Raw genomic sequence first — 144,179 nt, forward strand, 5'->3', positions numbered from 1 at the left:
GAAATTGACTTTCACCAAGGCTGACAATGAAGAAAGAATTTGCCTAGTCCAAAGGAACAGATTTGTCTGATAGCAAAATGAATATAGCTTGTGACACTTTTCTGTTTGTTTACGCTGTAATTCTGTTTGACTGAAGCTTTAAAAACCTGCCCTTAATAATGTACTTTACTTATTTTTGGTGCCGTCAATCGTTTTAAAAAAACTAACTTCCATTGCTTGTTGCAATTGCAATTTATTTATATAGACTAATGCAGTCTGACTAGTGCTATAACACAAGCTTGCATGTATTATAATAATTGTTCTTAATCCCCAAAAGTAAAACAAATAGAATTTATCTTAAAACACAAAAGTTCATATTTCTTTTTTAAACCACTCTGCCATTATTTCTATGGTAAAACGTTAGTTTAGGGAACATATGCTCACCATTAACACATAACTAATATGTGTCAGTATAAGAGCCCAATAAGGTCTGCATTAAGCATCATTGATTATTTATCAGGCAGTATTCGCCTCTTTCTTATTCTCACTGAATATAAAATGTAAACTAGTTGGTCTCAATCTAAGCTTACTGGTATAAAATGCAAATAAAAATAGAAAGTTTGTAGCCTCCTTATACACTGTCTGAATAATTGTAGAGTAGGTATTCCTACGGACAAACAATGTTACATTTCTCAATGCAATGGCACAGCAGGTCCAGGTAATGGTAATTGTACTCACCAAGGCTGCTAGTGGTGACTGGGAGGCAGGGCCCCTGTTCTAAAGGTTTAATGGCTAACATTTGTTCCTTAAAGTAAAGTGTTACCATCTTTTAATGTACACTTATTCCTTATCTAGTGGAAAGTTATCCTGTGTTTAGATGTGATCTACAAATAAACACACACTATAAATAGAACATGTATGAAGCTCACCTGTCTGCAATGGCCCAGGGGTTGAAGCTGCCCACAGTCTCATGGGAGACCAGCCGCAGGTATGCATCATGATTCTCTCTGTAGCTCAGGATGCTGTTGAGAGCGCTGGTGGGCAGAGACAGCTGGATTCCTCCCTCTCGCTCCACTCTGCCACCGCTGCTCTGCGACTGGGGCTCACGTGCAGGACTGCCATTCTCCGTGCCGGGTCTCTCTAACGGCTCACTAGACGGAAAGAAAACGAGAAAGAGAGGCAAGAAATTCATTAGGATTTTTACCACGCTGGTTTAATGGCTTATAACATTTGCCAAGCTCTTTCAGCAAAGACAATATATCTTCATAAAAGAGTTCAGGGTTTGGCTACACCACATAGCACTAAGACGCACTGCCACTGAGCCCCATGGCCTCTACATGACCTGATGTGCTTCAGGCTCTTCCGCCCCTATGGCGAGGCAGAGCTGGTCTTGAAGCCCCACGCAGGGAGGCAGGGAGGCAGGGAGGGGACCAGTGGTGCCCTGGGTGTGCTGGGCCTCAGCTGGCTGTTGACATGTCCGGGGCACTAATCCCTTCTGCAAGCAAATCAGCGGCGAGGCAGCAACAGCACTCTCACCAGCTAAATTTAGAGAGGAGTGAGGAGACAGCAGCACCAGCGGCAACACGAGCGTCACCACAGCAGCAGCAGCAGCAGCCAGTCACTCGCGGTCAGAGCCCCCCAATTTCACACTCTCGCCCCAGCCCTCCAGCCCTCCAGCCCTCCAGCCCTCCAGCCCTCCAGCCCTCCAGCCCTCCAGCCCTCCAGCCCTCCAGCCCTCCAGCCCTCCAGCCTCGGCTCCAGCTGTGAGGAACAGGCCGCAGCCAGGGGCTGGCGAGGGAAGGGGAGCCACGGCCAAGCTAACTCATCAGACCAGCAGAGACAGACAGTTTTAATGGCCACAGAACCCCACAGCCTCACGTTTGCAATGCTGCCATCACTGCCCCTGTCCATACCACCTCCGCAAGGTGCTCCCTTTGTCCTTCCAAAACGAGTGATGTGCCCACACGCTGCCGCCAACCACAGCCAACCCAGTGCTTGATGGCGCTTTAAGAGCAGAGCAATAGCTCTCTCAGCCAAAGCAGCGCCTTTTTGAATATTAACACGGCTGTAAAGTTCTTACAAATAGAGCAGTAATCCCACTTAGTGGCTCTCTGAGGGATTCTCCCCGCGCCAGACGGAGAACAAGGACAGGTGCTCTCCAGGCGGCGCTGATACATGCTGACTCAGAGCCCCAGGCAGGGCTGATACATGAATAACAGGGTGCTGGAGGCAGCCTGGCATAGCTTTTGAGTGCTGGGCGACTAGCCTCAGTCTGTGAGCCGGTTTAAAGCCAACCACCAATAACACTTGCACAGAACATGCCAAATTCAAACATCAGTAAAATAATTAATAAAAAGAAATTGCAAAATATTCCTACAAGGTGAGCTATATTACAATATAAATCCCTGAAATCAAATTCAGAGCTGAGCTTGCATGATAAAGACCATTTTGAAAACGGTCTATTGATGAAGGAAACAGGGGGCCCAGGTCCAGTACAGTCCAACAGAGCTCAGAGAGACTCAAATCTGCTCCAAAGATAGCAGGGGCTGATTCAGGAACAGAGGGGGATGCTAAGAAACCAGACTCAGGACAACAAAATAAGCAGGATGTAAAAATCCTCGGAAACGGGGGGGGGGGGGGGGGGGGGGGGGGGACGGACACAGGGTGTGCACCTCCACTCATTGCAGAACAGTGCTAATGTGTGAAAGGAGCGTGTCATTTCATGGAGTTTACCATTAGCATTACATCAGCTTCACTAGGCAAGAGGGTCATGCTCTTCTTTATTACAGAGCAGGTGTGTGTGTGTGGAGGAGCAGACCTGTGGCCAGAGCAGGTGTGTGTGGAGGAGCAGACCTGTGGCCAGAGCAGGTGTGTGTGGAGGAGCAGACCTGTGGCCAGAGCAGGTGTGTGTGGAGGAGCATACCTGTGGCCAGAGCAGGTGTGTGTGGAGGAGCATACCTGTGGCCAGAGCAGGTGTGTGTGTGTGTGGAGGAGCAGACCTGTGGCCAGAGCAGGTGTGTGTGGAGGAGCATACCTGTGGCCAGAGCAGGTGTGTGTGGAGGAGGAGACCTGTGGCCAGAGCAGGTGTGTGTGGAGGAGGAGACCTGTGGCCAGAGCAGGTGTGTGTGGAGGAGCAGACCTGTGGCCAGAGCAGGTGTGTGTGGGGGAGCATACCTGTGGCCAGAGCAGGTGTGTGTGGAGGAGGAGCATACCTGTGGCCAGAGCAGGTGTGTGTGTGTGGAGGAGCAGACCTGTGGCCAGAGCAGGTGTGTGTGGAGGAGCAGACCTGTGGCCAGAGCAGGTGTGTGTGGGGGAGCAGACCTGTGGCCAGAGCAGGTGTGTGTGGACTGAGAGAAGGCAAGGGGTCAAACAGGAGAGTTACAGTTAACGAGGGGGAAAGAAAGCAAAAAATTACCTAAAATGATATAAAACAAACATAACCCGCACAGTGCCCACACAGCCCATCTCTGATGTCTCCCATTGATGTGCTCAGGGCTTTGGGGCGAGCAGGTGGTCAGTGGTGAGATCAGTCGCTTTCGTCTGATGTGCTCCCCTGCTCCCTTTCCATGGAGATAGAACCGCACCCACCTCCACCTCCCCACCTCCTCCTCCCCCTCCACCTCCACCTCCCCTCCTCCTCCCTCCTTCCTCCCCACCTCCTCACCCTCCCTGCACCCCAGGGAGGTGGTCACAGTCACAGCGCCACGTTTCTGTACTGCTCCCGGTCTCAATCCCCCATGGCACCATGGTTGCAGCTAGAGCTAGGTGATGTAACCTACTGCAAAGACTTTAGATATAATAAAGTATCTCTTGATAAAACTGCAGTACTGGCTCACTGGGTGCACCCTGACTGAATGTGGGCTCTCCTCCCCTCGCCCACTCAGTAGGCTACAGCTACTGACATCACATTACATGCCAGTTAAGAAGAGCAAGGATTCAATTTAAAAAATGTATAATAATTATAACAAAAGATTAGCTATTGAGGAGACTCTGAGATAGTGGACCCGCTTTTGTCACAGACTAATAATGCTGGTCCATTACTGTGGAGGACGGAGTTGGGGACAAATCAAGTCAGTCATTGAGCAAATGGCAAATCAGACTGAGTGATGATGTGGAGGAGTTCAATATTACAGATCAAATAGGGACCGCGTGGCCTCTAATGGTGGGGTTTGTGTATGAGGATCTAATCTAGACCACTTGAGAAATCGCTCATTGCTATTCTAGTGCTCTAAATGGCTTTTGCATCAAATAGTGTGTGTATGACACACACACACACACACACACACACACACACACACACACACACACACACACACTCTCTTGACTCCCCAATCACATCACCAAAAAAGAAGTTGGAAAAACAGATTAGGCAAGTAAACAGCTCCACTGAGCTACATTAAAAATCAGATGACCATCTTGTTTTGAATTATTGCGTTCTAACAGAAAGACATTTCTCTCCCTTCCTCTGCCAATTCCACTCTTGGAGGACTTTAAATCAGTAAACAGAGCATGCTAGCACCAGATAAACACCTGCAATGCCTCCTCATCAATCAGGGCAAAGAACAGAATTAGGAGTCGACAAACAAAGAGTATTCATCTGTACTTGCACAGTGGCAGGGTCTATGATGCCCTCAGAGCAGATGTGTCTGTTTATGCTGTGTGTGTGTGTGTGTGTGTGTGTGTGTGTGTGTGTGTGTGATTGTGTGTGTGTGTATGTGAGACAGAATGTGATTGTGTGTCTGTGTCTGTGTGTGTGTGTGTGCGCGTGTGTGTGGTTATAGCCAGCGGAGGTGCTCTTACGCTGAACAGTGTGTGTTATAAACACAGGTAATCAGAAATTAGGCGCCACATAATGAGCAGGGAACAGTAATCAGCAGCTGTGGCCCAATATCTGCTGCGCCAGATCTCCAGCACTGACTCACTCATACAGCTCGCTGCGGGCCTCAGCTCCTCACAGGGCCAGAGCCCACACCCAGAGCCCACGCCGCTCAGGGCTTTAACACTTCCCTGCTCGCCGTCAGAATGCAGATCAGAAGCACTCAAGAAATCCTCTCAAGCTCTCCAATCCCTTTCATGATTACAACCTAAATAGTACTATTCATCTCTCTAAACTGTCTGTTGTCTATGGAACTAACAGGAGAGTCACATTCATAGTGTCTGTTGAAATGATTGCTGCTAGCTCTGACGCTTACCAAGAACATCCTGGACAGTCAAGTTCATCTCAGTTCAAGCGTCTCAGCCCGGTCAGTCAGAAACCAAATCATCCGTCATGTCCAGCTGACACTTCCTCTGAGCGATCACGTCTCGCGCCACATCAACTATAAGGCGAAGAGAGGGATAGAGGGAAAAGAAGAAGAAAAAATCTGACAGCTGACATTAGAATAAGAAGCACCCGGAAAGCAGCATGACCGCCGATTTCTTTGATGCCACACTTGGGACTTCAAACCAAATGAATCAGCTGGCGCCTGCCCATCTTTGGGGTCACAGGGGAATAGTAGACGTGTCACTCTGGGCTCGCTGACAAAAAGCCGTGTTTGTTAAAGGCTGGGTGTTTCCAGTCGGTCCTGCTTCAGGAGAGCTGATGGGCTTTCTCTGCTCCCCCAGGGAGCGACGATAAAAGCACAGTTTTACAGGTGAGTCTCAAGAGAAACCACCATGTCTCTCCATCTCCAGGAAAGCAAAAAAAGAGAGAGAGAACAGAAAAAGAGAGAGAGTGAGGAAAAAACCAGCACTAGGTGCCTGAAGCACTTGAGAGCACAGCAGACCCTCCAGTGCTCCATGGCTGACAGAATGGCGGCCAGCACTTATAACAAATATAATTGGGTGAAAAAACCTCTCCATCAGAGACTCTGCTTATGAAAATCAATATTTGCCACACAGTAAGTGACTGGTTGACTTATTTTCCTCTATGAGGGAGCAAAAACACATTATGGAGACAATCCCAGTGTCATAAGGCCATCAGAGGTGTTTAGGAATAAGCAATTGCTCCTCAATCAGATTGTTTTTCAGAGCGTTGACCTTTTCTGCAATGAGATTTTTCATCTTCGCCAGCTTGCATGTTTGCCAGAAAATGTTGCTATGCTTGAACGGTTCCAAAGAAATTATGAGGTTGAATCGCAGAAAATGAGATGGTTATGACCTACCGCTTCGTTGATCTTCATTCTCTCAAGACAAGGAAAGATTCCCAAACCAGTATGAGAAGACATGGAGCCATACTTGGGCTGTGCTCTTGGTTCAGCTCAGATATATAGATGGACCTGCCACTCAGGGGAGCCCTGAACCACTGGAGCATGCTGTTCACTCAGCTGTGGTTGGCAAAAAGACACACACACACACACACACACACACACACCCAGCTGAGCTGTGGGAGAGGTGAGGAGAGTGTCAACAGCACCTGAAGCTGAGAATTATTTAACAGCAAGTCATCAGGGTCATCTGCAGGGTCTTCACTCTGTGCCCTGTCTGCCCAGTGAAGCGTCACTAAAGCCGATAGCCCTAGCGTAGGATGTGAAGACCAGGTAAGGCAATGGCACTCGCCTCTCCTGCTGTTCTATACCAGAATGGACAGGGTGCCTCACTTTGGCTCTCCCGAAAAAAGAAGGAGGCTTTCCAATGGCTTTCATTTGCTAATGGTCTCCCGTCCAGAAGATAAAACCATTCAATCTTAACAACACACTCTTATTATTTTGGACAGCATTCTTTCTTCACCTCCTCTTTCTCTGTCACACATTCTCCCTTTCTCCATCCCTCCATCCCCACTCCATTTGTCAACTTCCCTGATTCATTTTGTGTGGAAAAACTATGATAATAATAATAATAACAAAAACTTCAGCGGCTTTGGCCAAATCCCACTCCCTTGGCAGGCCCAGGAGGTTGCCATGGGCGTTCGGTAGGCAGAGACAGAGATGCTGTCAGTAAAAACTCCCAAGCAGCACTTTCACAAACTGTTCACTCTATCTCTGCCAGTCCATCAGGGCTCATTAATCTACTCTGGACTCCTAAGCTTGTTTATTGAGCCAGTCACGGATAAGAAGTTCATAATGGCTCTCAGACACCCTCATTTACACCACCTATGTGCCTCCTTCATACCACTTTCCCCCGCCCTGCATGTTTCCAACCTCCATTCTGCTGAATCACTGAACAGAAATGTGCCCATTTAATGATTCCTACACCATTCCCCTCAGTAATGCATTCAGCCTGGGAAGACAACTGGGCATTCAACACAAACTAGAATACGCTTTAATGCCTCACAAGGCTTTCAACACAACTTGAATTATCTTTAATGCCTCACAAGGCTTTCAACACTGCAATTTCAAATCATAACTATGTAAAGGTTGGAAGCAGTGCACAGTTTCCAGTCAGGACTAGCGGGTTGGATTAGGGAGAACTGATAAAAAATGTAATTGAATTTTGGAAGAGAGACAGATATGATGAAGCACAAAAGCTTCCCGTGAAGCGACTGAAAGAGAGTGGGGAACAGAACATCCTTTTCTGTCCGTAAAGAAGCACGAGGGCATTGTGCGTTTTGGAGGCTCACCAAGGTTCAACGGGGCTTTGCAGGACTATCTCTGGGTTACTGGTGTGCTTCAGTGCTGGCCGGGTCAGCCGAATGGGCTGAGGAGAAGATGGCCTGGATCCTATCCCTCTCCTCTGGTCTCCTGAGAGAGAGGGATAGAGAGTGGGAGAGAGAGAGAGAAAGGAAATGTAGAAGAGACACTCAGAATGAGAGAGAAAGCAAAGTCATTACTATCCATCCTGGAGCGTTTCTGCCCCCTGCAGGCCAGTGCAGCCTGGACACTTGGTGCCATCTGAGACATGCCATGGGAGACAGACTTCCAGCTTCAAGGCTATCTGCCAGGGCTGGTTCATCACATACATCATCCTTTGTGTGACTGACTGGCCATGGCATATGGACAGTATAGGGGTGAGGTGGTATGGTGGTGAATAGGGGCAGAAGACTGGGAAGGATCCTGGCAAGGATGGACATTTCACACATCATCATCATCACCACCACCACCATAACCTCTGCCCTACATGGCTATTTTTGGCAAGAAGATACCAACTTTTACAGAATCTTAAAGCAACCTTTCAGTGGATAATCAACACCAAAATGCTACACGGTGTTGTGAGTACTGTTCTTAGTCAAAGGTTGATAATTCTAGTCACTGCCAGCTGAGGCTGATCTGTTTGTTTTTCTGTTCTGGCTTTACACAGCACATCTACATACACACACCTATGGGCAGAGTGGCCTTCCTTCCTTCCCAGAGCTTTTATAGCCAAATGAACAACTACTGATGCACAAGAGGCTATTTAGAATGCTGCTCTACACACAGGGATCCATTCTATTTTCTGACCAAAGACTCAATTGTGAGCGAGTCCCCTCTGGGCCTTGGCATAATATCAAACCCAAATTAAACATCAAATAACATGCATGAATAAAAATGAATAATAATAAATCAAAAAGTAACACAGCGTAACAATCTTGAGCCCTGCCACCACTCATCATCTGCTCTATAACTGATGATTTCAAACAAACTCAAATCAAGGCCAATTCATCAACTCTGCTTGCATTTATTCCTCTTGAATTGACCTTGAACATTCCCATAACAAGAACAAGCAAAATGATAATGCCCATCCTGAATAAGTAATGATTTAAGTTAAAGAATTTTAGGTTTATGTTCAATGATGATTTCATTTAGACAGCTGCAGCTGCTGGACTCACCTGATGCTGCCTCTGGCCTATCCCAGTAGAGTGGGTCTGAGTAGGTAATACAAGCAAAGCGTCTCCGCACAGCATCCTGGTCTTTCTGCTCCAAAGAGAACCGGCAAGAAGGAACCCATTTAGCACACAGTGCTTGCAACTCAAGAGCAAAACCCCATTTCAAAACCCCAAAGGTCTAATCTAGTGAAGGCTATCAGTCAGTTGGAGGACAACTTCACCAGCTAACAAGAGGTAGTTGACTGGAACAGATCTGCTACACAACCCAAGTCAGTTGCTGCCTGGCCGACACCCTAGTCATTCCCCAGCGTTGTCTGTAAGAGTCAGGGGACCAAACTAGCAACAAGTAATAGGACCTGCTCAAATCTTTATATATTCATATCGTATAGTATAGTATAGTTGTTGACTCTGGAAGTGGCACAGTTCCAGAGTCAGTTGCTATGGGGACGACAGCCTCAACTCATCCAGATGTGGTGCTCACCTCCATCTCCTCCATGCGCTGCAGCATGGTCTCCAGCGTGGGCGCATGCAGGAGGGCCTGGGCCTGATCCTCCGCCTGCCTGTCGCTTCTGACCGCCTGCAGGGCCTCACTCAGGAGATCAGCACTGGCCGCCGTCTGCAGGAGGAACAGGAGGGTGGACGCCTCTATTGACATTACTCTATTACTCTACTGCTATAGTTAGAGTTCAACTCTATTGACATTACTCTATTACTATACTGCTATAGTTAGAGTTCAACTCTATTGACATTACTCTATTGACATTACTCTATTACTATACTGCTATAGTTAGAGTTCAACTCTATTGACATTACTCTATTGACATTACTCTATTACTCTCCTGCTATAGTTAGAGTTCAACTCTATTGACATTACTCTATTACTATACTGCTATAGTTAGAGTTCAACTCTATTGACATTACTCTATTGACATTACTCTATTACTCTACTGCTATAGTTAGAGTTCAACTCTATTGACATTACTCTATTACTATACTGCTATAATTAGAGTTCAGTGACAACTGAATGTAGCTGCTCTAAATGGTCAAGAGAATCACAAGCCTGACAAATCGGCTAAATAGATAAATAAATAAAACAACGTAAATGTTACATTACAGTAACAAAAATATTTTACTATTTGATATAAATCATACATATACATATACAGCCTGCCCCATCAACTGAGCTACAAGGATATTAACATATTTCAATTCACTCAGTTGACCTCTCTGCAACCTCAATATGTCCATAATTCTCTGTTGTGAAATGGTTGGCAGTAAATAACAATCCTTTTTCAGATGAACTATATGGAGAGTCATGCCTTAAGCAAAGTCAGTGTTTTCAGCAGCCAGTGTCAGACTAGACCACAATATCCAGTGCTTTCTCCAAGCATGACCCTGTACCGACCCGCAGACGTTTCTGCCTTTCGTGCCTCAGTATTGTTGTGGTGTCTGTGAGCTTCTGAAGGAGAGATCACTCACCCTGTCTGCTCCCTGCTCAGACAGACAATGGCGGAGTGAGGTGCCCTTCTTGTCCCACGAATCACGTAGCCTCTGGGAGAAACAACACAACACCCACCTCAGTGCCCCACTCATTCACACAGTACAAGCTATAGCAGGTTTATTCAATGTGCCCCCCCTGAAGATCTACCACCCAGCAGGTTTATTCAATGTGCCCCCCCTGAAGATCTACCACCCAGCAGGTTTATTCAATGTGTCTCCCCTGAAGATCTACCACCCAGCAGGTTTATTCAATGTGCCCCCCCTGAAGATCTACCACCCAGCAGGTTTATTCAATGTGTCTCCCCTGAAGATCTACCACCCAGCAGGTTTATTCAATGTGTCTCCCCTGAAGATCTACCACCCAGCAGGTTTATTCAATGTGCCCCCCCTGAAGATCTACCACCCAGCAGGTTTATTCAATGTGCCCCCCCTGAAGATCTACCACCCAGCAGGTTTATTCAATGTGCCCCCCCTGAAGATCTACCACCCAGCAGGTTTATTCAATGTGCCCCCCCTGAAGATCTACCACCCAGCAGGTTTATTCAATGTGTCTCCCCTGAAGATCTACCACCCAGCAGGTTTATTCAATGTGCCCCCCCTGAAGATCTACCACCCAGCAGGTTTATTCAATGTGCCCCCCCTGAAGATCTACCACCCAGCAGGTTTATTCAATGTGCCCCCCCTGAAGATCTACCACCCAGCAGGTTTATTCAATGTGCCCCCCCTGAAGATCTACCACCTAGCAGGTTTCCATTTCCACCCGAATCTACCAAATCAGGAGGCAGTATTACATCTCTCCTGATGGGCTCAATTCACTGACTTTCACCCAATCAGGTGGGACGTAATAGGGTTGCAACTTAAATGAGAGACGATGGATTTCCTAGAGGGGAACTGGAAACAGCTGCCGATATACAGGTTATGAAGTGAGCAGATTGAGCCTATTCCATGTTTCCTAAAGGGCTGTTCCATACCTGAGCTCAAGGGGTGTGTGTGTGTGTGTGTGTGTGTGACCTCCTCCCGGGTGTGTCTGTGTGTATGTCTGTGTGTGTGTGCGTAAGTATATGGCTTTGGGTCTGACAAAGCATTTGTGCTCAAGGAGGTGTGTGTGTGCCTGTGTGTTTAACCCATTCCATGTTTCCTAAAGGGCTGTTCCATACCTGAGCTCATGGGGGGTGTGTGTGCCTGTGTGTTTAACCCATTCCATGTTTCCTAAAGGGCTGTTCCATACCTGAGCTCATGGGGGGTGTGTGTGCCTGTGTGTTTAACCCATTCCATGTTTCCTAAAGGGCTGTTCCATACCTGAGCTCATGGGGGGTGTGTGTGCCTGTGTGTTTAACCCATTCCATGTTTCCTAAAGGGCTGTTTCATACCTGAGCTCATGGGGTGTGTGTGTGTCTGTGTGTTAAACCCATTCCATGTTTCCTAAAGGGCTGTTTCATACCTGAGCTCATGGGGTGTGTGTGTGTCTGTGTGTTTAACCCATTCCATGTTTCCTAAAGGGCTGTTCCATACCTGAGCTCGTGGGGGGTGTGTGTGTCTGTGTGTTTAACCCATTCCATGTTTCCTAAAGGACTGTTCCATACCTGAGCTCATGGGGGGTGTGTGTGCCTGTGTGTTTAACCCATTCCATGTTTCCTAAAGGGCTGTTTCATACCTGAGCTCATGGGGTGTGTGTGTGTCTGTGTGTTAAACCCATTCCATGTTTCCTAAAGGGCTGTTTCATACCTGAGCTCATGGGGTGTGTGTGTGTCTGTGTGTTTAACCCATTCCATGTTTCCTAAAGGGCTGTTCCATACCTGAGCTCGTGGGGGGTGTGTGTGTCTGTGTGTTTAACCCATTCCATGTTTCCTAAAGGACTGTTCCATACCTGAGCTCGTTCCAGCAAGGGCTGGATCCTCTCTCTAGCTGCCTGTTCAGCTCGCTCCGCCCAGCGAGTAGGAGAGCCCACCTCAGCCCTGCAACACACATAGATGTACACACACACAGACGTACACACAGACACACAGACACACACACACACAGGCACACACACACCTCCTTGAGTGCCAATGCTTAGTCAGACCCAAAGCCATATACTTATGCAAGCTATACATCAATCCTGCTCTGGCAAACCATGATAGGATGGGGTGCGACCACAGCGTTCCCAGAGGCCAGTGAGAGGTATGGTTCAGAGCCTGAAGTGGTGCACTTAAAAAGGCCTCTTTTGGGTTCTCGTGGGAATCTGGGAAGGCCCTGTTCATGTTCTCAAGGTTTGAAAGCTGGTGTGTGAGCCACTGGCCCCGCAACAGTCTCCAGGTGTGATGGCAAACAGGGGGCAAAGTGACCTTGAGCGCTGGATGTAGCCAGGGTATCACTACCATTACCACAGAAAGACTTTTATTCTTTTTCTTTATTTAGTTTAATTAAGAGCACATGCTTAAGCCTGCCAATGCAACAAAACACATAGGAGCTGAGTGGAGTCACTGTGGGTGGCTCACCTAAGTCTCTGGACACGTTCATCTTCTTCACAGCGGAGACGGTCCAGCTCTTTCAGCTGCTCCGAGGAGATCCTGTCGAGCCAAGCTTGCCTGTGTCAAAAGAACATCACAGCTGAGACAGAACCCAATGAAAAACTGCACAGCGGTGGAGGGAGGGCGTTAAGTGGCTTAACTGAGGTTGAAACACAATCAAGCAGGAGGGGGAGGGATAATATAGAAAGGAACTCGCTACCTGCTGCTCCCCATGTGATCATAATTAACTTTATCATGCACAAAGCAAATTGATGAGATTTATTTCATTAATAGAAGGGAAAATGTTCAGTGCATAATTTCATTCAAACTTCATTATGCGGCTTGATTTAGAGGGCCTGCACTGTTTTTGAATAAACTTGTATCTGGGTGAAATAAAAGGACCCAATTTGACGGGCACCAATGTAAAATTAATTTGGGAAGAATTAAGTTTGAATTCAAATCAAAGTGGTGCCCGTAGCTTTCTGCAAATGCAGTTTGTCAGGTGGTTTTAAATTAGTTAATTAATATGAGGCAGAGGGGGAGAGAAATCCATTGCAAACACCCAGCTTCCAGTGTGGTGTCTCAACTCATTTGTTTGGCCAATCTAAGTCAATTCACACCCCAAAATGGAACAGTGGGGGAAGACTGAGCTAACAGAGCATGACCAATATGTTAGTGGCCTGTCTCGCCATGATTGCTTGGCTTACACAACCACCATCACTACTCATGGCTTTGACACAAACACCATCACTACTCATGGCTTTGACACAAACACCATCACTACTCATGGCTTTCACACAAACACCATCACTACTCATGGCTTTGACGGTTTCACTGTTAGGCTTCCCCACATGTAAAACACACACTGTTGCCATGACACCATCAGTAAGTATGATCACACCGTTCACATTATCTCTGTCCACTGTTTGCCATCATGACATGCCTTGTCCATTTCCTCTTGTTCAAAAGAAGAAGCAGCTCAGACCACCAAAAAGCCTATATACAGCCGCGGAAAAAATTAAGAGACCACTTCAAAATTATCAGTTTCTCTGGTTTTACTATTTATTGGTATGTGTTAAAGTAAAATGTACATTTTTGTTTTATTCTATAACCTACTGGCAACATTCCTACCAAATTTCAAATAAAAAATATTGTCATTTAGATCATTTATTTGCAGAAAAATGACAATTGGTCAAAATAGCAAAAAAGATACAGTGTCTTCAGATCTCGAATAATGCAAAGAAAACAAGCTCATATTCATTTTTAAACTACACAATACTAATGCTTTAACTTAGGAAGAGTTTAGAAATCAAAATTTGGTGGAATAACCTTGATTTAAAATCACAACTTTCATGTGTCTTGGCATGCTCTCCACCAGTCTTTCACATTGCCGTTGGGTGACTTTATGCTACACCTGGCGCAAGAATTCAAGCAGCTCGGCTTCTTTTCATGGCTTGTGACCATCCATCTTCCTCTTGATCACATTTCAGAGGTTTTTTATGGGATTCAGGTCGCGAAATTGGGCTGGCCATGACAGGGTCCTGATCTGGTGGTACTCCATCCACACCTTTACTGGCCTGGCTGTGTGGCATGGAGCATTGCCCTGCTGGAAAAAACACTTCTCAGAGTTGGGGAACATTGTCAGAGCAAAAGGAAGCAAGTTTTTCTTCCGGGACAACGTTGTACTTTGCCTGGCTGAGGTTTGTAAAAGACCATAAGGATTGAACCAAAGCGGACTGGAGGTTCTTCTAAGTTCGTCTTCTCTGATGAGTCCAATTTCACAGTAGGTGCAAGACTTGTAGGCCTCTCCAGGTCTCCGTCTAACCATCAGACGACCATGTGTTGGGCAAAGCTGAAAATTGGACTCATCAGAGAAGACGAACTTAGAAGAACCTCCAGTCCGCTTTTTTCTTTATGGTGCACAAAGCAAAATTATGAGCTTTATTTCATTAATAGAAGGAAAATTGTTCAGCGCATAATTTCATTAAAACTTCATTATGCGGCTTGATTAAGAGGGCCTGCACTGTTTTTGAATGAACTTGTGTATCAGGGCGAAACAAAAGTCCCGAATTTGACGGGCACCAGTGTTAAATCAATTTGGGAGAGATTAGGTTTGAATTCAAATCAAAGTGGTGCCCGTAGCTCTCTGCAAATACAGTTTGTCAGGAGGTTTTAAATGGATTAATTACTATGAGGCAGAGGGGTAGAGAAATCCATTGCAAACACCCAGCTTCCAGTGTGGTGTCTCAACTCATTTGTTTGGCCAATCTAAGCCAAATCACACCCCAAACTGGAACAGTGGGGGAAGACTGTAGCCTGACGATGTCATACTCTAGTCAGAATATGAGTCTGCTACTGCTCCATTGAGATACAGATACATTGGATACTAGAACCAGAGAATCAGAGCAACGTAGTATGACCATCTGAAACATTAAACTTTTACCGGATCCCGTAGGAAGGACGGCAAAAACATCTTTTCGCCATGACTGGTTGGCTTACACAAACACCATCACTACTCATGGCTTTGACGGGTTAACTGTTAGGCTTTGCCGCATGTAAAACACACTGTTGCTATGACAACATCAATAAGTATGATCACAACGTTCACATTATTTCTGTCCACTGTTTGCCATTATGACATGCCTTGTCCAGTTTCTCTTGTTCGAAAGAAGAAACAGCTCAGACCACTAAAAAGCCTATATACTTTTGATATACAGTGGCATACACAAGTTTGGACACCCCTGGCCAAAATGTCTGTTAGTGTGAATTAGTAATGTGAGGATAAGATTGAGGTCTCCAAAAAGCATAATGTTAAAAATGAAACACTCTTTTAAACCTTTTAAGCAAGATGACTTGATTTGTTCAGTAAAGTGTTGGCACCCGAAGATATTTGAGCTCTCATATGTTAATTAGCTTGTAAGGGCTTTGGCTTGTTTGCTATAGCTTGTTCGTAAGGCAAGGCCAGGAGATACCAATTTCAAAGCTTTATAAATACTAAATTGATGGCCACAAAGCAGGAAAAAGGTATAAGAAGAATTCAAAATGTATCATTCATTTGTAATGTAATTAAGAAATGGCAGTTAACAGGAATTGTGGAGGTCAAGATGAGGTCTGGAAGACCAAGAGAACTTTGAGATAACTGCTCTTGGACTGCAAAAGACCTTCAAGAAGATTTAGCAGACTCTGGAGGGGAAGTGCACTTTTCTACTGTACAGTGACACCTGCACAATTATGAGCTTCATGGAAAAGTCATCACAAGAAAACCTTTCCTGTGTCCTCACCAAAAGAATCAGTGTGAGAAGTTTGCAAACATCAAAACATGCATTTTGGACTTACTGCAAACTGTGCCAGAGGAAATGTTACTAAGTACGGACGATGCAGAGCGCCCAAACTTTGCCTCAGGCCCTTTTCCTTTTTTAAACTGTAAAATAAATCAAAAGTAATGATCTTTTACTCACTAAGCTATTCACAGTAAAATATTTTTTTACCAAGGATGCATGCCTCTGTATTTAGAGGAAGCTTATATAAAGTGCAAGATGTTTGAGGTGTGTGTATGACAGGCAGACCTGAGGGCCTTACTGTGGGCCTGCTGCGCTGTGGAGGGTAGAGAAGAGGCACCTGGGCTCTGCACGCGTTGATACGGCCCTACGGAAAAATTCAACAACAAATGTGCTTTACCTGCATGGCTGATGAAGGGAATACTGGTGAATTTTATGAGCTCTTGTATAAAATATCTTCAGATCTCATTGACTATCTAACTGTAGAATAACATTGAGGGCACACCAGACCAATCCTGAAGTCTTAACTCATTATTATTTGTATAAATCAGAAACGTTCTGATGGCAGCAAAAGCCCATGGCTAGAAGCTTAAAGTCAGTAGTCAACCCTACTATGGGACGAGGATGCATTAAATAAACATTTGACCCCACTCTAGCCTCTTCAACAATATCCACATTTGACATTCACCAGTGATTTACATGAACATGTTGTTCCGTTAGACATTATGATTCTGTCGATGTCCTCAAGGTCAAAGTGGGTCTCTGGGCTGGAGGCAGCGGGGGCTGAGGCACGGGGGACTAACCACGATGCCAGCATATGGCTGAGCTGCACTGCACCGGCACGGCGTACCCCTCGCTCAGAAACTATACCACCCCCCCCCAACACACACACACACACACACACACACACACACACACACACACACACACACACACACACACACACACACACACACACACACACACACACACACACATGCAAACCACGAATGAGAGGATGATGCCATGAGAGCAGTGGAGTGATGATGTAGAGGGATAGAAGGAGAGATGGATAGAGGGAGAAAGGGAGAAGAAAAGAAACAGAGGTGAGTAGGTCTAGCGGAACAGGATCAATATTCATTGAATCAGAGAGAAACAGCTTGAGGTGAAGCTGGAGACGTGACGTGACGTGACAGGATTGCCTGCATACCTGGCACTGGTTCTGGTACTTCTTGGACGGCCTGCCGACGATGCAAATTTGGGACGGGACGAGTCCCAGCATGTTATAGAGAGAGATGTCCTTCATGGAGCCGTAGGCTGAGTTGATCTTAATGTGGCAAGATGGTGCAAAGTCTTTAACAAACATGGTAGAGGCAGTCTATCAAGCACAGATGTTTGAAATGATTTGCAAAAGGAAGAAAGACAAAGAGGGTAAAGAGGCAAGAACACTGTAAGACAGTAAGAGGGTGAAATAACTGTGAAGAAAAGAAAAGAGAAAGACAGGAAAGGGAGAAGGACATTCATCAAGTGCAGATTTGTCATTGAAAGACGGCGCGGGGGCGCTCACCTCCTGCATGAGCTTTCTGCCGCAGGGGGTCGTGCACCAGGCCCTCGGAGAAGAAGATCATGCCCTGGGGGAAGTTGTGCTGAGAGAGCCAGGAGACCACGCGCTGCTTCTGCATGTCTGGCCTGCCTGTGATGTAGATGATCAGGAAGCCCAGGTCCTGCCAGTGCCTGCCCATGGGAGGGAAGGAAAACCTGTTTGGCTCCTGTGGTTCAGCACTGCTGCTTTTTGATTTCATCTGTCATGCTACTTATGGTGGAGCCAGTCCCAGAGATGTGTTCACAGAAGGAGGCATCTGAATGGGAAGAAACCTCTCCCTGACCACTGCAGCGAGTCTGATCCATGTTACCGTGTATGACTGATTTGGTGCATTTGTATGTGAGTCCCCCGGGAAACATTGCAAGGAAATACTGTTTCACATAATATCTTCAAAATTCTACTCTGTTAAACTACTCCCTTCACTGAAAAAGCCATCAACATGCACACTCACCTACACACACACACACACACACACACTTCAACAACACCAATAAATATCAGTTCACAGGTGAGGTGTAAGTTACCTAACAACATCCACCGCCCCTGGGCGCACTTTGGGGTCGCTGCCCATGATGGAGACGCTGGCAGCAAAGGAGCCATCAATGCTGAACACCACACACTCCATCCCCCGCGGCAACACAGTGAGAAAGGCCTCTGCACTCGTCTGGTCACCCCTAGAAGTAGATAGAGAGAGAGAGAGAGAGGGTAGGTGTAAGAAAGAGTGCGAAAGAAGGAGAAAAGGCGAGTAGGGTTGCGACCAAGGCTCACGACTCTCCAAATTGCAATGTATTCAATTTACTTCACAGCCGGGTGAGATGGAGAAAGATAGTGAGAGAAAGAGAGAGAGAGAGGGAGAGTGAAGAGTGAAGAGTGAACAGGGAGATCTAGCGACACCCACTGTAGCTAATTCTGAGTGGAGTGATTTCCAAGAAAATGGCTTCACTTGCTGCACCTGCTCAAGGGCAACTGTAATCACAGCACCATAGTTACGGAAAATAAGGCTTACATTACTGGGAAGCTGTGGAGGTTTCCTGATGGAGGAGGAGAAGGAGAGAGAGAGAGAGAGAGAGAGAGAGAGAGAGAGAGAGATGGAGCAGTTGAAAGGCTAGATATCAAGATATCGAGATTCACTTGACCACCATTTTGATGGGGTAAACCCCTACGGCCAGCCTCTTGTGCTTGGGGACGGTGTAGGCGATGCGACCGCTGCTGTTGGTCACCTCTGTGTCAAAGTGCACCCAGCGGCCTGACTTCGGCTGGGTCATCAGAAAGACATCCACCTTTTAAAGAGAGAGAGACAGGGAGGGGGAGAGGAAAAACAGAGTGAGCGAGACCAAGTGAAAAAGAGAGGGGAGAGAGGGAGGAAAAAAGAAGGCAAGAAAGAAAGAAAGAGCAGGGATTTGAAGACGTTAAGATGGACACACAGGGGAGGGAAGCAGAGAGCAGCCTGGCAGGTGGCTGTGCTGCAGACTTCTAATAATGTGAATTCATTCTCCTTCTAATAATGGGCAGGATGGAAGAAGATGGAGGATTATTGAATTAAAAATAGAGACAGGGTGTGTGGAGGAGGACCTGGGGACAGACTTGAGCGGGTGCACCCGCTGGAGGCCTCCCACGTTCCTCCTCCACTGTGTCCCCCACTCACCTTCTCTCATGTCAGTGTGGCCATGTCCTCCACCCACCTTCTCTCCGGTCAGTGTGACCATGTCCCCCACTCACCTTCTCTCATGTCAGTGTGACCATGTCCTCCACCCACCTTCTCTCATGTCAGTGTGGCCATGTCCTCCACCCACCTTCTGGCATGTCAGTGTGACCATGTCCTCCACCTACCTTCTGGCATGTCAGTGTGACCATGTCCTCCACCTTCTCTCATGTCAGTGTGGCCATGTCCTCCACCTACCTTCTGGCATGTCAGTGTGACCATGTCCTCCACCTTCTCTCATGTCAGTGTGGCCATGTCCTCCACCCACCTTCTCTCCGGTCAGTGTGACCATGTCCTCCACCTTCTCTCATGTCAGTGTGGCCATGTCCTCCACCTTCTCTCATGTCAGTGTGGCCATGTCCTCCACCTTCTCTCATGTCAGTGTGACCATGTCCTCCACCCACCTTCTCTCCAGTCAGTGTGACCATGTCCTCCACCTTCTCTCATGTCAGTGTGGCCATGTCCTCCACCTTCTCTCATGTCAGTGTGACCATGTCCTCCACCCACCTTCTCTCCAGTCAGTGTGACCATGTCCAGTGGCCCGTACATGAAGTGCCCCACCAGCGTCTGCTGCCCGTCCTCGGACGCGATGACATCATTCACCCGGTGGTTGGCTGTGACGGTCTGCTAGAAGGAAAAGAGAAAAATCAGTTCCCCTTACGTGTTCTCTTTGTGTTCCCTTTATGTGTTCTCTTTGTGTTCCCTTTATGTGTTCTCTTTGTGTTCCCTTTATGTGTTCTCTTTGTGTTCCCTTTAAGTGTTCTCTTTACGTGTTCCCTTTAAGTGTTCTCTTTACGTGTTCCCTTTACGTGTTCTCTTTACTTGTTCCCTTTACGTGTTCTCTTTACAGAGAAGGGAAGGCAATAGAGGATGTCCTGTCTCCCTCCCTCCTCCTCCTTTCCATTCAGTTTCCCTACGGTCCTTTTTCTGCTTCAGTGAGAAGGCTAGAGCACCACAGAATGCATTCCCAAATCACTGCAGATGAGATGGGGCTTTGGTTTTATAATGTATACAATTAAAGCTACCAGAACGGAGGCATTTCAAGGTTGTTCTACATGCTGGTTACACTAATAAGCTGGGCAACCTGTTAGCAATAAGGAGCCTTTAAAAGTAATATTAATATCACAGTAGCTACACTGCTGTTGCATCAGTCTTCCCCTGTTGATTATCAAAGCTAATTAAGGCCATAGTTCCATACTTACTAGTACTGTGTACTGAATACTAGTTACATTCATAATAGTGAATGAGAGGAAAGTGTAGGGTATATCAGTATTATTTTATTCATAATTGTTAGAATCAATGAAGGAGTACTATCACCACTATACAGTGTGATGCATCTATGAAACTTACTTAATACATGTAATGCAATGTTCTTGATTTGATTGACATATGCTGCATGATGAGGCATGATGTGACATTAGCAGAGTGCATTCAGTTTGTGTGTTGACCGTTCCTGGCTTTCATTAGCGGTGATTTGCAGTCTGTTTCCTGCACACATCCTAGCAGTCATGGCCATTCTGTGGATTTGACATGCTTGCTCAGCACTGTAAATTTGTAAGCCCATACAAGCTAATGAACGTGATTTAGCAGATTTGTCATTTAATGAAGCATTTAAACATTTACGGGCGCTCGGCTATTTGCATATTGATTATGCCGGTCAATAATCAATTTCAGCCAGCCCTCAGACAGATTGGGGTGTGACACACAGACAGTGTTGTGGCGATTCGCTCAACAGGGCAGTTACGGCACACAATGACAAATGCGTGGTTGACACTACGCTTTCAAAGGCGGTGGAGGTTTTTAGAAAACATGCCATTTGCCGCACCGCCATCACTCTGTATGAGAGGTGACAGGGCAGTTCTTTATGACAGATCTGCCATCACCAAAACCCATCTGCGAGCTCAGGGTGTGAGGAGCGCTGCAGACCGCCACTTCAATTCGCTGTGACATACGTTGATCTGAGGGAGAGACGCCTGCTGCTCGGGGATGCTTGTTAAGGCGGAGTGCCTTTAAAGCAGTCGCCGTGGTGATTTCTCACTGACATTCTGAATGTGAGATACAGCCAATCCAGAAGAGCCCGGGCCAAGTGAGAGAGAATAAAGAGCTTTATCCTCGAGAATGCCATCGCTGCTATACAAAGACAAACATCACAGACCACACTCTGATGCAGCTTTCAGGCTTGGTGACGCTGTGAATATTGACACACATTCTTTGAAACATGGCGACGACACAAGGTCAGCAAGGAGAAAACTGTGTGCTAAATAAAAGCTGAAGGTTTCTTATGAAAAGAGGGCCAGAAATAGAGTGCCTTGCCTTCAGCGCATAGTGGAAGAGCGTGGCGGAGTAATTGCGTAATTGCGAGTAACTCACGTTTGGCTTGAAAGTCACGACCGCATCATGGGAGAGCTCTAGTATTTTCTGTTAGTGAACCTTGAAATTAGATTACTTTTTGAATGTATCTCCTTGGGGAGTAAGGAGGTCAGCATTGAATCCCAGGATCTCAACTGTTTGTCCTTAAACAACTTGACTTAATGTGCCATTGATAGTGTGATAGTGATAGTGATTCAGAGTGTGTAATTGCTGCTGGAGAGCTGTAGTGTAGAGTTGTGTACTGGAGGGAAGAGGGAAGGGCTCACACTCAACACTCAGTTCAACACTCACTGGTAGCCACGGTGCTGCTCAGATGCCAGATGTCCTCGCTGTCCACACTCGTCAGGCTGGATTGCCGGACCTCACCTCCACCCGGTCCTCCTCCTCCTTCTCCTCCTCCTCCTCCTCCTCCTGCGGCACTGCCTGCTCCTCCTCCTCCTCCTCCTCCTCCTGCGGCACTGCCTGCTCCTGCCCTGCTGCCTCGGTCTGGTGGGGGGGAGCAGGGCAGGGGGGCGCTGCTAGCGTCCAGGAACACCTCTGGATGGGCGCGGATGTTGTCTGCTGAGGGGAAGGGAAGAGAAAAAGAGAGGGAATGACGGGATGGACGATGAGAGGAACTGGAAGGAAGTGAGAAAGAGAGAGGAGACAAACGGAAAAGAAGCAGAAAGCGCAGAAAGAAAGAGAGAGATGGTTGAGTAGGATGAGAAGAATAAACGAGTGGCGTGCCTGTTTCAAACACATCCAGTGCTCATGGAATGTGAAATGCTGTTAGTTTATCTGATAAGCTAAACAGGCTAAAATCACATAGCATCAGGGGAGGGAGATTATACCAATTTCAGTGCAACAAAGAAGGCCTTCAACTTTGGCTTGATTTGACATTCTTTTCCAAATGCTGTGTTTAATTCTGTCAGACTCTGCACAAGCACTTGCATCTTCCCAGGACTTTTTGCCCAGACATGGGATGGTTCCTTCCCATATGGAAACATATAAATAGCTAAAGAAATAGGTCAGTGCACTACAGCCTTTCAGCCCTATGGCAACCTGTTGTACCTTTTACCTGAATTTCAAAGCCTGCTTTTCCATGATCCCTTTCTTTATCCAGCCATCTTAATGTGTGTGTGTGTTGGGAGTGCGCTGCCACCGCCAGATTCATGCCTGTGTGCTGAGAGATGGTCACGGGACTGCCAGCAGTGAGACTTCAGCTCAGAATGGTTCAAATGGCTCTGAAGATGGCGGACCTATCAGCTCTCCCGGCTAAGACAATAGCTAAGCCCTGGTCCTGAGTCCGCGGGTCAGGCGGAGGAAGGCAGATACGAGCAGAAGTCAGACACAGAGTGGAGCAGATTGGCGCAGAGCCTCTCCCAGATAACCGCCAACTGCCGCTCCCTTGGGCCAACTGCCTAGTGTCACCCTCGTCGTTATCATATTCATCTCCCTCTCTATGCCGACCAACTCTGGTTGGTGAAGGCGCTAAATCACTACGACCTCTAAATAATTCAGCCACGCTTCACGCACGAACGCACGTACACACACACACACACACACACACACACACACACACACAAATACTTACTTGGAGCACCTTGATTGAAGCACCACATCAAACACAATGATGCTGTTCACATACACGCTCTGCAGACCACATATATTGGCAGTGCCCATTATGATTTGCCTGACTGAGCGCATGTCAGCAGGGCAGTGATGAGGACCAGTCCTTTAGACCCTAGACGGTATTTTTGGCCAAACCAAATTGAATCTGATTTCTTTCCATCAGAGGTTTGTCCACAATACAGCCCATTACACCCAGACACGTTATGGGCTCAATGGGGGATCTGTGCATGTGAATGCCTGTGCAAGTGTGTGTGTGTGTGTGTGTGTGTGTGTGTGTTTCTGTGTGTGTTTCTGTGTGTGTGCATGCCTGAGTGTGCACACGTGTGTGTGCATACATGTGTGTTAACTGCTGCTCCTAAATCCAGCCTCTGCAGATGGCTGGCATGTCTTGTCCTGCTTGATGCCTCTTCAACAATGGGCCTGGTCGGCTCCTGAAGGCTGGACGCGTGAGTGGCCTGGCATTGGGCCATTAAGATGAGAGGCAGCAGGAAGCGTGGACAAGGACCTCAGTTTGATTACCAGGGATGATGGCGGGAGCAAGAGGGGACGGGGGACTACTCGAAACAGATGAAGAGAGAGAGAGAGAGAGAGAGAGAGATGAGTGGGTGAGGATGGAGCAATGTGAAAAGAGAGGTGATGGGGGAACGCTAAACGGCTCCCCCCTATCTGCTGTGGTCCTTAAGAAAAGCACCTACATTTGTACTGCCACCTATCTTACAATATGCTCTCCACCTGGGATATGAATGTGGGTGCTGAATATCTGTGTGTGTGTGTGTGTTTACTTGTACATGAGTGCTGGTGTGTTTGTGTGTGTACATGTGAGTGTGCGCATGTTTATATGCGTCTGTGTGTGTGTGTGTGTGTGTTTGTGTGTGTGTGTGTGTGTGTAACCTAGGAGTGTGTATGGCAGAGATGGGTTCACCTTCTGTAAGACTCTGCACAAGCACTTTGAGTTGCATCTTCCCAAGCCTTTGGAGTGGATGAAACCCAGCAAGCAAGCCTCCACAGGCCCTGTACGGGCCCCCTTAGGGCCGGCACAAGGGCCCTTTGAGGGCTGCCCATGCAGGGCCCCTGAGCTTTTGCTCATTGGCAAAATGCTGGCCCCTCGATGCTGGCCCTGCGTGGGCAGCCCTAACATAGCCCACAGCAAGCCTCCACAGGCCCTGTACGGGCCCCCTTAGGGCTGGCACAAGGGCCGTTTGAGGGCTGCCCACACAGGGCCCCCAAGCTTTTGGTCATGGGCAAAATGCAGGCCCCTCAGCGCTGGCCCTGCATGGGCAGCCCTAACATAGCCCACAGCAAGCAAGCCTCCACAGACCCTGTACGGGCCCCCTTAGGGCTGGCACAAGGGCCCTTTCAGGGCTGCCCACGCAGGGCCCCCAAGCTTTTGCCGTGCTGGCCCTTCGTGGGCAGCCCTAACATAGCCCACAGGAGCCCTCACTAGGCCCACACAGAGCCTGCACTAATTTTTTGCTAATTTATTTATTGAATATATTTATATATAATAGTACAACATGTTGTGTTGCAAATCTAAATGGGGCAGCCGTGGCCTACTGGTTAGGGTTTCCTGTTGGTGACCGGAAGGTGGCAGGTTCGATCCCCGACCAGTAGGAAAAATGTGGGCGGGGGAAGTGGTAGAGCACTGCTCTCCCATGCCCACATTGAGCAAGGCACCTAACCCCGATCACTGCTCCCCGGGCGCCGCCAATGGCAGCCCACTGCTCCGTGGTTAGTGTGAAACATCACTTCACTGTGTGTGTGTCACTTCACTGGATGGGTTAAATGCAGAGGTGGATTTCAGAGTGTGTGTCTACACCACCTCTGCCATAGAGAGGACTTTCACTTCACTTTCACATCATAACTAGGCAGAAATGTACAATAGCCAAAAGGAATTCAAATGAAAGACTTTATTAAATAGAAGTGTGTGTGTGTGTGTGTGTGTGTGCTAATCCTCTCCCCCCCTTGTTAACTGTAGTTGAAAACGCTCCTTCCGTCCTCCCCCTCTGTTGCGTGAGTTCCGCAGCCAGGCCTTTATTTCTTCCTCAATTTCAGACATTTTTGGACTGGGTTGAGGGCAACATTTTCTAAGCTTCTGCAAAGCAAAAAGCAAATAGGCTCATATCCAACAACCATGTTAACCAGGTCAAATGGTGTCTTTTTATATTTAATGTTTAACATTTAATATTTGTAATACTATAAATGTAAGTTACCTGTTACAACGCTCCTTAACACCAAGTTCTGAAATGCCCTTTTGTCATGGGTTCCATTCCAGTTCATCAAAACGGCCAAAGAATGCCCAATGACTGTGCCTAAAATTCGCCTGGTAACAACCTGGGTATTGTGTCCCCCAACAAAGTTAGTTTTGATGACAATAACTAACTAATGACAGAGTGACAGTATGCAACATAGGTGTTTAAGAAAACAACTTCAAACGTCATTGTTCAATTTATAATCACCAAAATACACAAAAACACAAAAACAAACTCATATGCATGCAGCAAACTGATATGCATGCTGCCTGTATGCTTTATGCTGCTTGGTTGGTATCATTACAAAAATCAAACAATTAATACTACCATCATCAACAATCAACTACCAACAGCAAACTAGAAAATGCATTTCCTGAAGGAAATACCAGTGCATGAAATGCAAAAGTTAAGAAAGAACGAATAAAAGAAAAGAAAAGTGAAAGAAGGAAGGAAGAAAGGAAAGAACAGTAAAAGAAGGAAAGAAGAGTGGAAGAAGGAAAGAAGAAAGGAAAGAAGAGTGAAGAAAGGAAAGAAGAGTGGAAGAAAGAAAGAAGAGTGGAAGAAGGGAAGAAGAAAGGAAATTAGAGTGGAAGAAGGAAAGAAGAAAGGAAAGAAGAGTGAAGAAAGAGAAGAAGAAAGGAAAGAAGAGTGGAAGAAAGAAAGAAGAGTGGAAGAAGGGAAGAAGAAAGGAAAGAAGAGTGAAGAAAGGAAATTAGAGTGGAAGAAGGAAAGAAGAAAGGAAAGAAGAGTGAAGAAAGAGAAGAAGAAAGGAAATAAGAGTGAAGAAAGGAAAGAAGAGTGGAAGAAAGAAAGAAGAGTGGAAGAAGGGAAAAAGAAAGGAAAGAAGAGTGAAGAAAGGAAATTAGAGTGGAAGAAGGAAAGAAGAAAGGAAAGAAGAGTGAAGAAAGAGAAGAAGAGTGGAAGAATCCCTTCTTCCACTCTTCTTCTCTTTCTTCACTCTTCTTTCCTTTCTTCTTTCCTAGAGCCGAAGAAGATAAGAAGAAAAGAAAGAAGAGTGAAAGAAGGAAAGAAGAAAAGAAAAAGGTAAGAAGAGTGGAAGAAGGGAAGAAGAAAGGAAAGAAGAGTGGAAGAAGGAAAGAAAAAAGTAAAGAAGAGTAGAAAGAAGGAAAGAAGAAAGGAAAGAAGAGAGGAAGAAACAAAGTAAGGAAAGAAGAGTGAACAAGAGTGGCTCTGGATAAAGACAGTAAAGAGAGAGTGAAAATATTGAAAGAAGGAGAAAAAAGAGTGAAGCAGAGAGATGGAGTGTGAGAGAAAGTAGAGTGAGAGTGATGGAGAGAAAGAAGGAGAGAGAGAAAAAAAGTACAGTATGGAAGGTGTCTATTAATATTCCTAGTTATACAGTTGAATGGAGAGGTACAGAGAGAAGAGGACCCTTGGAGGCTTGCCGCAGGTGTCAGTGAAGCACAGGTGCAAGCCAGTTTAATTACCCTATTATGATGTCATAATGGCCCAATGTAAGTCAATGGGAACATTTAGATTCGTTTTTCTTTAATAACTTAAAAAGTATAAAGTTTAGAAAAGTGAAAAATACATAGCATAAGTGTCCTTTACAAGACCTACGCGACAAAGTTTGAATGAAGTTTCTACGTTAAGCGGTTCGGGCTGAATTAATTGCAGAAAAAGGTAACAAGAATAAGAAGAAGAAGAAGAAGAAGAAGAAGAAGAAGAAGAAGAAGCCTAGGAATAACAATACAGGGCATTTCATGCACTGTAACAAGAGTGAAGAAAGGAAAGAAGAGTGAAAGAAGGAAATAATAGTTGAAGAAGGAAAGAAGAAAGGAAAGAAGAGTGGAAGAAGGAAAGAAGAAAGGAAAGAAGAGTGGAAGAGAAAAAGAGAGTGAAAATATTGAAAAAAGGAGATAAAAATGGAGTGAAGAAGAGAGATTGAGTGTGAGAGAAAGTAGACTGAGAGGGATAGAGAGAAAGATGGAGAGAAAAAAAAAGTAGAGAATGGAAGGTGTCTTAATGTTCCTAGTTACAGTTAAATTGAGAGGGACAGAGAAGAGGTTCCTTTGATTTGGTGCAGCTGTCAGTGAAGCACAGGTGCAAGCCAGTTTAAAGACCCTATTATGATGTCATAATGGCCCAATGTAAGTCAATGGGAAAATTTAGATTAGTTTTTATTTAATATCTTAAAAAGTATAAAGTTTAGAAAAGTGCAAAATACATAGCATAAGTGTCCTTTACAAGACCTACGCGACAAAGTTTGAATGAAGTTTCTACGTTAAGCGGTTCGGGCTGAATTAATCGCAGAAAAAGGTAACAAGAATAAGAAGAAGAAGAAGAAGAAGAAGAAGCCTAGGAATAACAATACAGGGCATTTCATGCACTGTAATAATCATCGCAATAAAACACTCAATAAGTTACTGTACCAGTGGCTTCTTTTGTTCTTTCTTTGGTTTGCTTCTTTCTTCTTTCTTCTTCTTTTTCTTTCACTACCTTGTTTCTTTCTCTCTGTCGAAATGTTTGCTGAGACTTCTCCTTCACGGTGCTCCAACTTCATATAATCAGTTCTAAAATGGCCTCTTTTCGTTCCTGTTAGACCATTTACCTTGGAACAACAACACCCAGGTTGCTACCAGGCGATTTCTTGGCACAGTTATTCAGCATTCTTTGGTAACTGGTTAAGGTTCAGGCTGGAAACCGGAAGGTAGCCGGTTCAATCCCCGACCAATAGGAAAAATGTGGGAAGTGGTAGAGCCCTGCTCTCCACTGGGTGCTGTGTGTGTGTCACTACCCTGGATGGGTCAAATGCAGAGGTGGATTTCAGAGTGTGTGTGTCTACACCACCTCTGCCATAAAAGTGACTTTCACTGACATTTTTGATTAACTTGATTTTAAGCCATCAAAGCTTGGTATACTGTATTCCGTCTCCCTCCATTTGCTGTACATGTATGTTAGTTTATTTCAAATAAACTTCTCTTTTGCTGTGTTACAACCTTGCACCACATTTCCATTTGTCTTAATGAAGTTTGTTTATTCTCGGATTAATAAAGTATCTATCTATCTATTCATTAACAACAAAGTTGTTTTCAGAAATGCATTTTAATGGGTTTTAAAACCATGCGTCTTTGTGTATTCAGAAAAGCGCTATAAAAAAATGAATTATTGTTATGATTGAGCTTTGTCAAACCAAACTCCAAGGTCGAAAAGCTACACTGGGCCCGAATGTGGCAGCCTGCACAGGCCCAACATGGGTTTTCTGGGCAGCTTAGTGAGGGCTCCTGTGGGCTATGTTATGCAGGGCCAGCACTGTGGGGCCAGCATTTTGCCAATGAGCAAAAGCTCAGGGGCCTGCGTGGGCAGCCCTCAAAGGGCCCTTGGGCCACTCTAAGGGGGGCCCGTACAGGGCATGTGGAGGCTTGCTTGCTGTGGGCCATGTTAGGGCTGCCCTCAAAGGCCATGTTAGGGCTGCTCTCAAAAGCCCTGTGTAGGCAGCCCTCAAAGGCCCTGTGTAGGCAGGCCTCAAAGGGCCCTGTGTGGGCAACCCTCAAAGGCCCTGTGTAGGCAGGCCTCAAAGGGCCCTGTGCGGGCAGCCCTCAAAGGGCCCTGTGTGGGCAGGCCTCAAAGGGCCCTGTGTGGGCAGCCCTCAAAGGGCCCTGTGTGGGTAGCCCTCAAAGGGCACTGTGCGGGCAGCCCTCAAAGGGCCCTGCGTGGGCAGACCTCAAAGGGCCCTTGTGCCAGCCCTAAGGGGGACCATAGGTGGCAGCCCGCACAGGCCCAGCATGGGTTTTCTGGGCAGCTTAGACTTTAGAATCTTTTGTTGGGCTATCCGGTGACAGCCCGCAGTGAACCCAAAGCTGCGGGCCCCGCTTGGGCAAGCCCAAACCGGGCCTGTGTAGGATTGGTGTGGGCTGGCCCTAGCCCACAGTGCCCACACCGGGCCTGTGTAGGATTGGTGTGGGCTGGCCCTAGCCCACAGTGCCCACACCGGGCCTGTGTAGGATTGGTGTGGGCTGGCCCTAGCCCACAGTGCCCACACCGGGCCTGTGTAGGATTGGTGTGGGCTGGCCCTAGCCCACAGTGCCCACAGCCTGCCTGCATGGGGCCAGTGGAGGCTTGATTGCTGGGACAAAGTGCACTCATCATTTCCCACTCCCTCCTTCCTCTCTCTCTCTCTCCCCCTCTTAGTGGCAGGTCTGCCTTTACTCAGCGTGTCCCTCTCTCCTCTGTTGGCATGCAGTGGGCTGGTGTCAGGCTGCCGCCTGGGCGCTGCCACCCCTCTCCCCCCCCCCCCACCCCCCCAAAATTCCTCCTCTAAACCAATTTCTCCTCAGGCTCTGCTAAGGGAGAGGGAGACATTGGAGGGTTCTGGTAATATGGAAACATAGAAATAGCTAAATAAACAGCCCAGTGCACTACAGCCTTTTAGCCCTCTAGCAACCTTTTGTACCTTTTACCTGAGGTACGGACTGCATCTGCCCCCTTCACCCCTACCATGAGGACGGATCATGTGAATTCACAAGGCTCACACTCTACATGCACTTCTAGTAATGTGTGTGAGCATTTAGCCCTTACTCTGGTCACACCTGACCTTTGCCCGTGGACTACCAAATCACAGGAGAGAGAGCGAGAGAGAGGATACACCCCAGCGCTGACCCCCCCCCCCCCCCCCCCCCCCCCCAGGTTTGTGAGAGCAGGAGCCTTCAGTGGAATACAAATGCCAGCCCACTTTGAAAGCGCATCATCCTGAATCAGCGATGGGTAATCCAGGGACCCAGAAGGAGCTCAGAAAAAACAAGCGTTCATCGGAGACTGTTTCTTTTCTGAGGATTACTGCTTTCCCTCTGAGCCACAGTATTTGTTTGTGTAGGCAGGTAATTATTTTGATGATGTTTTGATGAAGCCTGTGGTGACATGTGTAAGATGCCTATTCACTCACGCAGCCTGGCTGAGTGCACTACACCAACAGAGACAATGGGGGTGGGATTGCATCTGTAAACATTGACATTAGAGCTTTGGGTTTCAGCTGAAAACAAGTATTGATATCCATGCTTTTTCATGGGGTTGTGCTTTTTATATGGATAATGGAGAAATCACATATTTCAAATTAACAAATACACTGAATGAAGAAAAACACAAAGACATACATGTACACACACACACACATGCACGCACACACACATGCACACACGTACATACACACAAACACAAACAAACACACAGATGCACACATGTGCACAGACAGCGTACTCTGCCTGAGAAAACACACAAATCTCTGAAGAAAGAGTAGTATGAGAAACACACACATACGCACACACACACACACACACTTTAAATATATATATATATATGTATAGAAATAGAGAGAAAGATGGATAGACTAGAGAAGCTAGAGATCCAGATGGCAGGTGTGTTTGTGTGAGAGAAACAGACTGGAAGGTAGAGATATGGATTGTAAGAGAAACAGACAGAGAGAAAGAGAGACAGAGAGACAAGAAGACAGACATAGATAAAAATGGTTAGAGAGAGAAAGAGAGAGATGGAGAGAGAGAGAGAGGGAAAGAGAGGTATACAGGCGGGAAGATAGAGATACGGATGGCAAGAGAGACAAGAGGAAATAGAAAGTGAGAAAGGTAATGTAACATACAGTATGATAAGAGAAACAAAGAGAGACAAAACAAAGAGCGAAAACAGTGACTAAAAAATAGCAGGCAGTGTTGGTCACAGACAGAGAGAGAGTGGGCACAGACAGAGAGAGTGGGGCACAGACAGAGAGAGTGGGCACAGAGAGAGAGAGTGGGCACAGACAGAGAGAGTGGGCACAGACAGAGAGAGAGTGGGTCACAGACAGAGAGAGTGGGGCACAGACAGAGAGAGTGGGGCACAGACAGAGAGAGAGTGGGTCACAGACAGAGAGAGTGGGGCACAGACAGAGAGAGTGGGTCACAGACAGAGAGAGTGTAGGGCACAGACAGAGAGAGAGTGGGTCACAGACAGAGAGAGTGTAGGTGTGAGAAGGTGAATTCTCCCCCTCCTCACTGTGGCAAAAAGGGATGGTGCCCTTTAAGACTTTTCGACTCCACCCCCATAATGGTTGTGGCTGGGCTCACCTGAAGCCAATGGTGGACCTAATTAAGCCAAAGCGGTTGTGCCCATAGATATATATAATAAAGGCTAGATATCCTGCCTGCGTTTCTGGCCGACGGAGTCGAATGTCCGCACATTTCGGCCATTTTGAGGACAGTATAGCTCACTCCCCTTAACATTGTGTTGGTAGTGGACTTTTTAAATAACCAGAACTTGCTCAATTTTCAACCGATTTTCAAACAGGTTGGTTTGTTATAAACGTAAGATATTTCTTATGGCACTACATACTTATGAAGAATTATAAACATGGGTTTTCATATGAAAATAACATTGACAGGTCTCTGACAGGTCTCGTTTCAAGGGAGTGTTCAATAGAGCAGGTTGCACAAAATTCTGGCATCTTCATTGGCAATAGTCAGCAATTTCCTGTCGAAATCATAATGTAAGATGTTTAACAAACCAACCCAATTGGAAATCATGTGCAACTTCAGTTTTATTATGTGCAACTTAAGTTATATTGAAAAGAAAGAACAATTACTCGCCAATTGATGTAAAATGACTGATACACAATAGCCGTGATACACAATTAAGCTGCACATTTCAACATGTTCAAGCATCCAGAATTATTACCAAGGTAATGACGATTGTAAATCAAGTCATATGTAAATCCGTCAAAATTTCCGCGAGATAAGAGTGTAAACGATTGTGAAGATCACTGACGTTACCTAACGTACCACTGATCCCTACCGGAAGCATACTGTCCTCAAAATGGCCTCCTGTGCGGACATTCAAGAGTCCGCCATAATCCATCTAGCCTTTATCTAAGATATCTATGGTTGTGCCCTATTTAACAGGTGCCTCATTTTCATGAGGGAAGGACTGGCTGAGAGAGACAAATGGACAGAGGCAGCAAAGAGCACCAAAGAGAACGTGTTGAGGCAAGAAGGTAAAACACTTCCCTGATGTGAGGAGAAGTGTTTTGGGTCAAGGTGTGTGGACACCGTTTGCCTTGTTTTGTGTGCCTTGTCTTTGTGCCGTGTGTGTGTGTGTGTGTGTGTGTGTGTGTGTGTGTGTGTGTGTGTGTGTGTGTGTGTGTGTGTGTGTGTGTTTGCTATACGGCCAGTATATGTACTTAGCTAAAGGTTAGTCTCTGTGCCTAGGTTTGGGGCCTGGCTTGGGCCGAACAGGTGCCTGTGATTTGGGCCTAAGTAGGACAGGCAAGTGCCCAGGGTGCAGAGGACTGAAGTGCCTGTGAGTACGGCCGGTATGTTTGTTTTTGATTTATTTTATTTCATTTATCACATGTGTTGGGGTGCTATAGAGCCCTTGTTAATAAATCATTTTTTTTTTACGGAAACACCACCATCTCCTGCCCTTCTTTCCCCACTACACCACAAAGTCCAGTCGCCACAATCCCAAATAACATGGGGTGACCGGTCGGTCCCTCACATTTGGTGGCAGTGGTGGGATGTGACGCTGACCGAGAGGGGGAGCACAAGACCAGCACCGGCAGGAGATGGCCTACCTGTGGCCAGCCAACAACAGCCCTGGAGGAGGATCCATCCCGCAGCGGCGCAGAGCAGTGTGGCCGGCTTGTCCCGCCACCTGGTGGCGTGACTCCAGAAGGGGAAGGAAATGTGAAGGTGAATTCTCCCCCTCCTCACCATGGCAAAAAGGGATGGTGCCCTTTAAGACTTTTGGACTCCACCCCCATAATGGTTGGGGATGGCGCACCTGATTCCAATGTTGGAGCTAATGAAGCTAACTTTGCTGTGCCCTATTTAAAGGGTGCCTCATTCTCAAGAGGGAGGTTGGCTGGGAGAGACTTTGTCCAGAAAGGCATTCAACAGCACAGCTGCAGAACTTTGGGGGAGGAACGGGTGTACTGCTTTCCCTGTTTACCGGTGTGAGGTGAAGTCAGTACGTGTCTAGATATGTGGACACTTTTAGCTTTGTTTTGTTCCCTTGTTTTGTATGCCTTGTTCTGTGTGCCTTTTCTGTGTTCCTTGTCTCTGTAGCATGTTTGTGTGCCTTGTGTTTTCTGCTTAGTGTATGTAAGGATTTAGTTTCAAGGGCTAGCTATGTACTTGGCTGCAGGCTGAGTGCCTGGGCCTAGTTTGGGGCCTGGCTTGTGGCCTTGAGAGAAGGTGCCATTATTTGGGCCTAATCGGCCAAGCAGGTGCCCAGGGTGCCAGGCACTGGAGTCCCAGTGAGTACGGCCTGAGTGATCTTGTTTTGTTTAATTTGATGGCACTGTAGGGGTGAGTCCCCGTGTTAATAAATGTGTATATATATTTGTATATGAAACCACCATCTGCTGCACTGTTCTTTTGCACTTCACCACCCAGTCCAGTCGCCACATCCCCAAACAACGTGGGGTGACCGTCCGGTCCCTCACAGTGGGGCACAGACAGAGAGAGAGTGGGGCACAGACAGAGAGAGAGTGGGGCACAGACAGAGAGAGAGTGGGGCACAGACAGAGAGAGTGGGGGGTTCAGACAGAGAGAGTGGGATACAGACAGAGAGTGTGTGGCACAGACAGAGAGAATGTGAGACACAGAGTGGGAGACAGAGTGTGCACTACAATAAAAGACTTCAGGTAACGGCTGCAGAATTCAAAACACTTGGCAGCAGAGCAACAATAACACAACATCCTAAACAACACCAGCACCGGCACAAAAGTCAAGAAGAACACAATATCCTAAGCAACACCAGCACTGGCACAAAAGTCAAGAAGAACGCACTGCAGAAAAGCATCTGAGCGATGGAAGTTTCAACACAGTGTAATGTGCCCAGGAGCTGGAGAAATGGTTGGCCTCCCACCCTGTGAAGAATCTATATGCTGTAGAAACACAAGCCTTCATAATGGGTAGGGGGGGCAGACTGCTGTTTCAGATGCATTCACCACAGGAGGCCCAGGGAGGTAGGTCTAGAATGGCTGGGATGATTGAGAGGCTGGAGGTATGGAGAAGCTCCCTCAGTGCATGTCTATGAGCTGGGGATCCAACTATTAATTGCAGCACTGCAAAATAACTGTCTGAGGATTTGGTGTGTGTGTGTATGCATGGATGGGCTTGTGTATGGGTACATGTGTGCGTTTGTGTGTGTGTGTGTGTGTTTGTGTGTGTGTGTTGCCATGTGTACATGTGGGTGTGCACCTGTCGTTGCTTCTCACTTCCATAATATTGTGATGTGTTTTTACCCATGATTGGTGGAGTGTGACTTAACTCACATAATTAAAACTCAGACAAACACTCTGCTGGCAGCCTGTGATTTTCCTCCTCTTTTCCCTCCCCTCTCTCCTTCACACACATTCTCTCTTTTCCCCTCTCTCTCTTCACTTTTTCTCTCTCTCTCGCTCTCTCTCTGTGTCTCTCCATCTCAGTCCTTTCCCTCGCTCTCTAACTTTCCATCTCATACCGTCCCTCCCTCTCGCTCCACTTCCCCTCTCTCTCCATCACTCACTCTTTACTTTCTTCCGCTCCCAAATGTTGCTAAGACATCACACTCTGTTTTTTAATGAGGAGAAGGCTTTCAGATGCGATGGCAGCTTGGAATAAAACCATACGCTTCATTGGTGGGGGTTTCAATCACTGATAGCAAACAGAGAATGAAATCTGTTCCCTGGTAAATCTCTCGGGGTCTTGCTGAGCTGCTCACCCTCTGTTCTGCAGGCTCAGTGGACTTTGTTACTTTCCTAAACGCATAGCTTCAAACACCACACCACCAGCTAGTGTGTGTGTGTTACTTTCTTAAACGCCTAGCTTCAAAACACCACAACACCAGCTAGTGTGTGTGTGTGTGTGTGAGCTGTGGCTATAAAAGCAGCAGCAATCACAAAAAAAAAAAAATTCAACTGTGTGGCGACGTCCCAAAAGGAGGGAAAAATGTCCTGAAAATAAATAACAACCTCGTTAGGGAGCGGAGAAACCCCCGACAAGCATCCCCAGTACACCAACACCCCACCACCACCCTGTGTCTACCGAGGGTGTTTGTGCCTTTGTGTGTGTGTGTCTGTGTGTGTGTGCATGTGTGTGCTCTCACGTCAGCACATACCTTTCACAGGTAACAGATGTGTGTGTGGGTGTGTGTGTGTGTGAGAGTCACACTTCTTATTTGTGTGCTTGTTATTTGAGATAAACCACACTATTTCTCACAGCCTGGGACACAAAGTGGTAAGTGAAACATTTCAGATTCCCACACCAGGGCAAGTCATTATTAACTCAATTCAATCACACACAGAGCAGATGGAACAAAAAAAAGTGAAATTAGATTTGAGAGAATGTTAGTCCAGGACCAGTGAAGCTAAATTAATAATTCAGAGCAGCGGGGGTGTTCCCCATGATGGTGGATGACGGTGGATGATGATGATGATGATTTCTCACTCACCGATGAGCGCTGAGCGGCTATCTCCCAGGGGGTAGCGCTGGTAGCGGGGCACGGCGGAGGGCGGGAGTCGGTGGAAGTCGCTGTTGAGCAGGGGCTCCAGACGAGAGGCAGAGGGGTCCGACGGAAAGAAGAGGTTGCAGATCTGAGAGCAGGCTGGCCTCAGCTGTGTCACTATGGGTGGGGCATGAAGAAGAGGGAGAGGTGAGGGTGCTGTGCAGTCTGTGTGTGTGCATGTGTGTGTGTGTGAGAGAGAGAGAGAAAGAGAGAGAGAGAGATGGACTGAAGGTCAAAGCCAGAGGCGTCCGCAGCCTCACCTTGGGCAGCTGGGAGCACAGTCCTCCTCATGGCCAGCACCAGGCCCAGTGGACAGCCCAGGAGGAAACAGTCTGACACCTCGAAGTCAAAACGCCCCGGATTCAGAATAGACAGCTGCAAATATGACTTGACCCCAAAAAAATTCTAACAAAAGGTTTTTCAGTGGTTTACACTAGTATCAGTTGTACTTAAAAACATACTAAAAGTTTACCAAAGTTTGACTCCAAGAAAGACCCCATTTTCAAAATGGCGGCCGTCAGGTCCTTAAAATGACCATTAGTCCTTTGTCCACCTCCAAGACCAGGAATACTGGTGCCGGATACATGTTTTAGCCATGTAATATTTTAATAAGCATATTGCAAGATAGATAAGTGATAATTCAAGTATAATTATATATTAAAGTAATTGGTTACAAGCATATATATGCTAAAAGGAATTAAAATTCCCCTTAAGTGATTGAAAAAGGAGAAATATGCAAGCACTACCTATCTGTAAAGAAAGAGGGAATATGCAATGGGTGGAAAGTAAAAATTAAAGACCCAAATGACCATGTCACTATAATGACAACGGTGAACATATACAAGAATGGAACTGTCATGATACAGGGAAACCTAAAAGAATTCCAAGTTGCCTTTAAAAAATTGAAAGAAATGGCTGAGATTGAGAAGCCTCTTGATAACGAGAATCCTCAGAGAGAGAGACCGAGTGTGCCCCCACTGTCAATAGCAGAGCAGAGGACACAGCTGATTCCCCCTCTTCAGAACAGGACCAACCACTACAAAACTCCCTCATAAAGGAACAATTCACACAACTCGAAATTGAAATAATTAAACTCAAGGAGACTGTTTTCAGGCTACAGTCCAAAAGAGAGCCACAACAGAGAAGGGATGGCTTAAGGCAAGATCTCTGTGTCTTAACAGACCAAGTGACAGAACTGCAGAGGGACAGAGAAAACTACAAGGAGGAGCTGTATAGGCAAAGAGGGCAGGTCAAAGCTGCAGCAAGCCCAGGACAACCACAGGAGAGAGCTGGCAGCACTCAGAGTAGAGCTGAGGGCCAGAGACCCCACAGTGCAGAGCCTCTAGAAACAGCTGTTTTCCATCAACCACCATCACCCAACAACACCTAAAACTCCTGACCAGACCAACCACGCTCATACCAACCCACAGGCCACCACCAGCAGCCAATCAACACCCCCTGCAGCCCATACCATCTCACAGGCCACCACCACCAGCAGCCAATCAACACCCCCTGCAGCCCATACCATCTCACAGGCCACCACCACCAGCAGCCAATCAACACCCCCTGCAGCCCATACCAGCCGAAAGAAACAGTCTCCCTCAGCACCTACCAGCACTCAGGCCACCCCCACTAGCCAGACAACATTCACCAAATCCATCATCTAGGAACAGGACACAGAAAATCCAAAGCGAGTATACATTGTTCTTCTCATGGACTCAAACGGTATATTCATCAATGCAAAAAAGCTGTTCCCAAACCACCATGCAACCAAGATATGGTGCCCCACTACTCAAAAGCCCTTTCTTCTGGATGAGAGACAACTTGGATCACCAAGTCACATCATCATCCACACTGGCACAAATGACCTAAGGAGGCAGCAAGACAGAGCGGCAGTTTCGCTGAGAGCAGTAATAGAACGGGCCTCCAGCACATTTCCACAAGCAAGGATTGTGTTCTCCACGCTGCTGCCCAGAAAAGATGACCACCCCCTCACCATCCACAAGATCAATGCCAGCATCTCAAGGGACTGTGCACTTCGGTCAAACGCCCACCTCGCCCATAACTCTACCATGAACACAAAATATCTCTATGACCACGTCCATCTGCATAAACGTAGTCCCTTTGTTAGCTAAAACCCTGAAAGATGCTGCCTTCACACAGACAACCACCCCCCAAACACACAGCAGGGGAAACACAACCACCCCTCCACCAATAACACATGGCCCACACAGTTCGCCACGCCCCGGAAAACAGAGGAGGCCCCAGGAGAGGCCTGGACCACCTTCTGTGAATGGACATGTGCCTACACTGTAACATGGTGCAGCTTCACCACCCCATCGACTCCGGCCCTCTCGACCAGGGACACTCATCTATGCCCAGGCGCTCAGTGGTACAGGACGCTCTGCCGGCAGAGAACTCCGAGAGATTCAGCAGATGCTCAGCCTCATCTGTTCTCACCTAATGGGCAGTGGATCGTGGCCAGACCAGCAACAAAAAACAATTAAGCCAAATGGATTCTCTTTCAATTAGTATGTGGAACATACAGGGGTTAAGTTCATCAACCTTTGGTAAGCCTCAATAAGGACTTCCAAAACTATGTTGAAAACATAGTAAGTTGCAGGAGATAAGGTACTCACTGTCCTCCTCACTACAGAGAGATCGTACTACCCTCTCAGAAATGAGTACAGTGCGCAAAGGCAGGGCCTCAGGGGGATTAATCATTTGGTATCAATCCAAATTACATTAAGCACCTAACCCTTACCCTTTTAGTGCTAACCCTAACCCACCAATGAACGCATAGAAGACGACTATCTAAATTGCTATTAAATCCGGTTAGCATCATTAGCATTTGTTTAAAACTCTTGCGTTCAAGTTGACTGATAATCTCAATATCAATGTTTTTCAAGACTCAAAAGTCTTGCACCCAAAAACATCAAGGTAGGCCTATGTATCGAACCGTGGGTCAAACATTGTTATAAAAACCAAATTGTGAGTTTGGTGTACCGTTTCAGCCCTGCTAATCTCATAAAATCATGTATTCCATAAGTATGTAATTATGCCAGTGCAATTTAAACAAGTCCAATGAATTCATAGACCCAGAAAACATGGGGTTAGAAACCAAAATTACTTGGCAACGTCAAAAAATGTTTTTTTTTTTTTATTTTAAGGACTTCCTGCCCATCTTGGACGCCATCTTGAAAATGACACCTTTCTAGTGGTCAAACTTTGGTAAACTTTTAGTATGTTACTAAGGACACCTAATACTACAAGAAATAGCTGAGAAACCTTTTGTTAGAATTTTTTTAGGGTTAGGTGTTATTTTTTCATATATGCAGCCGCCTAGAACAAGGTTGCTGCCTGGCCGTAGGTCCGCACCGTCCTGAATAAGGCATAAAAAAGGCATAAAAAATAGACTCAACAACAAATCACGACTGTATATCCTTAATCCTCTTGGCATTGATCAGGGAAAGTGTTGGTTTGTGTGTGTGTGTGAGTGTGTGAGTGTAAGTAATTGTGAGGCGTGCAGCTTGTTCACTGTCAGTGCGCTCCTCTGCACTGGCCAATTGGTTTTGTGATTGGGGCAGAGCCTGAGGCCAGAGCCTTGAGCTGTTCCCAGCCTCTCCTCCACCTTCCGGCATGTTCAAGGCTGTGTTGAATCAGAGCATCAGATCAGAGCTGGGTGCCTGGGGAGACAGAAACTCAGGCAGTGGTGCTGACCTGGTTGCCCAGGCTTCAGCCCGACACGCGTGGAGCTCCTAACTGTCTGAGCGGTGGCGTGTCCCTTAAACACAGGCCCACTTACCACTAGCAGTAGCCTTCTAACGCCTGCACCGTCCCGGGGGAGTGAGGGGAGGAGAGAATCGCCCCTTCCCACTAATGGATGTCTCCGTTCCTCTCCTCCATCGAAGCACCTCTTCTGTTTGCCTCTGCCGCTCTGCCCAGCTCATTCTAACCCCTTTTAAACACAAACCCACTATACTGACATTATGGAGACCCCTCATTATGCCAGCTATGCTTGTTTACACTGAACCAAACAAAGCTGACATAATGTTGGGGGAGGGGGTTCAGATAGTATAGAAAAAAAGCTTCAGTGATGTGCGTCATTTAATCAATTTGACATTGTTTTCCATATTACGACAAACCATCAGAGCCCGCCAGAGGCCTTGACTTGATCAAAGGTTAAAAACCTTTCTAAATGCATGATAAGATGCATGGAGAACAAGAACAAGAGAAACGTTGTTCAAAAGTAATCACTGATACCCAGCAGAGAGAAGGAAGAGCCACTGATGAGTCATCACCACATTAATGTGTTTACATTTGTTTTGTACGCATTAAATAGAAACCCTGAGCAACATCTAGGGTTCATTCATATCTGGGGGACAAATAAACTACTTTGTAGACTGAAAGACAATTATGACTTACAGCTGACTTTCTATTCTTTAAGTCATTGCTTAATGGGATGAGTCTGCATATTGCTTGGTTGGTGTGTATAGATGTATGTTTGGTTTATTGTCCTCACGAAGAGAGGCATACATCTAAACAATCACCCCTGCCTTCCACTGTTGCTCCCCCTAACCGGCTTACACAGACAGCTCAAATAAGGTGTGAAAAGGCAAGTCATGTTGGCAAGACATCTTCGGGGAGTGTGTGTGTGTGAGTGAGAGTGTGTCAAGGAGAACATATTCATGTATGACAGATGTTACTCACTCTTGGCTCAGAGCACTCTAACATGAGGGGGAGGCCACACGCAGGTTGTTAATAATGAAGTACATTGATGAATAGAATGAATAAGGAATGAATCCATCCGTTTAGTGGAAGATACATGAAAAACAACACTGTAGCACAAGGGGGTGTCAAGCTAATCGGAAAACAACAGCCAAATGGCCTCAGAGGAGGGGAGAACAGCAAGAGTGGAGAGAGCAGGCCTTTAATCACCCTGCCAATTCGGAAGAACCAACCAACCACAACTAAGCACCAATGAACCTGCTGGAGAGAGAGCACAGCTACACTAGGTGGGCAGGGCCAAGGAATGCCAGGCAGGGTCGAAACAGAAGTGTGTCTACAGTACATATTCTATGAGGAGTTAGCATATGTATGATAGCCTGTATGTTGGGTGGTTAAACACAGAGTGTGTACTGTAAAGTATAATCACCGGAGTGGTTATAGAAGTGGAACCTGAGCGGGAGTTGTTGGTGCAGCTGCTAAACGCCCTTGCTGGGGGCACGAGTGGAGCTTTTACCCAGCCCTACACACCGTGCCCTCCCAGTGACTGCACACCCAGGCTGGGGGGCATCTCCTCCACACCGTGCCCTCCCAGTGACTGCACACCCAAGCTGGGGGGCATCTCCTCCACAGCTGGCCTCACAGGAAGCAGGATGGAGCATCTAACTACAGTGAGTCATCAGACACAGAGAGGCACCATGGTCGGGTGGGGGGTGGGGGGTGAGGGGTGGGGTTGGGTTAAAGATGGAGGAGGGTTGCTGGGAGGTGTTGATGGAACCCCTTCAGGCTGTAGTGAGACCCCGTCACGGTGCTGCTCTGTGCTACCATGGTGAGGACACGTCTTCCAAAAATTGCGCTGCTATTTACCTGCGGCATTCTGTTGTTGTTGTTGTTGTTTTCCTTGCCTGCACAAACACAGACTATTTTTAGCTGCGCCGCTGGCAGACAGGCAGGTAGGCAGAGAGACGAGGCTGTCACACAACAAATGCTGATAAATAGCAGGAGAAGGGCGAGTGACACATTCCATGATAACCTGGACAAGGGCCAGACGCCACCTGACACACCGCCTTCAACACGCAGACATCAATCCCTTTCCATGCTAATGAAAATAAATGGAATTACTTTTTCTGTTTATATTGAAGTGTGCATCTGAGTTAGGACACTCATGCAGGACTTGAGAGTGAGTGAGAGGAATCACCCCACCCTTTATACTTTAAGTAGTTATCAGTTGCTACACGCTGCCTGTTGTGTTGTGGGGAGACTGTTACTTTCATCACAGGGGCCTTTTCTGTCCAGGGTACTGTTCGGCGACGCTCACTAATCGGTTTAGCAAGCTAAATTCCAGGCCAAAAAAAGACAACGCCCCTTTAGCGAGTTCGGCGAACCAACTTTTGATCAATAACCATGGTAATTAATCGCTTAGCACTAACCTGCTCCAGTGCAGGCTAATATGAGAGTACCTGGATTAAGCTTGCCCCACCCCTGGAAAAAAATGGCAGCTCCCTTTTTGAGAGACCCTGTGGACATAGGAGCAATCCTAGTAAGACAAGCTTTCAGAAACGTAGTTGTATTTCGCGATCGCCAAGATCCATTGCTTCAAAGTGACAAGTTTAAGTACGAGCGGTACAGGTTCAGCAGACAGGGACTGATCTATTTGCAGGACCTTCTGTCGCCGTACATCGCAAACAGTACACGCCGCAGCAGAGCGCTTACTGTGCCTCAGACGCTCTGCATAGCCCTGAGATATTTTGCGTGGGGGACCTTTTTGTACATTGTAGGAGATGCTGAATGCATTGGCAAAGCCGCAACCTGCGTTGCTATACGCAAAGTGTACCTGGCGCTGCAGGGATTAATGAATAATTTCATTAAATTCCCTGGATTTATCCCTGCCAATAATATCAACGAGGGATTTTATGCTATTTATGCTATTTTACCATTTAATGAAAATGCATTTCTATCACTATTCATTACGGAGTTTATCATTATGCAGAGTTTCCGAATGTGATTGGTGCAGTGGCCCAAATGAGGCCGATTTTGTGAACAGGAAGGGCTTTCACAGCCTTAATGTGGTATTTATGAGATAATTTTCCTAAAATTAAAACAATAAACAATAATTTGTCTTTGACCATAGGGGTCATGGACTTTGCAATTGCCTGCTGTAGGCTACCCATGTACTGTACAATACCCATGACTTGAATGCAATTCATCTTAGATGATCTGTGACTCCACCTGCCTGATCACACATGTTGAGGCCAAGTGGCCGGGCTCCGTTCACGACTCCCGTATATTCAGGCAGTCTACATTGTGCCACAGCTTTGAACAAGGTATAGCAAATCTCATGACATTCAGAAATGGATTATTTTATGTAGAGGTGATCCAACTTTGTTCATATCATATACTAGGGAATTATGATGGCCTCCTGATTGGGGATAGGGGGTACGCATGCCGGCCTTGGTTCATGACCCCCTATATAGATCCAGCCCCAGGCCCTGAGCTACGCTTCAATGGTGCCCTTGCTCGGACGAGGGGTCGCATTGAAATGACCTTCGGACGACTCAAGGGGCGCTTTCATTGCCTACGGGGGCTGAGGGTGGCACCGGAAAGGGCCATTGCCATCACAGTGGCGTGCGCCGTGCTCCACAATGTGGCCACACTGAGGAGGGAGAGGCTCCCAGTGATAGTCGGCCCTCATGAGGACGATCTGCTGGAGCCTCTCCCGAATCAGGATCTGACTGGACCGGCTGCAAGGGACGTCATTGCCCACAACCATTTCGGATAGCTGTCCAGGATGGCTTTGGGTAATGCTCCACTGAATAGCCCAAACCTGAATGTTCTGCTATACCAAATTGAGAGAAAACTGAAAATTCAGATAAAGTATTCAGATAAAGTATTTATGTATTGTATTTTGTTACATTTTCTAGCAACAGTATTAGGTATTTTATTTTGATACATTTATTTGAAGGGTATTTTGTATTTTGTATCAAAATACATTTTGATGTATTTTTGCCCATCTCTGCGGGTGCGTGTGTTTGTGTGTGTATCTGTGTGTGTGTGTGTATCTGTGTGTGTGTGTGTGTGAGTGTGTGTGCGTGTGTGTGTGTGTTTGTGTGTGTGTGTGTGTGTGTGTACCTGTGTGTGTGTGTGTGTGTGTGTGTGTGTGTGTGTGTGTGTGTGTGTGCGTGTGTGTGCGTGTGTGTGTAACTGTGTGTATATCTGTGTGTGTGTGTGTGTGTGTGCCATACCTTGAGGCTCTCGGTGCTGTTGCTGAAGCAGAGGGCATCGAAGCACAGCACCCCCCCCCCGCAACACCCCCCCCCCCCCCCCCCCCCCGACACAGTCGCCCAACAAACACACCTGGCCCACCACACCCAACACCCAACACACACACAACTGATTTAGAAGCACAGCACCCCCCGACACAGTCGCCCAACAAACACAACTGGCCCACCACACCCAACACCCACACACACACACACACACACAACTGATTTAGCCCTTACTCCATCAGCGCTCAATCAACAGCACATTGACAGGACCGTGAGAGGGAGACGCTGCCAACTTGATCACACTGTCAATGCCGCTTGATCACACAGTCAATAACACACAGTAAATTGGGACTTAAAACAACAACAAAGGCATCCCACTTGCTAACTGAGCCTCTTACAAGGTTTGATGTGGGTGATGGTGTGTGCACAGGCTCCTTCAACATCTCCCAAACCACAAAGCCCAAGCCGCTTTAAAGGCTGTCGACTGCTAATGCTAGCCCTTACAATGCAGTCCTAGACATAAATACTCTCTCCTCAGAGTCGGATGGGGCTGATTAAATCACCAGTGCCTTATCACAGTGGCATGGAATTCCCAGTCTCTGGTATAAGTGTGCGCTTTTCATGACTGTCTTAGTCCTTGGAGGAAACAGCAGATTTACAGAGAGAGAGCGAGAGAGACTCCCTACAGGCGCATTAAGACTCCCTACAGACGCATGTGCGCTAGGGTTGTGCCGATGGACGATATCATCGTCCATCGTCATTTTTGACGGTAACCATCGTGATGCCACGCCCCCCCATATGAATTAAAGTCAGGCATGAAAATTAAATAGGCTACTGCTAGTGCTACAATATGCCTAATTGGCTTATTCTTATACAATGTATTATTATTAGGGTATTATGTCTAGGTTACAGCTTTTCTTCGTTTTTCCCACGTCAAACATTTCATGTTATTCACGTTATCTAAGCCTGCTCCTGCGTCGGGAAACTTGCTTATTGTCAACAGAAATATGACGTTCAACTTAGCGAAAGCATTAACTTCAATGGCTACAAAATAGAATAGACACGAAGGGACAGAAGATAGCTCGATCAACTTCTTACATTGAAAGCCAAATTGCTATTTGGAACCACGAGGATATATTTGGCTTTGAACGAACAGCGGAGACTAAATATAGCAAGGGGGAGCTTCTCACCCCTCATTCGCTAACATTACATTGTTATCAGAATAGCTTGCTCCGTTGATTTCACATCATTTATCTGAGGATTGTTTCATATCTATGTGAAGCCATTTAACATCATACAAGTGGTTGTGATCACCTTGAACCAAAGACTGCTTTTATTGGTGAGCTGATTTGAGGAATTAAACTCCAGCTGAAGTTGTTTCCTGGTTGTTACGGTTAAATACCTGCTAGCTTACTAGCTAGCTAAGGACACTTTAAGTTACCTTCAACGATTTAAATGGAAGAGTTCAATTTGCATGAAATGACAGCTAGTTATCTAGCTGATGTTATAGTCTCCTCGACTTAACTATACAATTATAATGGAGACTGGTAGAAACCCTCAGGGTGCCTGTGCAACTTCGTATGAAACAGTTCATATTCACGAGTTCAAATATCCAGATATTAAAACGAATTCATCACAAGCTAGCAACTGCCAACAGTATGAACCTTACCAATGTGTATGTTAAGAATGCTGATATGAAATATGAAAAACAAGTTGTCAATGTGCAAGCTACCAATTGAATGGGTTCATTTATTGTAAATCTGACACTGCAAGAGTCGGTGCAGCCACGAACCTTCACCGCAGCCACGAACCTCACCGCTAGTCACTGTTCAACATTCGTAAACGTAACGGCATTTAAAAAAAATAAATGGGACTGAGTAGTAGGCTACAACCCCCCCCCCCCCCCCCCCCCCCCCGACGAGACGATATCATCGTCCATCACGATGTTTCAATGTAAACATCGTCTTCTGCCAAATAAGGAGACATCGCCCAACCCTAATGTGCGCTCACACACACACACAATCACACACACACACACACACACACACACACACACAATCACACACACACACACACACACACACACACACACACACAAACAAACACAAACACACACACACACGCCCAGCGCGCAACATTTTTTGGGGGGCCCATTTGGGGCCGCAGATATCCATTGTTTCAGACAGTTCATAGATCGGTTTAATCAGAAAAATTGTGATTTTGCTCTTTAGTTTTGCTTGCATTTAGTACAGTACCTTGCGTAAGTATTCACCCCCTTGGATGTTTTACCCTTTTATGGCTTTTATAAATCAGTCATGGTCAATATAAGTTGGATTTTTGGACAAAAAAATTCACAAAATAGCTCTCTTTAATGTCAAAGTGAAAATATATTTCTACACAGTTATGTAAATTAAATACAAATATGTAATGAAAATAAGTGATTGCATAAGTATTCACCCCCTTTATATAGACTGACCTAATTCAACAGAGGTCCAGCCAATTGGTGCTAGAAGTCTCACAATTAGTGATATGGGGATCAGTGTGCAGTAAATGTGTCTCAAGTGATTGTAGTATAACGACACCTGTGTCTGGAAGGTCTATTCACTGGTCAGTATTCAGTAATCAGTATTCCTGGCTACTGTTACACCATGAAGACCACAGATCACCCTAAGAAACTCAGAGAAAAGGTTATTGAAAAGTATAAGTCAGGGGAAGGATACAAAAAAATGTCCAAGGCACTTAACATCCCCTGAAACTCTGTTCAATCCATCATTCTAAAGGTGTCATGACCTTGAACTTCTGTCGCCACGATTTTTGTCATTGGCGACATCTAGTGGCCTAAAGACTTGTTTTATTATTTTCCTTTGTTCCCCTGTGCCACACCTGATTTATATTATTGTTGTCAATCAATTACCCTTGTAGCTAGACTATAAAAACCCTGTATTGGCTCGTCATGTCATTGCGACGTTTGCTCAGACACTCCTGTCCCGTGTGAACACTACTCCCAAGTAAGACATCTCCTGTGCTGGTTTTTGCGTGGTTCTCGCCACATTTCGCTGTTCTCCTAACAGCGGTCTCTGGAATTCTTTTTCTCCCGTGGGTGAGCTAGAGCTACATTTTTGTTAGCTTCCTTTGTTAGGCCTTTTGCCATTCTGACTGTTCTTTTGTGATTTGGATTACTACCGTTTGGAAACTACTTTTGCGTTTGGATTATTCCCTGTTGGAGATCTTCTGTGTTTTGTATTCCACTCCTCATTTTTGCTGTCGACGTCTTCCCTTCTTATTATTGACTGTTTGACGGAAAACTAATAAAGCAAAGTTTTGAGTTTATCTCTGCGTCTGGGTCCTCACTAGCCCACTGGGTTAGTCACTGGTTACCACGCCAGCGACCTGGGTTCACATCCCGACCCCGCTAACCTAACAGAACGTCGCGAGCATTATGGACCTAGCAGAGCAAATGTCCAGAATCGAGCAGATGTTTCAGGCCTTAACTTTAGACCTACAGTCAAGCCACACCCGTCTGGACCAGCACGAGCAAGCATTAGTGCAGCACAAGGAAGCAGCGGCTCGCCAGCAGGAGGAGGTCAATCGTCAGCAGGCAGAGCTGGCGTCTCAGCGTGAGAATATGGCCCACCAGCAGGCACTGCTTACGTCCCAGCAGGACAGCATGGCTCGCCAGCAGGAGGACCTTGGCCGCCAAAGGGCAGATATTGCATGCCAGCAGGAGGGTTTACTACGCCACAACCAGCACCTGCAACAACTGGACCAGAGAGGCGCTGCACAGCATCTACCTGATGCCCCTGTCCCACATTCCTCTGCAGAACCCCGGGTTTCCCAGCCGCCACGCTATGACGGTGAAAAGGGGGGTTGTCGAGGCTTCCTAACCCAATGCGACCTGATCTTCGAGCTCCAGCCCCGGGCCTTTTCCTCTGACCGCCTCCGCGTGGCTTACATTATCACCCTCCTAACAGGCAAGGCCCTGAAATGGGCTACTGCAGTCTGGGCAAAGCAGGGCTCAGTCTGCTCGTCCTTTGGGGATTTCCAGCAGGAGATGTTAATGGTCTTTGACCAATCAACGACTGGGCCAGACACTGCCAAGCAGCTGATGACCATTCGGCAGGGGAGGCGTTCGGTATCGGACTACGCCATAGAGTTCCGCACTCTCGCAGAGGAGAGTGGATGGAACGAGAAGTCTTTGGCAACAGCCTTCCACCACGGGTTGTCGGACGTCCTGAAGGATGGCTTGGCCTCAATCGGGTGCCCCACTGAGCTAGAGCCTCTGATTTCCCACGCCGTGCGTTTGGACAACCGTATGAGCGAGCGCCGTGGGGACCAGGGGGTCTCTTGGGTTCTACCGGCAGGCTCTTGGAGGTCCAAGTCGAGTGAGGATACTGAGCCTATGCAGTTGGGAGGGACCAGACTATCAGCCCGAGAGAAGGAACGGCGGATGCGTGAGGGTCTCTGCCTGTACTGTGGCGAAACAGGTCATCTCCGATCCTCATGTCCCGAGCTCTCGGGAAAAGGGGTCGTCCGTCCAACCAGGGGAGGGTTGTGACGGGCGCAACCCTTTCCTCCCAGTTTCCTGACCAAGCGGTGTATCTCCTCATCTCCATCTCCTGGGGGGAGAATGAACATTCATACAGGGCCCTGATAGACTCCGGGGCGGCAGGAAACTTCATTGACCGGGGTCTCGCACTGAGGCTCAAGATCCCTCTGGTTCCCCTTGAAACGCCGCTTGCCGTCACTGCCCTGGATGGGCGAGCACTGGGGGATGGAAATGTGACTCGGGTCACATCAAAGGTGAGGCTACAATTGGGAGACCATCGTGAGGAGATCTCCTTGAACCTGATTCGTTCCCCGGATTTTCCAGTGGTCTTGGGGTTCCCGTGGCTCAACTGCCACAACCCCCATCTTGACTGGGTGACAGGCCGCATCCTCGAGTGGGGTCCTACCTGCCACGCCACCTGCCTCTTCAGCGATTCTCCTCACTGCCTTCCCGAGCCTCCTGATCCTGCTGAACTGTCTCTGGTGCCGGCGGAGTATCTGGATCTGCAAGAGGTCTTCAGCAAGAGGCGGGCCTCGTCACTTCCCCCTCACCGGCCATACGACTGCTCTATCGAGCTGCAACCCGACACCAGTCCAACCAAGGGGCGGATTTTCTCCCTTTCCCGTCCAGAAAGGAAGGCCATGGACGAGTACATCAGGGATGCCCTAGCATCGGGGTTCATCCGTCCGTCCACTTCCCCTGCTGGAGCGGGGTTTTTCTTCGTGGGCAAGAAGGATGGATCTCTGAGGCCCTGTATCGATTACCGGAGCCTAAACAAGATAACCATCCGTAACCGCTATCCCCTGCCACTGATGTCCACAGCGTTTGACCTCCTTCAGGGTGCTAGGATTTTTACTAAACTGGACCTGCGAAGCGCCTACCACCTGATCCGCATCCGGAAGGGGGACGAGTGGAAGACGGCATTCAACACCCCGACGGGGCACTACGAGTACCAGGTGATGCCCTTTGGCCTTACTAATGCCCCAGCCGTCTTCCAGGCTCTAATCAATGACTGTCTCCGGGACATGATTAACCACTTTGTTTTTGTGTACCTGGATGATATCTTGATTTTTTCCAAGTCTCTGCAGGATCATCGCCTACACGTCCGACGAGTTCTCCAGAGACTCCTTCAGAACCACTTATTCGTTAAACCCCAGAAGTGCGAGTTTCACCGGCCTGAGGTCACCTTCCTGGGATACATCCTCAGAGAGGGCCAGATTGAGATGGACCAAAAGAAGACCAAGGCAGTGAGGGACTGGGAGGCCCCTAAGTCCGTTAAGGGTGTGCAGCAGTTTCTGGGGTTCGCAAATTTTTATAGGAGGTTCATCCGAGGTTTCAGCTCTATTGCAGAACCCATCTCCGCCCTTACCAAGAAGGGTCGGGGTCCTTTTGTCTGGTCCCCTAAGGCAGAGAAGGCGTTTTGCGAACTGAAGAGAAGGTTCTCTTCGGCCCCCATTCTCGTCCTTCCTGACCCGTCCCTGCCGTTCATTGTGGAGGTGGATGCCTCTGAGGTAGGGGTTGGGGCAATACTCTCCCAGAGGGCTCAGGATGGCAAGATCCACCCTTGCGCTTTCTTCTCCCACCGGCTGAGTCCTGCGGAATCCCGGTACGACGTGGGGGACCGGGAGTTGCTGGCCGTCAAGCTGGCGCTCGAGGAGTGGAGGCACTGGCTGGAGGGTGCTCAACATCCGTTCCTGGTGTGGACGGATCACAGGAATCTCGAGTACCTCCAGGTCGCCAAGCACCTCAACCCCCGACAGTCTCGATGGTCCCTGTTCTTTGGGCGGTTCGACTTCACCATCTCCTACCGTCCAGGCTCGAAGAACGCCAAACCTGACGCCTTGTCCCGGCAGTTCCCTTCCGCTAGCCAGGACGAAGAGGAGAGGTGCGTCATTCCTTCCTCCCGGATCGTGGCATCCATCCGCTGGGGAATTGAGGACAAGGTCCGAAGGGCACAACAGGACGAACCCAACCCGGGTCCAGAGAGGCCTGGTCTCCTCTTTGTTCCGCGGGGTGTACGGTCTCAGTTACTCCAGTGGGGCCATGCTTCGCGCCTCACAGCACACCCTGGGGTCCGACGGACTTTGGAGTTTGTGCAGAGACATTTCTGGTGGCCTGGCATGGCCGAGAATGTCAAGTCCTTTGTCGGGGCCTGCGCTGTCTGTGCACGAAGCAAGAACCCTCACCAACGGCCTCAGGGGTTGCTTCACCCCCTCCCCATCCCACACCGGCCATGGTCGCACATCTCCATGGATTTCGTGACGGGTCTTCCTGTGTCGGAGGGTAACACGGTAATTCTTGTCATTGTAGACAGATTTTCTAAAGCCTGTCGCTTTGTGCCGTTACCCAAGCTACCATCGGCACTTGAAACGGCAAGACTCACTTTTAACTTTGTTTTTCGAGTGTTTGGTCTCCCACAGGATATTGTGTCCGACCGCGGTCCCCAGTTCTGCTCCAGGGTGTGGCGGGCCTTCTGCAAAATGATTGGGGCGACTGCCAGTCTCTCCTCGGGCTTCCATCCCCAGTCTAACGGACAGACGGAGAGGATGAACCAGGAGCTCGAGACCACCCTGAGGGCACTGGTGGCAGACAACGCGTCCTCCTGGAGCTCTTTCCTTCCGTGGGCAGAATATGCCCACAACACCCTCCAGTCTTCTGCCACTAACCTGTCTCCTTTTCAGTGCCAGTTCGGGTTCCAGCCTCCCTTGTTTGTAGAGCAGGAGGAGGACGTTGGGGTGCCCTCTGTCCAGCACTTCATGAGGAGGTGTAGACGGACCTGGAGGAAGGCCCGGCAGAACCTGGTCCGCACCGCGAGGACCACACAGTCCCAGGCCAACCGGCGCCGGAGACCTGCTCCATCCTTCCGTCCAGGGCAGAGGGTGTGGTTATCTGCACGGGACATCCCCTTGCGAGTGGAGTCTCGCAAGCTGGCTCCCAGGTTTATCGGTCCATTCAAGATCGTCCGGAGGATCAACCCGGTGACCTACAAGCTCCAGCTTCCTCGCACCCTGAGGATCAACCCCTCATTCCATGTGTCCCTGCTGCGACCCCTTCTCACCTCTCCTCTGGCTCCGGCTGCCAGGCCCCCTCCCACCCCCCGCATCGTGGGTGGACAGCCCGCCTTCACAGTTCGCCGGTTGCTGGACTCCCGTCGGGTTGGGCGCGGGTTACAGTACCTGGTGGACTGGGAGGGTTATAACGCAGAGGAGCGCTCTTGGGTTCCGGCCCGGAACATTTTTGATGACTCACTTATCAAAGACTTTCACCATGAGCACCCTGATCGCCCAGGGGTCGTCGGGAGACGCCCCTAAAGGGGGGGGTACTGTCATGACCTTGAACTTCTGTCGCCACGATTTTTGTCATTGGCGACATCTAGTGGCCTAAAGACTTGTTTTATTATTTTCCTTTGTTCCCCTGTGCCACACCTGATTTATATTATTGTTGTCAATCAATTACCCTTGTAGCTAGACTATAAAAACCCTGTATTGGCTCGTCATGTCATTGCGACGTTTGCTCAGACACTCCCGTGTGAACACTACTCCCAAGTAAGACATCTCCTGTGCTGGTTTTTGCGTGGTTCTCGCCACATTTCGCTGTTCTCCTAACAGCGGTCTCTGGAATTCTTTTTCTCCCGTGGGTGAGCTAGAGCTACATTTTTGTTAGCTTCCTTTGTTAGGCCTTTTGCCATTCTGACTGTTCTTTTGTGATTTGGATTACTACCGTTTGGAAACTACTTTTGCGTTTGGATTATTCCCTGTTGGAGATCTTCTGTGTTTTGTATTCCACTCCTCATTTTTGCTGTCGACGTCTTCCCTTCTTATTATTGACTGTTTGACGGAAAACTAATAAAGCAAAGTTTTGAGTTTATCTCTGCGTCTGGGTCCTCACTAGCCTACTGGGTTAGTCACTGGTTACCACGCCAGCGACCTGGGTTCACATCCCGACCCCGCTAACCTAACAAAAGGGACTGATATTATTGTTTCGAAATACTAGAGATATATATTGCGTAATGCAAAGAATGGAGAGGTGTCGATAGTTATTTCTTGTATTTCGAATTTGCTCGTTCACACTCACTGGGACAGTTTCTAACAAAATAGCTAGCTAGCTAGCTTAGTGTAAACATAGCCCACTACTAATTCTCTCAAGTAAACCCTAATTTAAGCAGTTAACAATCGTTAACAACTACAGATAGCCACATTCTGTAACTACCTTTACTTACCATTTCACTCCATGCATCATTTACTTCGAGCTAAACTCCTTGGCTATAATCTTGGATGTCGTTGAAGAGACCTTACTTCGGCAGAGTGAGAAAACCAGCGCAGCAGCCTCCGCGAGATCCCCTTTACATCGTTAATGATATCAGGGATTAAAATTAACTTTTTTCACCACTGTCCCGGAATCGTCCCGAAAATCATTTTCAACCGTCCCGAAACGTCCCGGAACCGTCCCGAATTTTATGAAAAACGATTATGTATTTATTTGTTAATTTGAGTAGACTAAGAGATGGGACCTGGACGTAATAATCACTGGTAGTAGTTGGGATTGAATGGTGATATTAAACGCGGACTGTTTGGTCTACATCAGGGGTTCTCAAACTTTTGCAAGCTGGGCCCCCCCAAAGCTGGTTAGGGGTAGTTGGGCCCCCCCCCATCGCCCGCCGCCACTGCCCTCAACTACACCACCATTTATAGATAGATAGCATATTGTAATTGATATGCATGACATGTCAAGGTTAGGCTATTGTTATTGTTAGGCCCATACATGCAATTATTATAACTATTTATTATCATTATTGTTATTATTTTCAGTAGTAGCAGGCCTATTAGTAGGCTATTAATATTAGCAGCTATGTGAGCCTACATGCTTTCTTATTATAATAATCATCATTATTATCACCATCATTATTATTATAATTTATGTTTGTCGACCAATTAGTATTTTTGTATTATCATAATCATAATATAGTCAGAATAATAATAAGTGTTATTATTGCCATCATTAGGATACTGTTATTATTATGGGCCTCTTGTGATCTTTACAAAACAAATCTTACAGGTCAGTAAATGTGAAACATGAGCTTTCTTTGCCTGGCAAAGGTCCTCAAATCTCGGGGCAATGTTTGACAAACATATCCTCAGGTCATCCTCGATCTGTGCGCGGTTACGGTATTTAGTTTTGAGCGCTTGAAAAGCCTGCATCGCACAAATATGGCGACGCGAAAAGAACGTGCATTTTTAAGACAAACTCGCAAAGCTGATGGTATTCCGTTATCATTGCTACCCAGAATGACGAAAGAGGGGAGGTGGTAAACAGATGATTAAGTCTACTGTCACTCTTCAGCTCAATAAGCTGATCTTGCATGTCTATTGACAGCCCGTCTGCTGAGCAGAGAAATGGATCCCGAACCCAGGCAAATGAACGGTAGTCCTCTTTGAAAATAGGACCCAAACTGATTTCTGATAATCGGCGTGATACAGTGTCATTTGACATAGTTATTGCGCTGAGTTTAGCAGCTGTAATCATTATTCTACACATCTTGCGTGGCCAGTAAAATCTGTGTTTTGGCAATTGTATGGGGTTTGCCAAGCTTAGCAATTCTATGAGCAACTACATACGGTGCCTCCAAAACTGCTTGGAGACAATGGTTCCAAACAAAACGAACTGTACACAATGTAGACAGGGACAGCACACAGAAGTGTCCAAGTGCTGGTGTTTTATTTGTTGCAACACGGAGGATGTTCAAAAAAATAAATAAAGATAAGGTGTTAAGGAGAATGGGCTAGCTGCATTTGGAAGAAGATAGTTAGCTAGCAGGCTAGCTCTCGAGGCTACGAGCTTTTTAAAAAAGACTGGAGAAAATGACAGAGCTTGAGCGGGAAGCAAGCGCAACATTCTGAAACATTCTGAAAACATTGTCACTAATAGAACACAAACGTGAGGCGCGAGTCCATTTCAAGTCAAGTCAAGTCAGATTTATTGTCAGTGTCTAATGTCTTCATTCAAGGACATTGAAATTGCGTTTCTTTTTCGTTTAAATGAGTTGCAAGTGCAATAAAAAACGGGCTGAAATTCTTGTCGTCCCGTTGTCGTCCCAAATTAAGTTGTTGATCGTCCCATTGACAATTTAATACGGCCCCGGGACGACGGGACGACGTTAATTTTAATCCCTGAATGATATGCTATTGGATTGTAATTTTAAGGGGGAGAAAACCTATAAACCAGAACGCACGCACATATGTAGCATTTGAGAGTTATAAAAAACGTGTCCATTTGAGACACAATCGTTTAATTTAATGTCATCACCAAAAAAAAAAAAAAAAAAATGTTTTTTTTTTTTTTTTTTAAGCCAATCATGCCAAATCATTTTGGGGGGGCTGAAGAACATTTTAGGGGGGCTTCAGCCCCCCTAAAACAGGCCTAACGACGCCCCTGCTCCTGATTATCTGTAGCACGTGGGAGACTGGAGACCCCCTCTGCCTGGTTTGGGATGACTCATAACAGATGACTCAGCCCAGCCCCGTTAGAGTCCTTTCAGCAGTGGAGGGGGAACCAGGTGCCTTTGCACCTCATATCTATTCTCTCTTTCTTTCTTTAAATAAGGGAGGGGGGGGGGCACCTGGCCGTTGAAGCCCTCGCCGTCTGGGGACTGCAAGAAGCTGTGGTAGACCTGGTTGGCACGAGCGATGACTGTGGCCACGGCGTCCTGGTAGTGCGGGGCGGCGATGGCGAGGAGCGGGAGTGCGGCCAGAGGGAGGTGGTCCACGCTGCTAGACACGCAGCTCACGTCATAGCTGTACGGGTTCAAGCTGATGGAGACATGATGAGGTGAAGAATCCATTATTCATATTGTCATAGATAACAGGTGCAGGTGTAGGGGTAGGGGTTCAGTGTGGGGACACAGAGACAAGTCAAGATGTAATCAACTGTCAAACTGATTAGTGACACAGAGAGGAGTGGATAGGCCCTGTCATTATTAGTGTTTTCTACATTCGTCCATAATCACTTACCACATGGATTGTCATATCGACTAGAGCTTGAAACAGGACTTAAGGAGGAATTCATCTGTGATCAATTATCATACTGATTGACTGACCCTCTGTCTGGCTGGCTAAAAACATGATAGCGATTGATCAGTCATTCCAAAACATGTCATTTATTAGATCAATGCCTATGTAGACTAGTGGCTCAGGTTCCGGATGTGGAAACAGTGAAGTAGATCAATTATTGGCCAAAATTCACCCTTCATTTGTCAGAAGGATTTTACAACCTACATAAAGGTTTAGCTTCAGCATCAATATGTTCAGCTCCTATACAAATCCAGCATGACAAATATAAAAGACATGAAATATATATTTTCATAATTTATTTCTAGGACATTCTATACATACATTCACACTAAAACCACTTGGGTGTAAAACCAGAACCAGTTATCCTCCGTACAGTATTGGTGATGGGTCCCTGATAAGAGGTCACACTGGGTAATTATATGCCGTAATTAAAATGAGCCTGCTGGCGGACAGCCCTGTGGCGCAGGGCACTTGGCCAACAACTTCAAACAAGGAGGCATATTTCATTTCAACATCAATAAAGTGCCTTGGCAAACAAACCCATGAATCAGACCATCTCGGTGGCCGTCAGCGTGACTTTTTGCCTCCTGTCAGGATGAGGCAGCTTGGCAGGCAGGCAGTGCTAAGCGGAGCTGTGTTGTGCGTAGCTGAGCTGGCAGCGGTCCCAGGGCTCTGTCTCCTGTTTTTAGCCACCAGTCCCCTGCAGCAGCCACCAGCACAACCAGAGACCTGCAGCAGCCACCAGCACAACCAGACACCTGCAGCAGCCACCAGTACAACCAGACACCTGCAGCAGCCACCAGCACAACCAGACACCTGTCAGACATCTCTAGCGGGAGGGAGGAGGCTGAGCCCCCTGTCAGGGTGGGGAGGAGAAGGATGATAAGGATGATTCTATTTATATAACTAGAGAGAGAGAGAGTGTTTGTGTGTGTGTGTGTGTGTGTGTGTGTGTGTGTGTGTGTGTGTGTGTGTGTGAGAGAGAGTGAGGGAGAAGCAAGTAACAAAGTTAGCAAGAGAAGCAACCATGGGTTTGTGTGTGAGTCAGGAGAGATGAATGAGGTGTGTATGTGTGTGTGTGTCTGTTCGTGTGTCTGTGTGTCTGTCTCTCCCTCAAACACAGAGACAGAGAGAGAGAGAGGTTTGTGTATGTGCGTCTGTGTGAGTGTGTGTGTGCATGTAGAGGGAATGGTGTGTGTGTGTGTGTGTGTGTGTGTGTGTGTGTGTGTGTGAGGGGGGGGGGGGGGGGGGGGGTTGGCTAAGTGAAGGATTGCCTGGGCCCTGTGCCGTCTCCTTCAACAGCTGTGCCAAGCCCCACGCTATCGATCTTTCTGATTAGAACACATGGCACCACCCCTCTCACCCGTGCTAAAATACTGCCGCAGTCAAGGCCCGTCCCCACGCCCAGCAAACTTAACTTAAAAAATTATACATCGGCTATACTGATTTATTTTGTTATCATTTTCATAATTTCTCTGAACTCATATTATTCCAAAATCATACAGGATTTTGCCTCGTCGGATATTTGTGTTTCTCTGGGTCTTTCACAAAGTAGTTATTACGCCCTTACAAGTTTTTCAAAGGGTATCTCCCTTATGTCCAACTTCTTGAACAAGCTCTTAGAGAACTGTCATTGCTCGACCGCCTTCCCAGTGTTGCCAGATGTACATTTACATTTACATCTGTGATTCAGCAGATGCTTTTATCCTAAGCGATTTACAAGGAATTTTGCATTTATAGATCAGGAGCAGTTAAGGGGTTCACACTTAAACACTTTGTAAGGAGGAGTGGGAAATCGAACTAGCAACCTTCCAACCTTTCGATTACTAAACGACTCCTCTACCTTAACTCATAATGTTAATAAGTTAGTAGAACTATCTGGGTTTACAGTGTAGCAGCTGAGGGGGACATGTTTGAAAGCAAGGACAAGAGGGAAGGAGAGAGAGAGAGAGAGGGAGAGACAGACACAAAGTGGAAACACACATATGCTGGAGCAGCTGATACCGGCGATACCACTTCAAACCCACTGCTTCTTCATAGCCCCATATTACTCCCAAAAACAGAATGGCCCTATTTCAAGAAAGCACTAGAAGCGGTTGGTGCTCATCAGACGGAGTGTGCCAGTATAGCAGAGCCATCCTGCCCCTCCTCCTCTCTGTCTGGGCGCCTCCCTGGCCACAGATGGCACACCGAGCCCCCCTGCCATAGCATGGAGCGGTGGAGAGCCTGGCATGGTGCTGTAAGGGCGTACCCGGGGCAGAGCGGAGGGCAGCTCGCTCTCCTGTCCTCCTGTCATGTTTACACCAGGTCCACCCACGCCCCAGCCAACCCTGCTACCCCCCCAACCACTCCCCATGGCGAGACACAGGGGCATTACCATAACAAGCCTCGCCAACATGGCCCCCTGCTCAATTAAGCAAACATCGCGACAGGAGCAAGTTCAAGGAGCACACATGGGCTGCTGAAACCCCCTTGCCATTGTGCCTTGGTTATTTATCCCTGCGGTCTGGGATAATCTGGGCAAATATAGCCGGTGCATATGCAAACCAATGCCAGCTGCAGAAAGCTGAGGCACTAATTTGCTGTCGTCAGATAGACTCAAATTATACATCAGCAAACGGAAAGGTGGAGGGAAGCCATGCAAACAGATTGGACTGGAGACCTGATAACAGGGGCGAGATTTAAAAAGGAATCTTGTCTGATGCGCATCCAGCACTTCAGTGCTTAACTTCCCTAAGGCTGGCAGGACTGCCAATGGCCATCAAAGATACAGTCAGAAAGCAGTGACAACTTAGTGAGCATGATTTGGGCCATCCAGTCTTTAGTAAATCCCATAACTGTGTCCCATCTTGATACTCTGAGTTCCAGCACAGTCATCAAAACAACCCATCTCCAATTATATCCCAGTCTCATACAGTTTCATTTCCAACACATAAGGTTGTTTCACGTCATTTAGCTTGATGCTCTTGGTGCGGAAGGAGCCATATTAGCCAGTAATGGAAAGGAACAGAGGCATATCATGGGCTATTTTCAGACCTAGCTTTTCTCCTCATTAAGGAAGGCTGTGGCAGACAGCGGCAGATAAAGAGGCCACCGAGCTAATGAGGCGTCCCCAACAGCTGCAGTGCCCCTCCGTCAACACACACACACACATAGAGGGGGCTCAGCCTGGGACTTTGCCAAAGACACACACACAACGCCAGCCATTTAAACAAAATGATAACATTGTTGATTGCATCGTCGCAAGTGTTTACCTCACTATGGCACAAAAACGCACACACCGCATACATCTCCCTTCCTGCCTTGGCGGCATCGTTAGGTGAGTCACCTCAACCAGACGGCGCTGCCACTGTTCCTGCTGACCCCGTTGGCATCCGTGTTCTCATTAGAAATGTACACCGGTGAGTCAGCGCGCGGGGAGGCTGGCCCCAGAGTAGTAGTGAGGACTAAACTTTTTCAAAGAGCAGGAGGAAGCTTCAAAGACCTCCTTTTCCCACAGCAGATGCCGCGGCCAGATCTCGGTGGTGTTGCGGTCGCTGCTCACTTCCTGTGGGACTTAACACTTGTCAGAGCTCAAAGAGGCACACATGCTGGAGTGGTCATGGGAGATGGAGTTTTGTAACACCTTTTGTAAGCCTGAGCCCTCCCGAGCATTAACCATGCAAGCAGAACAGAAGCACTGAAAACACCTGCCGAGTTCTAGCAGACAAAATATTGATCAGATTTGATTAAGTCTTATTTGTATTCGACAAACGTCCAGAAATAGCTCTCATCCTCCGTTGTATTCCATCATATTTGTGTGAGCCCAGGGATAGAGAGCGAGAGGAGCCTGTCATTATAATAGGAAGCTCCCAACCTATTAGGTCTGACAGGCAGGTGATAAGGGCAAGGAATCAGATAAAGCCCTCACTGCAGTCTCTCCAGGCCCACACAAGATGGCCCCACCTTGAGGACTCATCAATATCCCATTCCCTCCCCCACCGCCGCTGCCCAGCCGGAACGGCACAGCCCAACACAGGTCAGACAAGAGGCACGCCACAGCCCAACACAGTGCACATAAGAGGCACTCCACGGCCCAACACAGTGCACATAAGAGGCACTCCACGGCCCAACACAGTGCACAAAAGAGGCACTCCACGGCCCAACACAGTGCACATAAGCGGCACGCCCCAGCCCAATACAGTGCACTTAAGAGGCACTCCACGGCCCAACACAGTGCAGGTAAGAGGCATGGCACAGCCCAACACAGGGCAGATAAGAGGCATGGCACAGCCCAACACAGGGCAGATAAGAGGCATGGCACAGCCCAACACAGGGCAGATAAGAGGCATGGCACAGCCCAACACAGGGCAGATAAGAGGCGCTCCAGACGAGGCGCAACTAATTGCTGCACTTGTGACTTAATGGTGGGTTTTACAGCTCAAACATTTTGCCCTGGTCTAAATGAGTATAGATGCAATAGGGACTGAGGGAGTGTGACGTTACCCCTTCTGGAGACCTGGGAACGAACTCTCAGCCTCTCACCCCCTGTGACGTTACCCCTTCTGGAGACCTGGGAACGAACTCTCACGCTCTCCCCCTGTGACGTAAACCTCTTCTGGAGACCTGGGAATGAACTCTCACACTCTCCCCCTGTGACGTTACCCCTTCTGGAGACCTGGGAACGAACTTGTGTATTCTTGAGCATTGAGGAGCGCTGTCTCTGGCTTTGAGCAATAATTCATTACTGCTTCGATAGTCACGTAGGAGATCATTGCGCCCCTGTGGTGCGACTGCGACTTATAATGCCGGTATTATTTCAGTATAGAAATATTAGGCACCTTTTAGGCATGTATATCCCAAAACAGGCAGAACAAGAGATATATTTAATTGCTCAAAAAAAGTTACGATGGTCCCCCCCCCCTCAATTCCCGAGCTCGCCGTGGTGGGTGCACTTTCCTCAGTGGAAAGGACGAACTTTGGCAGGAGGCCAGGTCAACTTTCCGAAAATGGCCTCAAAATGACAACGGGAAAAAGAAAGAGAAAGAAACTGCGAGATGATGCCCGTCCATTACTTTCAGATAAGTCCATGTTTAATCATTGTTAAATACGGAAAATGTGCTGCTAATTTAATGGTTAGCCTATGCATTCACCTCAAAATAGCTGACGTTATTGCTAATGTTAGTACACTCAAATATGTTACAACTTAACTTAGGTGCAAGAAGGGTTGGGTATTTCATATCAGCATTCTTTTCCCATGAAGAACTGGTGTTAATATGTGTGAATATGAACTCATGAATATGAACTCGTTCATACGAAGTGTCACAGGCACCCATTATAATTGTAGAAGTTAAATCATGGAGACTATAACTAGCTATCATTTCATTTAAAGGAAAATCTGAGGTAAATAGCGCGCACGCGTACCTGAAAGAAAGTGTCACTCATTTGGGGTTGAGGAAGTTATGCATTTTACAAGTAGGCCTAACAAGTAGGCCAGCTAGATGTTACTTTACTTTACATTCTATTATTTTATATTAGATTAGATTTATCATATAGTTGATAAACAAAGGGGGAGAGCACCTTGGCTGCCTGCTTTCAGATTTAAAATGTTCATTTTTTTTAAATTTGTATTTCTTTGTTTGAATATTTTGTCTCTTTCTATAGGCTACTGTTCCTTTTTCGCCGTGTCTATTCTGAGGTACAAGGAGAAGCACGGGACTAAGACGAGAATCATAAAGGTGTTATGCTTAGGGCATCAAAATGGCTTGCAGCGGCACTGCACACACACACACTCACACACACACACACACACACACACACACACACACACACACACACACACACACACACACTTTATACCCGGCATCTTTACCCCCTGTGTCACCCAGGAACGAGGAAGCATAGTAGAGAAACAATGAAGAGCTATTAACTTGGAGGACTGCACAAAATGCGTGAAACTGCTTTCACACGGCGAGGGTGGGAGGGAGTGAGGGAGTGAGCGATGGAGGGAGGGAGCGATTGAGGGAGGGAGGGAACGATGGAGGGAGGGAGCGATTGAGGGAGGGAGGGAGGGAGCGATGGAGGAAGGGAGTGGGCATACTGTGAGGCTGCTGTGCTGTGGCCCTCCTGCAGTGGCCCTGTTTGCTGCGGGCGGCCGGCTGTCTTAGGTAGCCTGCGTCACGTCTCACTCCTCCACCCCTCGCTGGCTCTCACTGCCACAAGCTGGCCGACCACAGCAGATTAAATGTGCTGCTCCGTGCCGCCAATCTTTTCCTCCCTCCCCAATGCGTACTCCTTTAATGCTGCTGTTGTTGTTGTTGTTGTTGTTGTCACTGTTGATTGGCATGCAAATAAACAGGGTCGCGACGCCTCTCTCCTGCCACTGAGTTTACAGAAGGCTGCTCTGTTTAAATTACATGGGAGCTGGAGAATATGTGCCACAGCATGATAATGTGAGCTTGTTTGAGTGTGTGTGTGTGACAGAGTGTTTATGTGGCCTAGTTTATCTGTGTTTATGTGTATGTGTCAGAGAAAGGGGGGGGGGTGCTTGTGTGTGCGTGAGTTTTGGCTGTCAGAGAGCAGGGAATTGAGAGATGTGGCAGTAACTCAGCTCTGCTGTGCTCCAAAAGGATGTTTTTCTTTCCAAACTTTCATCATGGAGAGCTTCAGCAAGGCAGAAATCAAACTGCTGAGGACACAACCTTTAGTTCTGCTTACCACCCCGATTTACAGTCCCTTTTTTAGCTTAGCTTCTTTCTCTTTTTATTTCCCTCTCCGCCCTGTGCACCAATGTCTTCCAGTCAAAAGATCACAACATCTAACAAAATCAGCAAAGCACCTTAAAATGTTTGTAATGACTCATCAAAACCATCTCAAAATAATGCATATGACTGGCCAGACCTTGCACACACAGTGAGCCTTTATTTGTATTTGTGTGTGGAGGCCTGGTGCAGGGATAAAAGCCTGAGCCGCCAGCTTTCTCTCCTGCTGCATGGGGTCTGAAGCGGCGTGGCGTCCAAAGGAACCTAGCAGCTCCTACAGGTCCTGCAGCTCCCCTCAGCCTTCATCACCCGCGGTGATCAAAAGGAGATTCATACGCCGCGCAATTCTGGGAGTGCACAAAGACTAGGGCTCCCAGAGAGGATCCGGTGCAGGTGTGCATGTGCATCCTGCCTCAACCGGCCCTGGCAAGAAATCTGCTCCGCTGTCATCCCCCTCCCACCCCCCCATAACCTTGTCAAGAGGCGCCATCACAGAAGAGACGGGGAGAGAGAGAGACGGTGCGGAGGTAGTTAGTTAGGTAAACACAGTGCTCCATCACTCTGTCTTTTCTGAGCCCCAGAGAAAGGCAGGAACAGCCAGGCAATTAATAGATTGCTTGTGAATCGATGCTCTTTCATGTCGGCCTGCCGGGAAAGTGTCTACAGAGGTTTACACTGTTTAAAAAAGACAATTAAAAAGGAGACTAGAACTGTAGCCATAAAGGTTATGAATTTCATATTCCGCTCGCGGTTGATAGGGCGGTAAATGTCAGTGGCATGCTAATTAGCGTGGCGGCGGCGTCTTTCCGGCGGTGTGTTTGTTCTCTTCCTAAATGCTGAGGGCGATGCTCTCCTCTGTTTAACCTTCATCAGCGCTGCCACTGCGCCATCTCTGTCTGGCCAAGACATTTGACTCCGGCGGGAGGCCAGATCTTTTCTGCCATCTGCGGGCGGCCCACTAATGGCAGTCCCACTGATTAGCCTGAGTTAGTATGGATGCCAAACAGATGCACTTGTTCCAACCCGCTCACCATGTGCTCCTGAATTCCATGATACACACAGAAAGCCCCCGGCTTTAAGTCTTAAATCAGACCACCTTTAGGAATATATAGGACAAGCTGTCAATAGTTGCTCTTCTCTATCCAAACACATCAATATGTCTAATAAACACAAATATATCTATACATAGTGTCACCTTCTGTTACAAATGCTCCCGAGGATATGGTCAGAAGGCAAAAGTCTCTTTAATGCATGAACTCCTATTTTCCTCAGGATATTATACAACACACACACACACACACACACACACACACACACACACACACACACACACACACACACTATTAGTCTTCCCTTTATCACTCACTTGGAGACGAGAGAGAAGGCTTTGGCGCACACCGCTGGGCAGGGCACCATCTTGATGAGCACATGTTCTGCAGCTGCCTGGAAGTGGGCCCTGGACACCTTCTCCAGCACCGATGCCAGCGTGCTCGCGTCGCCCGCCTTGGTGCCCGGGTCACCACCGGCCGTGTCCAGGATGTTCCCACCGTGCACCAGCAAGATCAGAACCTCAGTCTTACACTTCCTCTGGGGGTTAGAGGAGAAGAGGTGAAGTCAGGATGAAACATCAAAGGTCAAGTGAGAGCAAGAGGAGTGATTTTTCTAGAGAGTTCTGTTTGTAGCACAAGGGCAGAGCCCAGCTGTGAGAGACTGCCTCTAGCACAGGCTGAACTATAAGTACATACAGCAAGTCAACAAACAGTCCCACTTAATTTCCACAGCCCATCTTTTAAAAACGATCTGTTTACAGTTAGCAAAACAGGACAGTTGGGATTACAAGCATCTAAATGTTAAAGGCTGGTTGAGAGGCAATTTAGTTTACAAATTATTCACTAACTGTAAAGTATTTCAAACAGGCTATCCAAATTGACATATGACATCTTAAGATATTTTCTCATCTGGTTTTATCAGCCTAGATGCACAGTACAATACTTCTCCTTAAACTGTGCGCTTAGAGATAAGTACCATTCTGCTGCCACATGCAGAGGTAAATGGTTGGCCATGAGTGTGCTGTAGTGTGGAGGAATCTACCTCAATATCCTCCAGGCCATCAATGCTGCTCTGGGGGTGGCATCGGCGACGGCCATGGCGGTACAGGCTCTCTGTGAGAGAGAGAGAAAGAAAGAAAGAAAGAAAGAGAGAATGAGAGAGAGAGAGAGAGAGAGAAGGATAGAGACCATCAATCAACGGAGTGATTATTGATCCGACGCAGTGAGCTCATCTTATGAGCTTGTGAATCTCTGCAGTTTCACCATTTAATGCCCGTACATTCGATTATATTTGGGTTTTTACAAACTATAAGACAAGACTAGACACTAACAACCACACTGTGCTTCAGGCCCAGCATCTTGCTGGAGAGAATCAATATTAGCACAACAAAGACATAGTGCTACTGCCACACCCTCTGCCCTCTCCCTCCCAGACCATGACTGGTAAAGGAAGTGAGAGAGACAAGGAGGAAGAGGAGGAAGAAGAAAAAACACTGTGCATTAAGAGGACTGTTTTCTCTTCTGCTTCCTGGGCTCTGCAGCTCTGCGGGGTGTAGCCTAGCTAGTGCAGGCTCCTGGCCAAAACCATTACCTCTCTCTTCTGCCTTCCTGTCACTCCAGCTCTGGGCTTGGCACTCAGCCCCACTCTTCATATACTGCTTGTTTAACTTCTCTCCCTAAACCTCCACCACACACACACACACACACACACACACACACACACACACACACACACACACACACACACACACACACACACACACACACACACACACACACACACACACCCCTTTGCAGTGAGAGGGAAGTTTCACTGTTACTGTTCCTTTTCTCTTCCTCTCCCTGCACCTGGACACACAGCAGTGCAGTCACTGGAGCCTATCTGTGCAAGAGTGAGAGAATGAATGCGCCAGCCCATGCTCAGCCTCGGGTTCGAGTCAGATGATGGGAAGAGAAGGGGTACCAGCCTCGGGTTCGAGTCAGATGATGGGAAGAGAAGGGGTACCAGCCTCGGATGAGAGTCAGATGATGGGAAGAGAGGGGGTACCAGCCTCGGATGAGAGTCAGATGATGGGAAGAGAAGGGGTACCAGCCTCGGATGCGGGAGCTGTTGATGTTGGTGTGTTGGGATTAAAAATGCATGCTGTGAAAAAGCCTCCGTCTCTCCAGCCATGAATAACTGAATAATAAGGGCATCTGTCTTTTCTCATTGCAACTGAATGGAGCCCTCTAAAAGAGGAGCTGAAAAAACACATGTAGCTTATGATGGATAATAAACATGGCATTAGTTCTACTGGAGAAAGGAGTAGAGGCACTTCAGTTCCATAGTTTGAAAGGTGGATCCTTTTATCTTCACCCTTTTCATGTTCAACACCCTTGAGCTTAGAAGCAGTATTCACACAATGGCTCAGGCTTGTGGGAGAAATCACTGCTTGCATTTTGAATGGGCCATGTAGCCAGAATGGGCCATGGAGAAGCAGAAATCCAGAACTCCCTAAACAAACAACAAATCTTAAAAGAGGATCTGGTGAGCTGAGAAGCAGGATCTGGTGAGATGAGAAACAGGATCAGGTGAGCTGAGAAGCAGGATCTGGTAAGCTGAGAAACAGGATCTAGTGAGCTGAAAAGAAGGATCTGGTGAGCTGAGAAACAGGATCTTGTGAGCTGAGAAACAGGATCTGATGAGCTGAGAAACAGGGTCTGGTGAGCTGAGAAACAGGGTCTGGTGAGCTGTTGAGGCTGTAGAGGCTGTCGAGGCTGTAGAGGATAGAGGATGTAGTGCTGTGTGCACTAGAGAGGCACTTATCCTCCTGAGACTGACAGGCAGAGTTCAGAGCTCAGAGCAGGAGCTTCTTTTACTATTTGTATCAGTGAACCACTGCTACTGGAGAAAGGAGTAGAGGCACTTCAGTTCCATAGTTTGAAAGGTGGATCCTTTTATCTTCACCCTTTTCATGTTCAACACCCTTGAGCTTAGAAGCAGTATTCACACGATGGCTCAGGCTTGTGGGAGAAATCACTGCTTGCATTTTGAATGGGCCATGTAGCCAGAATGGGCCATGGAGAAGCAGAAATCCAGAGCTCCCTAAACCAGGGGTGGGCAATTATTTTCCCCAGGGGGCCAAATGAGCAACTGAAAATATTTTGGAGGGCCGGGCCAAAATGCCGAACTCAATTATGCATAATAAGAGTAAGAGTGTATGTTATTATTTGGCATTTCAAATGTGATGTTAGCTTTCAAAAATATAATTTATTCAAATTGAATTTCCAAAATGATAAACAAAATGTGTAACATTTGACTCATTTTTAGTCACATTAATAACAAAGGGCATTTTGAGTTTCATATACTATTGAAACAAGGATTTTCTTAGCTTTCTAAAGACATCACATCATCTTTGTAGCCAAAATAAACAAGACAACAAGTCACTGAACTGTGTAACTGTGTTAAGAAAATTGTCCCAGTTTTGTTGCCTTTTTGACTTTATATGCCTACATCAGTGGTCCCCAAACTTTTTAGGCCTAAGATCACCAACCTTTGCCTTGGTGAAGGCAAGATCTACCTATTGAGGCGTTGAGTAAAAAAGACTGTCCAGACTCCAAACTGTACTTACATCTTATCTTTGTATTAGGCCTTGTTGTAATTGAATTAAATCAAACACTTTGGTCCAGCTTTCAAATTGATGTGTCCAAGAACACATTTAACCAGGGGTTCTCAATTATATCAATTATCAATCCATCTCAAACTATAATTTTTCTAAATTATTTCCACAGCCCATATAGAACCACAGACAGCAATTATGTTATTAGTTTAACGCTGAAACTATATGTCAGATTTCATCTTCATATCCAATTTGAAATCTCTGTCTGTCTGCAATACCGCTTGCGGCCACTACGCAACTTCGGCGCTCTCAAACTTGCCATGCATACACAGTAATAGAAAGCACACGCAGCATCTATCGTTGGGCAAACCAACAGGTGTTTTTCGCCTGGAAGTCTCTAGATATCTGGCACCTTATTCAATTTCAAGTTCAATTTCAACACTTCAGCTGTGTTTACAGCTGGTATTCCGAAGTCCTTAAGAAAACAGTTTGAAAATGAAAATGATTTTTTTGTAAAAAAAAAAAAAAAAATGGAATTATCATGTAATCTTTCGCGGGCCGGTCAGAATCACCCGGAGGGCCGTATTTGGCCCGCGGGCCGTACAATGCCCAGGTATGCCCTAAACAAACAACAAATAATCAAAGAGGATCTGGTGAGCTGAGAAGCAGGATCTGGTGAGCTGAGAAACAGGATCTGGTGAGCTGAGAAGCAGGATCTGGTGAGCTGAGAAACAGGATCTAGTGAGCTGAGAAACAGGATCTAGTGAGATGAGAGGAAGGATCTGGTGAGCTGAGAAACAGGATCTGGTGAGCTGAGAAACATGATCTAGTGAGCTGTGAAACAGGATCTGATGAACTGAGAAGCAGGATCTGGTGAGCTGAGAAGCAGGATCTGGTGAGCTGAGAAACAGGATCTGGTGAGCTGAGAAACAGGATCTGGTGAGCTGAGAAACAGGATCTGGTGAGCTGAGAAACAGAATCTAGTGAGCTGAGAAACAGGGTCAGGTGAGCTGAGAAACAGGGTCTGGTCAGCTGTAGAGGCTGTAGTGCTGTGTGCACCAGAGAGGCACTTATCCTCCTGAGACTGACAGGCAGAGTTCAGAGCTCAGAGCAGGAGCTTCTTTTACTATTTGTATCAGTGAATCACTGCAGTCTAACAGAGAGTCTATCTGGAGCTAAAAGCAGCACTTCTACACCATGATAATGCGAGTTTCAACAGGCGCTTACTAGTAGCTGACTCCTTATTGGAGAAGACGTGCAAAGTCAACACATGCTCAAGTCAACTACTGCCTCAAAGAACGAGGCAATGGAGTCACAAACATGGCCGCCACGGAAGTTGCCTGCCCTTGGCATGGACTACCCAGAGGTTCTTTCTCTGATGAATTCCTCTGAGTTCCTGTCGCTCTTGATTCTAAACTGGCGAGTAGACGGGCAGCCAGCGTTGCCGAGTGGGTTTCCACAAGTAATCATTCATCATGAGTTTGGGAGCCTCTGATAAGGTCCAGTTATTTATGCTTGTGTGGGTTTTTAATTCACATTCAATACATGAATCGCCACAATTGCTGACAATCCTTGGGATTCAAAAGTCCTCGTGCTGAATTAATCTTGAAAAGAAGAGAAAGAAGAATATTGATCTAGGTCCTAATGTGTCTTTCTCTCTCTCTCTCTCTCTCTCTCTCTCACTCTCTCCTTCTACTGGGACACCTTGGAGTGTTAGTTGTTGTGTTGTTAGTGCTCAGAAAACTGAAGGGAAACATTCTGTTCACACTACCCCTTCCCGGTGACGTGAGATGTGTCTGTCTCTCTCCAGCCTCTACCCCTGTCTCTCTGATTCCTCTACCAGCTTTCAGTATCTGCCGCCACTTCTGTCTCTGACGTTTGATTTATGCCATCTTGCAAAGCGCACCAAGATTGGAGGGAGCAAGGGGAGGTGGAGATGGGCCGTGTCAATGTGTTTACAGAATACAGATACGTGCTGAATACGGTGATGATCGCAGAAACGCCAGGGCCAAAAACATCACAGCATATCGGCATATGACTGCAGGCTGCTCTTAAATCTGTGATCTGTGGCATATCAGAATGAATCAGACACATGTGCAGACAGTAAGGTGTGTGCTTACAGGGAAAGGCTTTGACTGACACACACACACACACAAACACACACACACACACACTTGGATGTACTTTATTCCAGACAGACAGTCACAACTCTTTCATCCACTGAACAGAACCAGGCCATGTATTATTACAGGGACGATGGTAGTCTACTCTGTGGAGAGATTCCTAGGGTTTGAAAGCCCAGATCACTTAAGACGATAAAGATCAAAAAGATCAAACAGGCATGTTCACTAATTGTTTATATGCCATCACACAACTCCCTCCTAAGAAATCATTAGTCTTTGAGGCTTTGATGTTGTAAGTATCTGTCCGACCAAGCCAGTTGAAAGCATGTTATATTCTTAGCAGGTTCCCACCTGACACACATGTAACGGGGCAAATGTCTCACATTCAACATATGTTTGGGGGCGGGACAACCTAGCCCTATCTGTGTATTTGTTCGTGTTGTGCTTGTGCGACGTTCCTCCACAGGTGCTCCCTATATGCGGGCTGACTAACAACCTACGGGATTGGCTGGGTCACCACATAAGAACTAACTGAGATCTCTTCTCGGGGCTCGCACCTGGCTACGGACGACGACCGACTCTACGCACGGAGGCGAGATCCGGAGTCAGCTACTCTTCTCGGAACCCTGAGCGATCAGCCACGAGATTTGTTCACTGCACTCAACTCCACACCATCAAGGAAAGTAGCCCTGCTATTGCCTTATGCGTGTGTGGACAAACTTAATTTTGACTTTTACATTCTCGCGTTTGATTGTAGGCCTACTCCTCCAGCACTTCCCTAGCTCCGGAGGAAGCAGACGCCACCAGCCAGGGGCGGCCCTAGCACATTTGGCGCTCTAGGCGAGCTTCACTCCTGGCGCCCAACACCCCCCCCCCCCCCCGCCCCCTCTCTCCACGAAAACGGAATTACAACTTTAAAAAGCTTTTTTGCCTTGTAAGACTGCGATTCTTTCACATAAACACAACAACGATCGCAGCAAATAGACTGTGTTACCGTCACACACCTGTATAAACTCAGTCCCAATACAGAACAACGACATGCAATGAGGAACAGTAAGGAACATTGTTAGGGGACATCGTTAGTGCATCACACATAGAAAAGTAAGCGCCCGCCGCACGGCATTATGGGGCGACTATGCCGGCACGTTACAGTATGTATGCTTAATGTAGCTTTGTGACAATTTTTTTTTTCGCTTCAATGTCGTTAAAAAATACGTTACTTTGCGCATAGGCCTACTTGATATTGTTGGAGCAAGTTTGTTTTGTAATTGGTTGCAGCAGACGAGGCGCTGTCGAGCGGCTGTTCCCATAAATCCATGTAAATGTTCATCATTCACAATCATGTTTGATAACCCCCTGAAGAAGTTGTATTAATGTTTTCCCATGTGTTGTCTATTTACTCATTATACACTGTTTCTCCAAAATCAGTTTGATCTCTGAAATACTGTGTTTATAAGTGTTTTCATGATAACATATTGTAGCAACCCTTAATGTGTATTGTACATCATAAGTACATTTGCCTGCGCCTCGCGAAATTGCAATATCATTAATTTCACCTATCGTAACGACAGTAAAGGTGGCCCATTGATGAGGTTTGTACTTCGGCCCGTCTAGTCATGTAAAAGCCTCTTCATAAGACACACACACATTGGAACCAAATGCCTCGCTATGCTAGCATGTTCTGACAATACCAATAAAGAACCTACGCCTCCGTTTTCGATTTTTGGCTCATTTAACCCTACTGTTAGTTTTATTTTTTTAATGTCAAAATATTGGTTAGGAATATAGAAAGGGGCGCAAAAAAAACTGCCCAGAAATTTTTTTTTTTACTTCCTCGTTCTAAGGTAACCCTGGTCACCTTGGGCATCCAAACATTTTGCAACAACAGGCTTCTTCATGTAAAATACAGTTTAGTTCACATGTCCCCAAGTGTCCTCACATATCTGTGAGCTTCTTCATGTATAATACAGTTTAGTTCACATGTCCCCAAGAGTCTAGACCATATCTGTGAGCTTCTTCATGTATAATACAGTTTAGGTCACATATCCCTAAGGGTCCAGACCATATCTGTGAGCTTCTTCATGTATAATACAGTTTAGTTCACATGTCCTCAAGAGTCCAGACCATATCTGTGAGCTTCTTCATGTATAATACAGTTTAGTTCACATGTCCTCAAGAGTCCAGACCATATCTGTGAGCTTCTTCATGTATAATACAGTTTAGTTCACATGTCCCCAAGAGTCCAGACCATATCTGTGAGCTTCTTCATGTTTAATACAGTTTAGTTCACATGTCCTCAAGAGTCCAGACCATATCTGTGAGCTTCTTCATGTATAATACAGTTTAGTTCACATGTCCTCAAGAGTCCAGATCATATCTGTGAAAGCCTCAGGCCATGACCACTGGCTCGCTCTTACAGCAGCCTGAGACGTCCTTTGAGTAACTGTCTCCAAAACCCGATTCCAGCGGAAATGTTGTGGCTGATTTAGCTTAGCCTCAAACACCAAGTGCACCAAATCATATTATTTTATATTATTTAATTTGTGGACGTATACAGTATATCAGGTCAGATAGAGTTCGTTCATTCTCAGTAAACAACCTATCTCTACAAGTTCTGCATACTTCTTCTTTTCCAAGGCTTCCTCAATCACATCTTCAAAGGGAATCATTAACCCAATAAAGTAAACAATGGCTCACGCTCTGAATACAACACCATGTCTGGTCTCATAGCACTCACAACAATACACCGTAGAATTTGAAGTTGCCTTCCGACACCAGCCAGCAGTTTCCAATCCTGTGCTTTGCCCCATATGTGAGTATTGATCCTGTGCCCCATATGTGAGTACTGATTCTGTGCTTTGCCCCATATGTGAGTACTGATTCTGTGCTTATACCCATATGTGAGTACTGATCCTGTACTAATACCCATACGTGAGAACTGATCCTGTGCTTTGCCCCATAAGTGAGTACTGATCCTGTGCCCCATATGTGCACAAAATACATTCTACTGCCCCGGTTATTAATCAGCAAAGAGTTCACAAAAACATCAATGATTTATAAACCTGACTATATTATATATAGATGTAGGGCAACTTCATAGTACTGGAAGAGGAAAACCTCTGTCTTGCGAGTCACCATTTTTTCCATCTGTTCTCCTGTGCTTGAGAGCCTTTACCTAGTACTAGCTCTCCAAGGCCACAGCCTCTGTAAAGCTGAGATGCATCAAAACCTCTGGGCCACTAACACCTGTGACTGATACACACCTGTGACTGACACACACACACACACACACTCACTCACTCACACTCAAACACACACACACACACACACACACACACACACACACACACACACACAGACACCTGCCCCAGTTCCATGACTAGATTTGTTTCCACAGCATCCTACTGAGAAGAGTACACCCTATGTATGCCAGGGTGCCGGAGCCACTAATGCTGTGATCTCTCGATGTTCTCTATGTTTATATGCATACAACAAACACATGTGTAACGGGTCACAATCTGCTGAATCTATTATCCTCTAGTTTCCTGGATTTGAAAGGCGACGTTAAGCAGCATGTTTATCTGCAACCAATGTGCCAACAGACAGACACACACACACACACACACACATAAGCACACACAGGAACGCACGAGCACACACAGGCACACACACAGACGTGTTATCATCGAGTGTTGGATCTACGGGAGAATACAAGATGGCGCAGCATGTTCCTTTCATGTGCTCCCATACTTGCAGCTCTCTCTCTCTCTCTCTCTCCCTCTCCCTCTCCCTCTCACTATCTCCCTCTCACTCCCCCGCTATCTCTGTCCCTATCTCTCTGTGTTTTTCTCTCTCTGGTTCCACATTATTATTCCAGAGAGAGGCAGGCTTTGTCTCGCTCTTCTTCCGCTTTAGGCGCTTTGTGTTTAAACAGGAAAATGGAGGGAAAAAGCAAAAAGGGAAAGAATGCAATTAAACGGGAATTAGCGTGAAGACGGCTGGGCAGGGGACCCGTGTGAGGCGGCATACAGATGAAGGGCAAGGGGCACGCTGCCTCGGACTACGGAGGCTAGCCACGCTATGTTGATCGAAGGCCTTGGAGCAGCTTCTGAGAGATGGCCTGGATAAAGGAGGGCACAGGACAGCATGCAGGCCCACCCCAGCAGTCTACTCGGCCCGGTCTCCAGGGACTGATTAGATGGATAAACGAGAGGAGAAAATTGCTCATTAAGTTTGACGCTTTAATAGGTGACTGTCCAGGGGCTGAGAATGGAGATTACCGTTTAATTGACAAATAAGAATTCTAGGAAGCATCATCAGAGGCACTTCTTTTGCCTTTTCTTTTGTTGGCTGTTCAGGCTCACAGCACAGCCTGGTGTATAAGGCCCAAAAGTATGGTGAGCTGGAGAAAGTGGCAGGAAGCGAGCGAGAGACAGACAGAGAGAGAGAGAGAGAGAGAGAGAGAGAGAGGCAGAGACAGGCTGCAGAATGGGAGCTTAAATATGACCGTGAGTTTGTGTTGTATCTGCGGGCCCTGCTGTTTAACTGACAGCTCTTTGAACAGCCTCATTTGGAGAGGTTACAAGCCCAGGGCAGGGGCTGGAAGACAGGGAGGAGATTGAGGGAAGGGAGGCCCTGGAAGACAATACTGAGAAGGTAAAACAAAGAGTAAAACGAGAACAAGAACAGAAAGGGATTGAGAGAGAGAAAGGTGAAATAGAGGTAGAGTGTGTAAGAAGAAGAGGAGAGTTGGAGATTTAGGGAGAGATTAGGGGACACGCAGAGAGAGAGCGAGAGCGAACAGGCTGAAGAGGAGTACACAGGCATGTTTGGCATCATCCTGGCACTCTTCGTGCCATCCCAGTAGTGCGTGGTGCCAAGAACCGAGAGCCGAGGCACCTCTCTGCCAAGGAGCTTATGGGACGGTGGGAAAGAGACACCATTCTCCAACACAAACACTCTGTGAAGAACAGGACGGTCACCCCACGTTATTTTTGGGATGTGGCTACTGGACTGGGTGAAGAGGTTGGGAAAAAACACTGCACAGAAGATGGTGGCTTTTGTACAAAATATAGCTCTATTTATTAACAGAGGAAATATATTCCCCAACATATGTGCCCATGAAATAAAACATACAAAAGAAACATACAGGCCGTACTCAAAGGCTTTTAAAATCACCTGCACTTGGGTACTGTCACATCAGAGCCCGGACCTGCACCAGCCACGCCCACCTCAGCGCTCTCTCGCTCACACTCACCGGTGTATTGATCACTCGCACCTGCACTGTCACTCACCTGCACCACATTAAGGATCACCGAGGACTAATCACATACACCTGTCACAGTCCCTTCAGATACCCCACTCACAATGCACTCGGTGTCTGGTATCGCACTTCCAAGGTTATCACACGTCTCAGCTCGTCTTCGCTTGCTCTTGCTTTGCATACATATTGTTTGTTCTTGTTTGTCACAAGTTTAGTTTTGTTCCAGCCGAGTTAGACTCGTGTTACCCTCCTGGTTTTGTTAGTTAGCCATTTACTTTCAGAGATTGTCTCTTTGTTCTGCTTTCGTGTTCTTGTGAACCTGTTACTTGCAGTCCCTGAGGGAGACTCTTCTTCCCAGGTCCAGCCTCTTCACGAGCGGCAGGGCTCCAGGATGTCCTTTCAGGAATACACCCGACAGTTCCGCACGTTGGCCAGTGTCAGTGCCAGAGTGTCCAACTCGCCCCACCCGATCCGGGGTGAGTTCGAATCCGGAAAAGATTCAAGTGTAATCTCTTATTTACCCCTGTCATACTAACTTCTCCTTCTACTTCCCTCACAGCCCAAGCCCTGATTGACACAGGGTCCGCTGGCAACTTAATTTCGGGGTCTTTATGTCAGTGGCTTGGTCTGCAACGCATCCCGAGCACCACTTATTTTTGTCTTCACTCTATCACAGGTCACCCGCTCACGAGACGGCAGGTGCGGCAGTTCACCTCTCCGGTACAGCTCACGACCCACCACTGCGCCACCTCGTGTTCATCAGTCCATCTCTACCCCAGCACGTCTTGCACTTCATGCCACCACGGTGGAGAGCACCACCAGGCAGGTTAGTCATCAGCTCCCCTCTCAGTACGCGTCCTTTTCTGATGTTTTTTTGTCCCCAGCGGGCATCTTGCCTGCCCCCTCATTCGCCCGGAGGATTGCTGCATCGAGCTGTTGCCCGGTGAGTCTGTGCCGCGAGGAAGGGTTTACCCTCTCGCTCTTCCGGAGAGGAAGGCCATGGACGGCTACGTGCAGGAGGCGCTTCAGCAGGGTTACATCCGGCCTTCCACATCCCCGGCGGCCTCCAGTTTCTTTTTTGTGAAGAAGAGGGAGGGAGGACTTCGGCCCTGCATCGACTACCGTGCCCTCAACACCATTACTGTCAAGAATCGCTACCCGCTTCCCCTCTTCCGTCCGCGTTGGAGCAGCTGCAGGGGGCTCAGGTGTTCACGAAGGTGCTCTCTTCTTCACTCACTTTGACTTTTCTCTCTCGTACCGGCCCGGGTCGAAGAACATCCAGGCAGACGCGTTGCAGCAAGATCCTGCTCTGCTGGGCACCCCCGCCGGAAAGACATATCTCCCTGCATCCCTGCGGGATCAGGTCATCGAATCGGCACACACCTCACTAGGCACAGGTCACCCAGGGGTCAATGTGACCATCTCGCTCCTTCAGGAGCGGTTCTGGTGGCGTGGCATGGCTGAGTCAGTTCGTAGGTTCGTGGCTGGTTGTGCTGCCTGTGCCAGGGCAAAGACACCCAGACAGCTACCAACAGGGAAACTACAACCGCTGCCCATTCCCGAGAGACCATGGTCACACCTAGGCATCGATATTATCACGATCCTGCCCGCCTCAGAGGGCTACACTTGCATTTTTATTGTTGTCGATCGTTTCTCGAAGTCATGCAAATTAATACCCATGCTACATCTCCCCACAGCAGCTGAGACCGCCACGGCCCTGTTCGACCACGTCTTCCGACACTTCGGAATCCCGGAGAATGTGGTCTCGGACCGGGGTCCGCAATTCATCTCACGCTTTTGGAAAGCTTTTCTCTCGGGCCTAGGTGTGACAGTCATCCTGTTCTCGGGCTACCACCCTCAGACCAATGGGCAGACGGAGAGGAAGGTGCAAGAGATCAGCCGGTTCCTACGAACCAGAACGCCCAGAACTCCCTCCACCAGGACACAACGGGCCTCACCCCCTTTACAGTGCGTGCTCGGGAACCAACCCGCGGTGAATCACTGGTTCCAGCAGATCGAGAGGGTCTGGAGGGAGGCACACCGTCACCTCCAGAGGGCAGTCCACCTCCATCAGCATCACGTAGATGTCTGAAGGAGATCGAACCCCGTCTACACTATTGGACAGAAGGTCTGGCTCTCCACTCGGGACATCCAGATGTGGCTGCCCTCCCGCAAGTTAAGTCCTCGCTTTATTGACCCCTTTGTTATCATCAAGCAAATCAACACGGTATCTTTTAAACTTCAACTTCCGCCGCACCCTCGTATTCACCCTGTATTTCACATGTCACTTTTCAAACCTTACCACCCACCGGTCACCTCTTCCTCCTCTTTTCCTTTACAGCCTGACGCTGACGTACCCCCGCCGCCGCTCCTGCTGGAAGAAGGGCCAGTCTATGCCATCCGATAAATCCTGGACTCACAGCGTCGTTGAGGTTACCTCGAATACCTCATCAACTGGGAGGGGTATGGGCCAGAGGAGAGAGCATGGGTGCTCCGGGACCAGATTATGGGCCCCAACTTCCTCGCTGAGTTCCATAGAGCCCACCTACTCCGCCCAGAGGTAGACCATGGCGAAGGCCCTTAGGAGCGGTCCCTGGAGGGGGGGGTAATGTCACGTCAGATCCCAGACCTGCACCAGCCACGCCCACCTCAGCGCTCTCTCGCTCACACTCACCGGTGTATTGAGCATTTGCACCTGCACTCTCACTCACCTGCACCACATTAAGGATCACCGAGGACTAATCACATACACCTGTCAGAGTCCCTTCATATACCCCACTCACAATGCACTCGGTGTCTGGTATCGCACTTCCAAGGTTATCACACGTCTCAGCTCGTCTTGCTTTATCGTAAGAAACCCTGTCTTCGCTTTGCATACATTCCGTTTGTTCTTGTTTGTCATTAGTTTAGTTTTGTTCCAGCCAAGTTAGACTCGTGTTTTGTTTACCCTCCTGGTTTTGTTAGTTAGCCATTTACTTTCAGAGATTGTCTCTTTGTTTTGCTTTCGTGTTCTTGTGAAACGTTCCTTAGTTAACGCAGTGCTGTGAGCCTGCGCCCCTCCTGGGCTGGACTGTTGTCCCGGAGCGAACGTGCCTTGTTTAGTCGTTCGGTATCCCTGTATCTCTGTGCTGTATATCCGTTCGCAAAATAAGCAAACATTCAAGTAACCTTCAGTGGTCCCGTGATATTTCGTGACAGGTACCTACTTGTCCAAATTGAGGCTGAATCGCAGGAACCTCCTCGACCAAAGCCAAGCCCCAAAACATGCAGTGACTCAGCCTGAAGCTAAGTACATACCAGGCCTTACAGAAAACAAACACATACACTAGGCACACAGACAAGGCAAACAGACCAAACACAGAACAGAGGCACAACAGACACAAAACAAGGCCAACAGTAACCACATAACTAGTTACAAAACACTTCTCCTCACATCAGGGAAGTGTTTTACCTTATGCCTTAATGCTAGTCCTCGTTCTTAGTCTTGCTCAGCCAGTCTCTCGTTTAAAAATGAGGCACCCTTTAAATAGGGCACAGCCTCGTTGGCTTAATTGGCTCCAACATTGGAAGCAGGTGAGCCCAGCCACAACCATTATGGGGGTGGAGTCCAAAAGTCTTAAAGGGCCCCATTCCTTTTTGCCACGGTGAGAAGGGGGAGGATTCACCTTCTCACACACTCCCATCTCCAGCAAAGCCCTAAGTCACCCATGCTCCCTCGCCTCCCTGGGGGACGTCTTCCTCCGCTGCCACTCGCTCAGACATAAATCACAGAATGTTCTCCACTCACACAGTACCGCTGGGACACGTCCTTGGACAGCCTATCTGAGTAATCACAATGATTAGGCAATGGCCTCTGTGGTCCAGTGAGGGAGCTGGTGGCAGAGCTGTGGGAGGTGGGGGGGGTGTGGAGGGGGGTGTGGAGGGGGGGAGCTGGCGCATTCCAGAGACACTTCATTTAACTCCAGAGGAGGACTCCATCACTGCCGTAATTCAAGGGCGTAGGTTTGGTCTCAGCATTGGTAGGGACACTGCTCGGCAGACCCCCCCACCCCTAACATAAATTAAAAAATGTAGTTGATGTTATATTTAACAGGCAAACTTTATTAGAATATATTAACATTTGTGTACTAACTTGTGGAACTTGGAACTGATTTAAACATAACAAGAATAATAAACCCTAGTTTAAATACAAAACTAAACGTTCTCCACATTTCTTGACATCACATGTTTTTGTTGTCCTTTTTGGATATCCCAAACATGAGTAAGACCTCATCTGAAGCCCTGATGGTCCAGCTGCTTCTTCCTCAACCTGCACTACATCTGCACTGGATTTCTTAGTTTCCTGAATGCATTTCCAAATCTTGCCTTAATGAACACAATTACCTAATGAGAAGTACATGCAGTGCATTCGTTTGTTCTGAAATTCATTTGTAATATGTAGGTAATTGGTTCAGGTTTTATGGAGCTGTACTAAGCCTACATCATCTGGATTGCAGTGCAATGAAATAATGTATTCATGAATTGTATGCTACATACATTTGGGCATCCCAATTTATTGCACCTTTTTACTACCTTCAAGTATAACATGTATTCTCAAAAAAGCCAGTGTGATTGATAACATTCATGGGTAAAATTGTCTAAACATCCCTTTAAAAAACAGCATTTGAATGCAATCTTTACCAAAATGGACAATTCAACGTCTCATCTGAACCCCTTATGCTGATTAATCATCACCCTGCTCTACATCTGTAGCTTCAGGCTGCTGTTTTTCCTGCACAACAATTCATCAATTCAATAGACACTAACCAAGCTTAGTTGACTGCTGACATTGGTCGAGACATTACAGGGAACGGAGATAGTTTTATTACTATCCTAGGGATCATAGGCCTACCAGTTTATAGGGTGACCAGATTTGAGTTTGTCAAAAAGAGGACACTTCCACTCCTCTCGCGCAACGGAATTGGAAATGGCGTATCTTATCAGACTCAAAATGATCGTATTTGGAGGATGATTATCCTATCTGACAACACTGGGAAAGCAGTCCACCAATGACAGTTCTCTACAGTAAGAGCTCGCGGAAGAAGGAAGATACCCTTTCCAAAACTTGTAAGGACGTAAAAACTAGATTGTTATTAAGGCAAAATCCCGGACGTTTTTAGAATCCCGGCCGGACGCATTTTTTAAGTCTCGAAAAGAGATGCCCAGGTAAAAAGGCATCTGGTCACCCTTATTATGAGTTGCTAGGCTGCTGGTACTAGACTGAACTAGCATGGTTTAATTAGTAGGGTAGGGTAGCTTATCCTTCTTGCTTCAACAAGACGAGATGTAATGCAAGCAAAAGTTACATGCTCTACACACTAACACCTTTCAAAACATGTTTCCATTGTACCATGGGTGGCGATATAGGGTTAGCAGCTTCGCAGTGTGGGTAGTTTAAGTTTTCCGACTAACTACAGCGACCTGGGCTTTTTGATAGCTCCTTACTCTATGGGTGGAAGACACTTCTGGCATCTCTTTTCTTTTTAGGTGTCTTTTCCCTATCTACAGACCACAAAAGAGTAAAAATATCAATGCTGAGACCAAACGAAATACTGATATGAGGCGTTATTATTTCCTGGCGTATTTAGTAGCTTACCGTATCAGACTAATAGCAGCACTCTTTCAGGATTCACGTAGTGTTTCTGACTCTGCCACTTCAGCCAATTAAATGACAGCATCTTGTCTCACAGGCTCGAGGGCGCATTGGAAAACTTAGAAATGTATTTATAACTCTTCTGGGCGACGAACATTGTATTGATAATAATACGAATGAGTTTGCAAATATATTGTGCAAAATCATTTTTTCTCAAATTAACAAAATATTGGTAGGGACTTTTTTGTCTTTCCCAAACTTTGGTCGTGACTAGTCCCTACCAACCCTATGCAAACCTACGCCCTTGCCGTAATCCCCCACTATCCACAACGGCTTCAGCTGCCTATCATAACACTGCGGAGAGAGAGGTGGGGGGGGGGGGGGTCAATGCGCATATGCAAGGTGACATCCTCACACATACACACACGTTAATTACCATTAATTAAAAGTCTGTTGGGAAGACGGCTAGCTAAATCCCATTTCGCTCTTGATGACAGGTTTGATGAGACTCCCAGTGAGCACAGACTGCGCTTGTGTGTGTGTGTGTATGTGTGTGTGTGTGTGTGTGTGTGTGTGTGTGTGTGTGTGTGTGTGTGTGTGTGTGTCTGACTGTTAATGCATAACTTGTATGTATCAAGCAATTTTATGAATGCCAAACACAGGGACGGAGAGCCCGTTTGAAGACCTTTCGTTTTGCCGCCACACAAGGCTGATTGGATCCACTAACCTGTGTGCTCTAAAAACACAATTACAGCATCATTATCAGATGCCCGTGTGTACACGTGCCATAATCATCATCTGCCAACAGGGGACCTGGGGAGTGCTGCACCCGCTGGCCTCGCTTCAAAGCATGTGAGCTTTGAGTGACAGCTGCACCTCTCGCTGATGAAAAGGCTAATAAGGACAGCAGGAGGCCCAGAGCTAGTTTGACCCATACAGAGGAGGCTGTCTGTATTGGTTTTATATATGGAGAGAACAGAGGGGGCTGTCTGTATTGGTTTTATGAAGAGAACAGCTCAAAGGGGGCGGCATGCTTAGATCTGCTTATCTAAAGGAAAACAAATTAACACTGTGGTTTTTGTGGAAGGGCGCCAGGCATCACTTCAGAGACCGTTTCCTGTATTCTGCACTAATTAACGTCACACCAGGTAAGCAGTGAGTACAGCTCAATCAGGTCAACTAAATCACCTGCAGACCAGAATCTGCATCACAAGGAGGGAAAATTAAGTAAAAAGTAAACAAACCCAGGGGGGCACTGTGGCACGAGCCAATAAGCCCCCCATTTACGGGCTACAATTCCCACGAGGACACAGCTTCGATTCCAGCCTGCTGTCGTTTCCCGATCCTCTCCACACCTCTTCACTCCTCCTCACTTCCTGTCCAAAATACTTCACTGTCCTATCCAAATAAAGGCTAAAGGGCCGATAAATAAATCTTTAAAAAAGAAAAGAAAAAGAAAACTCACCAATCAAGCTGCCAACAACATGGACAATAAGTAACTGACATTATTATTACCACGCTATTAGCATGATAGATGTAATACATTAAATGGCTAAATGTGTAAAGCCTTTATCAGTGAGTATGAGAGTCAAAAGTTGATGACATGACTCAGTGTATGAGAGCAGGCATAAACCTCTTGCCCTGAGAAGTAAGTGTCTGTAGTTAATACTCAAAGGAGAAATTGAACTGAAATTGCCATCATGAATGAAAGCCTCCATAAAGCGTTATATAATAGCTTCTCTGGATTGCCATGCCAACACGCAGTGATGAATCAGACGTCTGGCCACCTAAGCCCCCCTTCTCATAAAGCCTATGAATGAAGGGGAGTGTGCATGCTGAGGCTGCTGCTCATGAGACCGTATAGCCAGGGCCGAATTAAGACAATGGGCTTTAGGGGCTGCAGCCCTAGGCCTCGCCACCAGGGGGCCTCAGGTTGCCCGATGTCGAGTGAGTCAATGGCACTGCGCATAACATTAGAAACATTCAGAGTGAAAAAATAATAATGCATGAAAATGTCCGGTCAAAGAAAGTACGAGAGTGGGGCCAAAAAAATGGTCCGTGGACCGTGACCCTCTAGTCGCAAAAGGCCTCAAGTGCAAAGTAAGACTGAAGGATATAAATTCACATTTCTAAACTTTGCTTTGGTTCGCACCACATCGCATTAAGATAGGGATAAACGCTTTTAATAACGTGCTTTCAAATACGATGATGCAGGTAACAAGCCAGGCTTCCCGGTTCCATCTAAATAGGCCTAATAAAACGTGAATTCTTTCAGCAATAGACGTTATGCGGAACATTCTTCCGGGGTCTGCTAGACGGAGTTATCTACTTCTGCTGCTGTGGTAAATACAGACGAGCGTATTATGGTGACAGCCGGTGTTTACAGGAGCTACCACGAATGACTATTTCCGATGTACATACTATTGCCAAACGGACGTCCAGAGCCCTAAATACTCTGTTAGAAAAGGTTTAAGTTTTCCGCCTCCTCATTTATTCATAATTATGAAGGTATGTAGCTGCTATGTAGCTTTCGCTAATGGCACCCGTTAGCGTTAGCTAACAGCAGTTGTAGACTTGTATGCGATCTGTAGTTTAGCCTTTTATTTTTGATCACAGACGGTTAACACAATCAAATGAAGACTGCATTTAGCCGTGGCTTTATAGTACTAACAGTATAATGAATACAATGTCCTGTTTATGTTCGTCTAATGTGTCGACGTGTTATGCTGGTCTAATGTGTCGACGGTGCTAGGTCTACTGTCTGCTGTTCTGGCAGGTGTTTCAGATTTCTAAAACATTGCTTTGTATTATGACAAATGTGATGAATAAATTAATGAGTGAATGAATGGATGGATGATGTATCTTCTTTTCCACCAGTGTCAAACAAAGACAGGTTGACGGTACTGTGAGTGTCAGAGCAGCAGCTTGTCACAGGTCCTTGCAGAAGAAGGAAAAACCCCACAGCTTTAGAGTAGGCTAATGTTCAGGGATGGGTTTGGGTAGTGTTATACTGTGTAATACATTTGTATTGTAGTAGACTTGTAGGAAGTCTTAATTCAGTGGTATCTGTTCTGCCAACTTTCCAATTGTCTCTTTGTGTATTCTACACAGATAGTGCTTTGTGATTTAGAACCTGTAGTCATGAACTCCAGTCAGTGTTCATGCAAAGCTAGCAAAGTGTAATCACACTGCTGCACTGCTCTTTCAGACAGCACTTACTACTTTTTCCACACATTGCAGTTGCAATTGAAGCCCATCCCACTTTAGGGAGGTGTGCTTTGTGAGGGGAGGCGGTTCAGCACAGTCTCTGGCTGAACGCATCCTGAAAGGAACGAGGCAGACAGTTGACATGAAGAGGTGCACACACACATGACTGTCCATTTCTAAATGAAATGAAATTAACTATTACCTTGCAATGACATTCATTGCCTAATTACAATAATCTATCATTATGATCACCATATTGCGATCATTCAACTTAAATTTAGAAACATCGTTTACTCAAACATGGGCAGATATGGAGTTTACAGAAGCCCAAGAGTACAGCAAAATCAGGAACATAAACTACATGACCTGTGGCCTAATTGTTCATCCTGACGACCCTTGGCTTGGCACCTCACCAGATGACCTTGTATTCGACCCCCTGGCACAGCCACCTTTTGGCCTAGTAGAGGTCAAGTGCCCCAATGTCACCAGCTATGTTGACTGCAAGTACCTTAATATGAAAGAAGGCACACTGCTCTCAACGAAAGTCACATCTATAACTGGCAGGTGCAGGGGTTACTTATGCTAACAGGAATTACTTTGTAATTTGTGCCCAAGAAGACATGCTAGTTCAACGAATCATAGTTGACCCAGACATTTATTTGACTAAATACATTTCAATGACAAAACTAAAATCATTTTCTGCAAACATGTTTCAATTTCATTTCATTTACTCATGTATTTACAATAGGTACAATGGTTTTGTTTACAATAGGCACAATAGATAATTAATTTGGCCCAAGCCTTGACCAGTGGCTTGTTCTGGTAATTTGACAGAAGGTAGGCTACTGCATAAAGCTGGTTGATACTACCAGCAATAGTCAGAGGGATGATGGAATCAAGCAATTTATTCTTTTTAATGTGCCTAATCACTCTCCACGTGTACTCTCAGCCGGGCAATTTCTTGAGTAGCTTAAACATCTTCACGAGACAGCTGAAAAGTTCGGTAACACTTTCTATGAAGCCCAGCGTTATAAGGCCCTATAAGGACATTATAAGGGCCTTAATAATGACTTATAGCGATTGCTACAATGACTTATAGCTACTTTATAACTACGTATAATGTCTTCATGATGACTCATAATCACCTTTATGATACATTATATCAGTTCATTATGAATGGTTATAATTAAAGACGGAATAATGCATTATAAATATGTGACTGTCGGGTAACACTTGCTATGAAGCCTGCCTTTATAAGGTTCTATAAGGACATTAATGATGACGTTTAAAAGTAGCTATAAGTCATTGTAGCACTCTTTATAACTATGTTTAGCATCTCCACAATTACTCATATCCACTGCTCTGAAACGTTATGTCAGTTAATTATAAATGGTTATAATCTAAGATAAAATGATGCATTATAAATATGTGATCATAGGTTTGTGTGGGTAATCATGAATCCTATGAAGCCTGCATATATGAAGCACTATAAGAACATTCATAATAGCTTTAAAAACTAGTTAAGTCATTGTTGCACTCATTATAACTATGTATATAGGTCTTCACGGCACATCATAACCACCTTTGTGATATATTATGCATATTCATTAATGGTTATTAGTATGGTTACTAGGCTGCTATACAGACATAGAATATTATAAACTTTTAGAAGATCCTATAAGTGGACTTTGTCAGCTTTAAGTAAAGTGACAAAAGGGTGGTGTTGTTATGAACAGATATAAGATTCTATAAGTGTACTTTGTCAGCTTTAAAGGCACCCAGTGCAACTTTATGTAAACATTCAATGAAAAATAAACATTCAATTTCTAGTCTTTTTTACACGTAGTAAGTTTCAATAACTCCATACCATTACATATCGACATTCAAGGAGCAAAGATGAGACGTCGTTGTGTGGTGAGAACTGATAGAAAATCGTAAACAACAACAATCGCCGGTGGGGAGAAGCCATTTTTCCATTGACTGGAAGCCTGCTTTATTTATTGTAGGTTACAAAAAATAAAGAAAATGGCGGCGATTGTTGTTGTTATCGATTTTCTATCAGTTCTCACCACACAACGACGTCTCATCTTTGCTGCTTGAATGTCGGTATGTAATGGTATGGAGTTATTGAAACTTACTACGTGTAAAAAAGACTAGAAATTGAATGTTTATTTTTAAGCCTCGAAAGTTGCACTGGGTGCCTTTAAGTAAAGTGACAAAAGGGTAATGTTGTTTTAAACAGATATAAGATTATTATAAGATAAGAGAAGAGAAGATAAGGCATTATGAACTTGTTAATAGTGCTGACAGTAAATACAACAGGATACAGATGAAAACCCTTTTATTTAAAACTTTCTGGAGGTGCTCAGACTATACAAAACCACATTGTAAAGATTTCGGGCTAAGACTTTTGAACTTCAGAGTTGCTGTTATTAATCCAAACCCAATGTCCCTACACAATAAATACTGATAGTTGCAGAAACGACGAAATATTAAAGTTGTCTACATAAAAGCATAACTTTGACACTGCGCCGAGAGCACGCTCAAGAAGGTAGAAGACAGAGGACTGAGAAGGTAAGAATGAGTGCCACAATGACTTAACTAGTTTTTAAAGGTATTATGAATGTTCTTATAGTGCTTCATATGCAGGCTTCATAGGATTCATGATTACCCACACAAACCTATGATCACATATTTATAATGCATAATTTTATCTTAGATTATAACCATTTATAATTAACTGACATAACGTTTCAGAGCAGTGGATATGAGTCATTGTGGAGATGCTAAACATAGTTATAAAGAGTGCTACAATGACTTATAGCTACTTTTAAAACGTCATCATTAATGTCCTTATAGGACCTTATAAAAGCAGGCTTCATAGCAAGTGTTACCCGACAGTCACATATTTATAATGCATTATTCCATCTTTAATTATAACCATTCATAATGAACTGATATAATGTATCATGAGGGTGATTATGAGTCATCATGAAGACATTATACGTAGTTATAAAGTAGCTATAAGTCATCGTATCAATCGCTATAAGTCATTATTAAGGCCCTTATAATGTCCTTATAGGGCCTTATAACGCTGGGCTTCATAGAAAGTGTTACCAAAAGTTCTTTCCCAGAAAATATCGTCTGTGTACGTCAGGCACGTGCACAGACATTTTGGGGGGCAAAAAAAAAAAAAGGCCGCCCATCACCAAAATTATTAATGAAATTAAATCTCTCTCGCTCTCTGGCTTCCACTCCCTTAACGTCTGATACATCAAATGATGTCTGGGGTGCCTTTTTTCTGTAATTGGTCCACCTCACCATGCTTGTGCATCAAATCTGAACTTGGGGAATACTCCAGCCACCCATTTTTAGAAAACCAATGCTTTTGGAATGACCGCCCTTCATAATTTTTTTTGAGGAAAAATTCTGGTTGTCGTTGTAAAACAGGCAAAACGAAGAGATACATAAATATCACGTTAAACAATGTGGGACAAGGATAGCATGACCCCGAGAGCTAGCATAGTTTACCTGCTATTTTCTAGCTGTGAATTCTCGTGACATTTATAAACAAACATTCAACATAATTTCGAAGTTGTTTAAACTGCATTTATACAACACAAAATATGCACTTTCAGACAAATAATGTCATTAAACCTGACAAACGTCAGTAAACAGCTGGACAATGCTTTGAAATCAAGTTAGTTGTTTTTTTTAGGAAACGTCGGACCAGTCCGGTTTTCAGACGTAGGCCTATTGTTTTCAGCGGCACTAATGTTGTTAATTTATACAACGTCGGGGGATTGCACAAACACCGTCATTACCTGTTTGTCTGATGCAGGTCAGTGAAGAAGTAGGCTGCACCTGTTGGCCTGCCGCTCAACAATGATTTGGGGGATGAGGAGGGAGGGGCGCGAAGGGGGCTTGTGAGCACCGCAGATCATAGGCAAAGAATACTTATTCTATGTCTATGCCGCGGAGCATGTCGGGGCGAAATTCTCACAAGAACTCCAAATAAATACCCCCTCAGATATCAAAACACATGTGGGGAAATTGATGACGAGAGACTAATTTCTATTCTAGAAATATTGATGATTGAAAAAAAAAATTGGTCTCCAGAAAAAAAGGGCACTTTTTCTCAACCAGGGCACAAGGGCTGGTGCTTGAGCACCAGTTGGGGTCTATCTGTGCACGTGCCTGGTGTACGTTGCCCAGTACTAAATCATCTATTGTAAAGCCTTTATCAACCATTACAGCCATCTCTTCATCTAGTAAAGGGATGATTTCAGATTGCTTAAACAGTTCGTATCACTAATAGAACCTGAGTAGGAGTGAGGAAGGGGTTTGACATTTTAGTTCAGTGTAGTCTACTATCACCTGTGTGTCAGATTACCTTTAAAACTCGCTAGGCATCATGGCACGGACTGCATCAGGGGCCCACAGCACCCAAAACTGTGTACAGAAAACAGGTTCTAATTGTTCTACTAAAAGTTAAATGATGTACGTTGAAGCGGTACGCCAGATCCATCTCCTTCAGCTCATCAATCAGCGGTAGACAACGGTTCTGTTGGTAGAAATGTAGAACATAGTTCAAGACAAAAGTGTATGTAACAGCATAGCACTACATCGAAAATATTCAAATTGAAATGTTCATGACTCTTTCTTCAGCAACTTTTCAATGTGTCTCCCATGAAGTAGTGCATGATGTCACATGGATTACATTTCTGCTTCTGTTTTAGAATCTTCTTTGATAAGTGGTATACAGTCCTACTTGAGAGTTTGTGAAGCCCTTGGTATTATTTGATTTTCTGCAAAAATGAGTCACTAAATGGAATCTGGTCTTCATCTGAACCACCAGTATGACCGAACACAGTGTGCTGAAGCTAATTAAGCAAAAAAAAGTCTGGGCTACGACTGTCTTGTCACTCAGTGTACTACAATTATCGGTAGCTTGGTGGTAGCTTCACTACTTCCTGAATTAAATAACTTTTCAGTAGCTTCACTGCTTCATTGATCAAGTAACTAAATGGCAGAGTAACTGACAGCTTAGCTCACTAACATTTGTAAGACGCTTACCTCCACTCCCAGACAGCGTTTACCGACACCATGATGGCTCTGAATGAGAAGTTCGGCCAGCCACACCAGTTAGCACTGAAGCGAATCACCACAGTAATGGACTCATCCGACATCAAGCGTGGAGATGTGGCCGCCTTCGAGAGATTCTCTCTTCAGATCCAGGCACTGGTGGGTATGCTTAAGACACTTGGCGCTTTACCCTCTATTAACCCTCACCCACAACTACACACATACATTTTTTTCCTTGGCTTTAAACTGATCATATTTATAGAGTGGTTCTGTGGACTTTAAAGCACTGATCTGTCAGTGCACCTGGCGTGGGTTTGTGTGCGTCGCATGATGTGCGTCGGGCAATACAGGGGCCTCATCCTGGTAATTAGCCCCAGGCCTCAAAATGTCTTAATCCGGCCCTGCGTATAGGTCCTGAGGAACACCATGCCATCCCACTCACGCATCCCACTCACGCATCCACCGTTCCTCTCGGCTGGCTGCCAGGCAATAGAAGTGGCCCTATCTTCAGCATCAGTGCCCCCCCAAAAAATACTTCAACTTCATTTCACCAGAGCCGTGTCCCCATTATACAGGATCACCAGAGCCAGTCTCCACCATTGGAGAGAGAGAGAGAGAGAGAGAGAGAGAGCGAGAGAGAGAGAGAGAGAGAAGAGAGAGACTGGTGATATTGCCTGGGTTTTAGACGAAATACAAATCAAACCAGATGACAAACCCACAGTCAACAAAATAGATGGGGGAAAAAGTGAGCCGAGAAACAAATACAATAAAGACAAATATTGTCTGTGTTTCTTTCTCTGGGTTTGTCAAAGGAACATAGTGGATGATTCACAAAGCCCTGATTGCTTATTTAGCGCTGTCAGGAGTGCTTCCATCTGCATACTAGTTTTTCCCTCCCTCCCTCCACAGTATGTGGTCCGGAGCAGAAGTGTCTTTCTCTCAAGGGAAGGCAAGTCTGAGGCGGAGTAAATAATGGAGTGAATCAGTTTTATCAGCGGTACCCTGGCCTGGGAGACTCAGGGACTTTCTGTGGCCTCAGGAGCTGATGAGCAACGTGGCACACTATATTCGGCAAATACAGAAGCATCAATGTCTTTCAAATCATAAACATTCCTATGTTCAAATAATATTACTCTATTCATTTATCATTCTTCCCTCATATCTTATCCTTTACATTTTTGTAGAAGTAAATTGTAAGTGTTCAGCTGGTGCAGTAATGACATATTATGCACTCATTACAGATGAATGTGTCTCATTATCCAAGAGTGGGTTTCTGGTAAAGAGCTCCAGCCTCTGTAGAAACCAGGATGACTTCAGACTAACTATGTGTGCTGTGCTGGGGTAAGGAAGTAAGAATCCTAAGAGAGTCGTGGCAGCTCTCTCTCTCTCTCTCTCTCCCTCTCTCTCGCTCTCTCTCTCTCTCCTCCTTTCTCCTGGTGGGAGTGAAGATGTCTGGTAACTGCTCCCTATGAATGACACAGGGGGGAAGAGGTCCTCTTGCCTCAAGCATTTATTGGATTTTCTCTTCTTTTCTTCATCTTTTGGATTTTCTCTTCTTCTCTTTTTGATCTTCTTCTCTTTTAGATTTTCTCTTCTTCTCATCCTGATCTTCTTCTTCTCCTCTTTTGGTTTGTCTCTTCTTCTCATCCTGATCTTCTTCTTCTCCTCTTTTGGTTTGTCTCTTCTTCTCATCCTGATCTTCTTTTCCTCATCTTTTGGATTTTCTCTTCTTCTCACCCTGATCTTCTTCTCCTCATCTTTTGGATTTTTGCTCTGCGTGGCACAACAGTCTCCCTTCTTCATACCTGTTCTTCATACCTGTTTTAATGTCTATTTACATTCATAAATATATTCTGCCATTGATATTCACACGGGGCCCGTCCCCCCTCAGGTACTAAACTGCTGTGTGACAGCACCTATTCTATGGCCAGTCACCCACTCAGAATTACATTTGCAGACAATATGCAAACTGCTGACATGTAGAGACATTTAGTGCGTGTACATGGGTGGAGATTTAAAATGGTGAACGTGCATGCTACAAAACATGCAGCAGTGCCGAGGTGCTGAGAATAATATGTAAGGGGCACTGAATGGGGTGTTATTGAGAATAATGAGATGTGTTAATTTACATTTATTTATATGAGACTCTTAACCTGACATGGGCTGGCGGCATCCGTCTAGTTTCCTGCAGGCTTCGGAGGGGAGGTCACGGCGGGATGAATGAGTGGGAGGTTTAATCAATTATGATGTTTTAAAAAGGAAGAGAAACTTTGTGACAAGGCGGTCGCTTTTGTCTGGGAATTGCGGGAGTCGGGAGAGCAAGCCAGCAAACCATTGCACGTGGATAGGTGAGATTCGGTGTCTACTAGTAACATTAAAGATAGCATATAGGTTACCAATTGATACAGGTCGCTGTAAATTGACTAGGCAACGGCGACGCATAGCCCCGACGGTTGATGGTTTTCATTTACTTGCTTTGATTATTTTCCTTTCATCATTGTTTCTGGGCTTGGAGTCAGTGTCTTTGCTGTTGGTACTGCAAGCAGTGTTTTATACATTTTTAACATTAGTTCGTTAATAAATTCCAATTAATATTGTACTTGCCCCTTCTGCCTGGGTTTTATTGGCCACCGAGGTACCAGATCCCTAGCGATAGAACCCTATATTTACATTTGTTACAATATCTTCCCAAGTTGTCAACCTTTCGTTTACCTTGTGAAAACACGAGTCTGTGAAACTTCACGAGAAAGGAGTTTACTCGGGCGAAGCCAACATTTGCCGACGGCCTCGCAGGAATGCTCCAGAGTGCGATACTACACACACAGATCCCGGCACGCAGCAAAAGAGTACGTCACATCAGAGGAATTACAAATGAAGCAGAAACAACAAGCACCCCACTTTCCATAGTTAATATTTCAACAAGGAAAGCTACTCAAGCACAAATTTCAGAGAAGTTCCCTCAGACAGTACTACTTTGCCCTGAGAAAAACTTGAATGCAGGTGCCATTACTGGGAGTACAGTGTTCCAAATATCAAACTACCTGAAGCAGAGTATAGAAAAAACAAGTGGAAAAAAATGGATTAATGTGTTTTTAGGAGATGACGAAAAAGCAATGACACTATTTTGACCTGAGTGACTCAGTGGTCACAATAACAGAAACAGATTGGTCTGTAACAAAGAGGGCAACGATCAATAGCTGCACCTGAAGGGGGGCCAGGTTTTATGTCTGCTGTCAATTTCCTGTTCTGTGGCTAATGTTCCAAGAGACACGTTCTAACAGAATCATTGTAGAAGTGTACAGGAGTTAACTTGAGTGGAGAACCAAGACAAAAGTGTGTGTGCATGTGTGTGTGAGTGAGGGTGGGAGTGTTTGCACAGTATGTGTGTTCTGTGTGTCAGACAGAGATGGAAAGAAAGCCAAAGAGAGACAGAGAGACAGAAAAAAGCCATTGACAGACAGCAAGGTAGAGTTGGAGTGTAAGAGAAAGAAAATAAGACAAAAGGAAAGACCAGCACACATAAACAGGAAGACAGAGAAGGGAAAACAGACACTGGCAGAGACAGACAGAGACAGACACACAGGTACACAGACAGACAGACAGACAGACAGACAGACAGACAGACAGACAGACAGACAGACAGACAGACAGACAGACACACACACACACACACTCAATACAATCGGCCTGTTTCTTCACATCTTCTCAAACATTTTATATCCACCCACTCACCCACCCACACAGATACATAAAAGTATGACATATACACACATACAGACACACACACACAGACGTCATACAGAGAATGACACAGATTTACAGTGACCCAACACAAATTCATACTTCAATACGCATAAGACTACAGATTAGCATAACACCCTGAATAGCCCGTCTGAGTGAAAACCCGTCTTAGGTGCTATGCACACGAAGTCTAGGGCCTCCGAATCGGATTTACTTTTCACACCAATCGAATCTTTTAATTTTGTAAATACGGAGGCTGGCAACGAGAGATTTGCGTAAACACGGAGCCACCAGATTGTGTTGGACGGGCTGTAGTACATAACTCACGCCTTTGGGTGGCACTTTAGCGCTTTATTTACACAACTGAAAAACGTGAAAAACCTAGAAGAAGGGACTTAACAGCACGAGGATAAACACATTACAAAAGACATTCAAGCTCCAATTAACAACATTACATTATGATGGTTAATAAAATCAGTGGTCAGACTAAAGGATATGCGAAAATGAATTATTTTTTCTATTGATAATAAAGAGTTTGGAACAGTAACATGACATGTCTGTCATCCCATTTCCCATGAGGCATTGCTCCGAGCATTTTACATACATTTATGAATAAAAAAGCAAATTAAATCGCTGGCCAATTCATATTTGTGGTCATGAAAGTTATGTTACGTCTGAATAAGAAGAATTAGATCAAGATAGGGGGCTAATCAAAAATCAGAAGACTGGGTTAATGTTAGTGAATTCGAGATCCACCACGAAATGAGATTTTGAGGGAGAACAAGTTATATATATAGTGGTTGGAGATCGCAAAAAGATCACGTGGGGCAATGACGTCATCAGGTTGCGTGAAACCGTGCAGACGAACACCAGCCCCCATACCGATTCAAATCTACTCACTTTCTACCCCGGACTGCGATCGTTGCGGAAACCGTGTGCGGATAGAGAGTGTTCGTATTTATGATAGGGCTATCAGTATTCTGCACGTTGCGGAGGCAGACAAACTAGACTTCGTGTGCACATAGTCTAAGTGATTTGAGATCTGATGAGGTGGGAGCAGATGAATAGGGAGGAGGCTAACCCCCAACCCCCGCTGACGGAGAGGAAAGGAGGAGAGATCGCTTTGAGTAAATAAAATATCAACACCATCCTGAGGAAAGAGAGAGAAGAAGAGAGAGAAAGAGAGAGAGAGACAGGGGGAGGCCTGAATAGAGTAGGGATTAGAGTAAAAAGATAAAATGGGTGACAGTGGTACAGGAGATAGAGAAGTTGTTTAGTAATCAGGAGGTTGCTTGTTCGATTCCCTGTCAAAGTGTCCTTGAGCAAGACACTGAACCCCTAATTGCTCCTGATGTGCAGTGTTCCATCAGTGTAAATGTTAAATGTGTATACATCCTTGTAAGTCGCTTTGGATAAAAGCGTCTGCTAAATATATAAGTATAAGCAAGTAAAAGCTTTTCTTTTGAACATCCAAAGACAAATGTTGTGTTTTCTTAGGGGAAATTTCTCCCTCACTTTAAACAATCTCGACAGAAACGAGCTGGGATGTCCTTCCGACTGACAGACCAAACAGTTTAGAAGAAGAGAGGGAGAGGAGAAGGGGTGGAGAGGAGGAGAGACACAGGAAAAATCAACAGCGTAGAAGTCCAGACTGTCATATTCTTACCATCATTCAAACCGACTTTCCCCATCAGCATTACTCGTCTAATGAAGCTGGAGCACAATGGCAACCCACATAATAACTATGTTATTAAACTATGTTTTCAGCTATGTTTTTTTAAAACTATTTTCCTATGTTTTATTATATGCTACTTTAACTATGTTTGTTAACTATGTTTTCAACTACGTTTTTTTTTTTTTACTATTATGTTTTATTATAGGCTGCTTTAACTATGTTTTGTAACTACGTTTTCACTGTAGCTCTCCATATCGCTCTCACCATTTACTCAAACCATAACCTACTTCACAGTTTGCGAGGCCAAAAAAAAAAAACATTGTTAATCTCGTGATATAAAAATGAACGGCGTTAAAATGGGTTGCGTTAACTAACAGCACTATTATTATGTATTTTTTCCACATTGGAATCTATCGTATATGCTACTACTGAATAAGGCATAATTCAAATCGGTAGGTGTGTTTAAAGTCAGTCAACAGTAAGCAAGTGACCAAAACAAAACTAAGTGGAGGGGTAGCAACTATTCCAATTAATTTAAATGTGAATCCAAATGGTCAACCATGACACCTTTGTTGAAATATAATAAAGCAATCTATCTCCGGTGGCAAATGTTTTGTTGCTTTAAATCAAAGGGAGCGCTCAAATTAAGCTGTAAATATGATTTGGTTACAAACACGCCATCAGTTATCACTCTTTATTGAGATTCTTTACATCGGTTAACAGATATCGGATTAATGTGATGGAGATTTGTCGACGCAGGCTCATTCATCAGGAAATCTGTGGCCATTTCCACTCTCTTTCACTCTCACCCTTGGAGGATGAGGTGTGAAGGTTGTACATGGAGGGGAACAAATAAGTAAAGGAACATTTCCTCCAGGGGGAACCTGAAGATAGACCTTTGGAAAACAAACATAGAGAGAGAGGGAACAAGGGGGACAGGGAGAGAGAGGGAAAGAGAGAGAGAGAGAGAGGCAGGGCAACAGGCATTCCTGCTGGGACTGGCATCAAACATAACCTGACACTTCCTAGTTCTTCCTCCAAATAGTGTCAAAAGAGCAGGAAAGGTGACTAAAAGGAGGATTTCTATTTCACTTTTAATTTCTGATGTCTGATTTGGAAGGGTATAGATATTTTGGCAGCCCGACGGGAACACTTGACTATCTTGGGGCGTCAGGCTAGGGATGTTGTGAGTCCTGGGCCAGCCTTTCCACAGCTAAGAGCGTATATTACAGCCATCCGTATCCATAAGAGTGAAGGGCTGAGCGGCCGTGGCTCTTCATGGGGGCATAAATAGCACATTAATGATAGCCTGACGATGTCATACTCATAATTCTAGTCAGAATATGAGTCTGATACTGAACCATTGGGCTGTGATTATGGGGCGTGTTTCAACGAACCAGGAAAGAAAATGCCTCTTCGCTGAATTGGATACCTAGAACCAATCACAGCAACGTAGTATTACCATCTGATAGATTCAACTTTTACCTGATACCGTAGGAAGGACGGCAAAAACATCTTTTCAAACGACAAATGCCTTGATCGCGTTTCTCTGTTCCTCTTTCAAAATGAATGCGCTGTCAATATCTGTTGAGATATGCCTGCTCACGTTACTTAATTAGCACTCAAGGCTAGAAGCTACCATTTGTTTCAATGTTTTTTTTGTCTACGCGTTAGCATAACCTATCAATAATGGTCTAGAGTGCTTCAGTTAAGACCCACAATCCTCGGCAACATTCGTGTTGCACATACACAACTAACCGAGTCAATGTAGACATAAAAAAAGTCGTGTAGATAGCTTAAATCATATAAAATATGTCCCACAAAGCTCCCGAGACGGCGCCATCTTTGTTCGATGTATATTCTATCTATCTAATCAACTCAAGCGTTGGTTGGTCATCTGTCCATCAACGTATAAAGCCCGCCCTTACAATTTGATTGTTCAGATCACTTTTCCGAGACGTTTAATCTCTCCCAACTAGCTCAAGTCCAGACTGAATCTCCCAGACCAAAAATTTTGTGGGCGGAGTTCAGGCTGGTATCCAGGCTATATTAATGAGCCACAGTCGGCATCACCGCACAAGGCTAAAGCATCCCATGCCAGCCCTGTCATGTTTGTGAACGTGTGAAAAGAGGTGATTTACTTTGACTTCCTCACGAGAGCAGCTCCCATTCTGCCATGAATTCATGATCTGGCCGACTGTGCAATTGCAGCTTGTGATGTTTTGGAAACGCTCTTATTCTGTTCTGTTCTACAACACAGAAGCTGAAATAGGATTTGACTATAAATAGAGCTAACATATGCCTAGTGCTCAAATGTAATCTTCACGTGTGTGGATATTCGTCACAGAAGCAAACAGGATTCAATGGTCTCATCAGGGATAGCTGTTCTCCACTCATATAATCCTAAAAATATAAATGAATATTGAATCGAGATGAAATGACCACTAGAAATACTAAGTGTATGGATAGTGATCTATTACCTTCATGACCTACCTAACAGTGGCTGGCCATAACATTTGGACTTTTTTTTTTTTTTAAACACTTTATTTATTGAGATTTTTTACCATTTTACAGACAAAACATTTTATAAGTAATATGATATATACAACAACAATTGACATCTCACATGACAAATGACAGACAGACCTAAGGGAACAAGAAAGAAAAAAAGACAAAACAGCATCCTAATATTTCATATATTATTGTTATATATTCTTGTTCGGTAACGCTTCCTTTTACAGTCCCTTAATAACCAAGTCATTACCAGGTAAATACCTGGTAATAAGATGTATTTACTAGGTAATAACCATTCAATTAAATACAATTACCAGGTAATTACCAAGTACATACCAGGTTATTAACAGGTAATTACCCAGTGTTTACAAGACATTTTCCTACTACCAGGCATTTACCCAATAATTACCTGGTAGATACGCAGTAATTGTATATTCTAGATTTTAAACCCGGTAGTTAAAAATATTTACCTTTTATTTATCTGGTAAATACCAACAAGTTAATGGTATTTAGCCATTAATTACTTGGTAGATATCCTGCAATTGCATATTGTAGACTATAAACCTTCATATAGCTTTCTAGTGTACTTTTATTGCAAAACAAGTGGGACATGTAAATAAAAAGTGCAAAAGTGCAAATGGAATCTAACACCAAATGGAATCTAACACCCAAAAAAGTGTCAGGGTCAGAAGAGGTAGAAATAACGGTTATTGAACAGTATCAAACTCAAAACAAAAAACAGCGCAGTAATACATTAAAATAAATGTAATTGTTTTTGAAATGACATGATTTTACTGCACTCTAGAGCTTGATACATCACTTTGGCATTTTATATTTGATAGGGAGCAGCTCTGTGGCCTTCCTCATTTTTTCTGGTTACACTTTGTAAAATGCTCTTATGTCTTTCAGTAAGCGTCCAAGAATGCCCTTCCTGTGCTCTATCCCGAGCCAGTGGTTCCACTCGATGAACCTTAAGTGCATCTTTAAGGCCTTCTCTGTCAGGTTCCCCCTGTACCTGTAGATGTCCTCCTTATAAGTCCGCCATGCCCGTTCAACGTGCTGTGTATGAGCATCAGTCCCAGGGTGGACAAAATACCTTTGATGATTTACCTGGTCGTGTATGTAGCAGCGTTTCCGTTGTCCGGTAATTGAAATGTCCGAAAATAGAGCTCACCGGTCAAATTGTCTGATTGGAATTTCTTAAAAATTCCGTTTCGCAAACACAATCTGAATTTGGCAACGATCCTAATATTAAGGCCTATAAAGCAAACGTGCACTGCCCTTATTATGTGTTAAAGGAACAGGCTAATCTGCCGTTATTAAACAACACGCAAATGCTGCATTTTAAATAAAGCGCAAACCGTTGGTAACAAACAAGGAGCGAACATGGCCAAGCAGACTAGCCTTAAAAGCTTTTTTCAAAGGCCAAACGCAACTGATGAGGGTAAACCGTCTGACGAGGATGAACCTGTAATACCTGCAGTGTTGCGTCTGAACGCGTTTCATTTCATTTTACTGTCTATGCCCGTGCGTGAGCGAGCCGAAGTTGTGTAGGATCCGAGAGCGGTATTGCAGACAGATAGAGATTTGGAAAAATGATAGCTCGCAGCATATTGAAAAAACAGTTAATTTTTTGGAGTTGTGAACTTTTGAATTATAAATTATGAACTGAACTAGTTCATGTAGAAAGTGAACTTTCCAAACACTGACTACCTGAAACCCTAGATGTTCGAACAGCTTCACCAGAGAAAAGGCCGACATTCGGGCGTTTAGCGTTATGGAGTGACAAGTTCTCTTAGCTAAGGTAATTGATAGTCACAGTAAAATGTTCTGTAAGCACTGCGAAAAGGCGACGCAAAGGATTCACAAGAGGATTCACAATTGAACGCCACAGCAGGTTGCGATTAATGGACACTTATTAACACGCATCAGACAATAATGTTTTTTTTCCCCATTGTAAACTTAGGCAAATAAACATGTTGCATTCTAAACTACCTGATTATGTTATTATTTAAGCTACGCATGCCGTCAGTTTTCTTCAATAGGCTAATTTAGAAGCAGAAATAGATATTTGGCCGGCTTATCATTAAAATGTCCGGCAAATGAAAACTCTGCCAGTCATTTTGACCGGCAACATTTTTCTCTAGCGGAATCTCTGGTATGTAGCCGTCATGGGACAACCGGTCGTAGGAACGACAGCAATCACTAATGATTTCACTTCCAGGTCTAACATATTTCCTTATGATTGGGAGCAATCTCCTCCTGGATCGATTTTCAACAAGTTTTAAAACAGGGCATCTGCCTGACTTCCATCATCCCAAAGACCCACGAGCGACGTCGCCAGGTGTTTCCAAATCGTCCACGTTCATACTGAAAATAAACAAAATGTCATGCTTAAAGGCAGTCCAACTTAAATGCAACATTTGAGAATGTTAAAGTCGCAATCACATTGGTGCTTTATAGATTGTAGATGGTTTTTGAGTGGACTATCCCTTTTCTTTAAAACCTATTGTCCTTGTATTAACAGCTACTAAATACTGCACCATACAAGAAAACAGAAATTGATATTTAATGAACAAAATACAAGCTTACCTTTCTTTTATGTCTGAACTTGCTCTCATCTATCGCTACGAAAGCTCTTCTCCCTCCAATTTGCATTTCCCTTCTTCTCTCCAATCGTCTGACTGCTGCACAGCAAATTTCACGTAGAAGTGTAGTCACCCTAGTTAGTGATTTGCTGCTCCCACATACTCCATCCTCTAGCATATCCACATGTCTGCACCTCAAACCCTGTGACAAACTGACCCAAAAAAGAGGACAACTATGTATTAGCAACAAGGATGGGAGAGTTTTGGAGTCAGGGAGGGGAAATTATAGTTAGGTTGGTGCCTACAATAGCCATTGTGCATGTTGTACATGTTGGGATGGATGAACGTGTGATTTCTTGTTTTTTTTTGATTGACTATGTATGTGTGTTTGCATTTAGCTATATTAAGACACATTGTGTATATCATGGTATCTGCATGTACAGTATCATGTCAGCCTGATTGGAATGGTCTTAAAAAATAAAATGAAATGAACTAAGATGCAAGAAAAAGCCAATGGCATTGTTGATTTAATCAGCTCTCACTCTGCGTTATTATTGCATAACAAAACACATTAATGCATCTTGAGAGAGAGCATAAAAGATAAATGTTTAACTGGTCAAAATATGTAGTGTTACATCATGCCTACAAAGCTATTTGAACTGAAGTGAGAGGGAGAGAGAGCAACCAACCTGTGCATAATTTTCATCCATGATGATAATGACATGTGAGACCGGGAGAATATTGAGCCATCTCTGATGGACCTTGTGATATTCCTGCCCCTGTGAATTGATTTTCTGCAGCTCCTGTAACATAACATACATGACCACAAGTGAAACAAGCCCCAGGCTTTTTGTGCTAGAGGACCCGTATACAGGGCCTCTATTGCTGAAGAGGTTAACATTAATTGTTAAACTGTATTTGCTGTACTATTCTTGCAAAAAAAAAAAAAAAATCATTCATTCAACATAGCAAGTATGCACTGTAAAGATAGTTAGAAGGAGTAACACCTAACTTACATTATGATAGTATATTAGATTGTCAATATGGTCATTTTTAGGGGGAAAACACATGCAACTTGCCATTGACTTCAATGTATAATAATAATAATTGTAAGTATGTGTGGTAATGATCCCTTACCACCGATAGCCATCCTTGGTCGTGTTTGTTCTTTTGAATTTCATTTTGCTGTTGCAAACAGGGCATCTTTTATTCTTTGCCAATAGCCTCTCCTCCTGGAGCCATCCTATCAACTGTTTACGTCCTTGCGCTGTCCTCTCAAGTAATCTTCTTATCAAAGTCATATTACGCTTTGCAGAGTAGTGAGTCTGTCTCAAACTGCACAGACTAGCATCTCGGAGGGTCTTTTCGCGGGCATTGAACGAAGCATACGTAATGACGCATGATACGTAGCACACGGAAACGTGAGGGGGCAATGGGAGAACAACTTGAATGCAAAATACGTTTTGATGCAGTCGGACCACCACCAACAGATCTTCAGCAATCTTCTGCAATACCTCCACCTTGGTAAGAAAGACATGCGGCCCCCTTTTTATCCATTTGCTTGAACTTTTTGGATAAATTGTACTTCTTAGAGTCTTGATTGACTTTGTGAGGAAGAGAGAGAGAGAGTGTGTTCCAACCCTACACTTTGCACTAACCCCTGTAATACAGGGACCTGAAGTACAGGGCCCTGACATCTACAGTGCACTCCTCATCGCTCAGGGGGTGCTTTATCAAATAGAAGCACCTGGTGGAAGTGACGGACGCAAATCTGCTCGCGATTCCCGGGAAAACTAAATAGCCAGCTATCTTGCATAACTGCCATGCAATTCTAATGGTAATGCTACCTAACTTGGTATGCTAACTGCCGGTAGCCTATACATCGTGAAATCAACCAAAACACTGATGTCACTGGCTTTAATGTTAGTAGTACATTTAATATCAGTACAGTTGTTTAACACTGTCCAATGACTGACATAACCATCTGTCGTTTATTTAGATGCACCTTTTTTCGGACTAGCCACAGGCACTGGGTGGGGGAATAGCCCGATAGCTTAGCATATCTGCCATGCAATTCGAATGGTAATGCTACCGAGCTTGGTATGCTAACTGTCGGTAGCCTATACATCGTGAAATCAACCAAAATACTGATGTCACTGGCTTTAATTTGATAATGGCATGTTAGTAGTACATTTAATATCAGTACAGTTGTTTAATTACTACATTTACGGTCTGTAGCCTGGTGATCTACAGCCTCTGCCACCTTAGCCACCGCTAACCATCATGTCCGCCATTGTTATTGTTATAAACTGAAAAGCTAGCTTTGGCTCCTCCTGTTCCGTAAGTAGCCGTTAAGGGCGAGTAGTGACCATCAAATAACCCTACATAAATCGACCGAATTCAGGGTATGATACGGGCATTTTCAGTGCCCTGCATTCTGCTGATTTTGTCAGTGTGGCCCCCTAACCCCTGAAAGTCGGGGCTCGAAGGGCTCAAGTGGTCGACATGGAACACACTCAGAGAGAGAGAGAGAACGCGCGCTCTGCACCGTTTCAGTTTCAATTCAGTTAGTGAGGAGAGTCACGTGGGATAAAGTCAGGGCGACGTTAGCTTTGTGTCAGCATCATTGGTGTGTTGGTGTGTCCTTGTGCCACTGTGCGTGATTAATTAATGGTGAGCGCTACCAACTTTGTTGTATGTTAGTTTATTTAATACTATTTAATTTGGTAATTTCCAGCACACATTTGTGCCTTATTATTTCATGTCAATTTGATCTAACAATGTAGCACATTGTAAACGAAATTCCCAACGTCAATTCTGTTGAAATCTGCCCAGTGATGTTGTAGTTTGTTGCTTATGGTGTATAATTCACTGTTAAAGAGCCATATTGTGATGGAAGATAAATGGAAGATGTATGCACAGATGTATGTGTTAGTTAAATGCATCCGTTTAATTGTTAGGCTTGTAGAAGCTATGCTGTGCAAATCCTCTCATAGCCACGAGGGCTGCACGTGATCAGGGTGGGGCCAGCAATCCTACCGTATGTATATAATGTGTATTAATAATCTTAAATTTCCCTTGAGATTAATAAAGTATCCATCTATATATCTATTTGCCAGTCAGTATTGAGTAGCCAAGCTGACTGTTTTCACTACTACTTAAAAGTGGAGGGTTTTTGATGAAATTCTCTTGACAATGTTTCCAAAATGTCTTTTTACTTTCTGAAAATTGTATCTTAATTTATGTCCTTTACCCCTTATAGTCATGCCGAACACACGCAAAACCAAAAGAAAGCAGCACACTGCACCAGAGGAGAACCCTGCAATGTTGATCCAATCTGACAATGACCAGGTGATCCAGTCTGACAATGATGGTAAGATAAACCACTTTAAGTTTTCCCCATGGCCAGTCGTAACCATAAACTAATTACTTTTTATTCCATCTTTGTTGTTCACAGTGGCGGCCTTTCCTACAGGCGGTATAGGCGGGCCGCCTAGAGCGCCATCTAGAGGGGGAGCGCCAAATAATAATTTTCTTTTTTTTCCCCGGACGAATATGTTGGCGCCCCTTCTATATCTCCAACTAATATTTTGACATAAAAAAATAAATCTAACATTAGAGTAAAATGAGCCAAAAATCGAAAACGGATTGGTATGTTCTTCATTAGTGTTGTCAGAACATGCTAGTTTAGCGAGGCATTCGGTTCGATTGGGTGTGTATCTTATGAAAAGGCTTAACCCCAGCGGCGTGCATAACTAGGCGAGCCGGATTACAGAGTTCATCAATTTTCTCACCTTACCGTTGCAGACAGGGGAAATTATTGATGTTCTAACTTCGCGAGGTGCAGGGATATGAACTTATGATGTACAATCAGGGGCGGCCCTAGCACATTAGGCGCTCTAGGCGAGCTTCACTCCTGGCCCCCCCCCATTGCAACTTTCAAACGCTATTTTGCCTTGTAAGACTGCAATTATTTCACATAAACACAACGATCGCAGCAAATAGACTGTGTTACCGTCACACACCTGTATAAACTCAGTCTCAACACAGAACAACGACATGCAATAAGAACAGTAAGGAACAGGTACATCGTTAGTGCATTATCACACATAGAAAAGTATTATCAGTATTGAAAATGGTCCTAGGGTCTTCTAGTTCGTCTTCTCTGATGAGTCCAATTTTCAGCTTTGCCCAACACATGGTCGTCTGATGGTTAGACGGAGACCTGGAGAGGCCTACAAGCCAGAGAGTCTTGCACCTACTGTGAAATCAGACTCATCAGAGAAGACGAACTTAGAAGAACCTCCAGTCCGCTTTTTCAATCCTTATGGTCTTTTACAAACCTCAGCCAGGCAAAGTACAACGTTGTCCAGGAAGAAAAACTTGCTTCCTTTTGCTCTGACAATGTTCCCCAACTCTGAGAAGTGTTTTTTCCAGCAGGGCAATGCTCCATGCCACACAACCAGGCCAGTAAAGGTGTGGATGGAGTACCACCAGATCAGGACCCTGTCATGGCCAGCCCAATTTCGAGACCTGAATCCCATAAAAAACCTCTGAAATGTGATCAAGAGGAAGATGGATGGTCACAAGCCATGAAAAGAAGCCGAGCTGCTTGAATTCTTGCGCCAGGAGTAGCATAAAGTCACCCAACGGCAATGTGAAAGACTGGTGGAGAGCATGCCAAGACAAGTGAAAGTTGTGATTTTAAATCAAGGTTATTCCACCAAATATTGATTTCTGAACTCTTCCTAAGTGTAAGCATTAGTATTGTGTAGTTTAAAAATGAATATGAGCTTGTTTTCTTTGCATTATTCGAGATCTGAAGACACTGCATCTTTTTTGCTATTTTGACCAATTGTCATTTTTCTGCAAATAAATGATCTAAATGACAATATTTTTATTTGAAATTTGGTAGGAATGTTGCCAGTAGGTTATAGAATAAAACAAAAATGTACATTTTACTTTAAAACATACCAATAAATAGTAAAACCAGAGAAACTGATAATTTTGAAGTGGTCTCTTAATTTTTTCCGCGGCTGTATATATACTTGGGAAATGGTTTTGAAATAGGAATCCCAGAAATCAGTGAGTTTTGAGCAAGACCATAACATATGGCCGTTGGTTGCAGGGGCCTGTTTACATCACGTCACAGACAGGATTTATATCTGGAAATATTCTTGCAAGCCTAACTTTTGAATAGTGTAGTCGGTGCAAGACTTTAAACTGTATTAAGGCATGTCTTGAGCAAGTAGACGAGGCATGTACCCTGAAAAGAGCCACCTCCCATTCTTCATCAGAAAGTGTTACCCCAATATCATTAACCCACTCCTCCCTTAAATGGGATACAGAGGGATTCAGTATGTTCATGATCTCTGCATAAACCATTGATACTCTACCTCTTTTAAACAAATTAACCTTTAACAAAGAGTCCAAGCAGGATAAAGGAGGGAGGTTTGGAAAGTTAGGACATTTCTTACGCACAAAGTCTCTTATTTGTAAGTAGTAAGATGTGAGCATTTGTCAGTTCATATTTTGCGGACAACTGTTTAAAGCTGGCAAAAGTGTTTTCAAAATATAGGTCCCTTATGCTATGTATACCTTTATCACGCCAGATCTTGAAGCCATTGTCTAACAGAGAGGGCTGGAAAAGATGATTATTTGTTAAAGGAGAGTAGATAGAGATGTTTTGGATGCCTAAAAGTTTTTTTGAATTGTTTGAGGATGCGCAAAGACTGATTCACAATTACATTTCCGTTCACATTATTCACTATTGTTGGTAAAGATGCACAGAGTAAAGCAGGAAGTGAGTGTGGCCTACTTGTAGCAAGTTCAATTTGAAGCCAGGCAGGGGCTGTGTCATCCCAGTCCTTTAGCCATGGGAGGTGGCTCTTGAGAGATAGCATTTAAGTTAGCAGTCCAGTAATATGAACAGAGATTTGGCAGGGACAATCCACCACAGGCTTTAGGTCTCTCCATAAATTCTTTTCTTATACGTGCAGCCTTACTATTCCAAATAAAAGACGATACTGACTGGCTGAAGGCTTTGAAAAATGACATTGGTATGAATATAGGTATAGCTTGGAATAAATAAAGGTATTTGGGTACTACATTAATCTTTATAGAATTTACTCTCCCAATAAGGGATAATGGTATAATGGACCACCGCTGAATATCTTTTTTGGTCTGCTCCAGAAGAGAAGCAAAGTTGTTTTTAAATAAGTGATGATTGGACTCGGTAACCTTTACACCTAGGTATGTAAATGAGTAAACTGAGAGTTTACAGGGCAAGTTGGGATACATTTCAGCAGCTTCATTAATAGGAAAATATTCACTTTTGTTGTAATTAAGCTTGTACCCTGATATTTTTCCAAAATGTTCGAGAACATCAAGGACTTCAGGTACACTGGTAACTGGGTTAGTAACATATAACAATAAATCATCAGCATATAGTGAGAGAGTATGTGTTAGGCCCCCACGCACAATACCCTCTATTTTACCATTGTTTCTTAATGCAATTGAAAGTGGCTCTATAGTTAGAACAAAAAGTAGTGGACCTAATGGGTCACCTTGTTTAGTCCCTCTGTGTAGATGAAAATAATCAGAGGAGATAGAATTGGTATAAACTGAAGCAGTAGGGTCAGTGTATATTAATTTGATTAGTTTAATGAACTTTTGGCCAAACCCAAATCTATGTAGTGTATAAAAGAGATAGTCCCACTCAACCCTATCAAATGCCTTTTCGGCGTTAAGAGATACGACTGCTTCAGGGACTATTTTATCAGATTTGGTATAAATTATGTTAAACAGGCGTCTCAAATTAAAACAAGACTGCCTGTCTTGAACAAATCCAGTCTGATCATAAGAGACCAAATCCGGTAGGACTGACTCAAGACGAAGGGCAATTACTTTGTAAAACACTTTACCATCACAGTTCATCAAACTGATGGGTCTATAAGATGAGCAGTCAAGTGGATCTTTGTTTTTCTTAAGTAGTAGTGTAATGGATGCTTGTCGGAGTGTGGGTGGGAGGAATTTGGTTTTCAGTGCTACCTCATACACTGAAAGAAGGAGAGGTGCTAGTTGATCCTGGATTTTTTTATAGAACTCAGTACAGAACCTGTCCGGGCCACTAGCCTTACCACTTTGTAAAGACATTATTGCAGTGATGATTTCTTCCTGTGTGAGGGGCTGGTCTAAGTTTGCCTTACAGACGGGATCAACTGTGGGCATGTTTAAATTGGAGAAAAAAAGCATCAAATTGGTGTTGATCTGGTTTTAAATCTGATGAATATAGTTTTGAGTAAAACTCTTTAAATTGGTCGTTTATAGCTAGGTGGTCTTTGCTTAGTAAACCATCAGAAAGTCTAATTTGTGGTATGATATGAGATGCTGCTTTCTGACGAAGCTGGCTGGCCAGTAGTTTAGAAGGTTTATCCCCCTCTTCATAAAATCAACTACGTGACTTGAATCAGCCTTTCTGCCTCATTGGTAGATATAAGATCTGCTTCAGTTTTTAAGCCAATTCTTGTTTTGACCAAGTCATGGGTGGGGGACGTTGATATGAGGTTATCCAAAGTCTTAATTCTGGAGGATAAATCTATAATAGTATTACGGTGGGTTTTCCCAGTGCGTGCATTATAAGAAATGATCTGTCCTCTAAGATATGCCTTAAGTGCTTCCCATAGAGTTAAGGCTGATATGTCATCTGTTCTGTTGGTTTCCAGGTAGAAATCTATTTGTTCTGAGACAAACTCAGCAAAGTTAGAGTCAGCCAGCAAGAGTGGATCAAGTCGCCATGCCCGCTTGGACCTCTGAGATTGTAAGTGTTATTGTCATACCTACAGGGGCATGATCAGAGATCATAATTGAGTGATATTTGCATTTGGTGATAACATTTAAAAGAAAAGGATCAACTAGAAAAAAGTCTATTCTTGAAAATGATTTGTGAACCCTGGAAAAGAAAGAATATTCCCTTTTAGAGGGATTTTTAAATCTCCATGGGTCGATCAGTTTATGCAAATCTATGAATGCTTGCACTTTTTGAGCTGATTTAGTTGGTGTGACACAGAGTGAGACGAACTATCCCATGTAGGGTCCATCACTAGATTGTAATCACCAGACAAAATAAGACGATGACTGTCAAGATTAGGGATAGAGCTAAACATCCTCTCAAAAAAACAATGGTCATCAAAATTAGGAGCATATATACAAACTAATATGACAGGGATCTGAAATAACTTTCCCACAACCATTACATACCTACCATTTGGATCAGAGATGGTACTTGTTGCATCAAATTGAATATTATGAATAAGTATGGTTGCTCCTCTACTTTTGCCATCAAATTTTGAATGAAACATTTGGCCCACCCAGTCTCTATGAATCCTAATATGATCCCTGTTGCGTAGATGAGTTTCCTGTAGCATTGCTATGCCTACCTCAAGATGTTGCAAGTGTGAGAGAACCTTCTTCCTCTTAACATTGTGATTAAGACCCTTTACATTCCAACTTATAATGTTTACATCCCTGTTGCCTAGAATTGCATTAGAAGTATTATGTGTCATTGCAAGTAAACATATCAAATATACCTGTGTCTATCCTACTTGAACAGTATAAGATAATGGATGCACAAAAAACAATAAAAACATATATACACATACAATTACACTTAATATATAGTAAACAGAGCCCTACCCCGCAAACAGGGAACGTCCCCAGGACGTTAACAGGACATTGGCAAGGTCCCCAATCATCCCCAATTGGTCCCCGCCACAACGTTCGCTAGAGGACGTTACCAGAACTACGTTTGGTTCTTCTGTGACGTTCGCATGAGTCTTAAATCGGACTTTTAGGGAACATTATAATTTGGTCTCTCAGCACACGTCCCCAGGACGTCCTTCAAAAACGTCCCCGTTACCTTTACCTGTGGTCCTCATACGTGACGTTCGCATGAGCCTTAAAACGGACTTATAGGGAACCTTATAATTTGGTCTGTCAGCACACGTCCCCAGGACGTCCTTTAAAAACGTCCCCGTAACCTTTACCTGCAGGTCCTCTGCGTGACGTTCGCATGAGCCTTAAAACGGACTATTAGGGAACGTTATAATTTGGTCACTCAGCACACGTCCCCAGGACGTCCTTTAAAAACGTCCCCGTAACCTTTACCTGCAGGTCCTCTGCGTGACGTTCGCATGAGCCTTAAATCGGACTTTTAGGGAACCTTATAATTTGGTCTGTCAGCACACGTCCCCAGACGTCCTTTAAAACGTTCCCGTAACCTTTACCTGCACGTCCTCTGCGTGACGTTCGCATGAGCCTTAAATCGGACTTTTAGGGAACCTTATAATTTGGTCTGTCAGCACACGTCCCCAGGACGTCCTTTAAAAACGTCCCCGTAACCTTTACCTGTGGTCCACTGCGGGACGTTCGCATGAGCCTTAAAACGGACTTTTAGGGAACGTTCTTTTTTGGTCTCTCAGCATACGTCCCCAGGACGTCCTTCAAAAACGTCCCCGTTACCTTTACCTGTGGTCCACTGCGGGATGTTCGCGTGAGCCTTAAAACAGACTTTTAGGGAACGTTCTTATTTGGTCTCTCAGCATACGTCCCCAGAACGTCCTTTAAAAACGTCCCCGTAACCTTTACCTGTGGTCCTCTGCGGGACGTTCGCATTCGCTCCTTCCAAAACGTCCCCTTGACGTCCTCTGATGATCCTCTCTAAACCAGAGGTTCCGTTAGAGAAAAATGTTTTTCATTTCCCCGATATTTTAATGATAAGCCAGCCAAATATCTATTTCTGCTTCTAAATTAGCCTATTGAAGAAAACTGATGGCCTGCGTAGCTTAAATAATAACATAATCAGGTAGTTTAGAATGCAACATGTTTAGTTTCCTAAGTTTACAATGGGAAACAAAAACATTAATGTCTGATGCGCGTCAATAAGTGGCCTTTAATCGCAACCTGCTGTGCCATGAAAATGAGCGCCGCAACATGGTCATTGCTCTGTTCAATGAGAGCAGAGATTCTTAAATTATTCGACCCTCTTGTGAATCCTTTGCGTCGCCTTTTCGCAGTGCTAACAGAACATTTTACTGTGACTATCAATTACCTCCCACCTTAGCCAAGAGAACTTGTCACTCCATAACGACATAAACGCCCGACATTTCGGCTTTTTCTCTGGTGATGCTGTTCGAACATCTAGGGCTTCAGGTATTCAGTGTTTGAAAAGTTCACTTTCTACACGAACTAGCTCAGTTCATTGTTCATAATTCAAAATTTTGAACTAAGTTCACAGCTTCAATTTTCAATATGCTGCGAGTGCGAGCTATAATTTTTCCAAAGCTCTGTATGCAATACCGCTCTCGGCTCCTACGCAACTTCGGTGCGCTCATGCACGGGCATAGACAGTATACTGAAATGAAACGCGTTCAGACGAAACACTGTAGGTATTACAGGTTCATCCTCGTCAGACGGTTTACCCTCATCAGTTGTGTTTGGCCTCTGAAAAAAAGCTTTTAAGGCTAGTCTGCTTGGCCATGTTGGATCCTTCTCACTCAGTTCGCTCCTTGTTTGAAACCGAGGGTTTGCGCATTTAAAATGCAGCATATGCGTGTTGTTAAATAACTTTCTAACGGCAGATTAGCCTGTTCCTTTAAAACATAATAAGGGCAGTGCACGTTTGCTTTATAGGCCTAAATATTAGGATTGTCGTCAAATCCAGATTGTGTTTGCGAGACGGGATTTTTAAGAAATTCCAATCAGACAATTTGACCAGTGAGCTCTACGTTCTGTTGCAGCATCTTTGAAGGCCTGTGGAAAGCTCAATGCTAGAGACTTGATAGACCTTCCTATGTATGAATTGTATTGGAATCATGCAGACATTACATTTATAGCACAGATCAGTAAAGAAGCATTCATATTTATTTTATTTCATCATTCTTAGTTTGGCTAGTTATTCTGCCTCCCTGCCCGCACGTCCGTGACGTGCCATGGATGTTAATTAAAAAAGGAATCATTACGGAAAACCCTCAATGCATAGTGACTGAGATCGCTACAATATGCTTTTCCTCAAACCCTCTGAAAAAATGACTAAGTTTGTTGGCTGTCTCACACTGTGATAAACATGTTAAAGTGACAAAATAGTAATCAGACAGTGGTAGTACAGTAGGTAGCGAAGTGGTTTAGTAATAGGAAGGTTAACGGTTCAATTCCCATGCCTCGCAATCAAGTTTGTAAGCGCGTGTGTGTCTGTGTGTTTGTCTATGTATATCATATGAAATGTGTAATATAAATGAACTTGAACTTGTGTGTGTGCGCGCCCTGTAAGCAAAATGCGGCTCTGCGATCTATTATTATTTTATTTTATTCATTTAGCTCAGCAAAAACGGTCATGCCTGCTACGTCCGCGGTGCGTCCTTGAATAACGTCCCAAGGACGTCTAAAACACGTTTCCCAGAAGTCACCACAATGCCCTCAGGACGTTCTTGCAACGTCCTGCAGAACGTCCCCAGGACCTATAGAAACATGTTCGCCAGACGTAACCACAATGCCCTCGGGACGTGCTTGCAACGTCCTGCATAACGTCCCCAGGACTTATAGAAAACGTTTCCCAATTGTCACCACAACATCCTCGGGACGTGCTTGCAACGTCCTGCAGAACGTCCCCAGGACCTATAGAAAACGTTTCCCAGTTGTCACCGCAACGTCCTCGGGACGGTCTTGGAACGTCGTGCAAAACGTCCTTGAGTTGTCAAGGGAACCATACACATTCACGTTTTTAGAACGTTCAGAGAGACCATTACAGGACGTCGAGGGGACGTCATTTTGCTTACAGGGTAATGCCTGACAATGGCATCCCCCCCCTGAAACACATTAACTTTTCGCAAACTCTCATTTGCAACCCTCCTGCACTTTGTGAACCTCTATGTTTGTATATTTAAAAAAAAATACAAAATAGGTCATGCCCTCAGACATACTTGAAACTATACTGACGGTGTAGGGGGGAAAAGATTGTCCATCATATGTTGTATAGCTGCATTGATAGGTAATTGAGTAATAGAGAAAAAAAGAAAAAAAAAGCTCATCAACATTAGGATTCTGCAATGCAATTGTTCATATGTAGTTCATAGTCATTCTGGATTTGTCTCGTCACCTTGATTATCATCGTTCGATGTGGAGCGTGTAGGAGATTGGCCAGCGATGTGATGGTTGATGAATGCAAGTGCCTCTACGGGGTCGGTGAACTTCACACGCTTCTTGACGTGGATGAACTGCAGTGTGGCTGGATAGTACATACCAAATTTGATGTGTGCAGCATGGAGCATCTGCTTGCAATCGGAGAAGGCTGCGCGGCGCTTGTTAATGTCGGGGCTGAAGTCGGGGAATATATGAATTCTCGATCCATTGTAGGAAAGGGCACCTTTCTCTCGCGCAAGGCACAGGATCCGCTCTTTGGTCTGGAAATGGTGTAGCTTTACGATGAACGGTCGTGGTTTGTCACCCTCTCTCGGTTTAGGAGCCAAGCTTCGATGAGCTCTATCCACAGGCAGTGACATTTGAAAGTTCTCCTCTCCAAACAAATCCACAAATAGTTTAGCGATGAACTCAGTTGGCTTTGCTCCTTCGATGTTTTCCTTTATCCCCACGATTCTTATGTTCTGCCGTCTTGTGTAATTCTCTAGGTATGAAACTGTGTCCCTCAGCTCGCGATTTTCCTTATCTAATGAAGTTTGTGATAGCTCCACACCGTCCAATCTTGTACTCAGTTCATTAAGTCCTTCCTCCACACTTGTAAACCTCAGGCCAAATGCATTAAGTGTTGTGTGTAAAGATGAAATAGACGCCCGGTTTTCTTCTCGGAATGAGTCGATGGAAGCTTGGATACCACCAACGGCTTTTGCTAGTGCATCCATAGTTTTTGAATTAGCTTCCTCCAAGTTCGTCATGTTTCTCGAGGTTGACCGACTTTCTCTCGAGTCTTTAGTAGTCTTGTGCGACATCATATAGATATTAAATGTTTGGTGAACGAAATATTGGAGTTTAGGTAGTTGAAAGGTTCACAAAATATTTATTATATTTAGGATTTTGCAGGAGCTGCAGTAGACACGTCTACTCTCTAGGCATGCTCAACAGCGCCCCCAACATTTGGACTTTTAGTAGTACCACCCAACAACCATGATAAAACACACACACACACACACACACACACACACACAGAGACACATATACACACACACACAGACACAGACACACAAACACACATATACACACACACACACACACACACACACACACACACTACAGCTAGTGTTCTTGAACAGACTGGTGCCAACAGCATGGGGATTCCAGGCCTAATTGCTCTGTGGACGTGAGAGGCCCTGGCGATCTCTGGCCTGACGGTGAGCTTATCACTCCGCCACAGCCCACGGTCAGATGGGGGAATGGAGGCAATCAGACAATGGTGGCACCTCCCCTGGGTCTGGGGGTCTGTGCTGAGTGACAACCAGACGCCTGTCCACACCACACCGCTCTGCACCACACCCCTGTGATCATCTCCCCTGACTGCCTGTCCTTTCACACACACACACACACAACCCCCCCCCCCCCACACACACACACACACACAAACACAAACACACAGAGAAACTAACACAAAAATGAAAATGGCACTTTTCATGTTTATGGTATCCCCATCACACAAACACACAGACAAAAACACAGAGAGACAAACACATAAACACACAGACAACCACACACACACGCACACACACACACACACACACACACACACACACACACACACACACACACAGACAACACACATAAACGTACACACAGCACAACAGAAAGCACTCAACCATAAACACGTACAGATGAATAAAGCTCACAGGACAACACAAACAAACACTCAGTAATCTCCACACATATACTTTCACTGACTTATTTAAAAAGTCACACAGATGAAATCACACATGCATTCACACAAACAAAATGAGCCTCTCGCTCTGTCTCTGTTGTGCCCAAACTCAAACGCATACTGACCAGTGTTACGGTCCAGCGGAGCCAGCTCTTCATTGTTTCTTGTATGAATCATGTGCTTATGAAAGCAGGAGCATGGCTTTTCTCTCTGTGTGTAACTAGAATATTAGGTGCCACTAAGTCTGCATATGAACAAGAGCATGTTTAGACCAGAGGAGATAAGAAAGGAACTGTGCTTCTTCCGACCTTGTGCAAAACTGCCATCCTTGCAAGACAGGGAGCCTCGGACGTGAGAAATCCACCACGTGATCATCCCTGCTGAAAGCTAAACTTCTGACTATATAAACCTTGTGCAATGGGTTTATCATGGCTTCACTGTCAGCCTCGGCTGGGAGGGGAGCCCAATTGCAATTGTTGTTGTTTGTCTGTCTAATAAATATACTTTCATGCAGCTCCGGAGTCCTGAACTAACTAGGGTGATTTTTCACCTATCAAACACAGTCCAGAATACTATACTTGACTGTTTCAGGGATAAAAAACTTCAAAAATGATGTCTGTTTTTTTCCCCATTTTAAAAACCCATCCCTGAAATGCTACAACTGCAAAGCCTGATGAAACCTAAAAGTTAACCACTGCATTACATTTTATTCTGTTATTCTATACCCTACAGATCATCCATTTAGCATATCCCCTTATTCTGACAGTCTAATACATTTTCACAGCTAAATTGTGCACCCTTGTGCAGCTTATAGTGCGAGAGATGACATTAATCACCTCAGGATACATAAACCTCCAGGAGACTCACCACAGTGGGCTGATGAATGAACCAGCCTGACTATTATTCTCTTTTCTTGCTCTCTCTCCACCTGTCTATCTCTCACACCCACTCTTTCTTTTTTCCCCTCTAAAGTCTTTCTTTATCTTATGGTTATATCTGTGTTTGTAGGGAGAAAGGAGAAGACAGTGCTTTTCCCCATATGCTCTTGACCAGCAGCCGACCCTGCCCTTAGCAGACACATACCAGGGAAGCAGACCCCGGGACAACAACATTACACACCAAACCGAAGGCAGACAAGGCTAGAGAGCAAGCACGCGGTCAAACTCAATTACGGTCCTCAGGCCTTTACCGTGTAAGAGTTCCTTTGCAGAAGGCTGCCACAGGACCAGTTCAAATACAGGAAGGTGGTTATGAAGTTGCTATATTAAGAGAACTCTATTTACTTGTTCAGGAGTAAACACTCCCTCCACTATTTGATCCAGCAACGTCAGCACGTCCCTGTGAGCAGTCAGCATCTGCCTGAGCTGGTGAAAAACAAATCGCTCCCAATTATGCACCAATCAGGCACCGGAATATGAGGCTCCACTGATGGAGAATAATGGAAGTTGACATGAAAGCACAGGAGACCACTGGCTGCCACTTTCCCCCCTATTTCTATTCAGCACAAACATCTGGACTTTAATGTAACTCCTCCGGCGTGGCCAGGGCTGCAGTGATCTCATTACCAACGACTACCAAACGTGTCTCATGAAAGATAGATGTGGAAACACACAGGTAACGGACTTCACTTCTCTTTCTCTCTCTCGCGTGTACTTTCTCTGTCACTTAGCCATCCATCAAGCTCCTTTGGCAGCATGTCTGGCCAGGGGAGACACTGTACAGTGGAGTGATTGGGACACTCACCCAGAGTCCCTGAATAATGCACCCTGTGTTTATCTGTTATGTGAGGCCAGGAGGATGAACAGATGTCCTGTCTCTTTGTGACAGGGTCATCAGTAAAACAGCATTCCCCTACAAGTACCTCATGTCAACACTTACTGTACACTAAAGTTTTACTGCACTGACTGCAAAGACCTTAAGCTATACAGATATAGATCACAGATACTTATGCACTCTGTGACACACACACACACACACTTCCTCCCATTCCCATGTGTGTTATAGATCATTAGAGAGAATCTCTGCACAGGATGAGAAACTTCAAGTGCCATTCCAGGGGTGTAAATTCTGATTCCTTCCCCAGACTCCGGTGCCACACCGTTACTGTGTCATGCGCAGACAGAGACATCTCAGACCAGTGCAGTGCCAAGGTCGGTCCTGCTTAGATCTTTGCTCACAGTGAGAAGGCACATAATGGCCTCCAGCAGTGTCAGTGTCAGGGACATGCTAATCAGGATTCACTGCATTATTATGTCCAAGATGTTTCCATTGCAGTGGAAAGCGAGGGTGATAGTCAGGGGAAGGGCTGCACTGTAGCGGTGTAGCTGCATAGGACCAAGCCTGCGGATGTTGCTATGCTGGTCACAGTTGCTCCCTCCCCGATAACCCCTCTGCTCCAGGAGGTGTGAGTGACCTTCACAATCCATCACTTCCCCCGATCACGCTCAGGCCCGACCGGTACAATCTTTATGACCTGATGAAAGTCTGCGCACAGGCACACACACAATATCTACCAAATATTTCTCTCCGCTTCGGGGGCGAGTCAACTGTTCCATCACACCCACGTTCACAGCTCCCACTGAGCAGCAACAGGAGGAACTATGGGGGGATTCTTTTGACAGCGTCTTTCTCTCGTGTTGTGACACAGAAAAACAGACAGGCCGAGAGAGAGAGAGATTATGGCTGCTGAAAGCAGGGATGAACGCCGGTTCAATCTGCTGCAAACCGCCCCCATGTCGAGCACATCAGTAGGTTGTTACCATGAGGTTTGGCAGGCTGTCACTTTGTCATTAGCATGTCAGGGACACAGTAGGCAAGTTGGATGAAAATGGCACGTTGCATTTTTTCATGTTTATGGTATTACCACACACACACATGCACACGCACACACACATACATTTACTGAAGATTGGTATGTGTGGCCCCTATCGCAGAGGGGTAATTTTGCAGCAGGGGTCTGGCATTAGCAATCACGTTCTCCCCTCTTAACTCAATCAGGCCAACAGCTCCACAGCATGGCTTTCCCCCCCAAAAGTCCCTATTCCCAGATGTGATTCTACCGTGTCTGATTGCAATTCCATGTCCTTTATGAAACACCTCTGAAAGACAGCAAAAAACTTTCCCTGTGCAGTTACAAAGCCACAACAATCAGACACAATACCCTTATGCCAGAGACAATGTCTGAGACTGTGAGAGTGAATAAGAGACATACAAAGAGAGACAGAGACAGAGAGGGAGAAAGGATGGCAGAGAAAGAGATGTCAGGTCTTTTTTAAGAAAATGCTGTACTACCAACCTCTAGCGTCAAAGAACTCATCGTCAGAGCTGTCGATGGACTCCTGCGCGATGTTCTGCATCCGCCAGTGGGAGGCGCTGTGCTTGCGCAGGGAAGCTACAGGATAGCAGGAGAAGAAAAGTGGTTAAACTTCAAGGCAGAATAATCACAATCAGAACATGTAATCAGGACACATTATTCAGAAACAAATTGAGTCTGTCTTTCTAAGATATTGTGAAGTGAGGAATTTGTAGCCCTCAGCAGGTCTCAGGAAGATGTGTTTTAAATATAAAATCAGCCCTCCACCTCTACGAGGACATTTCCACGCCAAAGACTAAAAAACATAATACATCTAAATTCACAAGAGGGGATTTATGAGCGGAATAGCCATAAAGTATTCCAAACTAAATGAGGCCCATTCTAAATACTTCCTTCTTAAATCCTTATTAATAAGCACTCACATCAAGATAACACAGCGAGGACAGCTGTGCTCATCAAACTCAAGCTCAATCCGGTGAAAGCTAAAGAGAGGTGACGATTCCAAGGACCGAACTGATGGAACTCCCTAATGCTCGACCCGTCTGATATCAAAGTTAATGGTCTTATCATCTGATGACTGAAGGCTGTAGCAGTGTTAATTAAAAAAGCACTACCAGGAAGCCAAAGCCTCATCTTCTCTGAAGATACATTTCAGATTTTGCACTCAGAAAAAATAATTCAATGTGGGAATAACGGGTACTGAGTTAAAAACTCAAAGAAGTTAAATGAACTGGGAATTAGAAATCAAATGAGTGAATAAGAGGCATTTGTATGTATATTCAATGACCTACTGAAATAAAGAATACATGAATTGAAAACCTTTGTATCACAGGGCACATCATCTTTCGATGTATTAAACATCTTATTCTCCCACACTTTACATATGGTCAGTTTGAGCCATTTCCTATGCACTGTTTGAAATGTTTTATTTTTTAAACTTCTTATAAGACATATCCCCGATTAGAAATAGCTATATTAAGAAACCGTCTGAGGTGAGTGAGAGCGGTGTTAAAATGGTTCTGATGAGTTAGATGAGTAAAATGAGTTATTTCTTCTCACACAGAGTAGGTGTGTGCTAGTTAGCCCTAAATCTCCAGTGTGTTGAAGTTGAACTTTTTGACCCAGACACAGGTGATGTGAGGCGACACAACAGTCAGCCGTCGTCACTGCTGGCTCTTTGATGCCAGATTGGTCTGTCTCTGGGTTAATCCATCTAGAGGTTGCAAGGGGGTGGGCCTGGGACACCAAACACCACTGTTGATTCTTTTAGGTGGGCCTTATTCAAAGGAACACTGACTGAGGAAGGCACTTGACAACCCAAGTGAAATGCTCACGAAGGCATCTTGGTTGCTGTTGTTATTAAGTATTGTTATATGTATTGGTATGACGGTTGTAGTGCCCCCTAGGTTGTTGGGTATGAGTACTTGCATGTGACAGTGAGGGGTTTGGCCCAACCAATAGCCCAAGGAATCTAACATATCTCCCTATGCATAACTTCAATTACAACAGATGGAAAACTAGGAGGCTTCCCGCAGGCCCACTGTGTGTCTGATTCAATGTCTTGGGACAAGATGATCTCCAAGCCCCCCCCCCCCCCCCACACACACACACACCCATCCCTGACTGGCCATTTGCACACCGCAATGCGCACACAACTCATGCTCCATTTGCACATATCAAAACAGCTCTTCTCTCTAACACACTATTTATTCATAGACCTTGGCACGCCGCCTCCCCTGGGCCCAGAGTCATCTGCACCCTTTAACTGCCGCGTTGGTAATAGAATTGCCCTTTTTTATTTGGCTTATTGAAAAGAAAATCCCCACTCTCCCTTATATGACAAAATAAGTGTAAATGGTGAAGGGATCGGTTATTTGATATTCATATGTAATAATGATATGCCATAGTCAATAATTCCATCTTATTTGTACTTAGTATTAATGTTACTTTTATTAGCATATGAGCATTCCTGGGTGAGACTCTTTTGTCTTGACCTCGGGACGGAGGTGAGAAATCCCTTCCCCCTCCGGGTCGGGACAGAGTGTCTGCAGCCATGGCCTATTTGAATAGATGGTTACACCCCTAAACATTCAGTGGTGGAATGTAACAAAGTATTTTTACTTCGTTACTGTACTTCGTTACATTTTTACGTATCTGTACTTTACTTAAGTAAAAATAATAGTGCATACTTTTTACTTTTACTTCGTTACATTTTGCAGCTATTATCTAAACTTTTACTCAGCTACATTTCTACAATATGTGTTGTTATTCGTTACATTTTATGAACACAGTTTCGCCAAACTGTTGCCTACACAAAAAATATGGAATGCGTTGCTTTAGGACGTTTCAACGAATCAGGTGGCTCTATCAGCTCCAATGACAGCAGAGTGTGTATTTGACAGCAACACTACGGTAGCCTTGCCTGTTTTGCTTAAACATTCGACAAACAGCCTGACTAACAAACAACTTTTCAGCATGGATTCAGAGTCAGCCTCATCTGAGGACATGTTCAAGTTCAGAAGCCTCAAGAATAACTCGTGGAGGTTTCAGTGCGTTTCCTGTCTACCTCAAAAAAGGAGTTGTTAGCCTTCAAAATTCGCCTTCAAATATGGAGAACCCGCCGAGTTATGCGGAGTTCTTGCTATGCTAAGTTAATGTATATGACTTTTGCATATCGTATGCGGTTACTGACATGTTTTTATACTGTTATCTAGCAAAATACATGTTGACATACAGCAGTAGCATCAAAATAACAAGATTGTACCTTGATTATTTATTTAATGTAGTGGTAAGATAAAGCTGGTAGTTTAGCAATGTCAAGCTAACCGTTAGCATGCCTGCCAACATTTGAGTAGCAAAATCCGGGAGATTTCGGCAGGGCCGGGGGCAAATGTTGGTTTTAACTGGGATGTTGTGCATATACTATGCCATATAGTGAACCTATTTGTTCTGATATTTTATTGTATTGTGATTAAATTAAACTGCACTTTGATCAGCGTTAGGTGTTTTTGAATGTGCTATATGAATAATTTAATATAATATCTGGGATGCCAACTCTCACACTTTTGTCGTGAAACACACGCTTTTATGTCCTGTCTCACGCTAGCATGTCATACAAATCCATTGACTTCAATGCATCTCACGGCAAAAAAAAACACCTGTTTTGGTCAATCTTAGTCAATCTTACCGATTCTCATGCCAGGTCCGTCTTGAAAGTTGGCAACTCTATATTAAATATGTATAATATAATATGTGCGTTGGAATGCAGTGATCCGTCAAGGTTGACGGACCCCTATTCAAAGTGAATGATAGCAACCTCAGACACCTCGCAAATCCTCTCAGACGTATTTTTCAGTTACAATAATGTTTTTTTTTACATTGTTCAGTGTCTATTTCTCGGTAACTTTATAAAAATATAAGTAAAACAAACAACTTTTAGGTACAAATTCGACCATCTACGGAGTTTGGTAAACCAGCTTTTTTTTTTTTTAGCTTCGGTCTCTTGAGACGTGACCATAAACTTGATCTGATTGGCTAGAGCCTGTGTTGTCTTTGCATTTAAAGCAATTTGATTGGCTGACGCTTGCTTTGCCTCTCATGCTTGCGTTTCATACATGATATGGCAACTTTAGAACATTGGGCCTCATTCTCGACAGCAGTTGGGAAGACTTTCCGAAGGATTTCAGAAGGAACTCCACATTTATGAAAACATTTGCATTCTCGTTATTTTTTTCTTCTGTGCTTTCTTCTGAACTTCAGACAACTTTCAGAACTTGAAATAGCAGTCGTAACTCTACTGGAATCTTCTCAAATGGGATTCCACGGGCCATCTTGTGGTTATTTGAGGAATCGCGTTGAGGAATGACATTTGAAAAAAATCCGTATTACAGTAAAAGGGTTAACTCTACAGACATCCTCGGATTAAAATAATTATGATAATAATAAATACGAGAATATTTGTATCATTAACAATTACGTTTCACATTTATAGTCATAATTATACGAGGTAGTGTTTATTGTTACACTAGGTCTATATGGCTCGTAGCTTGACTGTTCTCTCCCTTGTACGTCACTTTGGACAAAGGCCGCGTCTGCTAAGAGACTGATTGTGAATGACATGAACACTGCAAATGTAAGTGAATAAATAAATAAACACTAAGCTCAATCTCTAAGAACTAAGGCATGAATTTATTGCAATTTATACTACTACTGGTGGCCAGTCTTCACCCCTATGGTGGCCATTTCGAACGACAGGACGGACTACAATTTATACTCGTACTTGGGACCGGTCTTCACACCTGTGATGCCTATTTTTCGATAAAAAAAAAAAGTGACTACTTAAATGTGTTTTACGGACTTCGGACGTTCAACGTTATACAATATCTCCACCTTATTAATGAACACCTGTTACGAGGTGGATTCGGGAGATTGCGACAGCACAGGTTTCTAAAATTGCGTCTCCTAATAAGGAGCTGGCAGGGCGTGTATGTATGCAAATCCACTTTCACAAGAACGCGCATCAATCTAAGAAGCTAATCGGAAGGAACCCAGCTGAGAAGACTTCGGCTGCTTATGAACACATTTTCAAGCGTGCGGGAATGCAGCGGAAGCGTTTCTCTTACGTTGTTTTTGCGAAGTCGTGTAAGAAACATTTCTGAAGAATTACAGAAAAAGGTCGAGAATGAGGCCCATTGACACACATTTTGATTGGATTATTAATAAAATACATTTGTAACTCGTGAAATTCGGGAGATTACCGGGAGAAATGACAAAACGGGAGGGCGGCGGGAGATGGATCAGAAAACAGGAGAAACCCGGGAAAAACGGGAGGGTTGGCAGCTCAGAGCTAACATGAAGATTTGCCTTTTTTATTGACTGGTTATTGCCTGGCATGCAAACTTAATGCCTAGTCTTGGGTTACTCCATATGTTTTTAGATCATAAAACTCTGCATTGACCAGTTTAACGACTCCACTTGTTTTTCATGTTTCATATTTCCATTTTTTACACGTTTACAATTAAATAAAAGATTAAAAGATAAACAATTGTGTCTTTATTGGTTTGGCTTAATGGTATTAACTTTGCAAATAATCCCTGGTAGATAAATTGTCATCCGCAGAATTGTAAGATAGAGTGTGAACAGTATTACAGACAATAGGCCCAATAAGTACACCAACCTTTCCAATTAACAAATGTTGTTGCTTATAATTATTACTAGTAGTGACATATGTAGAGGCATTTATTACCAGTCGCTATTTCTTTATCAAAATGGCACAGCCTAGACATTAAGAGACAACCCATTGCGTGAGTACTTTTACTTTTAAAGTAAATTTAAAAGTGAGTACTTTTTACTTTTAACTTAAGTAGGATTGTTGATGTAGTACTTTTACTTTTACTTTTACTTTAATTTTCCTGGGTAGTTCAGTACTTCTTCCACCACTGTAAACATGATGTATATAAGACCGTGTCCTTAAAGGAGTAGGTAGATTATCTTGAGGCGAGGCTCTGGGGGAGTGGAGCTCAAGCTCTGTCTCACAATGGTAGGCTGCCATTGTTTCAAGATTAAACCTGGATCATGACTGACAAATCCACGACTGGGTCTTCCAATATATGGTATAAAATTAAATTCTATCAGATGGAGGTTCGGACCGAGAGATAATTTCTTGGATTTTGCTGAGATTTCAGCTCTGCTGTAAGAGTCCTACAACACCCTGTGTTTTTGACACAACACTTGGTAAGTACTTTAATTAATTTGCTTACCTAACCTTGGGAATAATATGATAGCAAGGTCCTGTGTTAAGACAGAAGAGCTTGGGGTCCGGTAAGACTCAAGGGTAGTTAGTGTCAATCGCTGCCTGAGCTGATGGTTTGGCATGCTACAAAGACTCGCATTCAGTGCTCAAGGTGTTAGGTCCCAAGGGGTTATAAGTGTTGTGATCAGAAACGGGTATTTTACATTTTTGAATTTAGGTATTTTTCTAAAAGCATTTTGTAAATTATTTACATGAGATTGTGGAGATTCAGTCTGTTGAGATGGAAAGTCAACATTCAAGCCACAAGGTTCTTTAAGCGTCCAGATTGCAATGGCAAGTGTGGGAAATGATATCAAACATGACAAAATTAGAATTGAGATGATAAAAGATGGTTTTCAGCTAATCTGGGGAATCAAAAAAGCTAGTGCAATTCTAGATGCAATGCAGATTATGCCAAATTTAAAACTGTACTGGTGGTCAGTGTGGTTCAAGCCATCTCACAGGTTGAAGAAATGTCTCTAAAAATGTCTGCTGTTATGAATATTGATGTACCTACAGCTGTTCCCTCACAATTTGACGTTCCTGTCCATATCTACACAGACAGTCTTTACACATCCCATGCAACTCACACCTCAGGTCCTGAAGCCCTAATGGCCCATCAGGCAGAGATTATCACACTCTCTGACACACTGCCACAGCTAACACATTCTAAAGGCTCTGTCCCTAATGTTACAGGACAGAGAGAACAAACTCAAGATCAGTGTTGGGCAAGTTACTGAAAATTAGTACTTAGTTACAGTTACTAGTTACTTATTTTAAATATAATTGAATTACTTCACCAGTTACTGTATATCAAAAGTAATTAGTTACTAGGGAAAGTAACTTTTACGTTACTTTTTATATCTACGTTTAAAGTCATGAATATGAACACTACAGAACAGTCAAATCAAGCAGTAGTACAAAAGTCCCCTTTAACAATTAACTTAATACAAAATAACTGTCTTAGTCATTTAACAGTGTTTTTTTTACTCCATTAGGCCCAATGAAGTTAAAGTGATTGGCTTACAGTATTAACACCATATAAAAAGTAGGGGGATACAAAATAATCAATTAGTGGTTCAGTTAACCAAATACCCTGAAACACCCACACAGTATTCACAATATGCTAAATATATCATTAGAATAATATCTTTATAATACATCCTACTCGCTGGCATGTAAAATGCGACATTGTACTCAAATGCAGTTGGCCAACCCATTTATCTTGTCTCCATAGCCACAACAGGGAATCCCCACCCTGATTAAGGTAGGAACTGTATAAGTTCCCACTGGTCCCGGTAGCGCTTCTTTCCCCGTTGCACCGACAGACAAGATAAGGACACGAACACCGTAAACAGGTGGTAATTAATTCCACGCGTTTTCTGGTTAAACAATAAATGTTGGAAACCACGATCGGTGTCCTACCCTTCTTTCCATATGTATGCGCGATTGTATACAAGAGCAATTTACATGTGTTAACGGCCGTGGAGAATGGGAGATAATTGCGGTTGTATATCCTTGTGTGCGTGCGTGATTGTATGCAAGTGCAATGTGTGTGTGTGTGTGTGTGTTTTAGCGGTCCTGGAAAATGGGAGACACAGTTGTGTACAGCCTTGTGCATAGTAACGCGGGTAACGAACTCATTTAAATTTCAGTAACTGTAACTGCGTTACTTGATTTAAAAGAATACTTAGTTACCGGCTCGTTACCGCTAAAAGTAGTGGAATTACAGTAACGCGTTACTTAGTAACGCGTTAGTCCCAACACTGCTCAAGATACACTGACTAAAAGTAAAGAACCAACACAACACATAGCAGCCGTACAGACCATACCCTCTCCCAATAGTTATCAAGGAAAAAGACAGAATACAACCACTAATTCAAATTGTCACACATTTGGGAAGTCAGGCCATTGGGCAAGGAATTGTAGAAAGAGACAGAAACTACACAGACAAAACTGTGCCCTCTCAGCAGAAAAGCATGGACTCTGACACGACCTCTGAGATCTTAAATCTTCTCAGAAAGTCTAACCTCACTGACCAATAGAACATGTTTGACTCACTGGCTTGATCATATTCACCCATTTTGTTTCCCCAATAACTGCATTCTCTGTCAAATTTAATCAGGTGCAAGATTTACAAAAGGCTTATCCTACTACTAAATACATACCATAAATAAGATGATAACTGCAGAATTTATTTTATCTAAACAGGTTTAAGCTGCTGAATGTCTGGCTACATCAAAAGATGCCAAGAACGCTAAATTAATTAGATGCCTTAAATGGTTTTGCATATACGGGCCACTGCAGTCTGGATGAAAAACGGAATCTTATGAGACCATTGTTGTAACTATCTTGTATCTGTAACTCTGTGACACTTCTTTCCTTTTTTCTAGGCGTGAACATACGTCTCTGGAATAAGCAAATGAATGTGTGTGTGTGTGTGTGTGTCTGTGTGCCGGCCGGCTTTATGAATGAATTACCATGACTTCTCACTAACTTCTTTTCAGGGTAAACTATTTGAAGAGCTTTCAAGTCATTTCACAGGATCTTGTATGTTGATTATGCAAACCGGAACATTTGGCTTCCTGTCCTTAAGAAATGGACGACACCGCTGGGCACATCTAACCCAAGTTAAAATCATTATATGATGTATTAAAATTACAACAATTGCAAGCATATCCCTGAGTTTTTTTTTGTGTGTCTTTTAAGCAGGTCTTAGTTGCTGAATTCTGACCTTAACAAAATGACGCCAGGGGCGCTGAATTAATTAAATGCCTTAGATGGTTTGGCATTTCACTGGCCCCTGAAATCTGGATGAAAGAAGGGTTTTTATTACATAATGCTTAAACTAAATGTTTAACTACTGTAACTGGAACCCTAAACCACTTCTTTTCTTTTAGGAATGGAAACATTGTCTCCTGAGCAAGCAAATTAATCTGTGTATGTGTGAATGGGCTGGCCAGCCATCGAATGAATGAAGTTACAGAACTGTTAACCCTACACGTGACCACTGCTTTTGTCTTCAGGTGAAAAGGTTTGATTTACCTTCAAACATTCAACTTAACAAATGCTCAAACCTTTCAGATAACAGAATAATGGGATTTAAGCAAACCAGCTTTTCTCTATAACCACAAGGGTGCCACAGTCATTAACATCGAAATGACGAATCTAGGCGCAGACACAGCTGTCAACAGTCTTTCACACCCAATACTAAATGTCTATTGTCTGATGTGTGGAGTATGCTAAGAGACTTCCTGCCTCATGCAAGTGTTGTCCAGTATTATCTCCCCCCCAATTCTTGTTACAGAATATGGAGATTAGCGGATGAAGAACTGCCCCATTCAACCTCGTCACGATGACAAAAAGGAAATCGCGTCATGCCAAGTGGCGAAAGGGGGACAATTCAACCCAGATCAACCCCTCTGGAAGAGCAGGACCATTTGAACAAAGCATTCGGGACAGCCAACACCTTCAACCATCAAAGACGATCAACACTTCTCGACCTGAAGGAAGCCACATCACACTAAGACAACAAAAGGGGAAGGAACACACCCATTGGACCATCAGACGGGACTCTCACACATCAACCCCCCTGAAGGAACCACTCAAAGACGATCAACACCTCTCACCCTGAAGGAACCACTCAAGAGCCATCTCCTGATATGCTAAGGAGTGCATAGGCTGGACGACCCCATATGGAGCAAAGAAGGGAGACACTTACACAGACACTCACACAGACACTAACACACACACACACACACGGAAAATAACACGACCCAAGACACACACATACACGGACACTCGCACACACACACACGGAAAATCACAAGACACAACACACACACACACACACACACACGGACCCTCGCACACACACAGACACTCGCACACACACACAGACACACACACACAAACACACACACACGGACACTTGACACAAGACACACACACACGGACACTTGATTACAAGGACACTAAAGTGTACTAACCGTAAACCCACATTATAATAAAGAAATTCTACATGGCATGTACCACTTAGTAACCAGAAAGGAAATGTTTTAAAATGTTGTAAATCTTCTGTTCTTTTGTTCAATCCTAAACATTTCGTTTTGTTCGTTTTGTTAGTTAGTGTGCTTGCCCGAAGGGAAGCACAGTATTGTTATCGTCAAGTTTTCTTTATTTATTTATTCTCCCCGTTTTTCTTGCAGCTAACTACTCCTCGCCCGTTTGAGATAGAGACGCCATTCAAACACCGAAATGTCCGGCTCGATCCGGTGCAAGCCGCTATGACTTTTCGTGGCGGTACTCCTTGTCACTCCTTTTTTATTCCTCTTTTTCATCCCCTTTTTTCTCCATAGACTTGCATGGCAGAACTCTGTGCATTATGACATCATAATAGGCTCATTAAACTGGCTTGCACCTGTGCTTCTCACTGACACCTCCGCCAAATCCAAGGAACCGCATTTTCTCTGTCCCTCTCAATTCAACTTTGAAAAAGAATAAGAGGAACCGTATTTCTCTGTATTTCCACTTCGTTAAGGTGAGTTGAATGGCAGCCTTTTCAGTGTACTGACTGAAATTTTAATGGAAACTGATAGTGTTAGCCGTAGCAGCTAACGTCTCCCATCCATGGGAGTATCCACTGGCAGTTTCAGCTAGCCGTAACAGGGGATAATTTTCCTTAATTCAAGTTGTGAAGTAAACCTTTGAAGTAATTCATGAATTTAGTTGTGTGGATATAGTGGGTTAAGGCTTGTATTCCTACTACGGTAACGTTAGCTATCCTAGCTGTGTTAAGCAGCTGTAATATCTGAGTACGGGGCTAAACGTAAGCTACCTAGACCTATACGTTGTAGATATGCAAAAGTAGCTTATACTGAAAGAATGGTTAACTTGTTAGCTCACCAGTTTATTTTGTTGCTAATGTGGTTGGAGAGGACCGATAGCGTGAGTTAACATTAACCCGTGTCCTGGGAGTAATGATTCATGAGAGACCTTGAACCATTAGGTTACCTGAAAAACGTTTGAGGATACCTGGACACAGCGTAGCTATTGTAGTGTGCTCAGTTTTCGAAAACTAGACTTAAACTAAGAAGGATAACTATGACTAAATGTGACTAAAACTAATGTGCATTTTTGTCTTAAGACTGAATCTAAAATAGCTGCCAAAATGAACACTGATAGGGGACCCCTTAATCTGCAATTCATGGTTGCTAGCTCTAATCAGATGTACTAACTAGGCTTATAAGAGAAGACTAACTTTTTAGGCCAACGAACACACTAGACCCTTTCACAATAAACGAGCAAACATGAGAGAAAAACAGAGCAAGCACACTCTCGCAGTTCATTCACGAAACGCATTCTAGTTGAAATTGTTGTTTGGTTGATTATTTCTGTGTTGTTACAAAGCTAGTTGGCATTGTATTTCATATCGTTGGAAAGCCTGTTTATTTACTTTTACTATGATGTTCAATTTGTAAGGATCATGCATTTGTGGAATGAGCAGCACAGCTCGATCAGTAACAAGGTAAAAACAAGACATATTGGCAATTTTACTCTTTCTTCATTAACACTGCTCCTCCCACAAATGCATGATCCTTACAAGTTGGACATCGTTGTAAAGGTAAATACACAGGCTTTCCTACAATATAAAAACCAATGCCAATTACCATTGTAACAACAGAGAAATAATCAACCAAACAACAATTTCAAGTGTATTTATCACTAAGTTTGCCAGATTTGAAATCATGTCTAGAGAACGTCTCATCCTACAATTTCAAGACTGGAGGAGTGGGATTACTGTGTGATCTATTCAGCTGTCGAGCTGATGGCAAATCAGAATCTCACTCTGGCTGTTCTCACTCTCACACAAATTTAGTTTGAGGAGATCATTACAATAATGAGCTGAAATTGATAACCCATTTTAAGTGCAAATGGAGAAATGTTTGTCGTGTGGAAAACATATGTTGATTGATTGACTGACTTACAAATAACAAGATTTGTTTTAACAATACAATATCAGGATTATCCATGTAAAAGTGCCCATTGTGCACAATGAACTCCTCAACAATGAAAAGAAAAGAAACTCTCCAAATAAAAAGAATCAGAACTTCTTCCTGTGGAGTTGGTGCTATTGTCTGAATCCAGTAAAGCATTCCTCTGGCTGGCTTTTCTGAAAGACACATAATTGGTCTCATTCATCTTGTTCTTTTTCCAATCAAAAAAGAATTCTCGGACTAGAACCGACAAAAGAAGACAATGAAGAAGAAGGACTCTGCGTTTTGGACGGTAGATGAAAATATTTGCATACGTAAAATTCCAGGAGGAAAAAATGTAATTACTCAAATGGCGTCTTTAATCTCAGAGGGATTGGTAGCAAAGATGAGCAGTTTTAGATGCTTTAGTTTCAGTCTTTATCCTCAAGTGCTTCTGTGCAGATCATGTTACTAACACTTCACATACAAAACTGGTGTATAAACCTCTGAAGTAAAACTTCTTCCACTATATTACCATTCAACAGGTCAAACACTACCGAACTGTACACAGAGTAATCTGACGATTGATCATCCTAGTTTTGTCTGTTGTATTGCCAATGGTCTCGGGGTCTCGGCATGATAGCATCACTGCCTCATATTGAACAGTTCATGTCCTGCAAGGTCACAGAAATACCAACAGAACACGGAACACATCTGTCAAAGTCCAGGACAGCGGATTCATTAATATAATTTGTCTTTTTCAAACAAACATTATTTCACTTCTTAAAAAAACATTAGTGGTTCCCATATGGTTATTTCTGAGAGTGCAGTCATGTGTCACTACGTCACCGCTGTGATCTGTGTCTGTCTTCTTTTTCACAACAACAGGAAGATCAGAGTTTCAAATTCTGTTTTGAGTTTGTGGGTTTTAGAGAAAGTGACTACCCCGCAAACAGGGAACGTCCCCAGGACGTTAACAGGACATTCACAAGGTCCCCAATCGTCCCCAATTGGTCCCCGCCACAACGTTCGCTAGAGGACGTTACCAGAACGTTTTTGACGTTCGTAGCAAGTCTACGTTTGGTCCTTCTGTGACGTTCGCATGAGTCTTAAATCGGACTTTTAGAGAACCTTATAATTTGGTCTGTCAGCACACCTCCCCAGGACGTCATTTAAAAGCGTCCCCGTAACCTTTACCTGCAGGTCCTCTGCGTGACGTTCGCATCAGCCTTAAAACGGACTATTAAGGAACGTTATAATTTGGTCACTCAGCACACGTACCCAGGACGTCATTTAAAAACGTCCCCGTAACCTTTACCTGCAGGTCCTCTGCGTGACGTTCGCATGAGCCTTAAAACGGACTATTAAGGAACGTTATAATTTGGTCACTCAGCACACGTCCCCAGGACGTCATTTAAAAACGTCCCCATAACCTTTACCTGCAGGTCCTCTGCGTGACGTTCACATGAGCCTTAAAACTGACTATTAAGGAACGTCATAATTTGGTCACTCAGCACACGTCCCCAGGACGTCATTTAAAAACGTCCCCGTAACCTTTACCTGCAGGTCCTCTGCGCGACGTTCGCATGAGCCTTAATACGGACTATTAAGGAACGTTATAATTTGATCAGCACATGTCCCCAGGACGTCATTTAAAAACGTCCCGTAACCTTTACCTGCAGGTCCTCTGCGTGACGTTCGCATCAGCCTTAAAACGGACTATTAAGGAACGTTATAATTTGATCAGCACATGTCCCCAGGACGTCATTTAAAAACGTCCCGTAACCTTTACCTGCAGGTCCTCTGCGTGACGTTCGCCTGAGCCTTAAAACGGACTATTAAGGAACGTTATAATTTGATCAGCACATGTCCCTAGGACGTCATTTAAAAACGTCCCGTAACCTTTACCTGCAGGTCCTCTGCGTGACGTTCGCATCAGCCTTAAAACGGACTATTAATTTGGTCACTCAGCTTAAGTCCCCAGGAAGTCCTTTAAAAACGTCCCCGTAACCTTTACCTGTGGTCCTCTGCGGGACATTCGCATTTGGTCCTTCCAAAACGTCCCCTTGACGTCCTCTGATGGTCCTCTCTGAACCAGAAAAATGTTTTTCATTTGACCGACATTTTAATGAAAAGCCGGCCAAATATCTAACCTATTTCTGCTTCTAAATTAGCCTATTGAAGAAAACTGACCGCCTGCATAGCTTAAATAATAACATAATCAGGTAGTTTAGAATGCAACATGTTTATTTTCCTAAGTTTACAATGGGAAACAAAAACATTTATGTCTGATGCGCGTCAATAAGTGGCCTTTAAGCGCAACCTGCTGTGGCGTTAAAATGAGCGCCGCAACATGGTCATTGCTCTGTTCAATGAGTCAATTCAGTGTTTGGAAAGTTCACTTTCTACATGAACTTGCTCAGTTCATTGTTCATAATTCAAAATTTTGAACTAAGTTCAAAGCTCCAATTTTCAATATGCTGCGAGTGCTATAATTTTTCAAAATCTGTCTGCAATACCGCTAGCGGCTCTTCGGCGCGCAGTAGGCCTATAATAAAAGGAAACGCACAACACTGCAGGTATTACAGGACAGGTTCATCCTCGTCAGAAGGTTTACCCTCATCACTGTTGTTCAGTTCAGTTGGCCTCTGAAAAAAAGCTTTTAAGGCTAGTCTGCTTGGCCATGTTGGATCCTTCTCACTCAGTTCGCTCCTCGTTTGAAACCGAGGGTTTGCGCTTTATTTAAAATGCAGCATATGCGTGTTGTTAAATAACTTTCTAACGGCAGTTTAGGCTGTTCCTTTAAAACATAATAAGGGCAGTGCACGTTTGCTTTATAGGCCTAAATATTAGAATTGTTGTCAAATCCAGATTCTGCTTGCGAGACGGGATTTTTAAAGAAATTCCAATCAGACAATTTGACCGGTGAGCTCTTCGTTCTGTTGCAGCATCTTTGAAGGCCTATGGAAAGCTCAATATGTTAAAGCTAGACACTTGGTCACCTTCCTATGTATGCATTGTATTGGAATCATGCAGACATTACATTTATAGCACAGATCAGTAAAGAAGCATTCATATTTATTTTATTTCATCATTCTTAGTTTGGCTAGTTATTCTGCCTCCCTGCCCGCACGTCCGTGATGTGCCATGGATGTTAATTTAAAAAGTAATCATTACGGAAAACCCTCAATGCGTAGTGACTGAGATTGCTACAATATGCTTTTCCTCAAACCCTCGGAAAAAAAGACTAAGTTTGTTGGCTGTCTCACACTGTGATAAACCTGTTAAAGTGACACAATCGTAATCAGACAGTGTAAGGACAGTAGGTAGCGATCTCGTTTAGTAATAGGAAGGTTTACGGTTCAATTCCCATGCCCGTAATCGTGTGTGTCTGTGTATGTGTCTATGCATATCATATGAAATGCGTAAAATAAATGAACTTGAACTTGTGTGTGTGTGCGCCCTGTAAACAAAATGACGGCTCCGCGATCTATTATTATTTTATTTTCTTCATTTAGCTCAGCAAAAACGGTCGTGCCTGCTACGTCCGCGGTGCATCCTTGAATAACGTACCCAGGACGTCTAAAACACGTTTCCCAGATGTCACCACAATGCCCTCAGGACGTTCTTGCAACTTCCTGCAGAACGTCCCCAGGACCTATAGAAACACATTCCCCAGACGTAACCACAATGCCCTCGGAAGGTGCTTGCAACGTCCTGCATAACGTCCCCATGACCTATAGAAAACGTTTCCCAGTTGTCACCGCAACGTCCTCGGGACGGTCTTGGAACGTCGTGCAAAACGTCCTAAAGTTGTCACGGGAACCATACACATTTACGTTTTTAGAACGTTCAGAGAGACCATTACAGGACGTCTAGGGGACGTCATTTTGCTTACAGGGTAATAACTCTGGAAGGTCCAGTAATCATGTCAAACTTAGAGTTACATTAACATCAATGGACTAACAGTACAGATATAGAGTACATTAACATCAAGGGACTTAGAGAAGAGATGTATTAACATCAAGGGACTTAGAGAAGAGATGTACATTAACATCAAGGGATTTAGAGAAGACATGTATTAACATCAAGGGACTTAGAGAAGAGATGTACATTAACATCAATGGACTTAGAGAAGAGATGTGCATTTCCCTCAGTAGCCCATGTGTGCTCTGTGGGAATCAATCCTGTGATCTTGGTGCTGTTAGTGCCACTCCACTCTACTCTACTCTACCAGTCACGCCGCATGAGTTCATTTAAATAATACATTTAAAGAAGAACTAGAGGGATGACGTCATATCTACCCTCGCTGATGTCCAGAGAAATGGGGGTTTAAGTTATTTTACCAAGTTCTAATAAGTTCCCCACTACTCGTTATTTCCTGTGCTTTTCCCAAAAATGTGTTGAGTAGCTGTACACAATGATCCATCCAAAATGTTTCATTCTACAATGTTATAGTAAATTGTAACTTCTCCTGAATGTGTGAACCACATTCCATATGATATAACAATATTACAATTTTTATATCCATAACTCATCTGAAACCTGTAAGAATATTAAGAGTAGTCAGTTTTTAGTCTGCATAGAAAAATATTAAGCCAGTATAAGGTACATAGGAACAGGGGGTTCCCCCTTGTAGCAGGCGCACCCATGCACAGGAAGTGTAGAGGCAGTGGAGACCTTTGAAGTCTCTAGAACATTAGACGTGCCAAAGGGTCAAACAGAGGGCAAGGATAAAAACTGTCAATACTGTCGAGCAGACACTTTTTGGTCAACAACTATCTGATGGAAACTGCCTGACAACCAAAAAAGGGCCCACCTGAAGCAAGTTGGAAAATCACTTTGATCACAACAGTATAAGAGGGCCGCCTAACCGCCCTCTCTTCAGAAGGCGCCTTCTCCAACTTTACCTTTGTATCGTTGTACTTGGTATCTCTCAGTAAACTTTTTTACTTGTACCTTTTATTCGACCGTGTGAGTCTCTGCTTTATTTCTGACCAACACTGGACACAACAATTCCTACAAACCTTATCTCTAAGATTGATATCCCTCTTACCTTCATTAAGCAGCTAATTCAGCTCACTCATACCATGTTCAAATATGCAAGACTGGAAGAGGTGCATCACCTCTATGTCTGAATATCCACAGATCATAATCACAAAAATTATTTAGTCTTTGGGGAATCCTGCACCTACCTTCCTGGCTTTCCAATAAGACTGGGCCAGCTCCCGTTTAATAATGTACCCAGACAGGTCTGAAACGAGCTGCGCTGCTTTCCCAAACATACTAAATTGCTTGTCACCTTCGAGGACAAGTTCAAGCCCAGGTTTCACATCAATCTGAATATGATCTTTCCATTTTAATTTTCATTATTATGTAACTATAAGGATCAGAACAATTTGCAGTGTTGTATTTTGTATGTCTTGTAAATAATGTGATTAACCAGTCTAATCTTTAGAGAGCAATAACAATATTAGGCTTTAACCATACTAGTACCTCCAGCCTAAGTCAGTTCTGTTGCCACAATGAGCTGCCACCTGAAGCAGTGGACAGTTAACCTCTGGATCCACACTGCACAGGTCAGTAATGGTGTGTGATGAACTCAATCTGCAGGGGGTGATACTGTTTTATAGAGCTCAAATCAGATATTGGACTGAGAGAGATCCTAATCAGAGCTGCATACATCAGAGCTCTCTGTTCTTGGATCAGTCTGGCCTGGATAGACAGACAGCAAATTCAAACTGTAAACGGTTCTTAACAAAACTCTCTTTATGCTCACCAGCAAAACATATCCCATAGCAATGGGTCAAATGACAATATATACTGTTTATATATATATATGTATGTACAAGAATGGCAGACAGCAGGTAACGTTCCTACCAACAGAGAAGCTATATCAGCACAGAGTCAGACTGACACAGCAGGTGCTTAAGCAGGTACATCAGTAAATGCCAAAGCTCAGAATATTCTCGTGTCACCATGGTGCTTTGGTGCACAAGTCAGGCCTCTATGATCGGCCGAGCCGACAGCGCTGAATACACATTGTTAAAAAAATGAGGCAGAAGCCGAGGTTGTCACTCAAAAAGAGAAACACTGACTGCTTTTTAAATCAGGACAGCGACTGAAAGATGTTGGTGGTGGATGCTGCGGAGGAAAACAGCAGGTGGAAGCAGACTTCCATCAAAGTCAGGAATGAACTCTCTTGGTGCTGACTAAAAGAGGTTCAGTACATTTGTCTGAATACCCCCAGATCGTAATCACAAAAATCACTCGCTTTTTCTGTTTTGAACCAACATGATAAAGTATCGCATCTGCATTAAGAGCTGCATCTAGACTAATATGGCTGAGAGCAAACATCTGCATTAAGAGCTGCATCTAGACTAATATGGCTGAGAGCAAACATCTGCATTAAGAGCTGCATCTAGACTAATATGGCTGAGAGCAAACATCTGCATTAAGAGCTGCATCTAGACTAATATGGCTGAGAGCAAACATCTGCATTCAGAGCTGCATCTAGACTAACATGGATGAGCTCGAACATCTGCATTCAGAGCTGCATCTACATGGCTGAGCTCAAACATCTGCATTCAGAACTGCATCTAGACTAACAAGGCAGAGTTGCATCTAGACTAACATTGCTGAGCTCAATCAAGGCAGAGACTTACATGGCTGAGCTCAAACATCTGCATTCAGAGCTGCATCTAGACTAATATGGAGTAAGGAAACTGTCAGAATGTTCGTGTGTATAAAATAGATATGCGTGCATATTTTTTGAAGTTGAGCAGAAAATAAATATTTGTAAACTCTTACAAACACGAAATGCAACTTCACGATTAAGATTTCTTCATTACGAAAACGAATTCACGAATTACAAACACGAAATGCAACTTCACGAATACGGATTCACGAATTACAAACACGAAATGCAACTTCACATTTACGGTTCCTTCAGTACGAGTTCCTTCAGCATCTCACAGGACGGCAGGAATGTGTTGCCCTTGGCAATATCACCTCCAGCATTAGGTGCGTTACCTCCGGTGTTCCCCAGGGGTCAGTCCTGGGGCCCCTGCTTTTCTTAATTTGCATACTACCCCTGGGAAACATACTTCGAGGGCATAACATCCCATTTCACTCCTATGCAGATGACACACAAATCTACATCCGAACTTCACCCGACAAACACCTGGCACTATCACAGACTACCAAATGCCTGGATGACATCCAGCACTGGATGAGCAACTACTCACTACAGCTAAATGGTGGCAAGTCTGAAGCCATTCTTATGCCCCATCAAACAAAAAAGGCCGGCATCACCCAAATCACCATAAATGGTCACCCCATCCCTCTCTCCTCACTCGTCACCAACCGTGGTGCCAAGCTGGACTCTTCATTGTCCTTTGATGCACACATCAAATCCATCTGCCAAACATCATTTTACCCCCTGAGAAACATCTCAAGACTGAGACCCTCTATTCCCAAACATGTTGCAGAAAAGCTGGTGAACGCATTTATCAGCTCACGTCTGGACTACTGCAACTCTCTGCTGGCAGGTCTACCATCAAAAACCATTCAGAGGCTGCAGTATGTTCAAAACAGTTCTGCCCGGGTTCTCACCAAGACACGTAAATCCGAACACATCACCCCAGTCCTCCACTCCCTCCATAGGAGTCTTGGGTCTTTGTTTGGCCAAACCTGAGCTCCCTCTCACTCCTCTCTCTCTCGAGCACCTTCTTACGTGTCGCTTCAAAGGCCCTCAGTGTTCAAGGCCCTCAGTGTTCACGGCCCTCAGTGTTCAAGGCCCTCAGTGTTCACGGCCCTCAGTGTTCACGGCCCTCAGTGTTCAAGGCCCTCAGTGTTCAAGGTCCTCAGTGTTCACGGCCCTTAGTGTTAATAGAATATTAATAAGTCAGTTTCTGGAGGTTGTATTTCAGCATGGAGACCCCTCTCAGCTGTTGGTTCAAGAACGGTCTAACCTGATAGCAGTATGCTATCGCATTTTATACAATTCAGGTTACAGTACAAAGGGAGAGGGGAAGGGCCACACCCTTTTAGGTGAGAGAAGGGGGGGGGATACAGTGAGATGGTCACCTATGGGGGGATGGGGATGCCAGGACACAAGGCTTCTAGCAGGAAGAGGGGAGGGAGGGTCACATGTCATTTGCATTGGATCTCTTGCATTGGAGTGAGAGACAGACGTAGTACACATTTAGAGTGAGTTGTAGATACAGAGCAGTACATGTCTACCTATAATAATAACAATAATTCCAGTTCCATCAGTCCCCCAATTGAGCATATATATGCTCACACAATAATAACCAGGCAACAGCCAATCAGGGCAGGACACATCGAAATATGTTACAGATAGGGATGATACAAATTAACAGTGTAATATCTATTTTGTAGTTCCATCAGTAGTTATCTTGTAAACACCCAGAGCCCACATGCAGAGTCCTTCTGCCATGTATTCTGGGTGGGTAGTCTCTACCATGGCAAGACGTGCTGAATCAGGAACACCAAGCACGTGGATGGCCAGTTGATGAGTTCAGGTTTCCATTGTGGTCACTGGGTTGTCAATAGTCCTTTTGTTTAGGCTGAGTGTGTGTAACTCTGAGGAGAGCTGGACAGTCCATGACCTCAGCCGGAGCCAAAAACGCCCCGGGACACAGGGAGGTGTTAGATAGGGTGTGTTGATGGCTGCAGATGGGCAGGGGAGGGGTAATCTTTCCCTCGGAATTGAAGTGAATTGGGTGATCTCAGGTTCCTGAAATTCTTAGCTTCGGGTACGTTTCAAGTCTCACATGAGAAACCAACAATTGCATGAGGTGTTTGGAGAACATTCAAGCATTTGCATTTGACTGTGGTATGGGGGAGGGGGAGGGGTGTTTGGTAACAGGAAATGTGAGACTACTTCATGAGTGAAGGCACAGGGCATCGTAAAATAAAATGGAAAGACAAATAGCACAAGACTTTGACAAAATAAAATCAAAAGGAATACAGGAAACAAAATAGCACAAGACTTTGAGAAAATAAAATAAAAAGGAATACGGGTGGGACAATCAAAGACAACATAAAATAGTGCAGATAAGTCACAACAAGCCTTCAAATCCCCTATATGATAGCTTGGAAGCTATCACCTTTGAAAAGTAAATACAAGTTAAAGCAAGGCATTGTCAAACTTAAATCATACCAGACAATAAACAAAAACAGTCAAAAGTCATATACCAGACAATAAACAAAGCAGTCAAAAGTATGTCATTCTATATTCTCACTCAGTCAGTGAGTGGCATTGAAGTCATTCATCGGCTGGCCAGCCCACACACACACTCACACACGTACACACACGCGCGCTTGCGCAGTTGTTCGCTCAGAACACGCGTTGTCTGACTCGTGGGGAAACAAAGACAAGAGAAGTTAATAATCTGGTTACAACATGTAGGCAACACAGAACACAGAGAGTTAGCAGCAGTCTGCCTCCTCAACATTCACTGGCTTTATTTGACTATCAGACAGCGACAGATCACTTGAACAGCGAGCTCATTTGATTTTACTTAAAAGGGACATTCCAACCTATTGTGGGCCCAGCTAATGTGTCAATACATTTACGTATGTTTTTCCGATTAGGCATCTTATTTCCATGTATCTTAAACATATACTGAATGTAGTGCAGGTCCAGATGGCCTAGATATAAAAATGTTTAAACTTGCCTCTCACGTCCTGTCGTTTCCTTTGGCAGACTTGTTCAACCTGTCACTCACAACCTGCGAAACACCAGAATCCTGGAAAAGTGCGAGGGTATCTCCTCTTCATAAAGGAGGGGACACCTCTGATGTTAATAACTATAGACCAATATCAATTATTAATAGCATAGCAAAAATATTTGAAAAACTTGTATTTAATCAATTATCATCATATCTTACAGAAAACAACATCTTATCTCAACACCAATCAGGTTTTCGACCAAGCCATTCAACTACTACTGCCCTCCTAAAATTTACAAATGACATCTTGTCAGCAGCTGATAATAACATGCCCACGGGGGCCATATTTATTGACTTATCAAAAGCCTTTGATATGGTCAACCCATATCTTCTGCTTGACAAACTTTACACTATAGGGCTTTCTACTAATGCTTTATTTTTCTTTAATTCATTTCTTCACCACAGAACTCAATGTGTCTCCTTTCAGGGAAGTCAATCAGAGTATCAGATTATTGAGAAGGGTGTTCCACAAGGCTCATCGCTGGGCCCTCTGTTGTTCTCAATATTCTTTAATGATCTCCCGCAAGTCTGTTCTGACTGTCTTATCCATTTATATGCTGATGATACAGTTCTGTATGCGTCTGGAGCCGATGTCTCACAAATACAAGATACTTTGCAATTTAATTTCTCCCGGATTCAGTCATGGTTCTCATCAAATAAGCTTCTCTTAAATAAGAAAAAATCATATAATATGTTGTTTTTCACCCGACCTGACTCAATGAGGTCAAGTAACTGGTTAATTACCCTGAATGATGGTACAGTACTTGAACACACTGAAGAATTTAAATATTTAGGCTTTTGGCTTGATCCACGGCTATCCTTTAAATCTCATATTAATTATATAACTAAAAAAGTACTTGGCTCCCTGAAATCTCTTTATCGTTCTATTGATTGTTTTTCACAAGATGTTAGGAAAAGAATTGTGATGCAACTATTACTCCCTATCTTGGATTATGGTGATGTTATTTATGGTAGTACCTTTGATACTAATCTTCGTCCACTCAATGTATTATACCATAGTCTCTGTAGGTTTGTGCTCCGGTGCCCCTACAGAACACACCATTGTACAATGTATGAGGCCTTGAACTGGCCAAGTCTCAAAAACAGGAGGCAACTCCATTGGTTAACTTTTGTTTTCAAATGTATTTACCTTAAGTGTCCATTATACCTGAAAGAACTATTAATTCCCTTTCGTTCCCAATATAGTCTCCGGCACACAGACCACTTATTCCTAGTTACCCCACGGTTCAATAAGGAAATTGGGCGTCGGGCCTTTAAATGTAGAGCACCGGCAGACTGGAATGCCCTTCCTTCCTCTCTAAGGTCTATTTCATATTTTCAAATGTTCAAATCAGCTATAATGACGCATATTGAAACTCCCTGCTCATGTTTTTAATTTAATTTTTATTTTATATTTTTTTTTTTTTTTTTTTTTTCTATTATCATATTTAGTTTTCTTATTGGTATTATTTCTCTCTTGTCTTTTTCTGCCCAGAGAAAAGGGTATACATATGTGATTCTTTTCTTTCTCTCAAGTGCTATGTGTAGTTTACAGGTGTGCTAATGTACCCTGTGTCTCTGTTTACATGCCCAAATGCTGGAAACTTAGTGGCTGGTGAGGAACGGGAATGGGGATGGGGGCTGGTTTGGGGTGCAATGTGAGTTGTGTTGAGTGTGAATGCGTTTGTGTTTTGTCCTGTATGTATTTTGTTACTATTTCACAAAATATGGCATGTAATGTATCGATGGACCCCCTTGAAAACGAGATGTTGCATCTCAAGGGGCTATCCTTAATAAAAATTAAAAAATTAAAAAAAAAATATACACCCAGGATGAAGGCTTTGTTAAAAGTCTTCACTCCTCTCCTTCTAACTGGCAAAGTTAGATCAATTAAGACAATGGGCTAGATGGTGCTGTTTGAGTTGCTACTGATAGTCAAGGCTGGCCACTTTAAGAACAAAGACAACACAGATGGACGCACACAGGCTTACACAATGAACATAAAACACGGAACAGACAGACATATAGCACGCTGAAACAAACCAACCGAAACCGACTCTTCCTGGTCCTTATAATGAATTGTATAAGTCAATTATAGCGAACGGGACTTTTTCTAAATGCAGAGGCCGGTTTAGCAGATGAGAGATCTCTTTCACACCCGTACAGTACCAAGTTATTTAAACCGCTGAAAGTTGACAATGGTAGACTTATCTCAATTTGTATGGCGTTACAAATTTGCTACTGATAGTCAAGGCTGGCCACTTTAAGAACAAAGACAACACAGATGGACGCACACAGGGGGGGGGGGGGGGGGATACAGTGAGATGGTCACCTATGGGGGGATGGGGATGCCAGGACACAAGGCCTCTAGCAGGAAGAGGGGGGGGGGGGGGGTCACATGTCATTTGCATTGGATCTCAGTGAGAGACAGACGTAGTACACATTTAGAGTGAGTTGTAGATACAGAGCAGTACATGTCTACCTATAATAATAACAATAATTCCAGTTCCATCAGTGTTCACTGCCCTCAGTGTTCAAGGCCCTCAGTGTTCACGGCCCTCATTGGTGTCCTGTTGCTCCTGTTGGGAGAGGACAGGGTGTTTACCTGTCACCTGTTCTTCAGGCCGCCTTTGCTTAACACTGCTGTCCTCAACTCCTTAAGAATTTAGCATACGTTTATTTGCAATAATCTAATACTAATTGTGGTTGCTAGTCAAAGGTATGAATATTGGAATCACACATAATTATATACATATGATCATATGATATATCAGCCAGTATATGACATATCAGCCGGCAGAATCACAGCTAGCTCAGATTTGTACTGCATGTCAGCACGAACACAGGCGTTAGCTTACCAAAGCCTCAAACATCTCATACTATTTGATACTTCCATTCACATCATGTACATTGTAAGCTATACATCAATCTTGTGGCTGGTAAACGGCTGTGATGGTGATTTGCATGAAAAAGGCAGTATATAGGTTGATAGCAGTAACACCAACCTAACAGAACTAAGAGGGTGGCAATGAGGAGTCTTATTCTCTGGAGCATGGCCTTGCATTTAGGTTATTGGGCTGTTGATCTTATTTACCTCTAATGTCTAATTATTTCTATCTCTAATCCCTTACAAATCTCTATTGTCTCTCGGAACAAAGTCCCGGTCTGGTGCACGCTTGATGGGATAATAAAGGGGTATCTGAAATCATTTTAATGAAATTGCAAAACACAATTAGGATTCAATTTGAGCATCTAAAATAGTAGACGCTGGAGGTCGGGAAAAGGCTGCGATCAGTAACCCGCCCCCCCGCACACTGCTCGCGGAATACCAACACACACTCTTGAGCAGGGGCGGCCTTTCCTATAGGCGGGTTAGGCGGCCGCCTAGAGCGCCATCTAGAGGGGGAGCGCCAAATAATGCGCCCGAAAAAGAAAAGAAAAAAACACAATTTTTTTTTTTTTTCCTGGACGCATAAGTTGGCGCTCCTTCTATATCTCCAACCAATATTTTGACGTAAAAAAATAAATCTAACTTTAGGGTAAAATGAGCCAAAACTCGAAAACGGAGGGCTATGGTCTTCATTGGTGTTGTTAGATCATGCTAGCATAGCGAAACATTTGGTGCGAATGTGTGTGTATCCTCTGAAGAGGCTTAACCCTAACGGCGTGCATGACTAGACGGTCCGGATCACAGAACTCATCGATATATCTCTTTACCGCCGGAAAGACAGGTGAAAGTATTGATATTACAACCCCGCAAGGTGCAGGGAATCCACTTATGATGTAGGCTACAATACACATTAAGGGTTGCTACAATATGTTGTCATGAAAACACTAATGATGAACACAGTATTTCAGAGATCAAACTGATTTTGGAGAAACTGTGTATAATGAGCAGATAAACAACACGTGGGAAAACATTAATACAACTTCTTCAGGGGGTTATCAAACATTATTGTGAATGAGAACATGTACATGGATTTATGGGAACAGCCGCTCGACAGGTCCTCGTCTGTTGCAACTAATTACAAATCAAACTTCTTACAACAATATCACATAGGCCTATGCGCAAAGTAACGTATTCTTTTAACGACATTGAAGCGAGGAAATACATTTCGCCACAAAGCTAAATTTAACAAATAATGATAATACTGACTGTAACATGCCGGCATAGTCGCCCCATAATGCCGTGCGGCGGGCGCATATACTTTTCTATGTGTGATAATGCACTAACGATGTACCTGTTCCTTACTGTTCTTATTGCATGTCGTTGTTCTGTGTTGGGACTGAGTTTATACAAGTGTGTGACGGTAACACAGTCTATTTGCTGCGATCGTTGTGTTTATGTGAAATAATTGCAGTCTTACAAGGCAAAATAGCGTTTGAAAGTTGCAATGGGGGGGGGGGGGGGGCGCGCCAGGAGTGAAGCTCGCCTAGAGCGCCTAATGTGCTAGGGCCGCCCCTGCTCTTGAGAGCTTCTCACCAAATGAGACTCGTTCTCGGCTTGGCATACGGACTGTTGATAAACCCTGCGCCACATATGCTAACCAGTGTTTGCCGATTGCATTACCACGTAGCTAATTAAATAACGTAGAGCGAGGCTCAGAGAGAAGCCAATCCTGTTCCATACACAGACATGAGAGGAGCCATGCAGGGCGCTAGTGTGTGGCTGGGGGGTGTAGCTGGGTTGTTGTAGTTCAGGCTGGAAGCTGGGTTCAGAGAGGAGAGACACTGGAGCGAAGGGGCACACCGCTTGAAGCACAAAGGCAGAGGAATGGCCTCACCGACCCGTTTGAACCATCTACAGTGGCTCAAGCACTGAAGAAAATGGATGAATCGGTGAATATTAAAACCCATGAGAGCATGCTGTTTATCACTTGAAAGTCAACTGCAGATACCTGACCTAACCTGATGGTGCTTAACATTTGAGAAACTGATGACGGCAATACATACACTACATGATTACAGTGCCATCTCAATGGTCAAGCATCACAGACCTCCACGAAACTGCCACTTTGCCATTGATAAATCTCATTACGCATTAAAAAATGCTAAGTAGTCTGGGTTTAACAGCCTAGCTGGATTAACACAGCAATCTGAAATGCAATGGACATCTTCAACAGCTCACTCCATATTTCACCTCATGCTGTGAGGATCTGATTTCATGCGAGTGCTATGAGTAAACAGATGGACCTATAAAGGACAGGTCAGTGGCATAAAGATAATCCAAACACTATAATGCGCTACTACAAAGGCAAATAAAGCGTTTGGAAAACACCTGTGCCAAATGCAGTTGCAATCCAGAAGCCTGCTATCCATGCAGGGACATGTCCCCTGCAAAATGACAAGAGCGCTGAGCTGGTGTGACAGGCAGAGGCAGACAGAGGCAAGGGTGCTGGGCAACAGGCGGCATCATGAGGGGCTGGAGAGCAGCACATCAGCTCTCAGGACCGCAGTGCCAGCAGAGAACAACGACCTGCTGAACATCACCGCCACCCCCCCTCCACACACACAGAGCCAGGCATGTGCACAGATAGACCCCTAATGGTGCTCGAGCACCTGCCCATTTGCCCTGTATGAGAAAAGTGCCCCTTCTACTGGAGTCCAATTTTTTCTTCATTCATTAATATTTCAGAATCAAAATGATGCTCTCTGTTATCAATTCCCCCAGAATATGTTTTGATATCTGATGGAGCATTTATTTGAGTTCTTGTGAAAATTTCGCCCTGACATGCTCCGCGGCCCTCCCAAGCCCGCGTCGCGCCCCTCCCTCCTCCTCCTAGTGCCCATGCAGTGTTGAGCATAGACATAATACGTATTCTATGGCTATGGTGTTGAGCGCGAGGCCATAACTTCTTTTCTGACCCGCAGCATCATTTTAAATGAAAGGTAAGTCTTAAGTTGAGCTACATGACAGTCTGGTGGTGAGGTACGTATATTGTGGTATATTATTAGTGTACTGCTGCTTATGCTTCAATTCTGTCAGAAAACAGTAAAACAATTGTGTGTACTGTGTTGTCAGCTTTATAGAGATTATGTAAGTCACTCTTTATTATTATGAACAACATTGTCTAATTTCCAAAATTTGCAGCAGAATGCCATGAAAAGAGAGATTCCAAAAGCAGAAGGACAGGGATCTCCAGCAAGCAGCTCAGGGTAGCAGCTCTCTTTTATCTCGGATCAGGCCATCAACTCGTAAAACAAATAAGGGAGAAAATATCCTACTGTGTTTTTTATATATTTTTTTATTATTATTATTTTTAATTTTCATCATCAAAAAGCATCATTTCAAAGCAAAGACAGATGAATAGTCAACACTGAGACAAACACAAAACGAAATCTTCATCACCGTATCTAAATACTAAAGACAGCGTAATACCTGTCTGACGCCAGCTGTACACAACATTTAAAGAAAGATATCCATCTAGAACAAGCAACAGTCAACAGCAGCAGCTGTGAGAGATGTACCATCAAGCACCCACAAGAGAGTCAAAGAGACTTCAGATTAGGGATACACCGATATGGAATTTAAGGGGCCGATACCGATAACCGATAATTATTGGTTTATTGTGGCCGATACCGATACGATAATCAATATTTTTTTATATATAAATAAAGGGTACAAAAGGTTTAT

General features: G+C 44.6%; 3 protein-coding genes across 3 annotated transcripts in view; all 3 read right to left on the reverse strand.

Annotated features, from left to right (window-relative positions):
* The window catches only part of LOC308370421 (protein moonraker-like), a gene marked incomplete at both ends in the record, with an annotated part of 14,608 nt that extends 1,687 nt beyond the window's left edge, over window positions 1-12,921 (reverse strand). The window contains 9 exons of the mRNA XM_080845073.1: window positions 909-1,130; window positions 1,602-1,767; window positions 3,644-3,648; window positions 7,517-7,634; window positions 8,702-8,786; window positions 9,180-9,314; window positions 12,066-12,153; window positions 12,676-12,765; window positions 12,908-12,921. Of these exons, the coding sequence (XP_080701199.1) occupies window positions 909-1,130; window positions 1,602-1,767; window positions 3,644-3,648; window positions 7,517-7,634; window positions 8,702-8,786; window positions 9,180-9,314; window positions 12,066-12,153; window positions 12,676-12,765; window positions 12,908-12,921 (923 nt within the window). The remainder of the gene's footprint in view (window positions 1-908; window positions 1,131-1,601; window positions 1,768-3,643; window positions 3,649-7,516; window positions 7,635-8,701; window positions 8,787-9,179; window positions 9,315-12,065; window positions 12,154-12,675; window positions 12,766-12,907) is intronic.
* A 3,842-nt stretch (window positions 12,922-16,763) lies between these two features.
* LOC308370422 (membrane-associated phosphatidylinositol transfer protein 3-like) lies at window positions 16,764-64,724 on the reverse strand (the record flags this gene model as incomplete). The annotated part of the gene is given in 18 exon segments (XM_080845074.1): window positions 16,764-16,829; window positions 17,155-17,297; window positions 17,512-17,678; window positions 18,072-18,221; window positions 18,679-18,827; window positions 19,757-19,876; window positions 22,092-22,180; window positions 35,920-36,090; window positions 36,234-36,348; window positions 37,445-37,539; window positions 41,230-41,360; window positions 43,278-43,477; window positions 43,941-43,997; window positions 43,999-44,052; window positions 55,127-55,316; window positions 63,684-63,904; window positions 64,409-64,479; window positions 64,706-64,724. Coding segments are annotated over 18 exon segments (2,208 nt in total).
* A 51,114-nt stretch (window positions 64,725-115,838) lies between these two features.
* The window catches only part of LOC308370423 (transmembrane and immunoglobulin domain-containing protein 1-like), a gene marked incomplete at both ends in the record, with an annotated part of 45,032 nt that continues 16,691 nt past the window's right edge, over window positions 115,839-144,179 (reverse strand). Inside the window, 2 exons of the mRNA XM_080845075.1 lie at window positions 115,839-115,894; window positions 116,004-116,099. Coding sequence (XP_080701201.1) covers window positions 115,839-115,894; window positions 116,004-116,099 — 152 coding nt within the window. The remainder of the gene's footprint in view (window positions 115,895-116,003; window positions 116,100-144,179) is intronic.

Source organism: Sprattus sprattus, assembly GCF_963457725.1.
Source record: "Sprattus sprattus genome assembly, chromosome: 9".
NCBI classification, from domain to species: domain Eukaryota; kingdom Metazoa; phylum Chordata; class Actinopteri; order Clupeiformes; family Clupeidae; genus Sprattus; species Sprattus sprattus.